Consider the following 144179-nt stretch of genomic DNA (forward strand, 5'->3'; position numbering starts at 1 on the left):
GTCGATTGAATTGTTTGGGTCGAAAACTGACATTCGTATAAGGGCGACATTTCCTGGTACGATCTTCTTATTGATTTATAATTAGCCTCAGTTGTCTTCTGACGTTCTGTTGAGTGAAGTTTCTTGAAGATTATGAAAGTTTAACGACTGGCCGCTAGATGGGGTCACAGCAGAGTGGACGTTGCAACAACGCATGTTTTCACGTGGTAGAACTGACCTGTATTTTCTTAACTCGTGTGTTTCTTACCCTGCTTAAATAAAAATTAAAACGTATTATTATTCTTTATTAACATTACGGTCTCACAGGCTGCCTAAAATTGAAGAGGAAGCATCACTGGTGTTATTCATTTCTGAACGGCGTAGTAGCCGGTGACAAAGCAAGACATCGACGTTTAGCAAATGAGAAGCATTGTAATCAATCAATATCCACATCATCAGTCATGAACGGTTGTCAAACTATATTTCCGCGTCCTCAGTTATGTCTCTTGGAAGCTCCAGCATACTTCTAAGATCAGAAATCCAGGTCTTGAGTAGCCGAATTTTAATTCTGTTCCTGGATTACCTGTGTGACGAAAAGTAGGACGACGTCAGGTGCATGGGAATGTTCCATACTGCATCTCAAACCGCATGCACGTGGAGGCCCTGCAAATGGCGACACGCAAGCTTGTACAAAGTGTTCCTTCGCAGTAAACTGACAAGGATCCAGGAAATTTAAGGCACCACGAAAATAAATGAACAGGGGAAACCCCGTAGAAGAATACGTAGAGCAGTTTTTGCCCAAGGGGTCACCAAGTAAATCTTTAGAACTCAGATTGTGGCTGGAGCATCAAGGCAAGTCACTGATTTTTCCTTCTTTGTCAGGTGTTCCCCTTTAGCAAAAACTTCTCTACGTATTCAACTGCAAGGTTTCCCCTGTTCATTTATTTTCGTGATGCCTTAAACTTCCTAGATTCTTGTCAGTTTACTGTGAAGAAACGATTTGTAACAAGCTCGCGCGTCGGCATTTGCAGGGCTCCATGTGCACGCGTTTTGAAATGCAGTATGGAACATTCCCATGCACCTGACATCGTCCTACTTTTCGTCATACAGATAATCCATGAACAGAATTAAAATTCGGCAACTCAAGACCTGGAATCTTCTCGTATGTTGAAGCTTCCAGAGACATAACTGAGGACGCGGAAGTATAGTTTGACAACTGTTCATGACGGATGATGTGGATATTGATTGATTGCAATGCTTCTCATGCGCTAAACGTCGAGTTCCTGCATTGTCACCTGCAATTACGCCGTACAAAAATGAATAGTACCAGTGATTCTTCCTACTCTTCAACTTTAGGCAGTCTATGAGACCATAATGCTAATAAGGAATAATGAAACGTTATCACTTTTATATATCCAAGGTAATAAACACGCGAGTAAAGAAAAACGCATGCACATGGAGGCCCTACAAATGGCGACACGTTAGCTGGTACACAGTGCTTCTTCACAGTAAACTGACAAGGATCTGGGAAATTTAAGGCACCACGAAAATAAATTAACAGGGGAAACACCTGAGGTGTAAAGCTCGCTCTGTGATTCAAAGGCATTGCTGGAATCTCAATAATCGACAAATCCTTTGTCTTTAGCTGCGGAGTCCGAAGCTTGGTCTAAATCGTTCGTTTCTCCTGAATCTCCTTTGCCCGCTCTGCAAACACACCACACTTCTCAGGGCTAGGTGCTCCGAACTTGATAAGCTACCTCAAGTGTCAACGAGAATATGATTTCATAGCCACCCCTACGTACAAGAGTTCATTCATGTTTCTGTTCAAAACTTTCTACACACTCGATTTCACCATGAGCTGGAGTTCTCTGCATTCCTTATTGATCAGTTGTTATGTAGCACATCAGTTCATTTTTTCTGCTATAGTACTTTAGTCATCATTTACCGCCCATTTTCCTGTACTTCCTTGCTGTCCGAGCAATGTTCAGATTATTTATTAATTTACTTAATTAGTTCATCAGACTTAAAGTATTTTACTAAAAGTTATAAAGACAATCTTTATTCGATTTTCTTAATCTTCCAACGTCTTCTTCCCCTAATCTAATTTAGGCCCAGGAAACATTCCTATCAAGATGATATTGTTCTTTTGACAGCCAGAGCTTCTCGTGTGAATCATATACATTTTTAACCCCAAATAGTTTGTCTCATATATTTTACTAATCTTTTGTTGGGAGGTTTTAGGCGTCTCAGGAGCAATGTTTATATTCTTGACATGCTTCAGTGCCTTTTAATTGAATAAATGCTCGTTACTGTCCTAGTAGTAGTAGTAATAGAGAAATCTTTTGAAACGGCTCATCTCTTCGATTCTGTTCAGGTCATATTACGTACATAGAATCTACTGGTCACTTCTTAACAGATACGAATGTTATTGTAATAACCAACACGCACTCTCCAGGTAGTTAGGCTGAGTAATATGCTGTCGTATATCTAACGGCTCATCCAACTCCATTTGTTGATTTTGATCCATTAGTGTAAATTTGGACAGGATTAGGTTCTTAAAGTGTGGCCACAATTACTCTATGAATGGTTGTCCCTCAGTTTAGAGTTTGAGAAGCAAAAGTCAGTAGATCAAAATGACCTTCATTTTTCTTTCTTAGAAGGACCTCGGCCTAATATTGCCTCTTCCTTTCCTTTTCTTATACCAGAGAAGAAGAAACAATAGTTATGTGAAATAATCTCGTACAGAGTAGGGTCTTGACTCATCTGCTCCTTCTTTGTACAGACATAATTTCGCAAAATATTTAGAATTCACCACATCAATTATTTTACTGTCGTGCGTAGAGACTATCCTTGGGAATCGGACGAAGCTGTTACCAGGTGACTTACACCGACTAAATAATGTATTCACATAACAGTCAACACTAAATTTTACGGAGCGAGACTGAAGAACCTTAGGAACCGGTTTAGGCGGGGCACCTCTACTACAAAAAGTAGTCGAAGAAGATTATCAACACGTCAGATGTAAAGTGGCCTCGAAATTCTCAGGTTTTCGATGTTTTCAAGAAAAATTAGTTCATCGTTTTTTTTATAAATTGTTAGCTGTGTATTTCAAAGCGTATCCTATTTAGAATGTCGAAAAACACATTTTCAAACCAGAATGTTTAAATATTCGTTTTGGCGGATCTCGTCATGGGGGCCATAGCTCTACTTCTTCTTTTTTCTCTTTTTGAGAATTGGGTTAACGGGAGGAGATCAGACCCTCGTCAGGTGCGGTAGTAGCATTTGAAGGGCGTGGTCCCATGGGAGATGATCCGGTATATAAGGATCACAGGATCATCTTCAGGGCATCACAAAAGGTCTCCACTTCTTCAACAGAACAGTTGGTGCAGCTCTCTCCCTCTCTTTGCCATGAAGACTTTTGTAAGTATAGTACCCGACTTCTGGGAAGTTCTAACTTCTAATTCTGTGACGTGTCAGGTTCAAATTCTGTGGCGTGTCTCACTATTGAAGTTGGGAATATCAGAACGGAAGCAAAGATTTTCTTTTAAAGTTATCAAGGATACAATTTATAAGTGTTCAGTCGTTACTGAGAAGCACTGACAGGAACATGGCTGATGTCATACTATACTCTATGAATAAACATTCAGATTTTCCATTTCCAGAAGACTTACTTGAGTCTCATTTCACAATAACTATTAAAATAAAATCCGAAGATATATTAAGCAGCTGAGTGAGAACATTTCGCCTTGCAATTCATAATTTAGAAGCTAGTTCATTCAGGTCTGTCATTGTCAAAAATATGCAGACCAATTCACTTCATTACTAAAAACCACCTAAATAACATTCATAGGCACGACTCTGCTTGTCTGTGCAAAGAGAGAGAGACTTGTAAAGTCATTCATATACAGACATAAATATGATTTTAGATGTAACACAATATATTTTGAGGAAGACTCCTTTGAAAGTCAGAGTTTCTTTGCAGTTAATGACACACTTATATATTTCTATCAGGAGACTTATTTACATCTTATTGTTGCTTAAATACTCTTTCATGACAAACGCACACAGACACACACATACACTTCGAACTTTGCTTAGTGCAATTGTTTGTAATATCTAGCTAATGCCTCAAGGGCCTATTTTACAATCAATTAACCCTTCTTAATCTCCTCTTAAGTTTAATTAGACGACCAACTTGGTCATTATATAATTACACCCTTTCTGCTAAATGTGTAACACATAATGTTTTCAGTGAGTTTCTTGCCATTACTGAACCGAAGGCTAATACCGATTTCTAAACTTCAGATCATCCTGATGGCTGCAGTAGCCTGCCAGGCTGCAGTATTGCCATACAGCGTCGTCCCAAGTGCAGGAGGAGCTATCGTGCACGCAGACAGCATAAGCCCTGCTGTCATGAAAATACCCAAGCCGGGTATCAGATTCGGTGCCCCTGCACCTGCTCCATATTCTGTAGTACCTGCTCCTGCTCCTATTGTACCTGCTGTACCTGCTCCAGTTGTAGCTGCTGCACCAGTTCCAGTTCCAGTTGCTGCTCCTGTTGCTTATTCTGCTCCAGTCCCTGCTGTGCCCGCAGCTGCTGTCGCCATTGCAGCTGCCCCTGAGCCTCTTCAGGCACCCGAACCTCCCATGCCCTCCATTGGCGAGCCCTTCGTCGGAGGACAATTCCACGCCCAGGACGAAGCAGGGCAGTACTCCTTCGGCCACTGGGGAGGCCCCAACACCCGCGTCGAGACCAGAGACTACCTGGGGCGCACCGCCGGCAGCTTCGCCACGCCGACCCGGCGAGACGCCCAGGTCAGGAAGTACGCGCCGCCGCCCCCGCGCCCGGATTCAAAGTGGCCGCCTCAGACCTTCCCTAGATGTTGGAATCTGCAGAATTTCTTTGACGTCGAAGTTTTCTTTCGGAATGAATTCTGTCTCGCAATGGACTTCGATGTCACCTCCGTTATCTTCTGAAGAACCGACAACTTAAGGACGCGTCTGTGAGATATCCCAGCTCACCTTTCTCTAACTGTGATATTTCCGAAGACCTTTCTAACTTCCAGTCAGCAATAAAGAATACCAGTACAGATAGAACTGCCTTTGATTTATTTCTTGCCATGGGCTATAGCTTCATGTACTCACAAGAGAAGTCGTTTAGTAATTTTCAGTGATTTACTTCGAGCGTCTGGAAGAAATCACATTCATAACATTCTTTAGTAAATACTTACACTTTGCCAAAAAATTATCCCAAACATAACTACCAAGCTGTATTTTTATTTGCACAATTGCTAAAATTGCTTTCACCTATAATGAGTTAACAACCTGATTTAATACCATTTAGAATCGTTGTGAACATCCATGGAAACTGGGGTTTCCAAACTCAGTAAGTGAAACTAGGGTTTCTTTACCAAGTTGATTAAGGTCAAGATTTACGACAGTCTCACTTGGCACTTTTGTCAGAGGTCCTTAGAACCTTAAATTTCTCCCCAAAATTGTCCCTGCACACTCTAACCTGACCCAACCTAACTTCACCCAGAATGACGTGTCCTAATACCAGGAGGATTGGTAATCTGGGCGCTCCTACTTTTAAATATTGCTTCAAACGCAGTGGTTCTTGATCTTTTTATCACCACGCCCCCTCTGAGAGTTGGTCCCTCCCTCCACGACCCCTTGCATCTGTGAGTAAAGTTCCCTTCCAGATTTAAAGGAAAATTTAAAAAAAAAGAAGGGGTGTTTTTATTCTTTTAGGAATGAATTAGTGAGATACTTGACACTGCTTCTTAGCGACTGTCGTTAAGATAATAATGAATATAATTAGAAAGTTATACTAAAGAAGACATTTTATTAACTTTTTTTGGCAAAATTATCTTTGTCAAATATACAATTTCATTATTTATAATCTATTGACTTTCATGTTTTGGTGGTTTGACTGTACGATATATATATATATATATATATATATATATATATATATATATATATATATATATATATATATATATATATATATATATATAATGTCCGTGTATGTCTGATATCTGTGCTAAGGTAAAAGATTACAGGAATGTAAAATATAATTAGGCGTTCTAGAAACAAACTAGTAATGTGATATCATAGCTCTCTCTCTCTCTCTCTCTCTCTCTCTCTCTCTCTCTCTCTCTCTCTCTCTCTCTCTCTCTCTCTCTCATTATTCTTTTATATTGTAATAGTTATCGTTGTTCCTGGTTGCATCAGTATCATTATTTATTATCAGTGTTGATTAACATAATCATTGTCTTATCATCATAACTGTCATTATCATTAACCTCTTATTCTCATCATCATCACTGTCACCACATTCATTACTAACATTGTCATGATCATATCATTGTTATTGTTATAATCACTCGTCAACAAAGAACTAACCAAGATGGCGGCTAGCAGAATGGCTTTAAGAACCACAGAGGTAAACCGTGGCCTCGAGTAAACAGGCTCAGGACATGATTTCTGTAGGCTGTTCAGAGTCCATAAGTCCACATCAGGCTTCTTGTCACTCTAGCGCATTGGTCAGCTAGCAATACCGCCAATTTGATTTAAATCAACCTCAAACCAGGATGTGATCTAATCGTTGAAAGTGTTCCTTTTATGAAATTCCTTTTTAATGTTACTATTGATCTCAGTTCACGTTTCGTCACGAGCCAAATACCAGAGAAGATATATATAAGAACTACGTCTGGCAAACACAAAGATGTCCACCTGGTCAATCTAGAATTTGTTTAAAAATAGACAAACGTAGGTGGAAACACATAAATATCCTTCACATACTGTAGTTTAGATTACATTGCCCTGGTAGATGATTTCATAATTTGTCATCCTCTCTTTTCTCTTCCATAAAACTGCCTGACTTCTTTTGTAATAAAAAAGTAATCTTCATACGTAATGCCAATTCTGTTGAAGACAATAATTCATTTAGCTTTATGCATTTATAACACAGTATTGTTAGGTGTTTTTGTTATTGATGTATTATATAAAACATCAATTAATGAAAGTAAAATTCATCTGTGGTTGAGTAGATTCTACCTGACTTCGTTTTTTGGTAAAATAAACAATAATTTTCCTGTGCATCTGACTAAATGTAAGTCTATCTTATCAGAAGGTAGCTGTTCTTGGTCTTCCCATCTAAAGCACATTCTGTTGAAAATAAAGTTTGATTTAGGTTTAAAATTTATAACAAAGTAGTTGTTGATTCTTTTAGACTGATTTATTATATAAAACATCAGTTAAACAACGTGAAAATTTCAATATCCGTCACGGAGCAAATTTCCAACCGTAAACGCTCTCTAGTCACAGCCTATCAGATCCGTGAGAGGATGCTCGGTATTGCGACTTAGGAGTGTGAAATTGTAAACATTGCCAAAAAAAAAACTCGACCCCATTAAAAAAACCCGAGGTTTATAAACTCCTGCGGTTTATAAACCCCACCGTCATGGCAGATGGGGACGGCAGACGAGAAGATGATGACATGGCCGAGGAAATGAACGGCCGAATGCAAGATGACAATGACGCCGAAGAAGGCGGCGGAGGAGGAGTGCCTTATGACTTCGCTATCGAGGAAGAGGACGTGATCGAGATCGTGACAGGTAGCCGAAAATTAAAGGAAGGACCCGTTAACGTACCGGGTATCATGCAGAGTAGTGGAAAATTCCGTAGAATGGAAGTTACTCTGCGTGCTCTGAACTACCCTGTGCTCCGTTTTAAGTGTTATCGGGACGGGGGAATGGTCGAAGGGGGCAAAGCACCCCCGGCTAGGTTAGGGTATGGCCCCCTATGGCATGTTAGGGAGGCAAGGTCTCGTTAGGTCAGTTTTACAGAGGGAAGTGAGTTGTGGTTAGGCTAGGTTAGATTTATAATGATCACTGCTGATCATTGTAAGGCTAGGCGACACTATGGTAGGTTAGGCTGTGTGGTTACTTGTAAACTGGTTATTTACGGCAGGTACCCCATGCAACCAGTCTAGGCTGGTGGTAGAACTAAAGCCTAGGATGACTAGTCTAACTTGGGATAATTAAAAATTGTCATCCTTCCCATCTGGGTAAAACTGAAGCCTACTACTGCAGCTTAGTTCCCTAAAGTCGCCAGCAAGAATTGTTACCGCCATTTTTCTATGTTTTTGTTTGTATTTATGATATTTATTATCTCTTGTTTATGATTTTACTCTCATCCCCAAGGTGCTGGTACCAAACACGCACCTATTTTGCACAGAAACTCTTAGTTACCGAACTAGAGGGGCACAGTAATTGCCTTCAATTTTACTATCATCTGTAGCTTATTTAGCACCGTAAGAGGCTAGTGCTGTCAGTGAATGTCACTCCCGTTTACTGTAGGCATTACTGAAGCCTATCTGCAGCATTCCTTCGCCCCACCCACTTATTTGGCCTTTTACTCGGTCTTCAATCTTGTTGTTCAGCCATTTCAACCCTCTCTTTTCACTATCTGAAGCACAGAATGGCTGAAAGTGCCTCAGAGCTTAGCTTTATTGCCGAATATTCATAAATCAATCAGTCATTGCAAGGCTAGGCTACCCTACAATAGCTTAGGCTGTATGCTTGCTTACAGTGTAGTTGCATAAGTCAGTTACCCCATACAAGTAGGATTGGCCGGTAAACTATAGTCCAAGACTGCCTAATTTAGAGTAGCCTAAGTATATTATCATCCTCGACTTTGGTACCCTATTTAGACTACTTGTAGTTCTATACTGTATTGTGGGGATGGTAAGCCATGTAGGTATGCCAGTATTATTTTACTTTATTACCACAACTCAAACAACAGAATTTTTAAGCTCTGTTCTTAAGTCTCCTTAATAGGCTATCTGTTCTTAAATCTCCTTAATAGGCTAAAGTTAATGGGTAAATCATACTAAAATATGTCAGAGATTTACTTTACTGAGATTTTTACCTTCTTTTATTTCTGTCTTAGCATTCATTCTCAGGGGCAGGTACTAAACACATTGTTTATGGGAGTGTTTGCAGTATTAAGGCAAAAATTGACTGTACCAAATATAAGATAGCTTGAAAATGATTACCCTTGACACATGTAGCCTATTTTGGGTTGTAGATTGTAGACACAGGGTAAGGCTACTAGACATAGCTATCTAGTATGGCTTTGTCGATTTTCCAAGCCCCCATTTGATTTTCCCAGAATTTTCATAAACCCTCCACTCTGTAGCACCTAACAAGGTCACTGCCGACCGCTTTGGTCATCAAACCGCATGTATTCTTTTTATCTCTGACCTAATTGGTATGTAATGGTTAGTAATTATGGGATAAATTAATTTCTTGCCAAATACATGAATAATATAATTTTTCTGGCTGTTTATCATAGTAGTTTTTTTGTGTTATGCATATTTTACTATTATTGTCAATGCTGGTCATTACCTGACAATTTAGTTGCAATTTAACATCAGAATTCATTCAACTTGATTTTACTAAAAAAACTAATCAAGCAATTTGACATGGCAGCAGAATTACTGACAGTATTGACTAGAATAATCACCAGGGGCACCCGTAAACTGCTGTAGTCCGTCCTGAATTAATAGAAATATGCATAAAGAAAACAAAAACTATTGTTTGATGACAAATACACAAAATACAAGAAAAACAGCCAGGAAAATGTATAGTACAGCTAAATTATTTTGCCAAACGTGTATACAGTGGACCCCCCTTATTTGCGGGGGTTAGGTATCACAACCCCTCGCAAATACCGAAAATCTACGATATATTTGAACCCCTCTAAAAATGCTGATAACTGTGTACTGTATTTTAATAGCTGAAACACCAAATACCCCTCTTAAAATACTTATAGCTGCCTATTTTTGTGACTAAAAACATTTTTTATTATAACTAATGTATTTAGTAAAAAATAACATGAAAATACAGTAATCAGTGAATATTTTTGGTGAAAACATCTGCAAATTACCGAATTTTCCATGATTTATAGAAAAATTAGCAGTCTCATTTTTCCTCTGATGCTCTGCTCATTTCTCTGCAAAGGGATCATCTTAGTTTCATTGACTTGATTTCCTATTACAGTATCTATAATAGTTGAATTTGATTAGTTGGCAAAACCTTGGATAGCTACAATCCTAATGGTCTCGGAGAAGGTACATTTCAGCATCGAAATACAAGGGTTATCACCTGTTACATGATGTAGTCACGGTCTTTTGGTTGGCTTATGAGGGTACCTCTAGGAGGAATGCCCTTGATCTATCAGGGGTCTTCTCTCTCCTCCAGGTGCCCTCCCTCTTGTCTTTTCTCCTGAGAGGTTCACCAAGGTAGGCCCTTGTTAAAAGGAATCTTTACTGTAATCCTAGAGAACAAGATGATCTCTGGGATGCCCTATGAACACAGGAGGCCACTATGGACCTTTCAACAGGAAACAACACTACAAAAGATAGATAATTATGAGAGGTCACATTCTTTGCCAACTTTATGCATATCCGGCCAGACGAAAAAGGCTGAAGAACCACGTCATTTCCACCAAAAGTAGCGATTCATTACGTAAAAGGTTTTACTGTGTGTAAACAGAGGAAATATATGAATTTTTATTTGTATAATTAAAAATTAAATGAATTAATTGGGAGTACCCTCCTTCCATCCCTTTGATTGGTTCTTTGCATCAGCCACTTTAACTTGAAGAGGTATTGGTAGTACAGTCGACCCCTGGTATTCTGGGGGGGGATGCGTAACACAACCCCCCACGAATATCTAAAATCCACAAATACTTGACACCCCTCTGAAAATGCTTATAACTGCCTATTTTGATTATTCAGACACCAAAAAAAAACCCTCTAAAAATGCTTATACCTGAGTATTATAATAGTTTTATCACAAAAATGCATTTAGTCATGAAAATTATATGAAAATACAGTAATTAGTGAATATTTCTTTATGAAAAATATTGCAATAGGTGAATTTTCTGCAAATAATGTGTACATACATTCCACAAAAAAATCCACAAATAGGTGAAGCCTCGAATCCAGAACCATTTATAGGTGGGGGTCCACTGTATAAAAGCTGTAATTCCAGTCATTATCTAAATGTAAGATAGGTTTTATATTTACAGGATATCAATATTACATCATTTTTTCAAGTGTGTATTTTTTTTTTCAAGTGTTATAGGAAATTTTAAAGCTTGCACCCAGTTTCAGGTACATGAACTGTCACAGTTAAGTGTGCTTATACAAATTGAAAATCATAGCTTTCCTGAAACAGTTTTGCCTTGTGACGTGTTTGCATACATATATTTGATTTGATGAAGATGTTAAAGAACTAGTCCCCAGTTTTATTATTTGAGGATTTAAAGATGATATGGTAGCTCTGACATTAATGGTTATCTCAAGCTGGTGGTGATTGTTAGTATTTTTTCATGATTCCTGAATACTAAAATTGCAGCCAAAGCAAACGAATTCATCAGTAAACTTTGGTTTCAGATGATGACAGTGTGGACAACTACGAAAGTGGCGATGACGACGAAACTGTTGGTGAGGATGACAATGCTGAACAATTTGATGTTACGCTTCCATCCAGACATACGGTAAGCACTGTGCTACGTTTACACTTTATTAATATTTGTGACCTGGTATTCAGCAAATATTGTTTGAGCATGTAATTTGTGTTTTATATAAAATTTTATACAAAAAGGCCTGATGATGTATGAATAAATTTATTTTGATTTCAGAGCTCATATCTGTGTACAGTAATGAAAGCATTTTTTATTATTTTTGTAATCCTTCTCTACAGTACATGGGAGAAACGCAGGAATTAAGAGGACGCACAGTGCAGGATGAGAATGACTACATCACAATACCCCTGTTACACGATAACAATCTCCTGATGAATCTAGTCTTAGTGCCTACCCAGACTCTGCCCATGACTGTCTTTCACCCACTGAATATATCTATGTTGAGAAATGTTATTGCTAAGGATCGCACATTCGGAATTGTACATACGAAGTAAGTAACTGTTTTCTCCTTTTTCCTACAGTTTTTCCTTTTGAGCCTTAGTGCTCCGTATCCTTTCCTTGGACAAAAGTTGAATTTTAAATACAACTTGTGGTAACTTGGTTTATGCCATTTTAAATAAGAAATGACATTTGTCAAGGAAAGACCATGGAAAATTCTTCATCTTGTAAAATCAAGGAATTTTGTTATGGGTCTAGAAACTTATAGGTGTTTTAATCGCGGTTACATTATTTCTTTTTCTTGCGTAAGCCTTAAGGTCTGCTTATTGCAGACAAGCAATTGAACATTCTGGTAATGGGTCTGAAGATGAAACCTCCTCTACTAAGGTAGCTCACTTTATGACCTGTCAAAATCCTTCACTTTTGACTGTTTTGTCACTTTGCAGCATGAGACAGGTTTATAAACAAAACACATTTGGTTGGCATGCCAGATTTATGAGATGCTACACACTTTATCAGTACAGTTGACCCCGGGGATTCGTGGGGGATGCCTCCGCGAATAGCTCAAATCCGTGAATACTTAAAACCCCTCAAAAAATGCTTATGACTGCCCATTTTGATAGATCAAAACACCCTCTAAAAATGCTTATACCTGAATATTTTAATAGTTTTATCACAAAAAGTGCATTTAGTCACGAAAATATGAAAATACAGTAATTTGTGAATGTTTCTCTATGAAAAATACCGCGATAGACAGATTTTCCGCGAATAATGTTTATATATGTGCCACAGAGAAATCTGTGAATAGGCAGGAGTCCATTGTATACAAAGGGTTTTTCAACCTTATTCATAATCCAAATCTGCTTGTGGCATGAGTGTAGTAGATGGATTTCAGTGACTGACTTGCAGTGGCCCATATCACCATGGTGTTGAGGTGGAAGGGCAGACCAATGGCTTACTTGGAAAGATTAAATGTTGTGATGTCTCATGACACTTGCGCCTCTTCAGATTACTACCAGAAAAGTGCTGAGCTTCAGTTAGGGCTGATCTTTATATGTCATATGTCATATCAAATGGGCTATATCAGAAGTGCTGTAATTGGTTTGTATGACAAAATTAATTTCTTTTTTTAAATTAGATATGTGGCCGTACCCAGATATCAGAAAGTTATGTTGACTGTGTTGCTTCTCTGTCAGTCAATCATTAGACTGTCATAATCCCATTGTGTGAACACCCCCCTGTAATTTTATTTATTTTTATTTATTTATTTTTTTTTTTTTTTTTTGCTGATCACAGCAACAAGCAGAGTTGTTGTGATAACAAGGATATGAAATGGCTCTAATTGGCTTTATTGATTTCACAGTGAGTGATCATTTTGTTATATTTGCTCAATGAATAAAACTTAAATGGGTCATGATCACAACTGGAACTCAAATTATAAATGAACTGTGATTCGTAAGAAAACTACTGATGTAGGGTTTAGATATTTTACTAACATCTTTCTACCCTACAGGCATATTGAAGGTGGTGGGTCGGAAATGGCAAAGTATGGCACGACAGCAGAAATTTATGAATACCAAGAGGAAGAAGGGAGCGGAGCTCTGTCAATCAAAGCAAAGGGTCGTCAGAGGTTCAAATTGATATCAACCAGGCGAGAAATGACGGGGTAAGTTATTCCAGGTGGTTATCAGTGCGATTTATTCACCAAAATGATTTATATACATGCAGGATTTTATGCACATATTTGTTACTGAGTCAGGCCAGCTGATGTTAGGTGGTTGGTAGAATGTATTTGCTTCATCACAATTCCATCTGTTATTATATTTATATTTATTAGTGAGGCTCTTTGAGAATGGGCTGTGAGAGGCTGTCTATCCAATCTTGGAGATTTTGCCCCTTCTTCTTTGGGGGTGGAACACAACAGGAAATCCCACTTTCTTTTCTCTCATTGAGCTTTGAGAAGCTTGCAGATGAGAGAAAATTTAGGCCTTGGAGAGTGTCTGTAGGTATCTTAAAATGACCGAGAGGCAAAGCTGACATGTATCATGGTTCAAATTCAAGGTGCATGTTTGGCCCCCACAAGATCTGCAAAGTGAATACGGACCCTTCCAGGTACTGGCCATGGAACTGTGGGGCTGTTTGCCTGGAACCCTCCCACACCTTCGTTGAGACATGTTAAATAATCTAGTTTACTGTAACCCACTAAAATCTGAAGTATTTCTGGAAAGACATGGAGGTTCTCAATAACTTTTCCAGTAGAATTGCAAAATCATTCTCATTTGTGATGGTTCAAAGATTAAAAGTCCTATTAATGAAAATGAGAGAAAAGTGGCAAAAATATAAAATGAGTTACAATGAACTAAAAGATCAAAGGGTTATATTGCAATATTTTTCATTTGAAACAAATGGGCATACATAATATATATATTTATATGTATGAGTAGTGGGTTTGTATGAGAAAATTTGTGTTATGCTCAACTTCTTTTGTTTGTCATGGAATGTTCATCTGTGTGAGTCAACAGATCAGATTTGATAATAGTGGGGTTTTGAGATTTTCTTTGGGGATGGCTTAAGGTAAAATTTTGCAATAAACTCTAGTATTGGTGATACCCAGTTGAACTGATGTGTATTAATTTGTTGAAGACTCAGACTTTTGTTTTCTTGTATTGCTTTATACTGTACAGTATCATTGCAATTTAACAAGATCAGAATTTTAAGAGTTGTATTTCTGATTTATGTATAATTTTCTATACTTAATTGTAGATAGTCAAGCAATCATTTACATGTGCATCATAATGCTAAAGGCCAACAGAGTAAAGAAAATTATTAAACACCTATGTTGGACTGCTAGGGAAGGGGGCGAGATGGCCATGTTATGGTGTTGTTACTATATGAGGAACTATATTGCAAAAAATTTTTTCATTCTATAAAATAAAATAATGTACAGTTTATATTATAAATGAATTATTAAATAATTTATATTAAAAGAATTTATAATGTAAACTGTTCAGTTTCTGTTTTACCCAATAAGTAGTTTATATGCGAGTGTAAATATTATATTTTCCCTGTGTCGTCTCTCGGTAATACTTGTGTTTTTCTTGTTAGATTGGTTGTTGCCCAAGTACAGATTTTACCTGAGATACGAATGGAGGACCCATTTGAAATGATGCGTCTTCAGTCGTTAGATAAAATGTTGTTATCCCCTCCAGTAGAAGAAGAGGCTGGGAAAGCTCCTCGTGCTGGTTGTATAGGTAATGGCCGTATGTTGAAGTCGTTGACTTGCACGTAACATTTTCTCAGTTGCATGTTTGATTCATGTAATATGTTCCTCAAGACTGTAATTCCTAGCTGCTATAATTGATTAGCCACGGAATACTAGGATATGATAGTATGATAACACTTATTCAGTTTCTAATATATATAAAGATGTCTTGCATTTTAATTGATTGGCAGACATTCGGAGTATAGTATGCTTTTGCATCAGCCTGTGTCGTGCATAGACTTGGTTCTCATCCTTTGATGTCTTGCAGATGAACTCCGAACTCCGAAGTTTTGGCATGTCAGAAGGAAAAATGCGTGGTTGACTCCATGGCCTTCATGGGTTTATAATCAGTATGACGATCTCCTCCTGACGCATAAGGTTATCAGTGAACTCGAGAAAAGTACCATGATCCAACCTCATTTGCTCAAAGTAGGTTTGTGGTACTTTGATATTTATAGTATTACTGTTACCTGTCTTTTATTTCTGACAGTTTGTCTTGAGTGCTCGATTATTTGGGTCCAAATTATTTTTGCCTGTAAAGGTATGAAAAAACATAGTACTGTATGTTTGTGCATCTAGAGTTGATAGCTTTACACAACTACAAAACACAGTTTTTTTTTATATATGTGAGCATATGACAGAATGTATGTAAAGATATAGGATGTTGGTGAGCATATGACAGAATGTAAGTGTACTGCTGAATCAACAGGTAGATAGCATCAGGGTTACTTGTCGCTAAATGCTAACAGTGTAGAGCTGGCCACTGTGACTGCAATTTCAGAACCTAGTTGTTTTGTGCATATAATGTTTACTGGGTTGTCTTTCTTCCAATATATATTTTTTAGAAAATAATTTTTTTAAGGAATGGGAATCTTTTCCCAAGATCATTTTAGCATTTCAGAATGAAAGAGGATTGACAGAAGCTGTGCATGTTTTTTAAGGTACTCGTTACATATTATCTCATGTATTTGATATGTTAACTTATGCCAGCTTATTTCTCTGTGGGGGTTACTGTGTGTATTTTAAAAGGGTTAGTCATTACATACTACCTTTGTGGTATTCCAGTAGTCTTCTGCTGTTTATGATAATGGATATAATTGTGGAATTTGCAATTAGGCACTTGAGGGGCAAATGAGGCATCATATGAAAAATTGGCAGTGGACGTGTTTTTAAGAATCAGAAAAAGTCAAGAGAACTTTACTAGTCCTGTATTTCTTAGAACCAGACCTGTGATGAGTGTAATTTTACTTTGCACACTGTCGGTCAAGTTACTGTTCATGTTATGGTACTTATTCTGGTGTCATTTTCAAGTAGGACACTTGTAGTATGTCCATAAAAAGCAAAGCAATAAAACAAAGTATAAAATTGACACATGAAAGCATTGTAATTGACTCAGTGGTTGGATTTTGATCATGTGTCATAACAGAGCCAAAAGGTTATTGGATTTGCATGAAAGACCTTTTGTCTAATAATATGTAATTTTAGTTGTTTGTGTTGATGTCTTTAATTAAGATACTGTATTAGAATGGAATAGAATATAAAATTTAGGCCAAAGGCCAAGCGCTGGGACCTATGAAATCATTCAGTGCTGTCTTGATGCCTTTAATTAAGAAATTGTATATTCTGAATTTTCTTGTGTTTATCGCAACAGGTACCTTGTGATCCCCAAGAATTATCTCATTGGGCAGCCATCAACCTTCCTTTACATGACTCCCACCGATTGACTCTTCTCAGTCTCAACACACCAACTCAGCGCCTTAGATACATTTTGTCTGTTCTTAGCAAGGTTAGAAAATCATTTAATGCTTAGAAATGACTCTTGAAATATTTTGAATTATGATTAACTGTAACTTAATGTACTGCAAAGTTATTTTGATTATGAATTAGCCATCCTTTTAGTAGGGATCATGGTTGAAGGTATATTTATGATTAATGGGTTTGTATGAACTATATGTCATATAAGCTTAGATTGTATTACTTAGTTTTATGTTTTTTTTTTTAAATAAATGGTACCCATTGTTTCTTCCCCGGTCTTAATTGTAGATGCTATGAGTTACCCTTTTTCTCTTCCATTTAGTGCAAGATGCTAAGCTGTATACATTGCACTGGAACCATAGCAAACACGGCCGACATCTTTTCCATGTCGGTAGAAGGACCACAAGGAACCTTTGTTAATCCCCAGGGTTATGTGCACGAAATGCTGACTTTAACCAAAGCCACCAATCTTTCTTATTATGGCCGCCCCTCAGTAGAATATTCATGGTTCCCAGGGTAAGTTTGCTTTCACTTTTATGTGATTATGTTTCATGCTTGAACTATTTTGCAATTATTTTTAAGCTTTTTGGATAAAAAAAAAAAAAGTTTGGCTGAAAGTTTTGACAGTATCTGTACAATACTTATCCTTCCTCAAGAACTGTGCAGCATTATTGAATTTTGATGGTTGTAGATACGCGTGGATAGTGGCTACGTGTGGGCGGTGCCATAACCATATTGGCTGGAAATTCACGGCTACAAAACGAAAACTCAAGCCTCAGAAGTTTTACGGGCTGACTCGGAAGAGTGTGCAAGCTAGATTAGCCGAAGACGCAGATGAGGGTGAAATGCGACATGTGATATAATCTCGTTATTAACTACAGTATATATTATGTAGAGTCCTTGCTTGATAGTCATACAAGAATTTTATTTATTGTGAGTTTTTTTGTATTTCATTGTTGATTTCTATTACTTTTAAGGTAAATGACATCGTAATCATCCATCACCGTCTGCAGAAGTCAGTGTTGAACATATAATCATTCCTTTGCAGAGACAGTTTATATTGTGGATATCAGTTCTGTATTTACAACTTCACCTCTGGTTACTTATTCACCTCTGATAAAGGATTGCGTTTGTGTTATTTCATGATGGGACTGCTCTAAAACTAGTGCCTGTTTGAAGTGAAAAATTCTTGTGATACTGTACTTTGTTCTGTGTCAATCAGTTTCAAATAGCATTTGTAATATTCTGTATACAGTACTCCATAGAATTATGACTCCCTGTTAAGAAAAGTAGAGAGTATGTGAAGAATTTTATTAGATGCCTAAAACAAAGAAAAGTGTATTTTTTGTAATGGTATTAGTTATAACTGGGTAATGGTAACATAAATGGTTGCAGTTATGGCCATACCTCCACAGATAGAAGGTAGAGGGCTGGTGTATGCAGGCAGAAGTAGATGGATGGATGTCCACAGTAGACCTTGAATGTGCTGGTGCTTCTGATTGTTTATATGTAATGATTACAGTTTTAATTTAGCAACTTGCATTTATGAACAGAGTTGTTTTCAATGGCAACTATTGTTCAGGTTTGTTTTCAGGAACTTCATTTCAACTTAACATTTAAAACCAAGTGTGACAGGTATTCATTTAACTCTGCTGCCTCAGAACAGTTTATGTACCATGTTCCTCCTTTACCTTTTATAAGAATGTGGAAACTACTGAAAAAGGTTATAACTTATTTTGTCGCTTATTCTCAGCTAAAGGGGCTTCTTTAAATTGTGCATCAGTGTTGTTATTTTTAACTAGCTTTGGGTACCCTGTGTAATGGTTGTATATTATTGACCTTTGTTCTCTTATTTTGTATCAGTTTCTTTCATATTTGTGCTTTATTTTCCTGCCATTTACATATACTATACATTTATGGTGATCTCTTGATTAAAACTAATCAGGTCTATGGATGTTCTGATTTCGGGAAAAATCAGGAAGCAGTACAAGTATAACTTATGTAGGAAAACCAATTAAATTTCAGTACTGAATGTTTATAAACACTGAGAAATAAAAACCCATTACTCATGTGTACCAGCTGGCATTTGATAATTCATCCTGGACATCATTCATGAATAACAATGTGAAGCTTGTGTGCTGGGTCGCTGTCAGCAAGGCACATGCATACCCATGGTTGTAGCCGAGTAACCTCGTTTGCTTTTGTAATCTGGAGATGTGACTGCAAGTTCAGTGGGGTTAGTCGGATGGAACTCCCAAAGGATTCTCGAAAGGACAAAGTTTAATTTTATCAACAGGAGAGGAATCAGGTCTCGAAGAGCGCAGTTATTTACTGGCTGAGAAGAGATCGTGAGGGCTTAGGGAGATGTCTCCAAATGTCAGGCAGGCCCAGACAGTGTTCCGAGAGTCATGCCATGTCCATTTCTCTCCTTTTTAAAAGTAACTTGGATGCAGTGTGGGAGATTCTATTACTTAGGGGGCCTTGACTGCAAATTCTTAAAATACCCGCTCTTTAGGTCTGACAGTCGCAGCAGGTCAGGCATTGTATGCTTTGGCTGGTGATAGGGATTTGGGTGATTGCATCACGTGGTGTTCATCTGGGCATATCGACGACCCTTTACACCCGACAAGTAGGGCTCATTCCTGTTCGTCATCCCGTCAGATCCTTTGAGGCAGGTTTGATGTATCCCTTCTTCCCGAAGGTCTGCTGCTTCTGCCAGTTCCTTTCACTCTTCCAAAAGGGGTTTGTTTCTTGTTGGGTGCTAATGAATTTTACCAGATCACCAGTCTTTTGTCTGTTCCCTCAGGTATTAGTTATTTTGTTACTCTCCAGTGCTGTTAACAGCTGTACTCCCGTTCTCCAGGTGTTTACTCTGAATAGGATAATTTTTTTAAATATTTTATTTCAGCTCGTTTTCACCCTAGTACTCATTGGACGAAAAGGCGAATTCTATAATTATCAAGCACTGTTCAGTTACCAATACTGTCATTTGCTGGTGTCACGAATGTTGATATCTGTAATTACCATGAATGTTCTGAGAATGTAGCTCCTTTACAGCTTATTTCAGTGTTTTCTGTGTAGTTCACACTTTTTTACACATTTTAAAATACTGTACCGTAGTTGTTTAATTTTCTGTGATTTAAAGTAGCTAGAGTTATTAATTCAAATTTTGGAGTAAGTGCAAGTTTGCTTTATTCCTTTTTTTCTCTCTCTAAAATACAGAAAAAATTAGATGTTCAAAAAACTCTTTAGATACTAATTTTTTTTACTTTAGTAGATAAAGTTCTAAACATCGTTTTTCTTCAAAATTTGCACCATTGTATTGTCTCTCTTCAAAATCTGCACCATATTATAACCATTGTAACCATCTAGTACGAGACCATTTTTTTCTCTCTCTCTTCTTATCTTGACTGAAATATGATAAGGTGCCAGTGAGAAACAATTGGGAAATAGTAATGTGCATCCTTTTCGTATCTTTTATGTATAATTGCCATTGTTCTTGAAATGTTTGAACTTACTGATGTATGACAGGCTCTAGTTTCAGCAATTTTTACAATGCCATATGATTTCCATTCGTTTTGTTTTGTCTTATGTTAACATGCTTGCTTTTTCATGTGCTGTATTTTGAGAAAATGTTGTGTAATTTTGTTGTATTTCCATTATTTCTCATTACTTTGCAATAATTAGCTAATCCTTGAAAATTCATCTCCCTGTCTAAATACAGTATAAACGAGATGACCCAAGAATTTCAGCTTAATGGTGTCAATATTTATGAAGCTACACTGCGTTTCAGTAGAATATCTTAATAAAGAGTATGCTTCAATTTCCTAAAATAAATTTTGTTTAGTCAAAAGAGAATCGATGAGCTTGAACAGGAGTTGATGAGCTATAGGGGAATATTTCTGGAATGCAAAATATTTCTTGCATTCTGTAACAATGAAGAGAACATGTAATTTGTATAGCCTAGCATTTATTATTTTTTCACAAACACATCAAAGTACCTAAGCACTTAAATTATAAAAGCAATCTCATCCAGATATATGGAATGCACTTGTATAGAATAATATATCATTCAATAACCTACTATTTTACATCACATGAGGTTAAGTCTGCCTGCCATGTCCTCATATTTGATTAATATCACAACTACAGCCATCACAACTACTACCATTATATCACGTTAAAAATGAACATCTTAGCACATTGACAAACATAAATACTTACAAAATATAAAACATATCCATCAGCTTAAAAGTTTTAAAATTAAGATAAATAACAGATAGCTTATAGTGCACAGCGATTTAATTTTTCTAAATTCACCTTCAAAATATGGACACTATAAGTTTTGTATGTATCAACAACAAATAAGGAAATTGTTGCTACTGACCTAATTGTAACTTTAGCCGCAGTAGAGCTATCCCAATCATTTAAACTTGCATATGGTTTTTCTTTTACTATTTATGTTACAAGGAAATGTACATAAAGATGTAAACTTTACCCTTTAAGCTTTATACCCAAAAAATATATACTGCAACAGGAAAAATTCTTGGGTCTGGTACCATTCAGAATTAGCATAGCTTACATGAAGCAAAACTTTAAATGTGTAAAGCAAATCTGGAAGTGTAATAATTATGCTTGCAGAAATTACTCAAAATCAGTCAATTATCAAAATAAAAAAATACAACAAAAAATGTTAACAACATAAACTGCCATCGTCCGCCAAAGATGTGTTGCATTTGCCCATTAAACTACTAGTACCTAAAACCCAACAACAATATGTAATTTGTAATAAATTGGTTACTACATACACCATCATATTGATTCACTTTTATCATTGGACTGTGATTGTAAAAGCTTCACGCATGTTTATGCCTGGCTTTCGGATAGTCAACTGACTTGCATGGTTGCTGTCACCGTCGATGAAACTCTTCTCCAACTCTCGGGTGCCAAGTGCTGGAATGAAAGACAATAGGTATTAAATCGTCATAATGGTTAAATACCTATACTTACCAGTTACACTATTATGGCATTTTTACATTCTACCATTTAATATATGATGAATTTTGAGATAAAGCTCTTACACTGAATGTTAAGAGTAAATTATATGTTAGTTTAGGTTACGAACTATGTGGAATTGCTTCTAAAAGTACTATTTGGCTTTGAAATTTTGCGTTGCACCAATAGTGCAAAAAAAAAGTTAATGACAGAAAAAGGATTATACTGTATAAGCATCACATTTGGTAGTCTAACCTGACTGCCAAAAAGTTAAACTTTCCTTTGCTACATCTGAGAAAACCCAAGTTGAAAGTAACTCAAAATATAAACAGTAATTTTAAGATATAAAATAGTATGATACCATAAATACCAAAACATACTGAGTATCTGAAAGGAAAAGACCCAAAGTATTCTACACATTAACAGACTAAACATTCACGTTGGCTTGATCATTAAAAAAAACTAAATTAGCTACACTAGAAAATAAAAAAAGCACAAACAACTGCAAAACTTATTCAACTCGATATACCTGGTAAGGTCAACCTTTAACCAAACAGAGCCAACTTTAAAGATAACTAATTTCTTGTTCACTGATTAGCTGAAGTTAATGACACATATTGTCGCTGAACCTTCAAACCTTCAAGGAATGGTGCAAGTCTAATATCAAACTTCAAGTATATCAGAACTACTACCTCTCTGGAACAAGAAAACTACACTTACATATTTCTTTGCAAACGACATCAGACAGTTGGCAATTAAACAGTGGTTCTATGGTTGTCAACAGAGAGAAATTTGCACCAAGCTGAATTACTCTGACCTTCCCCATTCTTCAACTATGCTGCCCTAAAATGGAAAATTGCCGTATCTGCAAAATTTTTGAAATTGAGATATGCTACCTCCTGGGCTCGGGAAACACTAATACACGTTACTGCAGTTTCAGAATGATTCTTCAATGCTTTCCAAGAGTATTTAGGGGGTTCGAATTGCAGTATCTGCAAAATCAGTAGTACGGGAAGGGAGTACCTACCATTTTTCTTAGTTTTGTATTTTTTCAGATACTGCAGTTTTCCATTTCAGGGCAGTATGGGTGTAATCATCTCATTTTTCACTTTCTTATAATACTTATTCTTAATCATAGTCTCCCTCTAGGTTACTTTACTTCATTTATTTTTGTTTCTCTAAATCTCCAAAATTGAAATTTCATGTTCTGTTACAAACAGAACATTGTTAACTACAATCTGTTGTATACCACATTTTACCTTTGGCAATTCTGTGGAGTGTTCACATGCCAATACATTAACCAAACGTCTTACGAATCCTCTTTATTGCATCACCTGTATTGCTTAATCCTGCAATTTACTCGGTACTCAGAAAAACCAAAAATAGAAAGAAAAAACTTACAACTGCTCTTGAGGATCACTTTGGATGGCTGTTGTTTTAGACCCACAATGATTACTCGCTCAAGCCATGAACTTGTGTCGAAGCTTCCATTTGGATCAATTTTTTTGGATGTCAAGACACCATCTGCATAGGAGAATTCCAAGTACAAATACTTTCCCTGAAAGAAAGAAAAAGTTTAGAACACAACACAATTCATACTGCTAAACAAGTAAAACAATTATACTATTTAAATGGAGACATAGTATTACATGAGTAATGTCTTGCTTCAGACACCTATCAAGGATATGGTAGAGCAGGTTAACAATACAGAATATCCGGATATATAACTGGAAACCAATTTGTCAACAAACCACTGGTCATTACTGTCACCAACTTGTTTCCAAAGCATATTTTCTTCCAATGTACGACCGATTCACGTATTTTCATAAAATTGGTTTGGGAATTTTTCCTTTTATATTAAGACTATCAGGCAATGAACTGACTCACTGACTCCCACATAGGGTTTTAGCTTGGTCATACGACAGAAAAATTTCTCAACCCCTCAATATGCCTTATATCTCATAAATGCAACTATAAAATGCACAGATTATCCTGAGTTATCTGAGCAAATATTTGTTTAATTTCTCTCTCTCTCTCTCTCTTTTTGGGGTGGCTCACTGAATGATTTGCTGTGGTCAAATGAAAAAGGAATGCTAGTGAAATGGGGTATTCATGTTCTGTTAGGTTCGACTACTTGGATAGTCGATGTAAGCCTTAGGTCAAGCTTTACATTTTGTTATTACAGGTCTCATAAACAACTCAAGTATTTTAGACTAAAGTAAAAGATCATTTACAGCACTTGAAAAGCAACACTTTTTAACGAATTTTGTAATACTATTTAAAACTAAAGTATTAGGCTTTTATAAAAAAAAACATTGATTATATATAGGAGTATATAATTACTGGATATTTTAATCAATGAGTACATTAATCCACAAAACCTCACTGTACATCATCTGTGCTACCTAATGATACTGTTTCTCCTTCATTCTCTTTTTGTACATATAAAGAGGCATGGGCTTACATGAAGGAGGGCACCGCTCAAAATATAACTACAGTAATATGTTTGCATGAAAAACTTTTCTGTTATAAAAGCAGTTTGCTTCAGCACAACCCAAAGGCATTAACAATAGACAGCAGGACCCAGAAAGGGTCTGAAGATGAAACTGAATCAATGTTCAGGTCTCCTCCATATGCACTTGGTACCTTGACACCACAGTAAGGTTAGAACAAAGTATCTGATAAGTGGGTTCTAGGATGGCTCAAGTTTCTGCAAGACCCACTGAAGAGTTACCGAATCAGGAGGTTGTGGATCAAAATACATATATACATCCTTCCACAGCGAGCCCACAAATTCAATATGACCTGTCAAGACAATCAGACCCAATAAAACGGTTACTTAAAGTAATATTTGTTTCCCCTATTACAGCATCATGTACAGCACTTTCCTCCAAACAACATCCATCCTAACCACCACCTCCCTGACTTTGTTACACCGAAATGTATTTGGACTGAACACCTCACTCAAAAGGTTGTGTTCGGCCCCTGCTTTTTGCTATACACATGTGCGACTTTCAATTGGCTGCAAAGCAGCCCTCGTTGCCACAACTGACTGCACTCCCTTGTAATAAGGTTCAATTTCACAGCCACAACCAGCTTGTCTTGTCATAACGTCACTGCTGCTTCTTCCAGCATATGACCTCCACTTCTCTAACCAGTTTGAGGCCAAAGGTGGTCTCATTGTTCGTTCGTCCTGACCTGGATTAAGCCACCAGTGGTCACATCCCTGGTACCTATACGACTGTACAAAGTTGTGGTTACTACTCTGAAGTCCCCGTAAGGCCTTTTTATTGAGTCCCAACCAGCACACCATAAAACTGAAACACTAATGCATTTCCATCTTCATGTCTGAAAAAGGAACCTATCTGGTCCATCCTGGTTTGGCACCTCCCAAGACTGGACTTCTGTTCATATGAACACTGACTGATTTTTTAAATAATGACATCAATATTTGCTAAATGGTGAATACTGACAAAAATTTTTGCAAAACAGATCAGTAAACCTATTCTAGCTAGCAACCGTAGTAAAATCCTACGTAAAGAACAAGGGTTTGTATTAATGTAGGAACGACTATTCTTTTTGGAAAACCATAAAATAGAAATAATTCAAAATGAAACCACTGCAAGCACAGGCAATTTGGACACATACCTCTTCAATGAAATTCCCAACACTGCATCCAAAGATCATTTAAACTTTAGACTTGGAGCACATGCCTTTCTAGCCAACGGAAGCTTGCCTAATTCAAATTTTCTACAAACCTCACATTTTAGGTACATTTTCTCAGGAGCAATCCTTTCCTCTACGAAGAGACAAATCACATGGGTCCTTCCAACAACACATTCATAATAATGTACCAACCCCAACATGAAGAAAAATGCAGGGTCTTATTACAAATAAAAACATACCTGTCTATAATCAAAGGTGTGTTCATCATCCATATAAAGTGTTCCTTGCGCCTTTCCTTCGATATCTAATGCTACAACCAATGTGTAAGGGTCGTCCCTCATCAACGCTGAGGCACGTCGAACTCTGTCTTTTCGTGGAATTATGCTGCCACCCCTCTGGAAAACTGGAATCTGCAAAATTCATGAGAAATTGTGGGATATAAAGATTAGATACTACAACTGAAGTGTGCAAGGTTTGAGACAATGTTTCCCCTTTAAGAAGAAGGGGGCAGTGTCCCACTTATTGACTATATACTCTCACAACTTATCATGTCACAAACTACAGATTCATTTTTAAAGTTCCAAAGTAACTTGCCTTGTCTCTTGGTGCAGCCACAGTGGCACTACTTGGTCCTGTATACCTAGTCAAATCTTGCACATCATACCAAAGTCCTGGTGGGAAATAAACACTTGCAGAAGTTGCCCCCTGGTCTACAACAGGACGAACTAAGAGTGCCGACCCAATAAGATGTTCATAGTCAATACCAAAGGAGGCTTCGTCCTCAGGGAAATCAACCCAAATTGGCCTCATGGCTGGGGTACCTGTAAAAGGGTAGAAACACAAAAATATTGATTTCTTTTGATACAAAGAGACCAAGTAATGAAAAAAAAAACAGATTTCTTTTGATACAAAGAGACTGAGATTAACAAAAAAACCAATCAAAGTGAAGTTTAGCTCCAGATGACAATAGATTTTAATAAATCTGTTATTTTAAAGATCTTTAGTGAGCTTTAATTCATTTATCAAGCTCCACTGTCAATAACATCTAATTTCACTTCATATCAATTGTAATACCTTATTAACACCACCACACTAAATCAAAACAATTACTGCACACTGGGAGTAACAATTTCTGTTCTATGGGCTTCAATCATAACCCGAAAAAACAGACATTACTTACCTGTGAGTTCATTCTCATAGAAGAGGGTATACCAAAGAGGCAAGTACTGGTATCTCTGGCGTAGAGCACTTCGTATGATGTGCAGGGTTTCTTCATCAAATAACCATGGTTCCCGACGCTTTGTGTCTAAATGAGCATGGGCACGGAAGAATGGTTGGAATGCAGAAGCCTTTCAAGGGATGAGAAAGCAGTTTCAATAAATTTATACATGAAGTGTTACAGTTGATATAGAAATTCTCATTAAAACTGAATGTTGATCCTAAATTAAGTACAACTTGTAACATTGAAATTGTCTTTATCCTATGACACAATCATCTGTCATACATTCTTTTGTCCTTCTCTAAAATTTCATATGGTCAATCATTCAAACAACAGAGGCATATAAGTGCATAAAGTATGACTTAGTTTCCTAGTTTATTTGACTGAACTTTATATTCAATTGACAGTTTGAAAACCCAGATACTTTCTGGAAAACTTAATCAGATAATGAACCAAATACCTCTTCAGTAAGACTTTGTAATACCATACAAATTAATAAAAAAAAAAAAAAAAAAAGCTCACCTGATACCACCGTGACAACAAATAGCTGTCAGGATTGCCGAAGAAGCCGCCAATATCTGCTCCAACATGGGGAATTCCAGTAACAACAAGAGAAAGCAACATAGGAACGGTAATACGCAAGTGATTCCAATCAGCTGTGTTGTCACCAGTCCAAACAGCCGCAGTACGCTGGGTCCCTGCATAATGAGCTCTTGTAAGGATAAATGGTCGCAGACGATTCTCAGAGCGACGTAGGTGTCCTTCATATGTGGCTTGGTGCTAAAATGAAAAAACAAAATGAGTCACGTGAGAACTTAATATGAAAATGAGAATGACTTTTTTTCCATGCTTTGAAAGTTATGAACTTGCAGAGAATTTTCCAAGAGCAGCTTAAACAAAGAACACTGCCATCTATTGACAAAAATGCACACTATAAAGTTCCTATGGGGAAGGGAAATATAGAAAACAGGAATTCATCAAAGAACGAGTTAAACGGGGAGGGTAGAAATAAGTAGGGATATTTTACGAGTACGAATGAGTATTCTTGTGATTGTAAGAAGAATACATAGTAGTTAATCACGAGAATACGCGGGATAATCAGGGAAGGAGTTAGAGGATTCAATACTTACAAACAACATGCCATACACATTGTGGACCTCTCTGTGCTCTACGCCTAAACCTGGGTGGATATTATCCTTCTGCATCGTAACCTCTGGGCCATTGAAGACTGATGGTTCATTCATGTCGTTCCACGTAAAAGTATCTAAGGTTGAGCCCTGAAACAGATTCACAGTTCCAGCACTGTTGATGTTATAAAAAGTCTAAGATATGAAATTCCCAAAGATTCTACAATATAGTAACAAGTACATTTACCAATTACCTCAATACCCATACAAGTAGTGCCCGAATTACAACAGATAAAGTTCACTATTAGGAATGCCAATACATGATTAGCTCTTTTCTTTATGGAGTAATTTAAACAATACTGTATATGACTAGCTCTTTTTCTTTGCGGAGTACTTTTTAAATAACCAGTACCTGCACAAACATTCCACCAGACCACCACTTGAAGAGCTAGGGCACCTGGACAGCAAGAACTTTATTGTATTGTACATGTGGCTATTCTATACTTTTTTTCCATTGGGAATACCCACGTAGAGGTTTCTTACCTTGAAGCGATCTAACATATATGTATCACTGTAAAAGTTAGCTGCCTCTGGATTAGTGAAATCTAAGTATGCTGAGGAACCAGGCCAACACCACCCTATAAAAAAATAGCAAAACAATAAATACTTATTCCTATCCTACTGCTTTCAGTAAAACTTATAATATACTGAAAATTGTTTCATAGTTTTTATTTCAATAAATATGGGTGAACAGAAAAGCCTAGCATCCACAACTTTTACTTCGAATTAAACAAGCATTAGAAGTTAGATTGGGAGGAGCGCTCTCAGCCTTGTCAGTAATACAGCCTAGCTTAACTGCCGTGTACCTAGAAATTCTCAACTTTAACTTGACATGGAGCAAATGATAAAACAAGGAATTTTTTGATAAAAGGGGTCAAATATTATATGAAATTGAATGTTACCCTGGTATACACAATGAATACAAAGAAATTCTCTCCCTTTTTTCGCCAATGTATTTGGCTACTGTCATTTCTATTTTATGTGTTGCTGTGATTAACAAGTTGCAGTGGATTTGGAATGATTTATCATGTCTTGGAAGCCTAAAAAGCTAAAATATATACTATGCACCAAGACCACCATTAGTCTAACTGAAGCCATGTATGAAACCGACAAACCAGCTCTGATTTACTTAAAATATGTAACTTAAAGACAGACTTGGCGACAGATCTCATTTATCATCCAGAGACTGCCTGTATACGCTACTGAAGAAGAAATTTGTAATCTTTCACGGTGCAAAAAAGATTTCATAATCCTCTATTGCATTTATGGAATGATTTACGCTAACTGAATTTCTGTTCTCAAATAATTTCAACACGTTATTTTGACTATATTATTTTGTTGTTTGCATTTCTAACCATGCATACAATTATTCAGCATTATACCACAAAAAGGAACTCTACACTAGTGATATGAGGAAATTACTCTAAACTCTAATATAGGGGTTTTAAATCTCTCTGCCAACCAGACCTCACAGATTTAAATATCTGACTGAAATAGGCCTTAAATACACTATACCTGTATAATGAATAACCTTTTTTTTTTTTTTTTTGGTATTAAACTATCATTTCATTTTGTTATTAAACTGCCAGGGCCAAATCCAGACCAGCTGGTAAAAATTATGCAGATAAATTTCAAATTTCCCAAATTAAGTAAAATTGCCTGGATATCTGCACTCAACTTTCACATAAAACATCAAACAATTTCCAGACACCTGAACACGACAGTTATCACCACTGTTCTCAGAAATGAGCATAAACAATACCCCAGGAAAACATAAGTCTGCTTAATTGTTGACTAATACGAATTCAACCATCTTTAAAATGGTATAGAAATGAGTCAATAAAAAAAAAATACGATGTACTCTGGTGGTTTAAATTCACTAACTACCACATGATACTTCTCAAGGTGTCCTTTTATATTTTCTGCTTACCGTCAAACTCTGCTCCATCCTTGGTATGCACAAACAAGTCTCGATCATGACACTCCTTGTAAAAGAAGTAGTTGCTGTCTCTCTTGATGTGAGGATCAATAATCGCCACCAGTTTGCGACCTCGGGCTGTCAGGTTGGCCGTCATTTCCAGAGGATGAGGGAATTTGTGGGTGTCCCATGTGAAGTACCTTACAAATTAATTGTTCAAGTAAGTCTCCAGCTTTATTTGAAACAACTAACAGCTGAGAAACACCTATTGATACAGCAAAACAATAGGAATGTTACAAATATTGTTTGCCAGTGTTAAAATACCCTTCTCTGCACTCAAAGTGATGAAAAAACTTGATACACAAACACAAGACTGACTGCTAACATCAGACTCGAAGCAATTATACGTCAGTAAATACAGAATTACACTCATCTTCCATCTAACTGATTTATATCTTTAAAGACATTAAATAAAGTAATTTAGATCTAATCAACAACTATGATATATGAGTTCACCAAAAAAATTATTGTCCCTAATGTATACATCTTCATTTTTCACTATGATATTAAATAGTTAATGCTAAAAGGTATTCTCTCAAAATTACTATATATTTTCCTTCTAGTCAACGACCACAATCTCCCACCATTTTTTAATCATTATATAAAACCCAATGAACTTTATAATTTCCTAAAAAAGTAAAACAAGAAAGCTACACTTTCTGGGTTTTTGGGAGCCCTCAACCTACACAATTAAAATCTGTTAATCTGTTACCGGTCACAACTTACTTACCTTCTGCCATCTGTATATTCAATGTCCAGCCACATGACATCTAAAGGCAGGTCGTATTTGTCAAAGTTTTCGTGTACTTGACGGACATCCTCTTCGTCATTATAGTTCCAGCGGCACTGATGATAGCTCAGACTGAAAAGCTGTAAAAGAAAGAGATTTTATATACTGAACATCAAGCTCAATTTATATAAATCTCATAATCATATGAGTCATTAAAATGGTGAAAAAATCCATACTCATGTTAAGTGTAACCATTTTAGTTATTTAAAAATGTCTTCTAGGTATTTTACAATATTCAGTGCCTCAAGGACTCAAGGTCTACAGTGCTTTGGTTACCTTCTAGTTGTATATTTTCTTGACTTCACTTTTTCTGGATCATAGATCCCTCTTACTTTCAACTCTTTATTTTTTCCTTCTGCGGACACACTTGTTGTAGCCATTAGCAGTTCAAATTCTGTGTTAATAGAAAACAAGTGCCTCAGATGGTGGCTATACTAGCAACCAATACATCCGGGAAATGGATGAACTCATTTGCTTTGACTTTCTTAGAGGAAAGCTTAATGCAATGCACTTTATATTGAGAATTTTGAAAGCAGCATTGTGGTCTTTTAAAACTGCTCAAGTATTTAATATATGTCCAATCCCTGGATGTTGCCTATTTGTGTTGGGGATTTCCAAAGTATCTGGTCTTTGGGCAATGTTTTCTCTGTTGCAAATTGGGCATTACAGCCATTTACTAGAGGTGATTGGGTCTAACAGCCATTTACTAGAGGTGATTGGGTCTAATGTTTTTTTTATTTTTTTTGACATTTCTGCTACTTCCCTGTCCCAAAAAGCCTATCAAAATGCATCCTGGTAGGATCTAGCCTGAAATTTTTGTTTTTTCTGCTCAAGTTTTTTTTTTTTGCATGGCCAAAGTAAGTAAACAATTTTTCAGTTGTCTCTTTGGGTGCATCCATACTAATGTTCTTTGCCATTGCCTGGTCATTTCCTTCATGTAAACCAATTCTTTGCATAACTTCCCCTAGGATAGACTCCTGCTCTCCAGTAAGGGCCTATCTGGGAAGAAACTACTGCTCTACAAAATCCACCTAAATATCCACTTGGATCTCAGTAGCTTATGAGATTGGGTCCAACACTGAAAAACAGAGGTTCAACCTTGCCTGGACAAATCAGCTACAGCACTCAAAATCTACTGGTAATCAGACATGCCCACCATCAAGCCTTACTCTCCTTTCTGTTCCAAGAGTAATCCAAACCATATTTGATGGCACACTAAGTTCATCTACCAATGAACAATCCCAACAAACTGTTTTCTGATGGTCCACCTGCAGTAACTAGGGGCTGGTAGTCTGAAGGATTATTGTATACTAAAGCAAATGGTCCTTGAAAAATCAATTTAAAACTAATTTATAAACAGAAAACTGTGAAATGTAATGTTTTTCTTTTAAAACAGCTAGTAAATCAGTTGTCTTAGAGATGAGGTACACAGTGTGAGTTACAATTACCGGTGGAAGGGGGTTGTTGCCAGTGATCTCTCCATACTGCCTGAAGACATCTGTAGGCCTTGGTCCAAGCATGACAAACAAATCGATTATCCCCGATTCAGAAAACCAATGCGTTGAGACTTGAGGAGGGTCTGAGTCGCCACCAGAGAAAAACCCAGTTATAGATGACACTACATTGGTGTCTGGCAATTTCTGTAAAGCAAAAGTAATTACAGTTAAAATCACAATCAAAGGCATGGCCATAATTATTCAACATATTCATAAATACTAACAGATGTAATTAGCTGCAAACAATTCACATTCTAATATCGACTGACTTGATTACAGCACAAGGTCAGTGAAAAACATATTTATGAAAGTTCTGAAATATTTTATCACAACACAAAATGATCTGTGCACACTATTTGCAAACTTGAATTCAAACACTTCCAACGGACTGTTCACATACTTAACTATCCTCTTCTAAAACAATAAACTAGCCTGCCACTTTCAGACCAAAATACTCAAGAACAAATGTGAAGTTTCTTACCTTGATATCAATCCATGTTTCTGCAGCATTATGCCAAAAAATACCAACTGACTGTTGTGCAGTATGAGACACCATTACAGGAACAGACCCGTACAAGGCCATGGGATTATCCACTTCATATTCAAAGACATCCAGGTTATACAATCGATATGGGTCTGTGGATCTGAAGCACACAGGAATAAAATGTCTCAATGAATCTATAGCATAAATTAGCTACACAGAATATGAGAAGTGACTAAGATTTAAATAAAACTAAAAAAATTATTAATTAGCTACTTTGCTGAAACTGACATTTTCTTACTTAAGAAACTTGACATCTAAACACTTTTAATGCTGTACTGAGCAGCTCAGTAAGTGATAACAACAAAAAACAAAATATCTTCATCACAGCCTAACTTTTCAAAGTGCTGATATTCTGTATATTTCACAGACATCTTGCTTTACAAAATATACAAGTTCTCCTTTGAAAAGACTTTAATATACAGAAATGGAGCTAGAAGTCATATGGAAAAACCAGAGGGATCAGCAACTGACAGGAAAGAGAAAAATATACAAATTAAGTTCACAGTAACAATGTGATATTCAGCTTGGAATGCCCTGACTTACTTAGATTAGTGTCAAGAACTCTCACAAGAACACAAAAGATTAGATATGCAACTAAACACTACTATGAATTCACACTGGTACCAGCTTAAAAGTTCTCATGTTGTTTCCTCAGAGGGAATGACTCTGTAAGCTCGAGAATACCACACACTTACGTTGTTTCTTTCAAAGAAAAAGAATCGGCGTGCTCAGGAATACCATACACATGTTTGGAATTAACAAACGATATGTCCATTCCAACAGATGAAGGACCATTGGGTTTCGAGTCTGTGTGGCCTTTGAACGTCTCTTCCCAAAGGCCGTCCTTGTCGTCCTCATCATCCAGCAACGTATTCGGTTGCTCCTCCCCATCCTGAGGAGGATTTTCACTGGAAAAAAAAATTATTAGTTTCATTAATTCATTATTCTTATTTACCTATTATCAAAAAATGACAATGCTTTTGTTTTCCTGGAAGACAGACAAAGTAAAATTCCTGCCAACCTAAAAAAAGTATTCCTTAAAACAAAATACTATACAGTATTTATGAAAGCAAATTCAACATACATAAAAAAAACTAAGAGAGTAACATATAACCAATACTGCAACAATGGGTGACTTACTTTTCTACTTTGTTCCTGTACTGTTCAAACTTCAGAAGGCCACGGGCATTGGTGCTGACAACTAGTTGTCCATGGCTGTACAGATCTATCTTTAACGGACTAGCTTGGAGAACAACTTGGCTTGTACCAAATTTCAATGTAAATCCATTTGATGACTTATCCAGCACTTCAAATCTGAAAAATTCACAAGTATAATGTTGTTAATATTTCCCTGACATAAGATAATGTATCTGTTAGTGCTCCAATACAAAGAATCTTTACTCATTTTCATGGCTAGACTGGATACATAAGTATCCCATTATTGTGCACAGAACATAAATTCATCACATACTGTATCTAAAAGGTCAGTGCTATGCTCATGTCTTTATGTCAATTTAAAACTCAATAACAAAGCAATGATTTGTAAAAATTATTTGTCTAAAATTACATACTCTCAAAAATTTAATATAGTACACATTCATGTTTTTATTGTTTCTGACATAAAACTATTGAGTACAAAATACCTTTCAACATGACTTCAGGGAGCTGACAGTCTCCAAACTACCACGTATGAAAGTATGAAAGGGTACATAAATTACTTGAGTGATTTAAGTGTCTTATCCACCTACAAGACCAAACATAAAATCTTAACGGAAAATTAACTCACTTTTCAGGACTCAGACTTCCAACCACGGCAAATGGCTCCTCAAAGCGTGGTTTGATAGGATTTTTTTCATTAATCTTGATGCGTATGGTGGAATCTTTAATGGGATATAGTTCCAAGACAAATAAACCTTTGTTCTTTTCATTTACAACATCTCCAACAACACCAGCATCAGACACTTTCATGCTATCAATTTGAAAGTTGTAAGGACTCTCTCCCGGTTTCAAGGCACGATGACGTCTGTAAGAGATTACGACACACTTTAAATATAAAAATCATATTTTTTACACATTAAACAGTATTTAAAATCACACTGCCTTCTGACAAACTGTTATTTGCCGTACACTTCACTTTCTATCACCTTCCGTAGACAACAAAAACTAGGGAATCCCAGGCATAAAAATAAAAAAACTCAAAGGTAATATAATGAGACTGTGATAAGAATGAGATTTTAAATATTGGCTGTATATACTTACAACTAGCAATTAGACAGCTTCCACACACTGAATATAAAATATGCAAAATGCAACTAGAATATCACAAAAATTTTGAAATTTAAAATTTAGGTAAATTTTAATCAAATGTGCACTTACCGACAAAAACTACTTTGCTGGCATGATTTAAAGTTATTACGGTCCACAGCAAACGTGGAGAGTATTAAGGCAGTGAAGACTGCCAGTCTGAAAACAAAAAAGAAAAAAACATTAAAATTGCAAATTTTGTTGAGCTTACATCCTTCAATAAACATGGCATAAAGCATCAACTACATACCAACAATATAATAAATCATGATAAATACTTTGAAAACCCCTGAATGTTGGAACATTTTATGGAGGATAACATTATATCAAATGCACAATTACGACAGAAATACCAAGGCCATCACTAGCAATAACAAACGGCCTTCATCGAAAAGTACTGGTCTCTCACATCCAACATCGATTCCTACTCCTTTTACTAATGGAATACTCTCATGTTTTACTCATCTATATTTTCTACTTAGTATTGCAAAATCTTTCCCTTGGAATACACTGGTGTATTGCCCTTTATCCATTTCTAATCCCATCTTATCCTCTATACTTATAGTTTTTAATTTAATCAAGGGCCATCCTAACCCAATCAGATGTCACAATCCCCACTGGTTTCTGTCTCATCGACATTCTCCTCAAGCTCATTTTTAGGTTCGTCACTTGGAAGAATCTCATAATTCTATTACAGTACGTCTGTAACCCTTCACTGAAGGCCCTATCCTATAATGATATTACTGTATTCTTCTATGAGTATACAGGAAATTTTTGCACTCGACAATAAAGCACACACACACACACACACACACACAATGAACCTCCTTATGCTGTTATATAAAGATACTTTTTATGATTAAGTCTTTGATGCAACCAATGAGAAGAGCAATGCTTTCCATTAGTATTTATTTTATCAAATATAAGTGAAAAATTATCTTTACATTTCTAATATGTTTCACACAAATGTGTCTTATAAACTTAGGATGTTTAAAAAATAATGGTTCTTGTTTACAACTAATTTACATACTAGATGATCTCAGCCTCATACATAACTATTTTTGAGAACATGGGGACATGATAGCCGTACAAATGACAAACAACAAATGAAGAGTATTGTGTGAACAGCCTCTTTGATTTCAACGTCAAAATAACGTATACATACAAGACATATGAAAACAAACTATGTACTAGCCTGGATCATCACTAAATGGTGTTACAGCTCACCTAAAACACATGAGAGACATCAATAAAACCTTTGTTTCAAGCAACACAAACATTTTTGCGACTCCCACACAAACTGGAACTAAACTCCACTACATTCAAAGAAACCAACTTTGAATTCGTATTACTGTATTGTTTTTCCCAATTGATACCCAGTCAGTGAAACATAATGGGCTTCTAAAAGCATTATATATTCAACAGAACTGCTAATTTAAATTCAGACTGTCATGTCCAAAGAGTAAGTAAATAAAGGTGTGCGTGCTTGTAATTTATCCATTAAGGAGAAACCTCAGTATGAAACCAATTCATAAAACTGACATGCTCTAAAACAGCCTAATTAAAAAATAATGGTCATGATTGATCTCATACAATGTAGTTCAAATTATCTGTGTAGTCCTAATACAGTAGATAACTTATTTGTACGGCAACAAAATTAACTCTGTCCTTAAGCTTCAGGAATGAAGGGAGAACCATTTCAACTTGGAAAGCTGTAATATCAATACTGAGGTTATATTCTTCTCTCTGCCAACCACATTCCCAGGTAACTGCATAAAAAATAGAAAGTTTTATTCAAAAACTTACATATATATATGACTAAAAATAAACTTCATTCATGTATATTTTACTAGTGTATCTTTCGAGCCCTCTCGGATCATTTCAGATTTCTCTGGCACCCACGGGAAACAGGTAGGCTAGACTATACGGGGACCTGTAGAAATTAACAAGGCAAGTACTGTCAATAATTTCCCTTCAAAGTCAGGCTGACAGACTGAATTTTTTGTCAATCTGAATTCCAAAGACACAGCTTGGTGTAGGCAATACCTAATCCAGTGACCAAGGTTAGGTTAACTTAGTATCTCGGTAAATACTACTGCCACCCTAGGTTAGGCTGTTACGATATAGGGTATCCTCGCAAATACTAAGATAATGGCACACTTTTAAATAATGGTTCCATTTCTATCCCAAAACCTAATTGATTTTAAACAGTCTTTCCTGTGAGAATTTGCAATGGAAATATCTATATCGCAAGACAAGGTTATAAGCTGTAATTACCATTCCTACTGGAATACTTTACAAATATTTAAACTGAATTAAAACTACGAGAATGAGGAAATACACGTAACCTTAAATACAAGGTAAAAAAAACTACAAATTGCCTTATATGAAAGTGCATTAATCATCGCCCATCTTGGGCTTATTAAATATACTAAAAACCTATTAAAAGGAAAGGGTCTTAGGCATTTAAAAATTCATACTTTCACTCATATTCATCATTCAGTGAGATATAAATAACTGAAAAGATAAATCAGTGATCGTCAGATCGGCCTTTTATGGATTACGAATGTGCACAGTCACCTACGTGCTGGCCTTGGCCTCGCAGGCAACTACGCCGTAATTACGCCATTTCAGTAATTAATAATTACTCCTAAGCTTATATATCTCGTCCACTTCCATTACGTAATCCCTGTACAGTAAATAAATAAGTTTTATATACCTCGCGTGCATAATTAACACACCGGAATTCGGTACAGTACCTTCTTAACGTGGCCATGTTGGTGTTGTTGTTAAATGGAGCTCTCCCATTGGTCGACGGTTTGTTGTCACTCAATGGAGGGTTGTGATTGGTCGCCAGACGTTTGCCGATGGGGAGAGAGAGAGAGAGGAGAAAGTGAGGGAGAAAGCTTAAAATACACGTCAGAGCTTTAAATATTACGTAATTTATGACAAAGATATTTGTAATAGGCGTTTTATTTCGTTGAAGAAGGGAAAATTGACAGAACAGCTGATGGAGTGCTGGGGATTCTTCTTCTTCTTGCATGAATGCGGGGTGTCATCCACCACATAGAGGTCTTCGTAGTTTCTTATTTCTGCAACATTCCTTTTTCACTCTTAATTAAATTGTCTCTCTTTGCCACATTTCCCTATGAAAAATGTCTATATATTTATCTCTTTGCGTCCTGTATTTTGGAGTTTTTCTTCCGAAATGTCGGGTAAACGTTGTCAGTCCGTTTGGTATTGAGATGTATCTAAAAACGCAGGGTCTGATCTATGTTTGTGTTTATTTTTTTTTTTTTCATTTCACTTGCGGTAGGCTTCTCATCTGATCGTATAAGGTTTTGTTTTGTCGTGTTTTACTTCTTTTACATTAATGTCATACTTTCTATTGACAGCAAACGCACTTATTCATCAATTAAAATCGGATATTCAGAATAAATTTTATAAAGAAGTGAGTCGACGCGTTTTAATGGAAGGGTGGTGACTATGATCTTGCTGAAATGACCGAATTCCATCATCATCGGCATTATCATCATCATTGTTTATTTTTTAGAGGCCTGTATGTTGCCATGTTGGGCATCATTTACTTGGTACTGACTGTTTATGGTTTTATATGAATAGCTTGTAATTCCGCGTCATAACGGTGTTTGAACAAATGTTTCCAGGGCAACTGACTACATAGTCTGGTTGCTGTCAATTTAAACATCCTTTTTTTAATATCTGCGTTCATCTTAGCCCGTTAATTATTATAAGTTCATACTTCATAGCGTAATCATGCTTTTGGTGTATACTTCTGTAGATGCTAATTTACATTTTTAAAGACGATTCAGAAATCTAATGTTGTAAGTACATAGATCTGTACAAGAATTTCCACATTTTCTGTAACTGAATATTTCTTAGGGAATCTTATATTTCTAAGGGCTTAGGCGATGTTTTCCTGTTTCCAATGTAACTAACTAATAAACATCTAAAAAGTGATGATTAAACGCCTAATTTATAGAAAACAAGACAGCGTCACCTCAGAAATTCCTACGCAGAACTGTGTACTCACAACAACAGGTTTCTGTAAATCTTAATAAAATAGTTTACTAAATTGTTCACTGAAGAAGTTAAAAAACAAAATAGTAAATTAACGCCTACAATACGTACATTACCACCGAAAGCACAATTACACATGGAACCATGGACTTATATTAATTAAAATGATCTAAGATGAACACAGATATATAAAAAATGAAATTTAAATACACAACTAATTGAACATTATTGTTTATAAATAAATTTTGCACTTTGTATTTTTGTTAATTTCTCTTTTCACTCTCCCTAAATATAATCTGTTTTACTTTTGTTAATGTGTCCGTTCATCCAACGTTTTATGAACCATTGTGATCCTTAATTTGGTCAAAGTATGATGTGATGATAATAATAATCATTAATGAACTGTGTACGCAATTTTTCTTCAAGGAATCTGGTGAGTGGCTGGTCCTTGGTGCTTCATGGTCCTTGGACTTTGACAAGAAGTTTCTTCAGGCCTTCCCTTGTGATGTCGCGGTATTGTTCGAATATCTTAGTGAGAATTGATTATATACATAGGTAAGTCACGAGGTGGTGTAACATTTTGGTTTTCTTGTGGATGGTTTATTAGAAGAATAATGGGTAATAAATTGGACTGGTGTATCAATTAACGAACGTCTATTGGTTAAATGTCGATTTTCCTTTTAATTTTATACATCAAATTAGGTCCAGCTCAGTTCCCCATTATGCATAAGCCCAACAGCCCAGTGGGGCCTTCCCAGTGGGAGATTGGGGGTTATTATTTTACTTTGATACCACAACTTTAATATATTGGGTTTTTTATGCTGTGCTCCTCCATAATATGCTTGATAGGAAAATTTTAAGTCCTTTGCCAATATACTATTTTCAAGATATTTGCCATTTTTTAAATTTTAAATGTTTATTCCCAGGGGCCTGATGGCAAACATGGCGCACAGCCTGTGAGAGTGGTTACAGTTCAAGTTAAAATTGACCTTTTTCTATTCATTTATGGGTAAAACTATAAAGGCCATAACATCCAAAACATAAGACTTTTTGTATATGGTATTCACCTTTATATTTATTATATTTACCAACATTGTTTTACGTACTGTACGTTGACAAGGGTCTGGTACTAAACACGGTGCCCATTTTGCACGTGAACATGCTTGTGGCCTAAATGACTTATGGCCGAAGTGACCTGAACTCAAACTAAAGACCACCAGTTGCCAACTGAATATTTACTGCCTTTTTATTTACTTGTCTGGTTGACATTTACTGACTTCTGGGTAATTAGGGCTTTTGATACTGGCGTGCATTTGTTTGTTGTTCCTGAAATGTCCCTTCGCTGTGTTTAGTACTGGCCTGGGAACCCCTACTTTAACAAGTTGTTGCACGGAAACCCTTTGTTTTTCAGGGGTTTGTTACAGGTTTTGTCTGCGACAAAAATTAATGGTAAATCCACAATTAGCAACCAAAAAACTGTAGAAAAGTCACAGAAGGACTTCTGTAAGATCTGACTTTTTTACATTCATCCCCAAGGGGCTGGTTCTAAACACAGTACCCATTTTACGTGTCAACTGGTAGTTCCGAACGAGAGGGTTGAAATAAGTCTTCAGTTTAACCCACTTATGTTACATAGTATAAGAACAAAATAATAGGTAGCCTAGTAGCCTAAATGGGCTTCTTGTATCAGTTAGGTGTGCTCGAAGCTAGTTACCTTAGGTCTAGGTTTCAATTAGGATACAGGATGGCTTGGAACACACATGAGTGTTCCTTAAAGACATCGCCTAGTTGTCTTGGTCTCGGCAAAAGTCTTCAAATATATGAAAGATAAAGATGTACAGTACTTAGGGGTAGGCTATGTGTAATGCATAGATTTTGATAAGTTTTCCAAAACCAGTGAAATGACTCGGGGAAAGAAGTATGGTTCTTCAGACTTTTATTCTGATGAATTTTCTTATTTCCATTCAAAAGGCTTGGTTAACCAGTAGGGCAAGGGAAAATCTGGAATATTTATAATCAGGCTGATCGTGGTAAAACTGGTGAATGTTGTAGCTGTAGTATGGATTTTAATGTGATTTAGACATTGTAAGAAATTAACCCACTACAGCCCCCTTTAGTATATGACAAAAAACTTCATGACATTTGATTGTCCACAGATTCTTAGGTTTGGCTGAGAAAATTTGCGTACACCAGTAAATAATTCGTATCAAAATTGCAATGGAATATAATGCCACAACCACAACATATGAGTGCTAGGGCTGTAAGGAATAAAACATTGGTAATATTGTACAGATACAGAACTTTCAGTTGCTTCTAACATAAATTTGATATCAGAAATGATTTAATAATGGTAATTTTGGCATTGTTAAAGGGAGATAGGGTGCAGGTGACTTGCATTTCAATTTTTTTTTTGGGGGGGGAGGTGTTCCATTCCATTTTCTTTGGTGTTTGATAACAGGACTTTAAAGCACATATGCCATCTGCAGACACATTCAAGTTATGCAAGTTTTTTTCTGCTGTGAAATATGAATCACCTTGCCTTTACAATTAATTAAAGCTAGATCAACTTTTTTTGCTGGAATATATGGTTGTTACCCGACTCCCCCCACTTTTCGACATATACTGTGTTCATTAACGGTTGCCTTGTGCATAAACAGCCCTTGATGAGGGCACTAACTTCATTAATTTTGTATGCAAACTTTAAACTTGAAACATACATTTGGAAAGGCCATAAACTCTTCCAGTAATAAATGCCTTTGTAACTGAAATTTGAAGATTGAGACAGGTTATTCTTCCTAACCTCAAGGAATCTGCTTTATGCAATGCTAGGTGGGGAATAGGGGTGCCCCCTTGTCAGTTATTAGGGCGTGGTTTTCAAGCTTAGCTTGAGATCAGTTTCAGTCATGGTAATTCTAGAAAGATTTTAATCGTGGTGAGCTAGACTATATTTGATGTTTTCTATGTTATTTTACTTGCTTTACAAGAATTTAAAGTAATATTTTGTCGGCCGGGCTGGGGTCTCAAACTGTAATTGACCTTTGAAGACTACTACGACTGGAATTACCTAACGGGTAGGTCTAAGCAGTCATTCTGCGGGGAGCCCACCAACCCCCTCCATAGCTAATACAGCAAAATTGTAACCAGTAAACACCCCTATGGTATGTTAGGTTGGTATTTTTAGAGGTCTTTACTGGTTACAATTTTGCTGTATTAGCTATGGAGGGGGGTGGGGGGCTCGCTCCAGAATGCCGGCTTAGATCTACCCTGTCGGTAGTGTAGTCTTCAAAGGTCAATTACAGTTTAGTTACAGCTGGCCGACAAAATATTACTTTAAATTCTTGTAAATCAAGTAAAATTACATAGGAAAACATCAATTGCCATAGTCTAGCTCACCGCGGACAGCCGGCTTAGAATTGGTACCTCAGTCATAATTTAAGTTGCTTACCCCCAGCCTAGTAAAGAAGACTCATCACACTGAATTGTTGAGCTCACTTATTGCCACTGATAATTGATAATAATGGTGTTGCTGAATTAAGCTAAACCAGTCTGGCAGCCATCTTGACCATGTATTTGCAGATGTTACAGGAATAATGCCTTGTGGATTAGGTTCGCTGGTGGGCTTATCTGTCATAGTTTAAGGTTAATGTGGAGATGGATCAAGTAGTTCGTGGTGTTAGGTTTTTCAAGAAAGGTATACTTGAAACCCAGGCCAATGGGATGGTTTAGCCTACTAAGATCGTGTGGAGCGTATTTAGAGCAATATTGACATATATATTGACTTATATATTGTTTAAATTATGATCTTATCACTATTATTGAGGAATTCTCTCTAAAGCCTCGGGTTTCGCATTGAAGAGAAGCCATGATTTGATGCTGCATGTGAGCTTGCCTACCATGAAAAATAAGCAGCTTATCATTTATAGAGGAACATTTGATCAGACTTTTTCGGCCATAATTTCATCGAGCTTAGAAGTCAAATTCAAGTTGTCAGTGAGGAAGCTGAGAGAACTTGAAATGAGGGTGTGAAGTTCTTGTTCTCCAGTGGTGGTAACAATAAATAGTGGTCTACCCTTAAGATATCACTCTTTGAACTTCGATTGTAGCATGTTTCCCTTCCTGGGAGCAGATGAGACTAATTTATATTGTCCTAAACACAAAGCAGAGCCTTCGTTTCAAGTCTTTTTAAGCAGACCATATGATGAAGCCTTGGTGTTGCCTGAGTGTGCTTTCCAGAGCTTAAATTGTTTAGTTGCTTTCAGCTCCAGGTCTGTGTACCTGTAACTTGACAGTTGCAGGTGCATAGATCCCAAGAGGATCTTTCCCTTACTCTTTAAAGACTGCTTATGTCATTGCTCCCAAGGTTACTATTTTCTGAAAGTTAGTTGGACATGCAAGTTTTCCTTATGCCTGAAAGAAGGGAAACTTTGCTGCATTACCTATGGGACTTAGTCCAATATCATACCCCCTCAGAATATGAACCGATTTCAGTTAGCTATTTTTTATCTAAGGTTTTTGAGAAACTGCTCTCTTAAATGTCTCAGTAGATAATAACCTACCACCAGCATTACATTTTGGGTTTTGTAAAGGTCTTGGTACTAGTGATGCTTTCCAGTCAATATCTACCATCTTGCAGAGTGCTCTTGATAAGAGTGATGAGGCGCACAAGGTCGGTTGAGATATTAGGGCAGCCATTGACTTATGTGACTCATAAAGCACTAACTACAGGCTAAGATTACAGGAAATTGGTGATCATTAATATTTTAAATGAATTAATAGGAATGCATTTGAAATCCACCATTGATAGTCAATCATCAAATTCCCAGTTTGATGTATGGGATGTTTACTACTGAATATGGAACCTTTGGTTGTACTTGAGTTGAAAAAGGTAAAAGTATGTTGTGCTGTAGAATTTTGTGTAGTTTTGTAGGCTGTAAGAGGGCAGGCACTTGTGATAAATGTTAATTTTTTGGTTGGACATTTAGTGTTCTTTGCATTTTGAGTTCCAAAAAAAAAAGGCCTAACCATGATGTTTCTAACACTCGATTTTATGTGGTGAAATATGAATGCTGCTCACATTACTTACTTGCAGTGCTCAATAGTATAAGAAGATTGTGCAAAGTAAAACTGTTTTATAAAATTGAAAAAGTTTGTGGTTATGAAAGGGCACAAGACATCCCTCTTCCATTGGAGGTGAGTAGTTTCACTAAGAATAAGAAGTCTAATTACAATTATTTAATCATACTGTATTACTATGGATAGTCATAGTCCATAGGGATAGGATCTGAAACTGAATTTTTTAAGTACAGTACAGTATGTAAAATTTTCATTTGACAGAATGAGTTTATAAAGTATTTCATTACCTGTGCAGTAATTACACATTAAAACTAACAACCAGGAGCCAGAAATTCAAGTGCCGTAGGTAATGCCTACAGCACTTGAATTTCTGGTTCTGGGTTGGCAGTTTTAATGTATAATTATGCACAGGAAATTGAATGCTGATAAACTCATTCTGTAGAACAAAAATCGCTTGTTAAAAGTTTTTGATAATTTTAAAGTGAAGATTGGTAGCCCAGAATTAGCCATTCATAATTTTTAGTGCTAATATCAATTTCTTTGTTCCAGGAAAAGGGTGTCTTGCTGATTGTCCATTTGAACCATGTGAAGATGATTTAATCCTCAACAATTCAGATTCATGAAATCAGAGCAGCTTTTGGCTGCTGTGGTGTCAAAGAAGAACCAACAAATGAAGACTTGTTTCAAGTATATGCTTAAGGTAATGCCGCTTTTCTTAGTAGATGATGTGCTTTTCCCATTAAGTACTGGTTCTTGATTATAATGCTGAGAATTACTGTATAGAAGTCCATTGTGCATTTTTGGTGTGCAGTAGTGGTCAGTTTTGAAAGGAGTTATTTGGACCCATAAATGCCTAAGGGCTGTAAGAGATGGGGAAAATGATAAATGGTGCATCCAAAATACAAAACCAAGTTGTCAGCTGTGGCTAGGCTCATACTGAGGTTTGCTCAAACCACACAAAGATAGAACTTAGCACTATACACTACTTAGAGTCAGGGAAAGTTTTTCTTTTTTATAAATGTCTGCCTGAAGTCCTGGTATATGGGGTTGTGCTTTCTAGGAAGAAGAATGTAAGTGATGCACAGGCTTTATGCAGAGTACATTTGACCCTGGGGTAGTGAATTTGGATACAACTGCTGCTGTAAGGGATTTTGGTTTGAATAATTGTCGGAGTTTCAGTGCTTGGGGTTTTGCCCCGTAACTTACCCTATACGTTTCAGCTTATGAAACACTTAAGCATCTTTAGCCATCAAAAATTGTCTCTAAAATGTGCAAGGAGGATTTTGACTGGATCGTTCTCAGTCTTTTGCTTTGAACTTGTTCCTAAGGAAAATTGAGCAGGTATTCTAAACTATTTCTGGTGGATGCTGGACTTTTTCCTTAGATTTTTAAGAAACTTCAGATGTTCAAATCCTTCGGAGGTGTAGGTATATATTGCTTGTTACCAATGAGCAGGTACCATATTCAGTCAGAAGTTGCAATCAGTTTGATGTAGAGCATTTGTAAAACCAATTGGCTCTCTTGAATTTTAGAAATGGTCTCTATTCCTGAAGGGTAGATTATTTTGGGGATATCTTCTGTATTTGGAACTGACTAGGGGATAGTTTTTATCAATTGCTAGCAACACGTGGTGTGGTCACCATCACATTCTGGTTATCCCTTTTCTAGGATTGGATACTTAATGACTTCTCTCATCAAGTTTTATTTTATTCAAGTCATTTACACACTTGTTTGTTATTTTCTGGGCTTTGCTTCATGTATTCAACGTGACATTGATGTACCTTTGTGCCATTCCCCCTTCATCAGTTGTAAATTCTTATTGTGAAGCCAGCAGATGAATTTGATGAGTTTCTACTAGAAGAACTCTGTAGGGGATTAGTGCCGTCAGTGCACCTCATGAGGTGCACTTTAGACATTACATAAGATTTCTTTGCAGCAACCCTTCAGCCCTTAGCTGCAAGCCTTTCATTCCTTTTACTGTACCTCCATTCATATTCTCTGTCTCCCATCTTACTATCCACCCTCTCCTAACAATTGTTTCATAGTGCAACTGTGAGGTTTTCCTTGTTACAACTTTCAAATCTTCCTATTCTCAGTTTCCCTTTCAGTGCTGAATGACCTCACAAGTCCCAGTGCTAGGCCTTTGGCATAAATTCTATATTCCATTCCATTCTACTAATAGAAAGGCAAACATATCTTGAAGATATTGGTTACAGTTTTTCACAGGAAAGGTCATGTGAGATTTTCTCATGGTGCTCTTTTCTATGAAGCAAGAGTAGGATTCCATACATAATAGGTGCTAAGAGACCAGGCTGGTTGTCATCAATTCCAGAAATGCCACAAGACTTTTAGACCTTGTATATACGTAGCCCTAAAGACCTTTTGTAGGCTTTTGTGGAATTTACGATCGACTGTCATCACTGCTGAGTGAACTAGTACTTGAAAGACCGCAGGCTGTTGTGATTCTCTTTCTGAAAGTGTAATTTTGTGAAAATAAGAAACCACCCCATGCCATTTGTTTGTTTTCAAGGCAGGACCTGGTGGTGTAGAGACATTTTTAGATGTGACAGATTGGGGCAACATGTATCCCTGTATCATATTTTGGTAAGGTCTCCAATTTTCACAAAAGGGTATGCACGTGGTGTAGGTGTGATTTTGGAATTTGCCAAGACAGTACCTTCCATAGCTTAAGTCATCATTAGTCTTCTGTTTATTTTTCTGGTGGTTTTCTCATTGAAAGTTTTTTTGTCAGATCAAGTTTTGAAGGTCTCTCTCTCTCTCTCTCTCTCTCTCTCTCTCTCTCTCTCTCTCTCTCTCTCTCTCTCTCTCTCTCTCTCTCTCTCTCTCTCTCTCTAACAGCTAGTCTTGCAAAGACACATTTGAGAATGGGGGTGAGTGGAATTGGACTCGTAAGTGTAAAAGTAGCATAACTTCCTTGACTGTTGTTGTTATTCAGATGATGAACCCTATTCATATGGACCATGCTCACAGTGGCCATTGACTTGAATTTGAAGCTTCCAAAGATGGAACAGAAGGTAATGGGAAATACAGAAAGAGCAGCAGAAAAACAGATAAATTAACAAATTAATAAATAAAAGTGAAAGTCACATTAAAATACAAGTTGAATTGTATTAGGGTAGTGATGCATTGCATCTAAACTTGATCTTTGGAAGTTCCAATTGTGCGCGACATCCTCTGGGAGGCTGTTCCACAGTCCAAAGGTGTTAGGAGTAAAGGACCTCTAGAACTGAGAAGTTTGACAGCGGCTTTTACTGCATATTGGTGCTGCTGTTCAGCGAATCTGGTTGTTCTCAGCAGGAAAATGGGATCGGGGATCAATTGTGAATGTGAAAGATCTCTTGTTAAAAGACAGCTTATGAAAAAGCGACAAGCCAAAGACCATTCGTCGATGGTCCGAGTCATAACTGCTAATTTTAGGAAGGAGAAACCACTAAAACAGAGTGCATTGATTTTATCACGGTTATAAATATAAGTCCTTATGGACAATACCTAATTTTCGTGCAGTAGTTGCTGAAACTTTCATTTGAATTTTTCATTAGATCTTTCATTAGCGTCTTGGTTTGCTAAAGATCCCATCAACAGCAATTTGCTGCTGCCTACCTGTAAGGAAATCTTGAAGTAATCCTACAACATACCACCCACTCCAAGATTCTGAAGTCTATAAATAAGTGCTTAGTGGTTTACTAAATCAAAAGCAGCACTAAAGTCTCTCTGAATTTGCTCGTCACTCAAAACCCCTATCAAGGTTCTCTTACAAATGGCATTTTAAGTCTAAAAGAGGGTTGCAGGTACCTAACTGCCTCATATTTTATATTGACTATCAGTTGACAATCTGTAGACAATCTGTAGACAATCTGTAGATTCCACATACTTGTATAGTGGCTTACAACTAAGCTTTTCAACAACTTGGGCGAGCACAGCAAGAACAGAATTTGGCCTGTAGTTACTGCAGTCTGCAGATATGCCATTCTTTGGAACGGGCATTGTATTACTAAGCCTGCGCTCATCCTCAAAGATACTATGTCCACATGAGATGTATAAAATGTACTAATCTTGGGAGACAACAGTAGAAATTTTTTTACAAAAACAAAGGGAAGAAACCATCAGGACATCTCCATCCCAGCTGTCAAGATTACCCAGAATTTTCTTGAACATCCCTAGAATGAAATGTAAATTTTGTAAGAATAGGTTCAGGATGATAAGTATCAGGGAGAGGGACATCCTCAGCTGATTGCTTGTCTTCAAAAGCTCTCTGAAGCAGTTCAGACTTTTCCCTATGGCCAGTAACCAATCTACCATCATCTGACAGTATGGTGGAATGGAAAATGAACCTGACCCAAAGACAAATGATGCCCAGTTTGGTCCACCATATATGAGGCTTAGAAATTCCTTCAGGTTTCCTCTTTAAGGAATTATTGTAATTTCTCACGGCTGTATGATAAGTTTTATTTGCAGCACTGCGAAACTCAGCAAAAATGGTGTAATTTTCATTTGAACGATTTCATTTCTACGTGTTGAATTTGGTACGTCATGGTAAGCCTGTCTAAGTGTATCATCAAACCATGGCTGGTCATTTTCCTGAATTTGATGACTTTTCTAGGGATATACCTTATTAAAATAGCCATCAGCATTTTGTTTAACTTCTCGTGATCAGGGTCTGATATGGCATCTGAAATATCAAGTGCCTGACAGGCTTCAGCAGTGGGATCCCAATTGGCTCTAGCTTTCAGCGAGACTGTTTTTCCAATGGCGGCATTAGAATATGCTGATTGACAGATATGTCCACCTCAGTGGCGCAATGATTAGAAGTGCCTATATATTCAGACCTTGGACTTGATAATAGCTGGAACATCTCTGAATAGGAGGTGTACCAGAAATATGCATGGGTTCCTCAATTAGCTGGACAAAATTGGAGGATATTCGCTCAAGAGCAGACAGGCCATGTTGATCTGTGGGATTTGAATTTAGCAACTTGCTGTGTTTTGCATCATTCTCCACAAATAAATGATTGATGAAAGTGGTGTTTCAAGGTTGTGGAACATGATCTGTGATGAAGATTTGTTGTACAATTTCATGCAGTGATTGGTTAAGCATACTTGGAGTGTTTCTAATCTGTGTGCTGTTACTATTCTTAATTTGCAGCAGGTTTATAATTAATCTGTAGCCAGCAATTTGGAGTTCAAAGAATTTGCTACTAGTGATAGCCTTCATTATTTCAGTTTTTACTTGAACCAAAGTATCTTGAACTTAGGCTTGAGTGCTTTCAGTTTATCCTGCTTTAACACAAGAACATTATGAAAAATGGTATCCCTGAATCCTAGTGTATGTGTGTGTGTGTGTGTGTGTGTGTGTGTGTGTGTGAGTAGGTACCAAATGTATTCAGTTGGTGTTGTAGTTATTGTGCTGGAAACATTTACTGTTTTTGAAATTGATTCTTAATCGAATTGTGTAAACTTTCATTCCACCCACTTGTAATGACGACAGTACTTACCTAGTTTAATGTCTTAGGAACATGTTGGAATTTTAAATTTCATATAGGTCAGACTCTGTTGTTATTGTAGTATTGTAGTTATAACCTCTTGTATTTTCATGTGCTGTAGCTGGTTAGTGTGTCTCAAGGGTGTCAGGCTTTGGTTTAATGTATGAAATTACAAATATTAGTTTGAGTCAAAGCCCTTCCTGTGTGTCCCTTGTAGGGGGTTAGTGCCATCAGTATACCTCATGTGGTGCACTGCAGTCATTCCTCGAGGTTCTTTGCAACGTCCCTTTGGCCCCTAGCTGCAACCCCTTTCAGTCCTTTTACTGTATACCTCTTTTCATATTCTTTTTCTTCCATTTTTTATCATCTGATTGGCTAAACCCCGTTCCCGCTAATGACTTGTTCTACAATTTTATATGTTTTTTACGGGTTTTCAGCTGCTAGAAGATTTATCCTTATGTTAAGACCGTAGTTTTGTTAGCTATGAAAAATACTAATCAATTAAAAATTTGTCATTTCGTAGTATAGCTATGCTCTTGAGTGATACGACATGATTGCATAGGATTTTGTTCAAAATTCAATAACTGCTCCATATTTTTGTATTTCCATGCTCCATATTTTTCTGTTTCAATGCAAAAACACGATTATTGCATAAAATAAGGCCATAATATGTGTCATAAGAGTGAAATCTGTCATATATTTCAAAACTGTAAGAAAATATCGCTTGCAGTCAAATTTCGGAAAAACAGTTACGAAACATTTTCAAACCTTCGTTCACTCACTGCTGATGCATTTGACAAAAACAGTCATCATCAAACCTCAGTTCAAATGTTAAATAAAACAAAAAAATTGGTCATAACAATAATATTGCTTCTAATGTAACCATAAAATTTGAAATACTGTAGCCTTGTTTGATTTTTTACACCTCAACGCTGAAAAAATGTAAATAAATAAAAATTGAATGCATCCACTGATATCAATGGGTGAGTGGAGCATTAGTGGTGATGCAACATGAACCACCTGTGTAACAGGTGTACAATGAGAAGCGAAAATGAAATTATCTTGAAACCAATTATTTTACATTTGTTAGAGAAATATTTGGATTTTCATAAAAAATATGATTTCAGTTATATTTCTCAACCATTTCAGAAATTATGGCTAACTGTACTAGCAGGTATTCACCTATGCAATTCTTTAGTTAGAGCCAAGATTTTGTTCCTAGGCATAGATGTGTTAGTTCTTTACTTAACTTCCACATCTCTATATTAACAATTTCTGGCTAGAAAGCATATGAAGTTATCTGCACATTCTTGCATTTCAAGTTACATTATGAATGAATAAATTATACACCAAAAGTGAGCAGAAGGACTTGTAAGAAAATCTATTTTAAGCCAGTTAAAAAACAAGTGTTCCATAGGCCTTGATATTAATACTGTAGATATTTTGAGTAACAGCCATCTTCTACATATAATTAAGATCATCATCATTTACTTTTCAAAGAACAGGGAATCTCTACAAAGTAATTCTTGAGTAACAGAGATTACATTTCAGAAGGCTTAGCTTATTTTTTAGGCCTATAAATCATTTTGCAACATACTGGTATCTGGAACACAGCCTAAAACTTCAACATTCAAAGAAAACTTGTTGTAATTCATATTCCTATTTTGAAAATGTTATCGTGACTGTTGTGCAGAGATTAGTTACGTTGACCAGCCTGAGGAGCATGTTAAGCGTGCTGCCATTGACAGCAACACTAACCTTATCACACCGTGCTTTGGAGTAAAAGATGTAAAAAAAATATCAGTTCAAATCATACAGGTTACGAATTATACCAATGCATAAAAGGGATCATATTTATATAACCATAGGGAAAATAATGCTAGCTGTGAATTCGCAAGCTTGTCGACATATATGACATTGGAAATAAAGTTTAACACCACTTGGCAATGTTACGTTGAGTTAGATTTTGGACGATACGAAAAGAATCATGTCGCCTCAGATTTGAGCATCGCGGTTTTCCTCTTGTTACACTTTTCAATCCTCTCTACTGTCAGTTTCCATTTAAGTGCTGAATAACCTCATAGGTCCCAGCACTTGGCCAGTGGCCTAAATCCTATATTCTATCTTCTATGTAAGAAGCATTGTATTTGTATCTGCAGCTTCATGGGTATTTAAAGTCCGGCCAGTCAGAATATTTCTCAAATGGCTTTTGATCCCTCAGTATAATTTTGTATGAAAGGTTTACTCTTAGCATATGCTTCATGTAGATTTCCTTACGTTAGCTAATACTATTAACCCATGCATTACTCTTTTCTCGAGTACCAGGAAGAATGTAATTTAACGGCTAAGAGTGGGTACTATATTGTTTGCAAGATAGTTTTTGTAGTGGGTGTACAGTTGTGTTTATGCTGGAAAATGGTTGTTTAAATATGTAGTAGCTCTCTCACTTATGAGAATTGATGTCAGTATAGAATTTACTTGAATTTATCAATATTGGATTTTAGTTAAATTGTAACCTTAGTGCTTCCACTTCTGATGAAGCTTTGATGACAAAATATCAAAGGAGCTTATCTGGGTGACACCAGATGTTCGTGAGGCAGCACTTGTTTGTATACATGTTTGCTTCAGCAATGGTTTCTAGGTAGGGCAAGGTAAAGACTTCAAGGAAATTTTATTGGTCATTTGAATTTGTATACTAATGGCTGTTGGTTTATTTAATAATAAAAAAAATTGGCTGGTTGCTTGTAATTTTGTTTTGCTTTGTGCATTTTATCAGTTGTCTCTTAGTGGCCATCGATTACATTTAATGTTTCTATGCTTTTTGCGGCCCCTTTCAGTTTTGTCTTTTGACTTTCTGAGGATCCTGAACACTTTGGAAGATATGTTATTCATATTTGTCCTGTACAGTTTCCTGTACTGTATTATGTACCTATAAAAAATGTACAAGAAAGGTTAATAATTGCTTTACCATTTCATGAATGTTGTTTCTTAAACTGACAAAGTGCCACGTTTGGTCATGATTATGGTAAATGGTTAATGGTCAGTGTATATTATCAGTATACTGTATATTTAATTAAAAGTAATGCAAGGTAATATTGAAAATACAGTGTACTGTATTGCCAAATGTTATATAGGATCTTAACGACTATGTATTTTCAGGCACGGAAATAGTGAACCAGAGGAGAGGAAAGAGCTGTTTTTGTACTGGCATGTTACGACTCGCCCTGGGAGACTTATCAGAAGCCTAGAACTCCATTGAAAGTACAAGAGCTGGTTATGATTTTTGTTGGGCACTCCCAAAGATCTGACAGTTGATTTATATGTAAAATTTACTCAAGAATTTGAAAACCCATTTCCTGAGGTAGACTCCAGAATGCTGTGTGAAGTGTAGTATGTACCGTAAGATGATAGTTTAAAATGTGATCTTGCTTACTGAGAAAAGTAGAAGTTTTATTGAATATTACAGCATTTGAGTAGATTACATAAGTTGCGTATTTGAATATTGTTTCTTTTGGAGATAAAAATGCATGAAGATATGCATCATGTGTGTGACAAGATCTCATGTCAAATGATGTGCCGGCATGCATTCTAATGGCACATCAGATTATGGTTTTAGAAACTGATGTCACTGTTGTTGAATTTTACTTTTACAAGTACTTGAATGCAGTGTTTGATTTAAAAAATCACATTTAACTGTACTTGTACATCATAAATGTTCAAAAGTAATTACAGTATATTATTTGACTCATCTGCAACATAAAAGTTCTCTCCATGCAACTTTGTCTGCACCTTTACTAGGATCAGTGATTAGAGTGACATTCCACCTTGATTTCATAGTACAAGCAGTACTAGTTGTGAATGTTCACTTGAGAAGAACAACAGGTTACTTTACCATGTGTCTAAGAGATTTTCAGATCAGTCTTGACAGTAGTAAATGTTTCTTTAGCATTAATAATGTAAATGACAGAATCGGCAGTAAAACTAGAGATTTGTTACTTCGAGTATGTGCCTTGACAGAATATTGCTCATATCTAAACAAGGGTAAAATTAAGCCTTTTGAATTTAGACAAGAGTTCCAATCAACTTGGGCCAGTACTTACAGAATCCAGATGAATAAAGTTAAGGCAGGTGAATGAAATAATTCAAGAAATGCAAACAGTTTGACATCTATTTGAACTTTTGTATATAATGGTGAGGTAATTTTATATGTAGACATGAAGGGCTCTAGATCTCGATGCGGTAGTTGTTAGGCAGAAATGAAGTTGTTTGTGGGGTGAATAATAATGATGTTGATGACCCAGATAAATAGATACTGTATTTACTTTCAAACTAATTACATGTATGATGAATTAGTATCATTAAATGTGATGTAATTGAGATCAAACAATATAGTACCTATTACTTGTAAATGAAAGCTAATTCTCAGTCAGCTGTGAAATATTGTTTTCTAGACCAGTCTTTAGTATGGCAATGGAATGTATATCGATACTGTGATATAATTTGAAAGACATGATTCACATTTTTTCATTTGATAACTTGATAGGCAATTATAATTCTACATTTTTTTATTTGATAACATGCATTACAATCTTTGTAGACTTCAGTATTTAATATAAATTTTGGAGTAACTCTAGTTCAGAATTTTGGAGTTCATTTAATATAAACTTGAGTTCAAAACTAACTGCCTTAATTCTAATTGCCAAAAATTTTTCTTTTCATGGAAATGCTTGTTTTTTACACCGAGCTTGGATAATTTTTAGTATTTCATTCCATTTTTTTTTTGCTCTATAGTGACGGAAGATAAAACTTGCACTAAAATTAATTTAGTGATATCAGTAAATGTGTGTACTTTACCCAGCAATGTTCTCTCACCTTCAAAGACTCACTTGTGGCTAGCATTTTGGATGTGAAGTGCAGTGCAGTACTTGAAAAAGTTGTCTAAAGCACAACATATGTTGTAACTGGATAAAATGAACAGGTTTGTAACATTTACGGAATCAACTACACTGTGCTGTATTAATTCAACTACAAAGTAACTTTGTACTGTAAATAACTGGGAAAAAAAACCTGCAATAGCACTGAAATATAGATAAATCTATGATTGGTGCATTAATATTGTGGATTTTTTTCCCCTGTTATTTGTAGTACTTTGTGAAGTTACCTTGTAGTTAATGTTTATTAATACAGCACAGCGTAATTGATTCAGTGATGTTACAAATCTGTTTGTTTTACCCAGTTACAGCATATACGTGTCATCATGTGCTTTAGACGACTTTTTCAAGTACTGCACTTCACATCCAAAATGCTAGCCACAAGTGAGTCTTTGAAGGTGAGAGAACTTTGCTGGGTAAAGTACACACATTTACTGATATCCAGTGATCACATTTACTAGATTAGTTAAAAGTAACCAGGTCTGTTCACACATGTAGAGCAAAAAAAAATGAAGGAATCTCTTCAAAAGGCTGTCAACTTTCTTCAGATAGTCCAGTTGTGTAAAGTTGATAAACATTGTTCAAAGGAGAAAAAATAGAAGTGTATACTATATATAGTAGTAATGTATATTTATTTATAACTGCAGTAAATCAAATTTTAATTATATCTCCCTCCTTTTCAATTTTCCTTAAATTATGTAGGACAACAGTGTTTTATAGCTCTTAAATAATGCAATCCTTGCAACGTGCAATCTTGCATGACTATCCTAGTCCTCTACCCAAGTGTGACCTCATATGAAGGACAGCTTGCTTATGGACCTCTTGTTTCCCCATTCTTGTTGATAAGCAGGACAGCTTGCTTATGGACCTCTTTTTTCCCCATTCTTGTTGATAAGCAGGACAGCTTGCTTATGGACCTCTTGTTTCCCCATTCTTGTTGATAAGCAGGACAGCTTGCTTATGGACCTCTTGTTTCCCCATTCTTGTTGATAAGCAGGACAGCTTGCTTATGGACTTCTTGTTTCCCCATTCTTGTTGATAAGCAGGACAGCTTGCTTATGGACCTCTTGTTTCCCCATTCTCGTTGCTATGCAGGACAACTTGCTTACTCTTGTTCCCCCTTTCTTGTTTAGTCTTAATAACTTGAAAACACTTGAGATGTTCAAGATCTGCTCCAGCTCGTAGCCACAGCAAGTTTGGTCTACTCTAAGGTTCCGAAACTGAAAAATGAACAAAACACGAAAGGTTAGCCTCCACTTGTGAATGATAATGGTGATGGTAGATTCAAGTAAAGTTTCTCAGCAGGTGTGGCTTATTTTCTGTACCACATTACATGGTAGGTAAGGAAGGTTGCAGACTTCATGTAGCCTACCTGTTAGAGCAAGGGATTCTTCTGACAGCAAATATGCGGTAGTTCCAATTGGGTAACTGAACATGTATCTTAGCCATTTTCTTGTGAAACTACTACACTGCTCAGTAACTTCATTGCAGCCAGCTGATACTATACTGAAAGACAAAAATAGCCTTTAAAATCTCGCCAGCTTAACTTTCAGTATAAATATTACCTGAATGGAAAATTGTTTATAAGGTACAGGACTTACAGCAGAAAAACTTTAATGGTTTTTCCATATTTAGACCGTAATCAAAGTGTATGACCTGATTATACAGAAAAATGAACACTTTCAAAAGCTATGTAGTTTAAATGCATTTCAAAAGAGCACATAATTCAGCACTGAACTTACTGACTTAATCTTCTATTATATAAATCTACCATTACCAGCTATGTGGGAAGGGTCTGGCACAAAAAATCCACCTGCAAAAGCCATTAGAGTAACCCAACTTCAAAAATCCAATGGTAGACTACATCACTGCCCAACCATTGTCTGTAGTCTTCCTGGGCCATGCAGAATCTCTGAATGAAGCCTTCTCCCAGTTGCCATCTGACAAGTGCGTCTCCCAACTCTAAACACTGCAATAAAGAGAAAAAGTTCAAAACATTGCAGAAGTGATTTCAGTATTTGAATATCTTTTTCAGTATCTAAAGTTCCCCTAAACCTCCCTGTTAATCTGGAAATTTTTCAAATGTTTCCGAGCTCTGAAAGACATCTCAACCATTGACAATGTTTCCAGGTAACTGTTAGTTCATTAAAATTCATATACTGTATAATGATGTATTATACCTGTGCAGCGTGTGCTGAAAAATTCAGATGAGCACTCCTAACATTTACACATTAAGACCTTAAACATTACAAATCTTAAAACTGATTAATTAATATTGTCTTCTGTATCATTTCAAGATACACAAATTCTGTTAAGCCACTTAGACTCGTACCTTACCAATGGCAGTTTGTTCCTCCAAACAATTCAAAGTATTGGTAATTGCAACTAAGACGAGTGAACTGAAATATAAACTGCAATTGATGACCACTTTTCAAATAATTATTGCTACAATGACAGGACAATATGCGTTTCGAAAACAGCCAAAATCTCTCAATCCGTGGCTCAATTTTTTCTTTATTGCTTACATCTCGCGTATTAAAATGAGATTCAGCGAGTCAGATCGTTTGCCACTGGTCAAAATACTAACTACACAACCTACAAAAACTCTAATATAAATCTGCAGTTATGTCAAGGATGCAAGCGCGAATAACCAATCATAATAGTTTTCATTTGCCAAGTTTAAAGTTTTACTGAAAATACAATATTGCTAAGAACCCAATTTTGCATATACTTTTGTTGATGGATGCACATCTAGTTCACAAATAAAGGTAAGACTATGTACAAGAATAGCGAGAGAAGATAAAGCATATTTTATGTAAAGTGGTACAGTTACCAGGGTTTAACTATCACTGCACCGACGTAAAGCATTTAAGTTCAAATAACTTACGATACGTCAAATTTTGGTGATTTCAGGCATTGCCAATTATTGACTACCACTATCCACAAAGAATTATATCAGGAAATGTGTTATTGACTAGTTCAAAAGTACAAGTTTACGTCCAGAAATCTTACTGGTTACTAATTCCATCACGGTTCATTCATAACTATTTTACCCATTCGGTTGAAGGACCATGTCTTCATTATAGGACTTCACATTCTAATATCACAGCCATTGATACACACCCTTTACATCATAATTACTTTCCTTTTACTATAACTCAAATTATTCCTTTTTGCTATTTAATTCTTCTCGTTTGCTGAAATCCGCTGATATGAAAATTAACCTGTTCCTCGAAAGATTCACAATTGATATTGAAATCTGCTTTACCAGCACTGGCTGTTTGCTTATTAAAATTCTATAGCAGAGCCACTAAAACTGGCCCATTATTAAAGACAAGAGATTACGTACTGAAGGGATGTTTAGTAGTCCTATGTACTTTCTCAAGTACCTAAATCATAACTTATTAAACCTTGAGCCCACTCATTACAGTTATTACCATTAAATCATCGTAGCAATCCACTGACTTTTAACTAGAAATCATAAGCACCTCCCTGGTTTTAGTTATTGTATTTTTATTGTATCACTACAGATTCCTTCAGACATCACCTACGAGCGAATAGAATGAGGATTACCTAACCCAGTGCACAAACTTGGCATCCAATTTATGATGTCTCCTATACAGACCGTCAGATTTTGAGCTGAGCTAAGAATGTAATGTAGATCAACTGTTACTTTTTCATACAACTCGTTTTAAACAACCGCTTGAATAACGCTCGGTTCTTAAAAACTTAAGTGCTCCAATTTCCATGCTGCAGAAAAAAGTTAACATTACTCCTACTGCATTATACAGCATGAATATTTTATGTACTAAAGGTGGAACAACTAATCTTTCATTTAAATGTGGGTGACGTCTCTGCTGATTATAAGTCTAAAGGTCTGCACTAGTCTGTTGCTCCTTATTACGCCTTGCGTCTTTATACTTGACGTCACGAATTGCACAAAGTACCGCAACTGACTGAAGGACCTTTATTACCTGTAACTTAAGTTATTTCCTACTCTATCAAGTTCGGTCTAAAGATTACGTGGGCTATGTCTGTTTATCAGTTATATCAGTTACCTAGTTGTTCTAACACAGTTATATCAGTTATCTAATGTTCTAACACTCGATGACAAGTAAAAGATTACAGATTCTGATTAGCTTTATTCAAACTATCAGTCTAACAAACAGAGGGATTCTAGGGAAAACACATTTCCTGAACCGAAACTTACTTGCATTGCTCAGTGTAGTATGTCGATGAAGTTGCAAGATAAAAGCAGACTGCTGGCCTCTTACAAGCTGCATCTTCCGTCATGTTTCAACTTTCTGAAAAAAAAAAGAAACTTAAGCCTAGAATTTGATGAACAATTATTACTATTCAGCTTGATTACCATGTTTCCTGATTCCTAAGCGGTCACTCCTCAAACACTGCTCTTTATCTGGTCACTAATGAACACAAGCCAGTTTCATATCCACATCAGTTCTGAAAAATTATTGACTTAGTACAGTGCTATATTGATCCAAAGAGATGTTAATATGCAACTGAAAACTCTTGAGATAAAATCTGACCTTTCTTCTTTAATAAAACTATAGGTCGAGCTCTTTTCAGTAATATTTAAGAAACAGTAGACCAATAGGTTACAACAGACCAACTTGAGTCTGACGAAATAAATGGGCCCCGTCAGACAAGAGCAAATGAGGTCTTGACAGGGGGGTACCCAAAAAATTAAGCATGATCATGATATTGCGATGACCTAGCTTTAACAGCCTTACATATTATAACTAAATATCTCATGATCCGCATTACTAACTAGCCTAAATATCTTTATAAATTCAAACTTTCTTAAAATTGACCACTAAATCCGAAGTACCAATGCTGTATATATATGAAATAAGGCAACTTAAGGATATTTAAATAACATTCAGCGCCCAAAAGAAACTACTATTAAAAATTTGTAACAAGCCATACTTTGTAAAACCTTGGAAAAAAACCCGTAACTTCTAATCACCAAAATTATGCTGTTCACTTGGGGGAATATTTGACACCAAAAACAGTTTTAAGATCCTATAAAAAAGGATGACGCAATCTAATAAATATTTTGAATGACTCACCTCTTTAGTTCTTTCCTTGACCAACTTCATGACTGACGAGTACTTTGTAGTCCATTTCACGGACATCTTAGCTGAAACACCTGAAAATCGAGAAAATTTATATCTTGTGCTATAACAAAAGTGTTGTTTTAATGAAAATACCTCAAATCATCTTACACTGCCACTAAAATATCAGCTATAATTCGTCCCATTTCACTGATAACATTCAATTATTTCTAATATGTTATAATCTCAAACCTATAAAACTGAGCATGCAATCTTGTGCGGCACTTGTAGACTCATACATTGCGATCTTATAACCGAAAGAGTAACACACTTCCTCTGTTCTTATATCGAGCAAATCTTACTATCTGAATAGAACTACACAATATTGGAATACTCAATACTCTGTAAGAAAGCCGATTTTTATCTGTACTCTGCTCTTAGTTTCAGTCTCTAGGTTTATAAATGTAATAGTTTTGAGTTCCAGTGCTACCAGACGCTGCGAGATGAGTATGTTTATACAGATATATTTTCATAGACATTTTCATATTAAAGTTTGCCACGTGCAATAAACCTCCACAGCTGTCGGCAAAATTTAATATTTACCCTCATTTCAAAGAAGTGTTTCAACTGAAATGAAAAATTGTTATTGCCATAGGAATTCTCCAGGGCACCTTTGAAGTTGTTTATAACAGCATGTCTGGACTCCAGAAAAATTAAACATCAAACGACCACAGTCACTAAGTAGTCCATTCCATTTACTCAAACCCCATTAACTTGACTGTATTGATAAATTTTCGGCAAAAAAAACTGCTCTACGGTGGTACCTTTCTACATCCTAAACAGCCCAAGTAGCGTGGTGTTACAACATTAACCATTTGTTGTGGTCTGTTGATGTTATATGTCACATCTTTGTACCAGTTGTAAATGCTCAATAAAGAAGAAGCGGCCCACTTCTTCACGCTTTGTAAACTTGACTGGCGTCTCACTGAATGCATCTTTTTCTTATAACTTATACATTACACGTGGATACCGATAACAATTCACATCTGTCGGTGAATAGATTAAAGTCTTTGAGTAACCTAAACTTTCTATTTAATATGGTTGCGCGCCAGTTTCACAATAACCCACAACCACAACACCAAAACATCCTCCAGATTATTACTCAGTCTTATTTACAATTTAATTATGTACAGTTCCTTCTTACTCAATGTAAATTCATTATAGTTCCTTACTATAGTTCTTCAGTTTACCTCAAGTTCCGTTAATAAACTCAATCCAATTGTATTAATCAGTATTAAAAACTGATCTTATGCTTCAAAATGACTCAATGAAAAGAGTAAAATAAAATTCCCCGGATAATTTGGTTTCTTTAGGCCTGCGTATGGACCTAAGAATTGTTGGTTGTGATACGTTAAAAGAAAAACCTTGCCAAGCTTAGCTGAACCCTGTATAGAATAAATAATTGTAGTCAACTATCGCTATAAATTTTTTTTTTTAATGCCACTCAAGGCTCAGGGTAGGCTACAAAGCCCACTAGTTTAGATTTTTTCCTTCCTAATTTAAGATGAATGTTCATATTAAGGCTGCGTCCGCAGCCTATTTACAAAATTAAAAATATTCTAAACTTCTAAAAATTATGTATAGAAATAACTCCTAGTTGGCCACAGATTTCCTGAAGGATTTTAGGGCTGTATCGAGTCGTGTTTTCTTCCTCATCCATTTACCATTTATTTCTTCTACTGCGTTCTTTTTTCCAAATGATCTATTCAACACATGCTTTTCACCTTTCAAAAATGTCTCGTCAACGTATTTACCTTAACTCTCGTCCTCCTTTGCCAAGTTAGGAAGGGACTATCCATTTCAGTATTTGCAAGACAGTTTCATTTACTATTACTTACTCTTGATGCTAAACTTTGGAAATTCAGAGAATGTCCACTTTAGGAAGAATTTTATTAGAGGTCGATAGCAGGATAGCGAGAAATACCGTGAGGCCAATGACGTCACTTCCAAAGGTATATGGCGATAACGGAGAGGAGAATGTCTTGTCATCCTTATACTTGTTAGGTTTTAGCCAGACTTTTACGGGTTGCTCGATGAGCAAGATTTCGTGCTGGCATAATACCGCTTTAAACAAACAACATCTGGGTTTCTCAAGCAGAAGAGCTGGAAAACTAGGTCCACTTGGACGAGAACTGAGCTGAGACTGAGATTGTCAGTGCTGCCAGATGCCCTGGCAAAATTTCAGATTTTGTCTATTTTTTTCTGTAGATTTGGGAAATTTCTGTAGACTATTCATACTCACTTCATTTGCTATCTAATACAAACATTTGAAATTACTATACATAACTGCAAAAATTGTAATAAATTTGATCCTTTTACATATACAGAAACACTTTAACATGACTTTTGGAAAATTATGTGAAATGCTGCAACACAATCTAGGTCATTATACATAAATTTGCATAAATAATATAAATGTTAGTCCTTCTACCAGACACACTTCACTATAATTGTAGAAATCTGATAAGCAACAGTGCAAAACAGTTTAGGCTAAAAGAATGACAATAATGAAAATAAATATTCAGTGCTTATGAACAATTCTATCTGAAAATTCTCTTAATGATATAGGTACTTTGCAAGTTATTAGAAAAACAAAAATATTAGTTCACCTATTGGATGCACTCATTATTTCTACACTCTTTCTGGGAGATATGTTGCTGATTACCATACTAATCCTCACTTTCCTCAGTATCCTTATACATGCTGCTATTAAATTTATCTAGTAATGACTTTACTGGTAGATTATTGACAAAAGAGGAAAAACTCCGTTCCCAGACTTTGCATCTCACTTTCGTCCGGAACTTAAATGCCATTTCATCACTAGAACTAGTCAGTAACTCTGAGCTTAGTAGTGAATCCACTCATCATCAGTGCCTTGCGCCATGTTGTCAGTGACAAAAGACGAGGAAACAAGACAAGAGCCCTTACTTTTCACAACCGCAGGGTTTAATGCTTCTAATTTTTGAAAGACTGGCTTATTCATATTTGGTTTAAACTTTATTTTTAGATGGGCAGGAATTAATATTTCAAGACTGCTGCCTATCACGACAATTTCTTGAGAATTTCTGAGTCGTGTACAACAAAAACCTGTAGATTTATGATGAAAATGAAAATTCCTGCATTTCTGTAGATTTGCAAAAATCCAGCAGAAATACAGAAATTTCTGTAGCTCTGGCAAGACTGACCCCTTTACAATAGAGGGGTGTGGAAATGGAACATTTTCCAGCTGGAGATTTAAAGAAGAGGCACGATTAGCAAAATTTCACGTATGCCCTTTGCGTCCCACGGAGTTGGAGGCGATATATATATTTCCATAACTGTTACTATTGCATCATACATGTATCCCTAATTTGGAGATCACTCGTATCTGGGGCATTGATTTTAATTTGCCTGATTAATCAGAGTTCTGGTAAAAGTTTATCCCTAACTCAGTCCTGTCTTTTAAGGCAGCCTTTAAAATAATCAATCACTCCTGAGAAAAGGGATTGCGCAATGGTTAAGCATAATTCTATGGCCATCGCAAAAAATCAACCTGAATGGTAGCGAACGGTGCTTTACCAAGACAGCATGCACTTAGGTTGGGCTACCGATAAACTATGGACTGAATAATTGCTAGCGATTTTACCCTGAATGGCCTGGGCCAAATTAATCTGAAGCCCAAGTCTACTGTAATAGGATTCTGGCCACATGTACTAAGGCCTAACATTACAGCAGGGTCATCGTGAAGTTAGGTTTAATAGTTCGGTGCGATTTTTGAAATTTATGCAACCATTTGAAGTAGTTTACACTCAAAAGCCTTCCTTGTAAAATGAAAATTTAAGCCACAGAAATCCACATGCTTAATATTCATATACAGAGAGAGAGAGAGAGAGAGAGAGAGAGAGAGAGAGAGAGAGAGAGAGAGAGAGAGAGAGAGAGAGAGAGAGAGAGAGAGAGAGAGAGAGAATCCTGTTAACAACGGCTCAACTTTTAACGAAGGACTTTACAAAAGATAATTGTTTTTAACCTTCTGAGAAAACTTTCGTTTTCCCCAAATGCTACTACTTGCAGTAAAGTTTGATTACACATTACCTCAATAATTTATTGAGGCAAAATATGGCGAATGAAAGAATGCTAAATCTATGCTAACTTCCACCCAAACACAGTGAAAGACTAATGCAATTAATTACCTAAGAAATATTCTTTCTAAAAATTGTTCAGTGCAATAAATTAGTCACTCCAATGAAATTAAGTTTTTACCATAAAAGTTTCTTCTGACACCCTAGAATTTTCGTAGCACACTTGAGAAGAATAGGGAACCAGACTTACAGTTAAAAAAACAGCCGCAGGAAGTTATAATAAATCACATTACCACCAGAAGTCCAATAATTTCATAATTTTTCCAAGTGGGATCCACGTGACTCGACGGCGTCTGGTAAAAAGAATTACTACACAAAAACATTTCTTTAAGGTTCAACAATAAAAAATCTTCATTTATTGGGAAAGTCCGAAGGTCACATCAGACGACCTGTTGGTCTAAACGCCTCACCGCACTTTGGGCAACGGTCCTTGCTTAGCACAAAGCCGGTTTTAGCTAAACTTAATAACGAGAATTATAGGAATTTCAATATTTGACTAACAGATTAAAAGCTGAATAAGAATGCCGACTTGTCACTCACAATATGGCCTAATGAGCAGTTATGTGAATGCCTATTAAGTAATGAATTTAACCAATTTCCACAGCTACTGCAAATGCCACTATGTAGTAAAAAGTCGTAGACTACCAGAGGGCCGTCGTATTGCCAAACTACGGTAGCAATGAAACTGAAGGTTAAAAGCAAAATGGCTGCGCCTGAAAGAATGCCACACTATATCCCCAGGGAACACACTTGGAATTAGCGAAATGTAACCTCATTGCCCAAAAACTTTTAAAAATACTTTGTCAGTTCATAAGCAAGAACTAACAAAAACTGGTCTCCGGATTCATTAGAGTAACAAACTGGAATTAAGACAAAAAAATGTAACCAAGAAATTATAAGCGGAAAAACAAAAATGGTTCTTCACAAAATCGAAGCCTAAACGGAATTTTTAAAGCTCGGGTGCAACACTCGTGTCAAAGAACCTGTGTCAGAAGAACCTACACTATGAACAGCGTCATTTTGACCTTCCTGTCAAGAATTACTTACAGAAGCGACCGCAATTATTCCAGCAGTTATACGTGATATTAAAGTAAACCGGAATATAATGGACGGGCTTAATAATCCAATAACGAAGGTAATAAAAAATCAAATATGGAAAGAGCATGATAGTTGAGTCAACGGACAAATTAAGTTAATTTGGAACTTAGGTATTTTTTTAATCGAAGAAAATCTTATAATCAGTCGGGGGTTAACATTTCGACAAAAATCTATGAAAATTTGTGCCAAGTAAGACACTAAACGGATCTTGTTCCATGATGTACCAATAAATATTAAACGAGTTAACGCAGTACATCAATCTGAACACACGCATTTCTGATTAGCTTAATAAAATCACTGCAAGGCGGCCATAAAAATACAAGTAAAATACGCCAGTTCTGCATTTTTCAAAATCTTCTTCAAAGAACAAGTTGTTGTTGTTGTTGTTGTTCAAGATTAAGCCAGCCTTGTGCTAGCACGGGCTCTTGCTCCTGGAGCAGCCCGTAACTGGGTAGAATCTATAGACCTTGGAACCATGGATTAAGGCGACTTTCATTGCTGCGTGTGCCTTTGAGCAACCTAGATAGTTTGTTACACCTTCCTAAGAATATGTAATTTACTTAGTAATTTTTATAACCTTTCAGCTAAATAAATCGGGCTAAGGAAAATCAAATACATCAACTATTCATAACATGTTGTATAAAATAAATCCGATTCAGTATATACGTTATGGAGATGCTGTTATAACATTAGCCTTCAGTCGCCCGCTACGTAATTCCGGTTTGGAAGATTCTAGTTCCGTCCATCCAACGCCACCCCGCAAAACAAAGTAGGTAGATTTAATGACACGTGTATATTTTGCAGTCAGGTAAAATTACACGGTTTCAAGGACGAAGTTTACGAAAATTTATATAACAAAAATATTCGACTTTTCAGCAGCTTAGCATAACTATGAACTATGCATAGTGAACCACGAGTTAAAATTGCTTAATAACCTCGACTATCTCAATGTCCTTGGGTTATCTAACGGTAGTCATCTTGTGTGGTTCCACCTAAGGTGCTCTTAGGGGCTATACCAACATACTATTATTGAAAAATCATACGTCGTACGCTATATTGAAAGTCAAATCCACAGCGCCATAAAGCAATTACAGTATTTAAATATAAGATTCCAACAACCTACTTGCATTGCAGTTAAGAAGCTCCTTTCAATTATCAATGGGGCAACTTTTGGGCCAATGACATTAAAAACGTTCCAAGTTTTCTGCTGAATCACCCTAAGAACCACCAATTTGACACCCATCCTTTAGTATACTTTTTCTCATTTTACTTAAAGAAAAACTAATTATGTATTTCCCTCAAGCTCTGCAGCGCTTAAGTTTAGTTCAAAACAATGGAGATGGTACTGGAATTCAGAATACTAAGCTCGCTGGTACTAGACCGATAAGCTATTGAACTTAACCCATGCCAGCAAGTGGGGGTCGTATTATAAAGTTGGAATCTTCAAATTGCAGTAGATAGGTCAAACACCGCCACGCCATTTGCGGCGAGTTACAGCGCCACTTAACCATGCAAGCCTTACTACTAACTTTATAATTATCAAGTGACCTAAATATCCAGGTTAACATGCATAAAGCTGTGATATGGTTCTTGGAATTTTCAGTACCTTACTAACAGTAAGGGTCCTGCGTCCTTCAGACGCAGCATCAACTTTCCCTCGATTTACGACAGAAGTACGATATCAAATTTATTTTACCCTTTAAACCAAACAAAGAAACTCCACTTGACTATTTACAACAGCATTGGCCAATTAACTAAAAGTGGAAAGGAAGCCCAGTAAACCAATTGCAACGTCTCCAGTTCAAGAGAATTCTTAAACTGAAATTTCTTCGGAATCACAATGAAAAAAATAGCTTCTATTGGCTGGAATGTAAAACATTTTCTGAGGAGTTGGTAACGAGAACTGAAATACCTGAAAATTTCTTGAGAGCAACCATTAAAAAATAAGTAGGTACTTAAGACGAACGTTGACGCAAAAGCAAAGAATCTTGTGGACTATTTTTCATATGAAAGAAGTCGAAAGATGAACGTTAACTAGCGAATCCCGTGCGAGTTAACTAAAGTGAAGTGGAAGCCCATTATACCATTTACGACGTCTCCGGTTAAAGTTAAAATTCTTAAACTGAAATCTCTTCGGAATCACTATAAACAAAAATTACATGAGAGAACTTTAAGGAGCCCTACACAGTTAACTTAAGGATACCTCGGTTTCATATCGACTAGCAGTAGTCAAAAAGCTCTCATAATTCGGCTTACATTGTCGAAGTAGTTAATTTTCCTGCCGAGTTGACCTATTACTGGCATAGGTTACGACCCAGTTGGTTAAGGGAAAGCGTGGCCATCCTACGAAGTATGTGTCAAGGAAATACCTAATTTTGCAATATATCTTTTTTATTCTTACTACACAAACTTGGCATGACTAGCACTCCACATAACAGGGTCTCCTCACTTAGCATCTTTGAGTTTTGCTTCATTTTAAAATATCGGATTTACAGATAAAACGTTATCAAGACTATTTGTATAAATACACAGAATTAATGGCATACTAACGAACGGAAAAACGTGATATGTCGAAACCAATTTAAACAGTTTTTTTCGACAACGAAAAGTTCTGCCAACATAATTGCCCCTCCCTAATCCTACGAATCATAATTCCTAAAAGTACAAAGACTAATAACCGCATTTTATTGTTATATTAACTTGAAGAATAAAACCTCGAAACTCCTGAATACTTGCTTAAGAAATCTTACCTTCAACCAAGCAATACCACCAAAATCAGTCACACCCAACAGGAACTGTCACTATCAGTCTGCCTTCAACAAAGCAAAGCAGTGCGTCGTAACAAATGAAGTTCTAAGAAAGACAAAGAATGGCTCTTAGCCAATCAGAAGCCTCCACTACGACGGACGCGGAAATGTATTAGCTTCTTCCATTGGCTGGAAGAGTTTGTATCCCATACTCCTATTGGCTGGGGTGTAAAACGAGTTTTTTGTGGAGTTGGTAACGAGAAGTGAATTACCTGAAAATTTTTGAGGGCCGCCATTAAAAAATAAGTTGGTACTTAGGACGAACGTTGCCGTATAAGCAAAGAAGACTATAAACTATTTTTTTTATGAAATTAAAGAAGAAACCGAAAGATGAAAGCTAATCAGCGAATTCCACGCGAGTTAACGAATAGTTCTTTAATGGTAGGCTAATTATTCGTAATTGTCTTCCTACCAGTGATTTTATTTCATGAATGAAAGTTACGAAATCTTCTCTATGAGTTATTCGGTATTAGCGCAATTCCAAATACGTGTATTTTGCACAGGAAGGTCGTAAGCTAATGAGAGAGAGAGAGAGAGAGAGAGAGAGAGAGAGCGCAAATTTCTATACCTTTGCACTTTATATATCATAGTAACACAACACCATTAATTATTATTATTTTATTATTATCATATAAGTATTAGCCTAATACTTATATAATTCATTATACATTACGTAATTAATTATAAATATGAAACTACTTTTTCAAATGTATCTATGCGTCATTATATTAAATTATTGTTACATGGTATATGTACCACCATTAATTATTATTATTACATAAGTATTAGCCTGATACTTATATAATTCATTATACTCGTAAATTACATAACTCATTAAGAATATGAAGCTGCTTTTAGAAATGTAAGTATCTATGCGTCATTATGTTAAATTATTGTTACATGGTATATGTAACACCATTAATTGTTATTATAATTCTTAGCCTAATACTTATATAATTCATTATATATGAAACTGCTTTTACAAATCTAAGTATCTATGCATCATTATATTAAATTGCTGTTAATGGCTTATATATCTATAAGTGTGTGTGTGTGTGTTTAATAAAAAACCGTAAAATCACAACAGCAACGAATCAGCATTACGCAGACTAACTTCATTCACAATAAACAGAGTTATGATGAGTTTCCTCTTCGAGTGGTCATTTCCGTATTTTATTTTTAAATATTACCAAACACGGAATCTTCAACTATCTTCTGTTGACAGAATCGTTTTGATATTGAAAAGTACGTTCATAGTGCCTTCGATATTAATTTCCAAATCTCCGCAAAGTTTAATTCTAGTATAAATGAAACTTATACAAATAAAAATTCATTAATATACTAACAGATTAAATTAACAACTGGGTGTTCATGAAGAATACATTCGCGCCTTTTTATTTACTCGGAAATCTGATCAAATTTATTTCCGAAAACAATCCTCGTTCCTCACTTGGACTTCCTGTTTTACCGATACAGCAATGCCAAACCTAATTTCCCTTTCCTTGATCGCCATATTTTCCGATCGTTAATCTATCTGACATGGATATTCCCTAAGGCGATGAATAAATTTTTAATAAACTGAAGTACGTCTTCCGACGATGCCAATGGCGCTTGGAGTGACTCAGCCAACTCCATTTTGATCACAGTTCAGCAGAGCGGATTCTGCCGTCTTAATCGTCTGTGGGTCGTACTTTCCAATGTTTGTCTCTGGAGAACTAAACCTAACAGCAACTGCCACATTTACGCTTCAACTGATAAATCGTGAATGAATCCAGTGTACAGAAGACCTACATAACATTAGCAGCGTCAAATGCTCACAAGTATCTCCCAACCCCACAATGCACTATTCACCTCTACTTGGCATGCACTCTCATGTTTCTCAAATATCAAAGTCCTTCCCTTCCTTTCCAATACCTTCCATTCCACCTATGCAACCCTGTCTAGGTATTCCTCTTCCTGAAACATCGGAATTACACTATTTTCTTAAAAATTTTTATTGTTACTCTTTTTTTTTTTTTTAACAAACTATCATCCTCAATTCTTTCCATACGAGACACCTGCCCTCGACTTAATCTCATCTAGTGCAACCACCATTTTAGACTCTCCAGACTTTATGCTATACATTTTATATATAGACAGTGAAATTGCAAGAGCCAACATAATTTAATCAAACCTGAGAATACAATATATATAACAAAAACACAATATTGTAGCTTGTGTGTTAGTTACTTGTATTGTATTCTCTGGTTTGATTAAACTGTTATGTTGCCTCTTGCAATTTTAATGTCTAGTTCCATCTTAGGAAACATTTTGTATAGGTATAAGCAGTTAATGTGTTAGTTTTTGATACGAGGTTCATCCAAAATTCTGCAGCAGCTTAAGTGTGAATGCAACAGTAAACTGACCTGATATTGATCACAAAAATATTTCTCCTCATCACATTATAATAGATTAATTTTCTATGACGATGTTAAACTGAATGTGAAAACCTCTTTGTGACAATTTAGCAGCTGAACCAGATATGAGATTCTAATAATTGGTAATATAATATTTGGCACTGAGCTCTTGACTCTAGTAAAGCCTCAAGAGATAAATTATTTATTGATAACAAATGCCGACTCACAACTTCACACTTACCTCATTCTGTTTACTGTAATGGCGTTCTCCTATGCTGAGCTTGACGGTGGATGCAGAGGGATATGTGGATGAGAAGGCTGACTGTTGGATTTGGGCCAGGTGGATTGGTTGTATGGAAGAGGTGGGGGGGGGGTGGGGAATGCTCTGCAATGGGAGAGTCTCTGTTGGGTGGAGGGCAGGTTGCACAGGGTGCTAAAAACTGGACAAACATAAGCCTTAATTCAGGAAGAAAACACTCCCTTTCATAGGTTTTTCAATGAATAATTTTCATGCAAGTCCTTCCAGTTTATGTCACCACATGAGTCATAAAAAATAAATATGTTAATATGCTGCATTACCTTTCCCGATCAAGGGCAGTCACTCACAGTTACAGGGAGTCAATTCATAAAAATTAGCATAATACAAGGGGTAAATAACAAACAAAATGTTTAAGTTACATTTATTAGGTATAAACAAAGAAGACATCATTCACTTTCAGATTTGAGCTGAAAGAAATAAAATAATACAAGAATGAGATTTCTTTATGTCCAATTACCTGATTTTTTTATATGAGCTTTGCCAAACAATTCCTCTAGCATCTGAACTGAAAATAAAAGTAAAGACGGAAAAATACGCATTTACATTTTCTGTATACAACAAATGCTCATCCTACTTTAACCCAAAAACATTACATAGGTCAAATTTTCTAAATCTTAAATCTGCTTAATGAGGTCCATTTCCCCAAGAGAGGAATGATGTCAGGTTTTCAAAATACAAAATGTACATTTTTACAGCTATACAGTTCCTGACAAGCAAGGCTTCCAGCCCTCCTTGAAAGGGGTTTGGCACACCTCAACTTGGCACCTTGCGGCACCCCGGGAACATTCCTCTCAAAATCAAGCTTCAAATACTTGTGCAACAAACAATGAGTTGGCCATGTATTACTCCTGTTCCCACAACTGCCATCAGCCCATCCTGGCAAAGAAAGGCTTTGTGATATATTTGTCTCCAAATGTTCACAAGCCAGTGAAATTACATTTAGCCATACCTTAACAAACATGGTTTTCTTTCAGCTCAGGAGAAAACTGGTATTACTCTTATCAGCAATACCAAACACTCCACTGAGCACTATTCTGTTCAACGATTTTGACATTCTGACCTATTGACTGCAATGGATGGGCAATACAGACCTACCACAAACAAGCAAGTGTTAGTGATATGCCAACACTTGAACTATAACTAAATGTTGCTTGTATATTGCACAGCCTTCACTTTTGGTTGTTTTGCAATCTCAAATATGTTCATATTACATATTAACATCATATATCATTTACATGTAATGACGATTGTTATTATATAAAGTAAAGACAGCAGAAACTACAAGACCAACATTTTTTTTTGGTATCGATGAACGGAGGTCAACGCAAGAGTGCAGTGACAACGGCCATACTTAGTGATTCCAAACTTGGCCCGAACAGCTGTTTGTCTGGTCGCATCAAAATGAACGTTTTCTGAGATTTGATTAACTGGGCTTGGAAGAAGATCAACAATACAACCTGCACAGCTCTAAAAGTATACAAACAATACTCTAAGAATTGAAAGAAAAGTCTTGATAATATGTGTTAGGCCTACAATCCATCATAAATAAGTAAGTCTTAGTGGATTCCAATATGCCAAGAACAGGGGCCTATAACAACACAACAGAAAGTTCTTATGACCAGGCAGAACAAACTGCATAGCTTTGATTAAAAACACTAACATTTAGGTAAACAGTTAGCCCAAATCAGCAGTGAGCCATCACCAGTCCATTAACACTGTAAATGACAAGTTAGACAGTTATTAGCAAACATTAAAAGTACAAGAACATGCTGTTAAAGTATGAAATATGAGATATATCAAAATATGTAATGGGAGAACAAAAACAATGCCTTCAGCTTGGTGTAAGACCCATCTGCTGCTTTAAAGGCTGCTGAGTCCCCAACGTTGGATGCAACCTTGCGTCAACAAGCCGCTCTTATGAAAAACCACTTTGTATAGATCACATACGTCTGGTTGTGTCGTACCACAAGAATAACTTAACATTCAAGATATAATTGGGCAAATTTTAGCCAAACAAGCTTGCAAATATATATCAAGGGGTCCCTCGAGTAATACCCCATCAAATGAAATGCAAGATGAAATCTATAACAACAGTGATTATGAGCTTTGGCAGCAAAAGGGGTTTGAAAATTAACCTACTAAAAGATTCACTCGTAAACTACTCTGAACATAATGTCACATGACAACCTGGAATGTGAAATCTGATAAAAAACAAAACAAAAAATCATTCAAGCAGTAAGATTGTACTTCACAGCAATCTATCTACTTGGCATTACACTTTAGTATCGTAAAGACACATTCTTAAAAATATCTTTAATAAAAAAAATCTGAGTCACCAGATGAAAACAAAATGGACAGATCACGCAATAATAATTAACATACACAGCCTTTCACTCACGACATAAGACTTGCCCTGAAAAAAGGGATATACGAAGCTATCTTGATTTTCTGGACATTTTTGGTCAAGCCAATGACTATCAAAAATACCAAAAAAAAAAAAAAAAATAAAATAAAAAATAAAAACAAACGCGCTGGGATGTAATCACGCTGGTCCAGGGGGTGGTGGCTGATGAGATGCCATCTTCTGTTGCACCATGTTCACTAAAATATCAGTGTACTGCTGCATCATGGCAACCATCCTTGGGTCTTTGCTATCTGGTGTCTGTGACGAAGGAGCATTTGGAGACATGGGTTGGGGAGGAGGAGCTGCGTGTGGTGCAGTCAGGGGAGTCAGAGCGTGAGTTGCCCTGGCTGCTGCCCCTAACAGTAATGAACGTAAAGCCCGATGGTGGTCCTCTTCGTTTCCTCCCTCGCTGCACGCTCGCCACCACAACTGACTTAATCGTTCACAACCTTCAACTACCCATTCACAAACACTTTCCACAACCCCTACACTCACTGGAAGAGAAAAAGAAATGACACGTCACAAACCCTTTCTTAACAATGGAAAGCAACCAATATTTAGGGTGGTTTGAATTATTTACATATGATTTCAAATGACTGTACAGACCAATATATAATGAATATAAATATGAAATCAATAAAAGCATCTCTAGGGTGTTGTGGAATACATAAAATGCAGCTGCCTAAGTAGTTACATATTACATTTTTTTAGTTGCCTTGAAAAGGACTGGAATCCACATCCTTTTGCATATATGGCCATAATTATGTAACGCTGAATTTTACTGACTGAATGACTTGTGACAAGGTGTGAGCTTCATACAACATGAGCAGAAATCGGTTAATCCTTGCAGATTCTGAATACTGTAACTGATTTCAAAACTTCTGAGCTCCTCCAAAATCTTGAAAACTGTAATTCTAATTAGAAACTTTTCAGACAAGTGCACATTTTGTTGTAAGATTAACATTACTTGGCTTAGAAATGCTAAACGATAAAACATAATACTGTAATGTTATGAAACTACCAAAACTTCTTCATATTATCTTGATACAATATGATAAACCTTGCATATACACCTTTCATTATGGAATGAGGTGAAAAACGTGGTTAAGCTGGCATGCTATAGTTTTTGCTTGTGATTTTAAACAGAGCATTTCCTCCAATACTTTGTAACTACCTCTAGTCTCTCATAGGGGCCAGTCCAATTGACTTTGTAATCAAAGGATGAAAACTGCGACAAGACAAAGAAATGAGGGGGATAGATGGGAAGGCCAGAAAGCCTTAAAATAATACTGTAGTATGATCAAGTTACAATTAAAGTATGGATTTGGACTTAAAGTCACCTCAATGAACTGAACCCACTGCCTTCTCATACTGGATGGTAAAAACTTGTTCGAACATTCAATTATATTGTTTCCACTGGTTAGATATTACGAGAACTCTTTTATTTTAGTGAACTTCTTAATGACAATCAAGGTTTATATTGAAACAACCAGCACAAAGCATTTAGTTCAATGGAGGAGCTTTACAGCCATTATAAAATAAAACCTGGAAGTTATACCCCACTGTACTACACAAGGAAGTATGATTACAGTACTACTTACATGGCATATTTTCAAAGTCAATGAATGCAAGGTCATCTCGTGTTGGATATTCTTCTGGACTCATGTCGACTGTGGAAGCAGCAGAGGACGGCCGGCTATGATCTGAAGATGGAAGACCCCTTCTGGACACTGGCGACGCAGCGGAAGCATATCGACCTCGTATCATCTCCCCTCTTGACTTGCCAGACAAACTATTGCTGCGGGTGAGGTCACGCTCACTTACGGCACGGATGGGAAGATTGCTACGTCTGGCACACAACAACAACAACACATTACAGTGCAAGCAACAACACACAAAGCATGACATGGAGTAAAGAGACACAACTACATCTACTAATCATACTATTAGTCGGGCTGGGTGCAAACTTACCACAGTATTAATTACACTACAAGGAAAATGAAGAGTTGAGCACCAGAAAAATAAAAATCCTATTGTAATAATAACAAAACCTACCAATGCAATTTTACTACTGTACAATCAAGTGATGGTGTTCTATCTACATTTTACCAATTCCAAATTCAAACTACAAAGAAAACAAAAGGACTGTACTGATATTCTTAGCATGACAACCTCCTTGGTCTTTACGTCTTTTACTACAAAATTACTATCAGTTATGAAAATTACAAATCAGTTGGATGTGTCTAAGTGAAAAAAAAAACAAACTTACAGAAGTGTCTGATAATATCTGACATGCCTGAAATGGGCAACAGATTTTCAAATTCCTACACTGTATGACAGACAGAATGAAAAACCTTCTCTTCCAAGCACTTTTATCTAAATAAAAAAGTCTGTCAAATAGGTAAAGACTAAGTAAATACTTCTGAAAGGATGGAATTGAATGAAATTATGAAAACCTACCATGGCTGGTCAATAACAATAGAAACAAACACACTGTACAACTACAATACATTTTTAAGATCCTCATTATAGCAACGGCCACACCCTCAAACTACATAACCTTGAATTTTTCCAATCAACACCATCTTTTGCTCTCTTAATTAACTTTAACTATGATGCCCACATAAGGTTCTTTTTTTCTTCACATAATAAGAAGTTACTAGCTCAAAAGTATTCATATTCATCATCAATGTTATCAAAATAAGTCTTTATACTATCTATATTCAAAATGTTATGGTAGTTATATCTTCCCTGCAATTTTATTACATACAATGTTATAAAATTTACTCTTCACCAATAGAATGATCTGAAAGTATACTATAAACCTATATAGAATCATATATTAAAAGTAAATCAGTAAAATTATTTTAAGTTACAATTAAAAACCTTTCCCATACACTGTGTGGCAATCACAACACATCTGTTTACTCTCAACAAAAAGAGAACATCTACTTAACCAACTGAAATGATTTATGGTGAGGAATGAACTTCCTCTTCATGACCAAAGCTCTTATTCACTGAAAATCTGATTCATTATCATATCATGTCCTATATTTGCTCAATATGAAGACCTTAATAGGATTCTACTGTATCTCAGGGAACAAATGTATCACTCATCTATAATGCAAAATAAACAGCTTGATCCATTTCTTTTCCTGTGTAACAGTTGGTGAAAACTGATTGATCTATTATCAAAATGGAATGGGCAGTTTGAAAGGTAACACTCACCAATCACAGATGAAATTTGCTTTAGTTCCATCAAGACATAAACTAACGTATTCAAAAAATATCTGTCTTTGCTTCAATATTTTCTTTCGAGTCTTCTCTAGCTTGGTGAATACTAGCGAAACTAACTTGCAGCTTTTTGTAATCAGCAAACTAATGCAAATGCAGTGCCAAAAACAATTCCATTCATAACTGATGTTGCCGATGCAAATGAAACTAGAAGCACTAGCAAAACCCATCAAAATGCTTAAGAGAGGCAGGACTAACGAATGTCTAGCGACTGAAAGGGTTACTTTAAAAAATTTGAAAACGTTTAAATTGAGATGGGTATGCATAAAAATTATGAAAGAGAAATTACTAATACTTTATACTGAAAACAGGGTGTGCAAAATGTGGCAAGTTAAAAAATCAACTACTATCAGTTACTATCATAGATGAGAAAACAGTGCTAGCCTAAAGGTTAACACAACCTTGTTTAAGTAACCAGATTCACTCTTAGTTATGGTGTTGCTAGTAAGCAATCTAGACATATCGATCACTGGCAAAATGAGCATTACTTGAGATTCTAAATCACTGTATTGAGTCTATTGCATGGAGGCAATTTCAACTTTAAAATCCAACTCATGCTTCGTCATTCAGTACAAACACTACAAAAACTAGGAATTAAGCTTGTTCTAAACTACCCCACAAGTCATATGATGGCCATGGCACGGTCTGTGATGATCCCTAGATTTACGATCTTTGATTCAAAAGAAGAGCACGTTCTTGTGACACTAGCATCACCCCGACACTCACCCATCCATCATCAACCACCCTATTTTGTCCTTCGTCTACCAAGCTGGTAACAGTTCTTCAGGGTGCCTCCATAGCTTGTTTTCTTTCAAGATTCATTTTTTTTTGTGTCTAATTATATTCCATATCAATACTAATGTGTCCCAACTTTATCACAAATCTCTTTTGTTAGGAAGTTTAAGAAGTGTGAGTCAATATGCAAATACAGTGCTTTACATTAAATCAGGTTTTCATATTTGCTGGTAAATGCACAATGTAAAGATATTCAGGATTGTCAATGTATTCAGCTCTTTATATATTTATACTTCACAGCCATCAGCACCTTTATATTTTCACTGTTTGCCTACTGGACATACTCTCCTGGTGGCTGGGTCTTCCCTCTGAATGTCCGCCTCCCCTGGAGTTCATCAAATATTATTCTTTTGCCATACTGCCCAATGTTTTGTTCTCAGAGAACATGTTGGAGACTTCTTGCAACAACTTTGAGGACATCTAGAGCTGCCATCCAACTCACAAACACTGCATATTCTATGTGAATCAACAGTCTGTTCCTAATACGAAGGCCCAGTGGCTAATTCAGTCTTCCACACAGATGCACACACAACAAAGAGTGTCAAGGGATAATGCTTTTCTTCTTTTGTGAAACAAAAAACTGTGAACCTAAGGATCACTGCAAACCACAATGTGGACATGATATAATTGTTGGATATTTATGAATAGCTTAATGTTTTTAAAAAATGTCTACATGCCCAAACTAATTAACTAATATCAAACCAAACCTACAAAAAGATGAGAAACTAATGGGTATCATAAACACAATGCTACAACTAAATGTGCAAGTGATACAACTATTCCTATTAAGAAAATGTTTTCTAATGTCTCCAGCAGAAAGCTAAATGTCTAAAAGTTTCAAGTGAAAACTAAACTTACACTATGAGTTAAAGCCAAAAGCATTGGTTTTCTATTAATAGCAAATAAGTGCTTCATTCATAAATCAAAAATATATCTGATTACAAAGCTGGTTTGCTACACAAAATAGTTCTCATACCAAGCCAGACAATACAGAATGTGAAAATGGCACACTCTAGTGAAGCCAGGAAAAAAACTTTGCATTGCATATCATATTCAAATTAAAGACTAAAGTCTTCCAAATAACTGACAAAAAAATGATCAAAAATCAAATGTAGAAATATCAAAGTCTCTCTTAATCAGCAAGTTAACTTATGCAACTTATTGTTTGTGATAAACAAAACTTTGATGAATTATAAGTAATGCTGTTAAAACCATGAATTAAACTTTTACTATGCCCTAAGATCTGGGGAAAATGCCATATAGTAATGTTAGTGTGTGTTATAATTCATACTTACAATGAAAGTCCACACCAACACCCAAGTGTGTAATTGGTGCTATACTATAAATATAAGGCTAGTGGGGTTAAAATGTCACGGGGCCAAGTCTCATTTACTATGAAAGGCAAACAAATTTCTCAAACAAACATCCTTCAATATTCATTTCTAAAATATACACAAAACTTGAACACGCATAAAAATGCAATAACTAGCAATGAAATTGTTTTTAGCATGAATGAATTAACAAAGTACAAAACCCATTCTTAGAAACATACCTATCGCTACCCTGAGTTCTACTTCGCATATTTTTATGATCTGAAGGTGATGCATCCTCAGAACTTGAGTCTTCATGGAACTGTCTGATGTCACCTGCAGTGAAATTAAAAATTAGACCATATAACCACAAGCCTCAAAAGGCAGTTTTTATAAGTATTTGTCAACAACCTGAACATTACCTTCGTAACATGGTCTTTAAGACAAAAATCTTTCAATGCCTGTTACTGATGTTTGGAAATGCGATTACATGGGATGAAGAACAGTCATTAAATAATAAAATAATAAAAAAAATCTTGCCTGTTGAAACAGCCTGAGAGAGGGACGCTTTTCGCTTGAGAGCACGAGGAGTCATCTTGTTCATAGATGCTATCGTGGGTCGCATGGGACGATCACTCCTGGACCCCTCTTCCCCGGACTGAAATATAAAGTATTTAATGCATACACAACGCAACTTAATATTGGTGTTACATGAAAATAGTTATCACACTGAGAGTCAACTGGCTTTATTGTAAAATAGACTTCTCTTACCCAGTGCCTGACCCTGGATCCCACACATTCTCTAACTCTTGATTTTGTACATAAATAACCTCAGATCAAAGGGTTCTTGAATAGTAAACACAGAATCGTGGCCCTACTCATTAAAAAGAATTTCAATCAAAAATTAAATTACCTGATTCAAGACCCCTATAGAACTGGACCTTGACAGAGATGAGTGAGACCTTCCAGGCGACTTGCTGCTAGATTTACCCATTTTCTTCCCACTTGCTGTAATGATAATTAAAAAACGTTAACCAAAATGGTAATGAATGACAAGACTGTAGAACTGCTTTTGTCTTAAGATGTGTATTATACCCTAAAACAATTAACTGATGTATATACTACATATGAATATTCATTTATTCTAAAAATACTATTGCATGCTTCCTGGCTGACTAATCTACATAAAAACTCACATTCAGATTTATAATACTATGCAAGACATAGTTCAATTAATTATGCACTGGCAAGAGAAAACAAAAATGATCTTACTACTCATAACTATAGTCACAATTTAGTGCAAATTATAAAATCAATCAAACTAACATGTAAAATAGAGGAATTTAATGAAACATTCATAAAACAAAATATCCTATACCACACTAATCAAAACACTAGTCTTGTACCTATGTATGTTTTCTACAGCTATGAAAACCTTTGAAAATACAGAGGAAAATCTTCAATGAAAAGAAAACCCTCTGAAGAATATTCAGTTGTTTCAAAATTAACAGGAAATATTAATGATAACAATTATTCAAAAACTGTACCCTCGCTGAAGATGCTTGTGCAAACAGTATTTGCATTTTCACTAATACTATGCTGTTAAATGAAAGCATGATTGGTAATAGCATCCACCTTCTACTAGTCAGTTTCAGTATGCTTCAAACTAAAACATACTTCCTAGCAGTCAAAGAAAATAAGGATGTGAAATACTGACATTTTCTGTTGGAAACACTAAAGAGCTTACATTACAAAACTAATTTATTTTGTATACATAGCAATCCATCATAATTAGTCGACAGTGACAGTCTCCAATGACCCCTGACTTCGTAACCTTTTGTCTACCACACAGAAGAACAACAACAGCCCATGCATGCACCAACTGGAACTGGGAGGAGGGAGTTTAGGTAATGATTGAGGAGTAAATATGAGAAAGTAAAATATAAAAACTTGGTTTTTATTAAACTCTATCCATCACTACTAGCCTAAATTATGCTGCAAGTTGGAGACAAATACTGAGTGTCCCATGTAAATTACAAGTGCCAGACACCTGATAAATTGGTAAAATCTCACTTGTAAACTAATTTACTTAACAAAAAGTTAAAAAGGGCTGAAATACGTTAATGAACTAGTAATAACAATGAAAAATTGTAAAGAATTGAAGGAAAATGATATGATGATGATAAAAAACGATGAATAAAATGGTGTACAAAGCTTTGAACAATGCTACAGACTCATATATAGTGAAGAAGATGGTTGGTTTGTACCCGAGGTTCCAGGTGGCACATCAGTCAACTGTCTTTCTTCTTCCATCTGGCTGATAGAAGACTACCCAGTCTGGGGACACTCGAGGCCAAGAATGCAATCTAATTATACTTAGACTGATTTAAAATCTATCCCTCAAGCTAATATCTAGCTAGCTTTAACTACACAAAAACCAATTTGTAATGAACACACCACAAAGTATTCATACATATATTCCTGACACATGTTAATGTATACAGAAAAATGTTAATCAGCAAGTACATATACATGAAAGACAGTAAAAATTCCATTCTGGTTTCAATTTTCCAGCAAGCTCTTTGACTAATAATGTCCTAAAACAGTTTAGAAGAAAATTGAAAATTAACACAAGACAATCTTTTATTTTATGTTGTTACATAACAAAGAAAAACCATTCTTCATTTTCATTCTAAACACATACTCACCATACTCCAATTGTAAAGATCACTATGCAGAACGCTTTGTAAAAAAAGAGGTTCATGATTTTATGTAAGAACTTGATGCTCTAGAAATTACCGGTACTTAAAATAACATCATAACCTCACAGTCAGAAACGTACCTCCTAATTTACATATCATTTTTGAAAAAAAGTACAATCAATAATTCAAAGACAAGAGATAATATCCATGCCATAAGTCAATCTTTAAAAACACTCCAGTTATTCAGAGCAAACTGCACTACAATATGGTATGAACTTGCTAGCTTCCCTTGTATAACAGTTTTTGAAACAAGAGTATCTGTAATTTTAAAACTGTCAAGAAAACTAGAAAATATCAGGACATAATTCTCCACTATCATGAAACAGCAGCTTATTTGAAAACCATGACTTATTCCCTTTAACAACACACACAATTTTATTTCAAATAAAATTGCATGAAATGATTGCCACACAAATAAAATTGCATGAAATGATTGCCACAATTACCTAAAAATCAAAAGAAAAACATCTGGCCTTACACATAAACGCACTTGCAAAGATCTGAACTCCACACAAGTAAGCTGTATGGCATAAAACACCCACAAGGTTGTAGACACTGCCAAAAATAAAGCTATTGCAAACTGAGGCAATCCAAGCAACATCATATTTTGTACATTCAACCTAAAAAAAGCTCTGAGCTCCATTCATAAGCAAAACACACAGTTTTTATAATTAGAATACCTTTTCATAAAAATCCATTAAGCATAAATGTATGCCTAATTTTGTAGTCTTAATGTTCCCAGGAACACCAGTCATTAGTCTTTCAGACGCAAAAGATGGTAGCTTTGCCAAACGTGTGGTCTATGGACCCTCAAGTATTCATTAATGAATTAATTCACTGTTCATGGATGCAGTATGCGAAGCAGCAAGATTTTTAGGGATGGGAAGCGGGCACTCATATGAATATTGGCTTGCATGATAAACTTTGTTCTGTTTATGAAGCATAAGTTTTTTTTACAACTATGTCATTAATCCTAAATGTGCATGAATCCTTATTTAGGTTCAAAACTAAAATGCTGAAGATCCCAGTATCTTGTAAGCCTGTAGGGACCAGCAGATTCTTGGGGAATGTAAGGAGTCTAAAACCAAGTTTCTAGTGTTTATAGGTTTGTAAAAAGTTTAGTCTGAAACCTAAGGAATGTAAAGCAAGGTGCTTGTATCAGTTAAGTGCAAAGCAAAATGCTTATTTTCACCATGAAACAGTCATCAGAATTTCCAAAGGTATGTCTTTACGTCATTAATGAACAGTGACGATGAGACTGATGAGTTTACAACTTCTCCTGCAGTAGGCATGGCCCATCCTAACTACATGTAAGAGCAAGCACAGTCAAATTATCTATGGAAACTGATTGGAGTAGGATATGTACTGGAAATTTTTGTTCCATCAATTGTCACAATAATGTAATTAACAAGAAATTTGCCTCAGGCATGATGAATAAAATATATAAGTTCAGTCATCCTTTGAGCCAAGGAAATAGGCAGTATGGATGCATTATTCCTGTAATAGTTGAGCCTCCATAGGTAAAGGATGACACATTTTGTGGGCAGAGCAAGCAGTTTGGAGACAAGGAGGAGACGGTGAAGTGCCTGCTTGAAGATGTGCATGGTAAAAAGACAAGATGACAGGAATAAATTTACGCAGTGGCACCTTGAGCAATGCCTGAACTGTTGTGTGTGGCTGTAAAATCTCAGCAAGCAACAATGCTTACCAGGAGACAGTCCATGGATGTAATGCCATATAGCAACAGGCAATACTGGCAGCTTAAACACCTACTAAATGTAAAAGTAACCTTTCTTCAACATTAACACAAGCACTGAAAGTGAAAAATGGCTCCAATAAGTTATTTCAAGAAGGAAATTAAATCGATGTTGGAAAACAATCCAAAAGTGCCTGGTAAACTGTGGCTTGCTACTATGCCTACATATGGACAGGCCCACCTCATCCCTATGTGCTGGTGGTTTGGCGAACCTGTTACTTATTTCACACCTGAGGCTCCAGAAGGTGTATGTGTGTCATGAGACCACCTTTTCCTTCTTTTGTCTGACAGACAAAAGACTGGTGATCCTGGGAACACAGTGGACCACTATATTAGGCATACTATATATAATTACTGAGGTTGGGATGAACATATAATTATAACAGTGTGATTCTCCAATATCTAATTTTCAGCCAGACACAGGAAAAGTAACTTTCTCATGGATAGAAATAAGAATTTCTCCCGGACCAAAGACTTTACAGAAATATCAAATCATATCTCATGTTTATCAAGTTAAGCTTTGTACTATACAGTATATATAATGGGGTCATGTTATAAATGAGAAAATTCATGAAAGATTAGTATTGTATGTTTAGAAAAGCAGCTAAACACACCCATTTGGCTAAGATTTATATTTTACAGAAATGGTATTTAATTATCCTTTTAGTGGAAACAACAGGATGTCTCCAGATGCACAGTAATATAGTGTCCTACATCTAAGAACTGCAAAGTCAGAATGACTGGAAGTAGTTTTGAAGAAATTCTTGTGACAGACTACTGTAATGTTATAAATATAGTACATACAAATCTTGCTTCAACTTAAGACCCATAACACTGATTATGTATTTACAAAGCAAGGTTCATGACATAATGCAGTACTGATAGCTCTGAAATCTACAATGCACTGGTATAATACTATCATTTATAAAAAAAAATTTAGATTATTAAAACATTACAGGTATTTACATCCGATTTGAAAAGACTCCAGCTTTTAAATAAAAAGCAAAAGGGAATTTTTAAAACATAAGCATCATACTAACAAAAGCTGTAGAAATAAATAAAAAAAAAAAACTAAACATGACAAGAGAAAATAATCCGTAAAAACTTAAAATTTAGAAAATAGCCACAAAAAATGAAGTGCAAGTGCAAAGCATACCCATAGGGGGAGTCGGAAGCAGGCGTCGTGGGGCACCAGGGTTGCTTAGGTCGCTGAGGGAGCAGGCGCGGCGTAACCCACCGCCCCCGCCACCTGGGCTGCTACTGAACCCACTGTCGCCACTTCCGCCATCTACAACAACAGCACATATGGGCAAGGGTGGATTCAGATTATCTACTGCAACCTATCAACGAGCCGTTCAGGTCTAAAACAAAATGATCTATGCGCCTCTGTAAGAGCAGCCAGGGTGAAATCTAATTCAATAAGGGTACAATGGTAGCACCTCAACTTAACAGACAATCTCAGGGTTTGGCTTTCTGATAAGTCACCAAGTCTGTTCAGTGACAGAGACCCTATATTATACACTGTGCTTGAACAGTTTCTAGATATGTATCTTATAGCTAAAACCAATTTCACGTAGTTCCTAAGTTAAACTAACTTGGCACTTAACAATTAACATTCAATTGAAGAGATTTATTTAAAAAATGTATCACACGATATCACAGCTGGTAAATACAGAAGTCCGCTACATTGAAGTCTGTTAAGCTCAGGAGTTACTGTATATCTGAACAGAACTACAGTAGTACTGCGACATATTTCAAGACTGGCTTTACGAGAGGCATGGTAAAGGGAACTTCGAATGAAAAGTTCTAAACATAACCTGAATCCATCTATACGCAATGTGAACACACAAGTGCTAACAATAGGCATTTAAGTGCATGCAACAACACAAGCAGGTGCAACACGCTTGTGTTTGAGGGTAATTATTTGTAAAAGTCATGACATAAAAAAAAGAGGCAAAAGTTAACAACATCTAGAGAGAAGAATTCTATGTCTTTATTAGATTTTCTTTAAATAATTTCAGTCATGCCTCCATGCTTTTTTTGGTTTCAAAATGCTGTCATGAGGCAACAGAAAGCAAGACAATTTGTAAGGTATACATACATTTAGTTATAAAACATGCTTTATAAAACATAACCTACAAAAGAAGGAAAAATCTGCCTGAAAATCAAAAGAACATAAAAGGTTACAAAAAAAAAAATGTAAATAAGAAAAATGGAGATGACAGTCATATAAATAATAATAATAAGTCTATAACACAGGTCAGGTCATGGAAAACCTGCTGAATAATCATTCCTCATGCCTTGGGAGCAGCCAGGCGAACAAGAAGGTCATCTCTTACGTTTCGAGGGAAGCACTTGTTGTATGGTGACCTTCTTGGCCAGCAGCACACGGTGTGCCCTGCCAGGGGCTGGGATCACACCCTGGCCTACTGTAGGCTGGGTACACGGCAGATACACAGCTGGTGGGGGTCCTGGGGGAAGGGGTTGTGCTTGCACAACAGGAAAATCATCCGCTTCAACTAGACTAGCTGGCGGAAGCGTTGCCGTTGGCCTTTGGGAGTGCCGACGAGATGTAGGCGGTGATGCGTCACCAGCAGCTTCTCTTCTCAACTGATCAATTACAGGAGATCGTGGTATTGGGTAAGGAACAGAGGATTCTCTTTCGTAATGATAAGAATGAGTTTCAACGGTGAGCGTGGTTACAGTGTTACCTTTGGAAGTTTGTGGGGTATGGTGTGCATCTTTCACCTGATTCAGTCTTGAATCAGATGTAGGTACAGACTTAGGGGCAGTTTTGCTGACAGGGGATTTCACAGAAAAATATGGTGGGTTGGTTGGTGTTTGAACATCAGAATGACTACTATCACTATTAGCCAATGCAGTGTCTGATGCCGTGCGGAACACGTGGGAATGATGATTGTAGGAGATTTCATTTGTGGGAAAAATATCAGACCCATAATCATTTGGTCTATCTTTTGTTATGCCACCAAGAGAGAGTCTTTGCCATCTCTGTCTTTTGCGTCGAGGAAGAGGCAAAGTTTTGGGAGCTTCAAAGATGCGGTGGCGAGGAGTCTCCTCTGGTTCTAAATCTGCTGACTTATCATCCTCATCTTCCAAACTATCACAACTAAAATTTGATGCCTCACTCTTAACAGTGTCACTATCTGAGTCGTCTCCACCCTTGTTACGGGAAATTCTTGGATCTGTGAGCACGGCATCCTGCGAGCTCAGCAAAGCGAGACTGCGCAAGGTTTCCTCTAAGGAGTCTGTGTCAACTTCTGGTGGAGAGGGGCATCCCATCAATAAATCAAATTCCTTCAAGTCCCTTTCCAGCTGTGCAAGCAACTGCTTACCTGTCTTCTGCTGGTCTCTCGGAACTGCACTGCCATCAAACACTGTGGATCCAATCTTTGCAACATGATCACTAACAACTTCGTGGCTAGAACTATCGTCAACTCTAGACATACAACTAGCACCAAAATCAGACAAGTTACTAGTTACAACACCCGCTGTATAACAACTCTGTGCTCCCTCTGCATAATTTGCCATGACTCCCAACCCTGTAACAGATACGTCTGGAACCCAGCCAGCCATTAACTGAGGAATGGTATTGGTGACTACAGCATTAATGTGAGGTGCTGTTTGGACAGGAAGATAAAACGAATTGTCAACATGCAATGGATTTTTACCTTGATTCCCTGACATGTATGATGTATCTTTCTCTGGAATGTTGCTTAAGTCTGATATACTCTTGCTACTTCTTAAATTACTTTTGTAACCGATCTGTAAATATTTGAAAAAGAGAAAATTTTATTAGATTCAATGTTACTTCTTTAAGGACATTTATAATAACCTACGAAAATCACTTAAAATTGTCTTTCTACAGAACAAGGATAATTTTCATCAAGTTTACTCTATCAATATATAAATCATAAATAAATTGTCTAAAAATCATTACACAGTCCCTCTAAAGACTTATATTTTACCTCTGTAACATTCACACCAAGTTCACTTGAATTTGGTTAGTTATACCACTCATATGAGCACAACTCTCATTCCACTAGAAGATTTAATTTTCCCAGCAAAGACTGCCTGTATTACTTTTACCTTCTACCACTTTATAAATTCTGGTGTTACGTAGTCTTAACCACAACACCCTACATCTTGAACAGGTTTACATCCTATGCAGTCCTAAATATTTGTGGTCTTAAGAGGATTCTTTTATTACTTGCTAATATGGCTCCAAGAAAGCCCATGTCTCAAGTATAAAATTTCTTAGAGAACAGATTAGAATACCGAATTTAGGCCAAAGGCCAAGCACTGGGACCTATGAGGTCATTCAGCGCTGAAACGGAAATTGAGAGCCAAAAGGTTTGAAACGTGCAACAGGAGGAAAACCTCACAGCTGCACTATGAATCAACTGTTAAGATGGGGTGGAAAGTAAGAGGGAAGAAGGAGAATATGAACGGAGGTACAGTAAAAGGAATGAAAGGGGTTGCAAGCTAGGGGCCGAAGGGATGCTGCAAAGGACCTTAAGTAATGCCTACAGTGCACTGTGTGAGGTACACTGATGACACTAACCCCCTGCGAGGATAATTACTTATAAGTTTCTCACTAGAGGGAAGTCATGTACTGTGGGCCTTGTACAGCATCCTTCCGACAATATTAAAGGATATTTGCAACATTCCTTCAGCAACAGGTACATTTTCCTTTCCACTTACCTGCTCAATTTCATTACCTCTAACTTGCAAAAAATTTTTACACATTCAGGAAAAAATCCTTTGGGAAAAGCCCTAAGAACCTGAAAATGTGACTCAGTGGTCTCATTAAATTACAATAATCATCTTCATAAACAATTTTACATCAGAATTTCCATTTACAATTAGGTTTCCACACTACTGCAGACTTTCTGCCTGACTCTTATCAAGTCCAGGTCTTGGGCTATCCATTTTCTCATTATTTCCTCAAGTCTTGTCCTACTATTTCTATATCTAATGCTTTACTGACTAACTGTTCTTCATCCTTTCTCACCGCAAGTCCAAACCATATCAATCTCAGAGGCATCAGTCTATTTTCAAGCCCCTAAAAATGCATCTCTTCACCACTTTAACATTCACCACATGATCTCCCCACCACTTAATAATCTCCTATCGATAATTCTTCCAAGATGATACAAAACAACATAAAAAGTTACTTACACTTTGTAATTTCTTTCTAGTTTCTTCAATTCTTTTCAGAAGCTCTTCTCTTTTACTGGAGACTTGAGAATCTTTATTTCTAGCGTTGAATTTATACGATATACTGAAAGAGAAGTTAAATGCAGTTACTGTAACTGAAGAATAAAACAGTTTTAAAATAGCAAAAATCCCTAAATATTTCTGCTATGTCAATATAAGTTTTACATTGGCATTACTTTCAGAAATTCACTTAAAAGTTTGAAGACTATTACCTAATTACTCACATTGTGAGAACTGAGCAGTTTAGCCAAACTACTTCATTCATAAAAATATTTAATAATTTGTACAATACATCTCATTATATGTGTGATGGGTTTGTATGAAAAACTAAACTTATTAGCTAAAAAAAAATTAACTTGTTTCATCAAACTCCACCAATTACATATTCCTTTTCAAAACCAAGTCTTGTTAATCAAATGCTGTCATTCACACTTAAATTGTTACAACAAAAAATTTAACATAGACAATAATGATGCCCTTTTTTGCTTCTTCTATACGAGTGTCCCCTAAAGTTGCATAACGATCATTTTGACTGGTTACACAACATGCTTATATAAACTGATATTCACAGCATCCTCAGCACTTTTCCAAAGCATTTACAGACATGACGGTCTTTGAGAATTTCTCTTTTAAAGACTGAATAACTCTCGCAGGCCTAGCCACAACAATCACTACTTTAGTGTATGAAAAAAGTACCTACATGGTTCATTATTCATCACATTACCTATTTTTATTTTTAATGCCATCTTTTTCTGGGCGTGTCGCTTCTCCTTCTAGAGACTCAAAATTTGTCTTGAGGAAGTTCTCTCTTCTGCCAACTCTGTCAATACTCTCAGTGCTGACACTCAGCATGGACATAATATTCCTTTCTGCAGTGTCAGCACTTGGAGTAGAAACCTGAAATACAGGAAGGTGCTTATAACGAATGCTGCCTAGAAAACTACTTACAGTTAACAAGTGAAAGAGAAAATGAAACAATGCTTGTAAAAACTGCCACCCCGTATAGTAATTATGATTAACAAGTAAAAGAAAAAGAGAAATGATACACAACAATCAGTATTAGGTAGTCCCCGGTTATCAGCGATCTGGTTTTATAGGGCTTGTCTAGCGCTGAAAATCGGCAATTTTCGGCGCTGAAAATCACGGTTTCTGCTTACTGGCGCCTATAACTGGGTATTGGTGCCAATACATACCTAATACAGGTGCCAATACCCACTTATTGCTGCTGGTAAGCGCTGAAAATCGCCGGTTTTCAGTTACTGGCAATTTTCACTTATCGTCACACTGTCGTAACGGAATCCCTGCCAATAACCAGGACTGCCTGTATTTCTTGTCATGAGCTAAATACAAGATTAAGTTGAAAATGTTTGTTTTTAAACTGTACTAATTCAAGGTTGAATGCTGAAAATTTAACATATTCTCTAAAAATCACAACTACTGTATAAAGCAAAACTTTTCATTCAAAAGAGATAATAAATAACTACACAGTATGCAAAATCTGCAGTTAAAACACTAACCAACTTTATGTTTACCTCATCGTCGTCGTCATCCGAGTCTTGAGATCCTGACACAGATACCAGAGGAATGTCTGTCGGTCTTTCAGGTCTCGCTTTTCTGTGTCGTCTCTGAGACCGCCTCAACTCTTCCACATCCATGGCATTGACTGTGAAATCGCTATAAAAAAAGAAAGGTATTTGGTCATCATACTGCTAAAAACATAATTTTTTTTATAAGGTCAACAATAATATATCAATGGTAGAATGTGAGACTTTATAAAAATGTATAAAAAGCTTTCGAACCCTATCCTGGGTTCATCTTCAGTCCAACTAACTATATAACATAAAATATGACAAGGTAAATTCTGAAAAACATCACCATCCAATGCTGATGTAACACAAGAAGGCCAACTAACCCTTTTCTATAAAAACACCTGTGAACATGAAAAGTTGAAGTTACAGCCTTGCTTTATCATACACACATCAATAAGGTGAATGGCCTAAAGAAACTTTACTCAGCAAATAATAAACCCCAATGTTTGCGACATCATGGCAAGAAAATATACTGTTGTCCAAAAATTACAAATTTTTAAAAGAGTAGAGACATACTAGTATTCTGCCTTTGGCACTTTCTTGGTTTTAAGATAACGAGTAAAGAAGTAATTACTACTATTTTTCGGACCTAGGGGTTAAAATACAGCATTGCTGTATGGTCCAGAAAATAAAATAGATCTATATATTTTACCTTCATTTTTCATGTGTCATGGAAATAACAACTTAAACAAGCTGACCACTGCTTAAAGAGTTTTTTCCATACCTACCCATCAGACAGTAACTATGAATCCTATGGATACCAATGAAATGTTTCACAATTCTATTGTAAACCATATAACTTAAAAAAAAATACAAGGTTCCCAGCTAAACCTGGCACTAAAAGACCTATCCACAAATTTCAAATAAACCTTAAAAAGTGGACCCACAAGGCAATACAACATAAGGGATACAAGTCTTGCAGAGTTAAGAATTTCTTAAACAAACATAAAAACCTCACTTGAAACTCCATGATCAATTTCAAAAATACACGAAGTCAGATACAGTAATAAGAACAGATTTTATATTTCAGCACAACATAACCACCCAAGTTCCTTTCTTACCTTGCTGTGTCATCATTCAATGGGTAGTACATTAAGGGTTCAGAACGATCAGGTTCAGTGCTCTCATCATCATGCTCGCTACAATCTTCGATGTCTCCGTCATGATCAGTTGTGCCGTCATCAACGCGTAAGCTGCTGACGTCGCTCTCATCCGTGTGGTGTCTATTCCGTGACTCTGATTCGGTTCCTCTTTTTGTTATTTTAGATGGTGAAACCTAAGAATTACACAATAACACGAAAGTCAGTTTTAGTTCTGTTCTGAAATACGAAAAGATGCTTTATAATCCAAAACCCAGTAAGTACCTTTTTAGCTTACATGCCCCAGATAACTAGCCTATTCCCAGTATAACTTTCAAGTTTCATTTGTATACATGAACTAAGAAAAAATAAATAACATGCACAACAAATACAAAAAATAATAGAGGTTGCAATGCAATTCACAGGAAGAGAAAATCTATCACAAATTAAGCTTACTTTTAAAATAATGACTAGCCACATATAAGTTTAAGCTAGAATACTTGGTAAGCCAACTATTACTCTGGTCTGTTGCTTTATAATAAAGACAAAATCCTTTTATCAGCCCTATACTGTACAGGAATACCATAGTCAGCCCTCCTCACTTGGAAATGGTCCTATACAATTTAGCAAAAAATATAGATCAATATAGAAAAAAATGCCTAGGATACTCCATCTACAAGCCTCTTAAACTCTTCTGTTCATATTAATAATGCAAGTAATGTGTTATCATTTTCATTACCTTTTCTTATCTGACAACAGACAAGTTTTCTTACCAGAACAGATGCACATCATAAACTATGGGCAACATTTTCCAGAAACATAATGAAACAATACTCCTTTAAGTCTTGTTGCCAACAGCAGAAAATGTTTGGTTGTTTACTTATCATCATGCTCTTAGCAAGAAAATAAAAATGACCACAGAAATCAAAGGGGGACATTACTAAAGGGTAGCTAAGCTAGAAGCATTGTCTGTCTCATCACAAACATTTGTCTGCTATCCAAAAATCATTTGAATACTTTAAGTTGCAACTGTTTAAAATTGTTCTAATACTGTATTTATAGATTCTTTTCAGATCTGTCTAATGATTCAAGCATTTTGCATCATGCAAAAGTTCTCTGAAGTTTCTGAACGCAGGTTATGCTGATGAAGAAAGGCTGCTTTTTCTAGATTCCTGTACTTACTAAGTTTTAATGATTAAAGACTCCAGATGGGTCAAATTTATGTTATGCAATTAGCTCCTACCAAGCAGAAATGGGCCATGGGACACTGAAAAGATGGCTCCAGCAAGCAACTCTGTATAACAAAATTCAAATTCTCCTTAAGGATTACAAAGCCCTTACAATCACTGACCTGTCCACATAAAATTTTGATTTTATATGTATTGAGTGTTTATGACTTTATATCAGCTATGACCACCTACATTAAGGAGAAAGTAAGCATCGCTACACTAGATGCAAATAATGCACTCTTTGCTCATTATACCACAAGTCTGAAAGTCCCTTAACATGCTTAGCAAATTTCTGAAAAACAAAATATCCATAGGGGAAAAACATGCAATTGTGAGAGAGAGAGAGAGAGAGAGAGAGAGAGAGAGAGAGAGAGAGAGAGAGAGAGAGAGAGAGATATTACACTTGAGGATTACACAAAACTCTGTGAGCGCTAACAATTACAGCAATATTCGTGAAATGGCAAACAATCTATTTGAGACATAAGATTCATTTGTTCCAATCAAAAACCCCTTAAGGATCAAAACTTCAGTTCATAAAGCAATAAAATATCAACAAACTTTCAAATGAGGAGGGCTGACTTCATCTAGAACAGTAGCAGAACATGAAGTAACTGCACTGCAATGTAAAAAAATAAAAAAAACTTGCAGCAACTGAAATAAAATACCTGTAAACCTTCCTCCCCAGTACTATTTTCCTTATTGCTGTCAGGACAAGCAAGAAAATCAGGCTCACCACCAGAGTCCTGGAAGGTTAGGAGGAGTTTGGAATCAAGAACAGCACAGTAATAAGATTGACAATCACACAAGGGGAAGAACACAGCTCTACAGAATACGGATGAAGTTTAGACGTCTACAAAAAAATAAGCAGAGTTTACGCAAGTCAAAATGTGGCAATAATATATACCCATTAACCATGAGCAAAGTATATGTGTGGACTAATTCTACAATGTATATTCTACAGTGAAAAATTCAGTGAAATCTGTCAGAAAACATATATTGTGATGATTTAGTAAATTGCACATTCTCTACTAATCTCTATATAACAAATACTAAACATTACCCTAATATTAATAACTGAAGGCTATAACAAAGCCTAGGAAGTCTAGGAAAGGCATACACTGTATTTTTGAGAGAGAGAGAGAGAGAGAGAGAGAGAGAGAGAGAGAGAGAGAGAGAGAGAGAGAGAGAGAGAGAGAGAGAGAGAGAGAGAGAGAATGTTCACATAAACTGTTGGAAGCTATTTCAGTTGCTTCATTGAACATCAACATAATCATTTAAACAACAGGTGTTTTCTTTTTCTGCTCAATAAAAAATACCTTGCAATATTCAGATATGGGTATAACTGCATGGATTAAGAGGAATTCATACGAGAGCAGATTTATAATCACCAAACTGAAACATGGTATTACACAAACTTAGGTTATTACTATAATGCATGGAATTTTAAAACAATCACTTTAAAAAAATTATGTACAAATCCCTTACAAATGGTTAAATCTTAAAAATTACTACTGATATCCTCTGTAATTTATTTGCTGATGATAAGATATTTTTGTGGTTTCTAAAAACATCATAACTCTGAGAAACAGATTTTGACTTTTCTATACTTGACTACTAATGATACTGACATATCCACAACATATTTCAGAAGGATTAAAAATAACCATAAGAATAGACGAGCTTTCCATAGTACGATAAAAAAATGTTCTGAAATGCTAGGAAAGATAAAAAGTAATGAAAATATGACTCCGTAACTAATCACAGTCATTCCAGGCTGTGCTTCGTCCATCCAAAACGTTTGAAATGTGTACATCCTTACACAGTAGAAAGCAGGTTTTCCTAAATGGGAAGAATTTTATTCATGAAAAATATAACTCAAGTTTATGGCAAAAAGTGTCTATTTGAAAGAAAGTACAGGCAGTCCCCAGTTAACGGCGGGGTTCCGTTCCCAGTTGAGTGCCGCTAATGGAAAATCACTGCTAACCAAATTTTGGCGATAACGCCAATAAACTGCTTAACAGTGATGCTAACCAGATATCAGCGCCGATAACCGGTTATTGATGCCAATAAACCGCTTATCAATGCCAATAAACCTGCTTACCGGCGCCAAAAATCTAGTTAACGGAGTTCGCTAGCCAAGCGCTGTAACAGTGAAACACTGTTAACCAATGCTGCCGTTAAGCGGGAATGCCTGTAACCATGTGCTAACACCCAATCTCCACTACCCATCACCATTCTAACCAAACTTTCAACCACAAGTGTTGCTACTATATATCAGACTAAAAATGAGACTTATCTGCTACTGAACTTCCAATACATTAAAACTTCCAATGTTTAATCTCTGTCAGCATAATGAAGATTATAATACGACCAGGTTTTGGTCAGAGCCAAGATCAATTATTAAGGCCAAGTTGGCAACACTGTATTACCTACTCAACCTCAATCAATTATTTTAATAATTTATTATTCTATCACTTTAATCTCAAATTTTCCCTGTTTATTGGTTAAAATTTTGTGTTTACAATTATATCCACAGGAATACAGTCTCTCAAACAGTGACATTCTCTAGGAGTCAGTAATATTAGCAGAGTTCTTTATTTTTCACTAATACTAAGATGACATTCATGAAACTGACTTATTCAGGGATGAATAAAAAAGATGTCCTAACAAATCTTTTATAGTGAAATACATACGACCACTTCTGTTTTAGAAAACCAATGTGGGAAAGACTCCTCATGCCTCACAAATTCATTTCAAAAGATGCATGAAACAATTCAGTTGCATTCATAAAACTCATTCAGCTAGCAGAGCCACTTTTCAACTACCTACAGGAATATAAAGCTCTTTTGCTTTCTTGTCAAGCTGGCTGGTAGAATGTATTTAATATGATTTAAAGTAGAAAAGCTAATCTAATGATTTTTAAAGGCATTTCATTAACAAAATATAAAAACAAGTACTTAATGCTCTAATCTTTTTGTGCTTGGCTAATTATTCTTCCGTATCACTTTGTTTTATGATTTAGCTTTGCTCTTCTGTATTTTATTTCTTTCATATTTTAATCAAACATTCTGTTAAAACTAGATGCAAAGCAATTATAAGAAATGTGCCTCCTGTCACTGAAGTGACTCAAGGTACAACATTCCTAAACATGCACATTTCAGTAAGACAAAAACATTCTAAAGGTTAAGCTCTAATGGAAAATTATTAACAGGTGTTTAACTCAGTACCTAATTCCTCAATTTTTTTTCAATTTTGCATAGTTTTCTGAAGAATCGACTACTTATACAAAATCTGGGTTGGGCATTGACTCCTTACAAGCAGAAGAAATATAATACATTCCTCACAGATCTAAAACAATTGCTACTCACCTGTTTGTTGAGAATGAGACTCTCTCTTATAGTATTTGGTGGCTGGTACTGCTTGTGAACTCCTATGTTTTCCTCCAACGAACTTTCTTTGCTCGATTCCGAATCAGCTGTGCGTTTTTCTGTGACAATAAACAATGACAGTATTTGGCAATGTTCATAATGAACGAAATATGCTGTCATGAAAACTAAGCAAAACTTGAGGATCACCATGCAGGAATCCATTAGAATTAAGAGATGTTACATGATAGCAACACAAAAATGGGTAGAAAGTGACAAAGTTGACATAAAAGACATAAATGTTTAAAAAAGTCTGTTGATTACAATATGTCCTACTTTTCAGTCACCATGATTTTGAAAAATCATTTTCAAGCTGAAAGTAAAGTATATAATTAGCGCACCATCAACTTCTAAAATACTACAGATATTACTCAAAGCTTCAATTAGTTACAAGTGACATTTCCATTAACAACAACGTCTTCTATTCTCCGTTATCAATTAATCTAGCATTCATATATCACCAACAGTTTTCCCCCAATACCATAGTACTCAAGACTAAACTGCAATAACAAAAGTTAAAAACTATGTCCAAATATAAAGACTTGTCTCATCCATAAAAACAATCACTACGCTATATTTAATAAGAAGGACACATAGCTCTGTCATACCTCTGGCAGGGAATGGAATGACAGAATCAGTGTCGTAATGACTCTTGAATGTCATTGGACTATTATGGATCCTCTGAGCCCACCGTCCCTTCGGCATGTCCACTGAGCCACGATCTCCCGGTCCGTTGCCAGGTCTCTGGGGTTCGGTCATTTGCTTCTTGGCCCACAGCGGTAACTGTCCCATGCTAAACCTGAAGTTGTTGAAGAACATCAAACCATGACGATAATGATTCAAGTTATTGATAACTTTACTTTCTTTCAGTATCAATTACTGGACTGCATCAAGAATGCTGTTGTGGCACAGACCATGCTCAGATATGTCAAGTCTTGACACAACTGCTATATCAATCATATCAATAAAGAAACAACTGCTATATCAATCATGTCAATAAAGTTTGCACAAAAATGCAAGAAACAATGTAACACCGAGATAAAAAAATAATTGCCAGAAATTTAAGTATACTTCAGCAGTCAAGATTCCCCTACCAGATTAAAGCAGTCCAGGATTCAACCTATCACTGCATGAATACCGGTATACTTTTAATTCATCTAAGATGCATCTATGGCAGTGATCAGCACTTCTTGGGAAAAAGTCTGCACATAAAAATTCATTATTATCCATAAAATCCCAGCCAGGGTAGAAAGAGGGGAGGGGATCAAGTACATACAGTCACGCATGGCGCACTAATAAACATTAAAGGTTCTTTGAAGCATCTCTTTGGTCAATGTCTGCTCTGTTTTCTGTCTAATTTTTTATAAATTCATTTTTGGTCTCTTCCCACCTAGCTGTCCAACTTCTTGAACTCTGCCTTGCTCCAATTTTCAAACCCCCTTTAAAATCAAATCCTTTGCACAAACCCAAGTCAAGAAATGTGAGACAGATGTTTCTTTGAAATACTTTACTACTGATTTGTTGTTATAACCTAAACATAAAATGTGGTTTTTTGTCCACAATCACTGAGAGTACTGTTGCACTACCTTCTTAAAAAAAAAATTGACAATATCCCAAGAGAAACAAAATACAGTGACTCACTAATCCATGAAATGAATAAACTGTTTTTATTAAAACTTACCTGTAATCAGGCTCTTCCGTTTCATTAGCATTTTGGTCAAACATATCCTCAGGGCTTGGCTGAATTTCGTCATTGTCCAAAGACTGTTGGCGGCCTGTTTTCCTTTTATCTTTAGTAGCTCTCTCGGCTTGTTGTGCTAACCTTGCAACCATAGTCTGTGTCATGTCGTGCGGCATCCTTTAAGGAAGATGAAACAGTTTGCAGTCAAAATAAAACACTGAATATATAACAAAACAACATCACAGAATAACAGCAAACTGTTTTGAGAGAGGAAAAACTTAAGACTCCAGTATTACCTCCATAAAAAGATACATCCATCTCCTGATACAGTGATAAGATGCCTGCCATCACTAGTGAAACGAAGACCAGTGACAAGTTCGGAATGACCATACATCGTTGCCATACATTCTCCAGAGTAGTAATCATATATACACATATTTTTGTCTGTGCAGCTTGTAGCAGCATATATCCCACTCTGGTCTAGTACCACCTGTAAACAGGTAACAGAGATAATGAGTTTTTTCAGCATTATTGTATAAATCATTCAAAACAAGACAATAAAATGGAGACAGAGTAAGAATGTAAGTAAAAAATAAAATTCTCTCCTTAGGTAAGGTAAACATGTTACTTAAGGACAAAATACTGAATATTTCACATACAATATGGCCTTCTACTTTATAGAAGACTGCTTTAAAGTTATTGACCCCTTAGGTTTTTCCATTGAGATTGTCTGCTCAACTGAATAATAATAATAATAATAATAATAATAATAATAATAATAATAATAATAATAATAATACAACTGTAATTCAAGGCTGTGCAATTTATGCCACAACCTAAAACAGACATACACTAAATACAAACCTTTATCAATGTCCCATCATCACCGATGGATCCCTTAAAAGTTTTGGAGTGTTTGCCGGTATTGACGTTATACACCCTAATGTTACGATCCTGGCAAGCTGTCAGGATGTGGCGCTGACCGTGGTCCACCTGAAATGTTGAAAAATGAATAAATTACACATTGCTGTACATTAGAAAAATTACACAATGCATTTTAATTTAATACCAGCTCAGTACTATTTTCCTCTACAAATGCCCAAGTGACAGTATTGTACAGTTCATATAATAATATGAAATAGTTCATTAGGTAAAGGAGATACTCACTTCCATGTCATAGAGGGTTGTTTTGCCAGCAACATTGTGACCTCTGGAAAACCATACTTCATTCTGCGGCGTCTGAAACAATACAAATGATAAGAAATTGTTGAATACACACAGAAAATATGAAGAATCATACCGTACATCCAAGCAAATTTAAAACAGACATGCAAGCCAAAGCTAAAATCTGGATTCAAAAAAACTAAGGTTATATTGATTACACATAAAACATGGCTGCTTTTTTATCATGAAAAATTATTAAGATTTGACTTGAAATGTCTCTGTACAGGTAAACTTATCTACAGGATATAAAGAACCATTATTTTTCCCACTTCAAAATTGCCCACTGTAAGGATGGTCACATACTGAAATGACAAAATACCTAAGATACTTACACAAGAGAGGTTTCCATCATGTTTTCAAAACCAAATGATTATAAGAAAGCTGTAAATTGGTATAACAGATTATCTACTCATTCATTGTGGATAAAAATAATTAATATATATGTGGGGAGGCAATGGAAATAACCCTCACATACTAGTGGAAGAGGCGTAAGTGCCTGCTTGTTTATAATAAAAAAAGGAAAACATCAAGGAACAACGATGATAAATAACAGAGCAAACAAGTTGACACATTACAGAACACTGGGACTCCCCTTGGAAAACAAAACATTTTAATTAACCAAACGATATTTTTTCCTGAGAGAGAGAGAGTCTATCTTGCTATTCCTTTTAAAATTACTCTGAGAGAGAAAACAACAACTAAACTCAATACTGAAATCGCTAATGGCACTGCTCCTATACATGTTTTCAACAGGTTTCACAGACTAATTGATGGAAGTAAATTAACTATAATTACTGAAGACACAAGGCTACAACAACCATACACAATTCAGTGATATGTTGTGTTTGACGACAAACAAAGCCCCATCACACAAAACAAGCAAAGTATCTTTTGTAAGCAACCATACAAGTACCTTTAAATCATATTCAAGAAATACTACATAAATTTTCAGTACCAAAAATAAAGCCCCACGTGTCCTCCTCAAACCTCAAGACACTGCAACTTAAAATGTTTTACGAGCAGTTAATTATACTAGCGTATGGTATTTTCCATAGCTCTTCAAGTGTCTTAAATGATTTTTTAACATATTACACAAGTGCCTTTTCCACACTGTATCACACATTACCTTGGGGACAAGAAGTTGCTACCTGGCCAGGGAGTTCTCTTGCATATATACAAGTTAAAATTACATATGACGTCAAGTACTGTAGAAATACAGCATTAAGATAAGAAGCTAAACAGCAAGCATTCATAAATAAAGCAATAAGATGTAGGCAAACTATGAATCTTAGTGCTTGGCATTACCAAATAAACCAGATTTACCAAATACAGTACTTAAGTTGCCAATTAATTCTATACTAGATGAAATGACTTCACATCAAGTGAAAATGATTTAATGGGATCAGAGTGCACAACCTCAAATGCTACGAAAAATGAAAATTTTTCCAAACATAGTAATAACAATTTAAACTTCCATTCATGATAATGGTATTCCTAATGTTAAAAATATCTTAAAATGGTTCATTAAATATTTAATTTTTATAGGGGAACATGTAAAATGAATATAAATTGCATACTGTGATCATTAGTTTCAATACTATAAAAAAAGAGATTACAAACAAAACCTTCAATACAAAAGTTTGACAACCTCCTTCATGACCTTTAAAGAATAAATACTCTCATGCTGAGCATCAGTTCTGGAAATGCTCTGAACGAGTCAAATTGCAGTTAATCTCGACCTGCATGGAATACACTGCCTAAAACACGAAGCCATGTTTTATATGTAACTCTGCTTTTTCTATATCTAATGAAAAACTTTGTACTGATGCCCTGAATCTAAGCATGCTCCATCAACAACTGGGAAGAAAAGTAGTAAAAATAAAAACAAAAATATGGCCAGATTCATTTACCCTCTTTTTGTCTAGTGATCCCTGAGCAACGGGAAGAAAAGAGAAAAAATTAATTGTTCGGCTCACAGAATCAAACATCGGCTGAGTGCATTGCATCAATGAAGTTTAACTTTGTTCTTTTAGAGGAAGGGATGATTTTGAGACTGATATTTAATAATGTGAGCATTAATGCATGGTGCTACTCTACAGCCTTAGGCCTCTAGATCTTAGTTTAAAACACTAAATACAGTAACATGTACGAGCTCTTGACAAAAATGCACATTATGTGATGACTACGGGGGCTCTTCTGAACATCTCAACATTGTGAAACTAAGATATAGTTATTTTTCCATTACAGTGTAACTAACAGTTGTACTACTTACTAAATATGGCTTAAAACTAAACTTATCTTACTGCCTTAAACTAATAATCTTATGATGCCAGAGGTTTAAGCTATGAAAAATATACGGTCAGGAGAACTGAAAGTAGCAAGGGTTGCCCATAAAAAGTTAACTTCTCTGTAGAGATGATTGTGAATTATTTCAAAATTTTGGCATCAAAATATATTTCCTCTGAATGTTTTTTTGAAATATTTAGCATGGTTTTTAAAAACTTACGGCAATAAAGTGAGTCTGGGATGGCTACTAACAAACAGGTAGTAATATCAACAGCCATCACCGCTCAAATCTAAATATTTCAGCAGGAAAAGAATGGAGCTGGAACCAAATTGACATTTTCAGCATTTTCATGATGGTAGTTTCATGAATAGTAAATATAAATGTAAAACTTCATCCCGTGTCCCGGTCAAAATCTAACATTTAATTTAAAACATTCATAAACTACAAAACCATGATGAAACTAAATCAGTGTATAAGAGGAAAGTCAACTAGATAAATAATAACTCTCACTACAGCTAGAGAACACTGCAAAGCATCTAATGCTAATGATATACTGACACTACCCTACATACGAATGAGTTACCTTCGGAACAGCCGTTCGTATCTTGAATTGTCTGTAAGTTGGTCTTATGCCTATTTAAATACAGTACATAATAGCCAATAAATTACGTTTTTATCCTAAAATACAATTCAGTATTGTACACTGTGCATACAGTACTGTAATTCATAGAGTACAGTACTTTATTATATGAGTTGATACATAATGATGATAACTTATGGGTGGCAAAGAGGAGTGCTCCTAACACAATTTTAACTTATGATCACGTTTGTTTGTATATCTGAATGTTTGCAACTTGGGTAGTGTCTGTACACCAAAAAATACCTATGACTAACCTAAGCAAGAACTAAAATTTTTGTGGTTTGTTTCTTTTGGGAACGTGGGGCAACCTGAAAAGGTTACAGCATGAGCTAATACAATGAATAGTGGAGTGGTAGTTTCAGAAAAATGAGCAGGTGACCTAAATTCCTGTCAAGTCTTGTGCTAGTACTGCTGCTGTGGATAAAAAATGCAACTAATATCCAGATATTTTCCTTAAATGACTACAATTTATATACTGACCACTGACTACACCCCAGATATTATAACTTTCTTTACCATGGATATGTTAACCAAGTTCAATGTTATTGTCCTAATAATTGAAATAAAAACATTCTTAGTAACATAACTAAGAAACTTTGAAATGATTCACAACTCTACACTGAAAGGTGGCAGTGTTTTAATAATACTTAAGACAGTAAAGTACAGTGGGTTATGATTGTTAGTAAAAAGTAAAATGAGATTCACTTGGAAACATAAACAACAGCAGATAATTAGCAGCCATAATCTATTAATAAAATGAAAAGGTAAACAATGAAAGCATAAACCATATGTCAAGATTTAAGGAGATTTCAACACACAATACGGAAACGATAAATAACAGTTTTTAGAGGACGTTCTAGTCTAGAGAAAAGAGGCCCCTGTACCATTTCACATTACCCATCCTTCATTTCTTTAGCCAAGGCAGGCTGCAAAGAGTACTTGTAGGAACAGCGTTAACCCTATAAACTTGAAATTACCTTTACAATCCACCATAGCATCCTAATTCAAGAAGGGTACCAGAAAATACTGTAAAATGCATGAAAGGGGTTAACTACTGTACCTTAATGTAATTTTTGGACAGTGGAAAGAATACTTATTTATTCTATACAGTATTTTCAAATGGGAATGTTTACTTAGTTTTAAGCCTGTCAAAACAGGAACTGCTTATTCATTATCTTTTTAAGCCTGTCAAAACAGGAGCAACTTATTCATTATCTTAAGTAAAAATCAAAAGCTTTAAACCTGAGCATTCATGAGACAATCAAACTCCTTCTCCATACATACATAAAGAAGACCAAACCAGGATAATAATTAATGGAGATTTGCTGAAAGTTGCCAAAAATTTCCTTGCCTCACATATATTAATGGTGGACGATACTTTATAAACTTTTGATAAAAAGCTCAATTTCATTTACCACTGTGCTTCTGTAAGACTAATCTTTATTTATCTTCAAATAAACTGTAAAAAGAGCAATGTAGCAGCATTAGGTGTGTTTTCTGGTAAGCTAAAATGCATGTCAACTGATTAAGATTAAATTCTATCTTGGTCTACACCAACATATTTTTGTGACAGGATGAACGTCAAGATACCATGTGTGTTTTTTCAAGAACTTCCACCATAGAATGTTTTGGGTTTTATTTAATATATTTGTTTCATCTTTTGTAATTTCTACCATACTTAGACCTTTTTCAAAATGACAGCACAAGTCCCATGTATATTACTGCATACTTTTTGGGACTTCTTTAGAATTGGTAAACAGGAATTAAGCAGAACCATATCAAAATAGGGATATTCTGCCCTATTTTTTTAGCTTTTTCTTTTTCCTCAAGGCATACTTTATTGTTATCCATCTTTGATTGTTAGTTTCAAATTTTTATTGCTATTTCTTTGGCAGTAAGACCAGTGAAATAGAAACTAACAATGCTTCCATAAAGCATTAACAAAGCCAGTTACATATGACTACCAGCAGTTAAAAACGTTCTCTATTATGGAACCATTAAAGACTGAGTCTATGTGCTTTATAATTTCAAATTCAAGCCCGAGTTTTATTCTTATTAATCACGATTTTATCATCACTTAAACATGAAATGAACCAAGCCAATAAAGGCTTCATTCTTATCAAATCCAAAATAAAAGCATAATGTTCATTCCGTTTCATTTACCAACAAAAGATGTCTCCTTTCATACAGAAACAACACCTCAATCTACGCAAATTTCAAAAATAAAGACCTTGCTCCCCGACAACCAGGTACCCTGGCATACCCAAAACATCTTATAATTACAAATTTCAAAAGAGGCATTACCTGCGTAGCACTACGAAATATAATTGATCTGTCTGCACTGCATGACACCATCTGCAACGCTCCATGAGTTTAGAACCGGACTGATGTAATTGCTGAAGAATGGTCATCCAAGGTTTGAACAAAGCTGTAATCCTGTAAAATTTATAATGTTCAGTGAATGTTATTACAATCAACCAACTGGAAAGAACAATGTATTGTGATAAATTATAGTAAGAGGAGGGCAAAATAAAGTGACAATTATCCTCAACAGCTTCTCCATGTGAGAGCCAAATAAATTAGCACAGCAGTCTGATTAAATTAATTAAAATAAAGAACTTAGTTGTTCTCAATAAAACTATTCCAATGGACAGTAACTAGATTTCACATGAAGTTAAGATACAGTACTGTACGTAAAATACTATGCATAAACAATTACTGGAAGAAGCCTCACCTGGTCAACTGCAAAAACATGAATTAATCTATCACGTGAAGCCGAAGCCAAGAATCTGTGGCCAGTGTCAGGGTTGGAATATTCTAGGCTTAAAACTTCTGCGTCATGAGCTTCAATTTTGCAGAGTTCATCTAAAAACTGGAGCTCATGTACCCTGAAAATAGAGAGGTAAAGTAACACTGAGGCTCATCGAGGAAACTGAACACTGTACTTAGGGAGAATTGTTCCGGAATATTCATATATATACTGGTACAGACAATACTTGATTCCATTAGCCAGTTGTGGAAACTGCAAAATTTAGAGGATTTTCAAATATTGATGATATTCTCATTAAGAGTGGAAATAACTACATGAACTTATATTTGAAACAAATTGTAACAAATTTTACGTTTAGGACATATGTAGGCCCATCGCAAGAAAGTACTGTACTGTAATAAGATCATGCATGGAAACGGTTCAATTTTAGTACAATAACTTGACACTGCATTACAAACTTTCCCCAGATTTTACTCGTTTCTTAACAAAACTCACATCCAATCTATGCTTATTTGAAAAGCTTAATTTATCTCTGACACCAATAAATCTGTCGCTTGTAAATATAGTACACAAATATCAACAGCTTAAACTGTATTAAGATCATTTATGGATCACTGCGTTAAATGGATCATCTACAAAATGTACAGTGAATAAATAAATAGATAAATAACTATTGATAACACTGGCACCCTACCTGATATTTCCAGCACGATCGCCTGATGCTAGATGCTTCCCATCCGGACTAACCCTGATGCAGCGAACTCCATTCCTCGAGTCGTAAGGCGCGTCGTTCCTGTCTCCACCTTGAGGACTGATATCGGTGTCTTTGATGAATCCCAAGTCAGGGTCCACATACAAGGTTTTCAGAAGCTCCTATGAAAACAAAACAAAAAGCTGGCTGGCAAAAGGCCTAAAGCTTACTGCAGCATGGGGTAGGGATCAAAGTACCAAAGGGGACAAGGGGGCTATGTATGAACAGACAGCCAAGGTGATACGAAGCAAAGCATTTTCACAAACACCAACTTTGTTAAACGAGGTACAGGCAGTCCCCGGTTATTGGCGGGGTCCCGTTTCTGAGGGTGTGATGATAACCGAAAATCGCTGCTAATAGAAAATTAGCGATTTCGGCGTTTTTTTTTTTTTGGCGATTTTCGGGGGTTATTGGCACCGAAAAGCGCCGATTTTTGGTTATCGGTGCCTCTGTTAGGTATGTATTGGTGCCAATACCCAATTAAAGACGCCGATAAGCGGAAATCGGCGATTTTTGGCGCCGAAAATTGCCGGTTTTCATTGCTAGACAAGCCCCATAAAACCAAATTGCTATTAACCAAGCCCGCCGTTAACCAACGACTGCCTGTATTTATTTGTTAACCTGAATAAAAACAAATAGGTATGTTAATTTACTATAACCATGGTTCCCAAACTGGAATAGTCACTGTGAGCAACTTTCATATATTTCAAAACATAAGAAAATTTATAAAGTTCCAAAAAATGCCAAACTAAAATACTGTATGACTAAGGTCTTACCAACATGCAACAGACTTAGAAGACCTGGTGCAAACAGTGCCAGGCTATGTTGACGTACAGAATGCAATCAATTATTAAAAAAAATTTTAGAGGACTTTTCTTTATTTTTTTCTTTTTATGGTGAAAAAGTACTTCTATAAATAAATGAAAATTTCCAACACCTTCCTGGGGGACTAAAAATGACTGTCAGCAGGCATGATTGTCCTCTACTCGGTGTGGAAAAGTGAATAAACTTCCATTAAAAGTAAATTTTAAGCTTCATAGTTATGACAATATGTAAATTCTTTTGAAACCCACATTCAAAATTGCTCCAGCAGATGAATTCTTAGACAACAATTATCTGTTTATTATTCAGAAAATCCAGGCATAGACATGACTGATTATGATTATGACAACTGATTAGGTAAGTTTGGAAACCACAGCTTGAAATACAACAGAATACACTGTACACGTGTTCCTATATAAAGGTAACGAACAATTTATAAGTAAGATACATCTTGACAAAACAAAACAAAAAATTCTACAGCACTCACTGGAAATGAAAGGGATTAACTGTAAGAGCATTGTCTAGAATGTTAGTATGTATACTTTATAAACTTCAACACAAGTGATGTACAAAACTTATAAGTGGAATAAATTGTCTGAATGTACCAGCAAACATGCACCGTTCTCTGTGGTCAGTGTCCTCAGGTACAGTGTAAAACACGAGAAATCTTTACGTCTAAGCTCAAATAGTTTTACTCACACAAGAGCAGGCAAGCAAAATCTCATTTTAAAGACATCTGAATATCAAACATTTTTTGAAGTAAGATAATTAAGGAGCAGAGAATATTAGGGTAAGATCTATTTTTTTTTTTGTTACACACAAGCCTGTGAAAATCTATTGGCATGATCATCCATTTTGTGTTGGTAATAATATGCAAAAAGTAAAGATAATACAAATTCAACTTAATGTTCCCTAAGTAATATGAAACATTATCACTCTACCAAAGTGAACATGCAAAAAGTATAAACTGAAGATACAAATAACTTTTAAAGGAATAAAAAAAAGTTTTTCCTATGAGAATATAACCAAGCTGTTTGAGTACACAAAATATGGAAATCCTTAATCAAACCCTTTTTGAACTACACGGAGAATTCCAAAACACTTCAGCTAAACCATTACCAGTTCTTAGTGCAGTAAAAGTCAACCTCTAGGACATCAAGTACATAAATTAGCTTTACTCTATTCAATATCGTAACTGGGTATCCCAAAATCCAATACTATAAATATATGAAGGGTTCAAATCGTCACAATCTTAATGTCCTCACTTCTGTTCCGGGAGACCAGCAAGAATATATTAAATTGAAATTAAAGCTAAAACTACATTATTTTATAAATCTATACATAAATACACACACACACATAAACACGTCAAAAAACTGCATACCGATTCAGATTCCTGCAAAAGCATAAAGCAATGCATGCAAAGAGCACAGTAATAAGTCAAGATAATGATTTGTTATAACATGGAAATAAAAAAAGGGGCCTATTACAAAAAATAAACTGCTAAAATTCCATAACCTTCTCTGCTGGAGGATTTGATATTTTAATGACAATTCAAAGAAAATTTAGTAAAGCACTTGGCATCTTGAGAGAGAGAGAAATGGGGAGATTAAACAAAGATCTTTTTGTGCTGCCTATGAAAGACTACACAAAGCATATGGTATGCTACAGTGGTAGTACATTCCTAAAACAAGCAAAATCTTTGCTACACTGAAATCTACAAAAAAAAATGAACACTACAGAAAAAAGCAGATCCTATAATAACTTCAAAACACTGAGACAAGATACAGATCTATCACACTGAACTACACCAACAGACCCAGAATACTGGGTCAGAAGTATATCATATTTATTCATTAACAGCACGCATCCATGAAAACTGATAACAATGAACACAAAATAAAGCTGCAGAACATTTCAATGAAGAGTTCTGTAAGTTGGTAACAAAAATAAAATAAGAATAGGACCAAAGAAACCCTTGACAGTTTTCATGCCAGAAAGTTCAGTTACTGCTAGTCCCCTATACTGACAAGAGAATGCTTACACTGCTGTAGATGTTCCTTTTGTATAACGTGTTTCCTGGCATTGACGGGTTGATGTTCCATATGCGAATGGTGTCGTCTGAAGAACACGTGATAAAGGACCCAGGAGGCATGACGCCTTTAATTGCTTCGCCTTGAGTTGGGTAGGTTTCAACTCCCCATATGCACGCTGAATGGTACAGGTAAGAATGGGATTTGCCCACCTGAAAAGGCAACAGTGTATTCAATTATCTTATATATAAAGCTACAATATCATGACGTGGATGATGTCTTGGGTACTGTCATCAATAAAGAGGCAGTAAAGCTTTTGATTTCATGATTTCATGCAGAGGAACTGGAAGCAGGCATTTCCTCCCCTGTAATGCTTCTGTTTTTTCTGTCTCTCTTTAGTGAAATAAACCCAATTTCCATAATTTATTGTGAACTGTGAAATAAAATCCTAGTACCCCATACTTTCAAAAATGAACATCCTACTCTTAATGAATCCTTGATAACTTTCCAATGATCCAAAGACTTACTACAGCCAAATTATTCTGTATGACTGCTCATCACATGTGCTGTCATTGTTTATTGATAATCCACTAGGTTAAAATGGGGTTACATTTATTGTCAATTTATATATCTCATATAACAGCTTCTCTGTTTTGTAATACACAAAGCTACTTCTGTGACCTCCCATCAAAAAGAGGACACAGCAAAATGTGCCTCTGGTATAACTAAACGGTCACATTCAACTTTAAAATATGTATCACATAAAACAAAGTACATTATTGAAGAGGCAGCTGCAATAATAAAAGGACATACTGTCCATAACATGGTAATACTGTACAGTAACAATAAAGATGACAAGAAGTTTACATACAATGGCAACAAAAATATTGAATATAAGTCTACATACCCTTTTAATATCAGTCACATCCCACACATACATGGAATGATCATTGTACACAGCAGTCACCTTGTGGTTGTTTTCGTCGTAGGACACGGCAATAGTATCAGGATACTTGGCATTGTTTGGGTGGGCCGCCATGTGACTGCACAAGAAAAATTGGGCCGACCTTAATGATGGCACTCCAAAAAGGTGACCAAAAAAAAAACACTAGTGCTCATTAACCGTTAGTGACAAAAACAAACAATGAAGCACACAGTATTAGAAAAAAATTTCACTCCTATGGTAAAATCACACTTAATTGACTCATGAAAACATCAGGTAAGAAAAAGCTTTTGGTATAAGAGCACATTAAAACATGAGTACAAAAACAGAAAGGGAGTGTGACGAGTGTGACAACTGGTGCATGTTGGTTGAGAGAGAGAGAGAGAGAGAGAGAGAGAGAGAGAGAGAGAGAGAGAGAGAGAGAGAGAGAGAGAGAGATTCTGTACTCCACTTAGGACTATATATGCTGTACTGGTTTATGCTTGTAAAAGATTGCGATTTTCTTGAAAACGCACAGGTCAATGGGACCAGGCGGAGAAAAGAAAATAAAGGGGTAAGGAAAACATTGGAGCTTGGCCCTGAAGGAAGTAAAAGACTGCATCATGGAAAACAGAAGGTTATGGGAGTTGGAAGAGAGACAAGGAAGAATTGCTGACGAGAGGCCAAGGAGATCTCGTGACGGGGGAGTAACAAAACATAACGTAGATGGTTATTTCACCTGGCATTTCAGTCTAAGACAAGGAGAAGATATTTCTATAAAAGTGGCGAGCAACGAGCCTAAATATGAAGGCCAATTACCAACTTATTGTATTGGTAATCTTATCTATAAAAAAAAAATAACCCCAAAAAATAAAAAAATAAAATCTTGAGAAGAGTGGACTCATGCAAAAGTTCATGTACTGTAATGGTAAGAGCTATCAGTGAACTCTAGAAAAATGTGACCATGAAACCAGGAGACGTAAGTGAATGCAACAGGAACACATGACCGTCAATGTACGTGAAGGAAAATGCGACAGTGAAACTCTACTTCTAACGTATGCCTAAAATGAAACAAGACTACCTCCTTTAGATGAATACAGTTGTAATCAACAGGTTGGGTACATGCACAATAGGCATGGCTGTTGTATAATCTAACTGGATGAGGATGCCTGAATAAATGGATAAAGATGTGTAAATAAACCCACAGAAATTTTCGTGTACAGTATGTAAGATAAAGGCACGATAGATGCATATGTCATCAAAATTTCATTACACTAGACATTTGTTTTTCAGCAATGAATTACAGTATACACAAGAGTTTAAAATGCCACTAGGAAAACGACAGGTCGTAAATGCTTTGCTCTGTCTTGAGAGGTTTACTGTTAGGTTACTGAATTCACTGCAACAAAATCCCGTAGGCAATCAGTTCTACCATTAAACCGAGCAGGACAATCTATTAAACACTATAGGGTTTGGTGTTAGCTGGGGAACCATGAGCGTACACATTCTCAAGAGTAAAAATATCAATTTGTCTCTAAATGCACTTCGCTACCAGGTACGAGAAGACTATTCAAAAGTGCGGGTATAAATGATGCAATGTTAATAATCATACGAGATTTCACAGTAAAGCGTACAAGCTTCCTGTACCGTAAATACTGTAGTATGTTAGAGGGGGAACGAAAAAATACTATAACCTAATTAGCAAATAAATCATGTTACCCTTACCTGATGGTTAGCCCCTTGGAAACATCCACACCAAGGTAATGTGTTCTTGGCAGGGTAGTAATAAACTGGAGGTTGTGGGGGCTGAAGCATCGCACAATTCCCTCTGCACAGCCAACAAATATGTACTCATCACCGGAAACCAGACAGTTGGCACTTGTTGTCTGTACAATAAAGAATGCATGAAAACAACGTTATGACGTGGATCGATAAAAAAAAATCAACATTCTAAAATACACTTTAGATAATTAATGACGTGTACCTTTAAAAATATGAAAATGCAGCACCTACCAAAGAAGATTATCATTCATGGCAAACAAAGTAACTAAAGCACTGAAACAGGAAGGTTAAACATCCTTACAGAGAGAGAGAGAGAGAGAGAGAGAGAGAGAGAGAGAGAGAGAGAGAGAGAGAGAGAGAGAGAGAGAGAGAGAGAGCAACTTACCCTCAGCTCCACCCACTTATCCAGAAGCCGCCTGTTATTGAATTCACACAGAAGACCTGACTTGGTGATGGCGAAGGTGGAATCCCCCATTTCACCTCGGCCACAAGCAACATCACAGAAGTAGTTGTTTCTCTGCTCTCCAAGGATTGCAGACCTGCCAGTCAGGGGTACTGGCTCTTTGAACTGGTGGGGAAAGTTAAAATGGTTATTCACAACCTCAATAACATAACCATGCAAAATTAATAACAACAACTTTATATCCGTCCGGTCACCTTTAGCAATGTCATTGCTCCTGAAAACAGGAAATTTGAAGCCCTCAGTGAAATACTGTATTTTGGCCTTTATTTTCAAGCAGCACACTTTAAACCATTGCAGATTAATCTCTGATACATTTTTTGGTCCTGTTAGGTGTGATCATCTTTAAATGACACAAACAACAAACTTTCAGCTTTGCTTTTCCTCCAAAACCATACAAAATTAAAATGTGTCACACAATCTGCTACTTTGGAGAGGTTCCAAACCTATGGGGGTGACAAGACTGGAAACTGATGGGCAGGTTTGAAGAGATTTTTTATTAGTCTTACAATTAGTCTTACAATTTAATGACCTTGAAAATATATAAATGTTATAACCATTTGGGTCCAATACTGAGGGACCAAAAGGTCTCTTTCTAAGTTAATGATGATATATTGCAACTGTGATTAAAAAATAAATCAATAATGCAGGGAAAACCTATAAATTCACTATACTGTAGGGATGGTGAAGTTCAAATCACAACCCTACCTTAGCACCCCGTGCAACTTCAAGGTACCAGAACTTGACATGGCGGTTCCCAACGGTCACAAAATAGGACCCATTTTCCGCAAAACTGATGGCCTTAACTTTACTGGAAAACTTGTTGGAAGCAACTTTGATACCTCCTCGCCAGTCCCAAACATTCACTATCATGTCATGTTGGGAGCCGACTGACACCACGTACTTCTGGGTTGGGGAAAACGCCTGAAATAAAAAATATCACCTGATTTACATACAGTTTTGTAAGAAGTGCATGAAAGACATAGAAAATTGAAGGAAGAAATGTTAATACAAAATCATTATCTTCAAATACTGTAAATATGACCATTCAACTGCCAGGTAAAATGTACGTGTATAAGTGTACCACTACGATGATCACATGTATATTTTGACTTTTAGTGTATCCATCTACACATGTACAGCTGGGTGGTCAAAATCACAGTCTACTGTTGTTTCTAAACCAGTCCATGCTTTGCATCCTGCCTGGTGCAAAAGCAAGTACCAATTATAATTCCCTTTAGGTGTAAGTTATTCCCACAGTACGGAAAATTCAATATTACATGATATTTGTTGCCTAATATTTGTGGAAGTAAACAAAGGCATACGTGTATCTGTGAAAAAAATTCATGCTGTACTGTCCCTACTGTACCAGTGTGCCCAAGCAGGAAACTGGCCGTTTAACTTTTAAACAAGGTGGGAGATGAATTCCTGCTGTTCTCTTGAAGTATCTTCACTATAAAGTAAGTAAATTACGCTAGCCCAAAACTTCCATAACAATTGAGTTTTTTTCCCTTGAACTTACAAAGTTAGCAAAAGTGCAGAAGGTGAATTCCTTGAGTATTTATTGGTGTGTTTTACTCCTTACAGACTCTGGAAAATTTCCTTACCAGGATAAGGTTCACCACTAACATCTCCAGGAGGTGTCCCCTTATTGGCTAGGTCAGTTGCTGTGCTACAAAAATATCACTTTAAAATTTTTTTTTTTTTTTTTACATTTACCACCACTACATGTGTTGAAGGACAGTTACACACCGCTACCTCCTTATAAGCAGAGAGATGTGTGTTAACAAATTCTAACCCAACATAATAACAGGCTCAGGAGAGAGTTCATGTGAAGCTGTAGCCATGTACAGTGTCACAGAATGTACAAACATACTAAGTATGTTGATTTTATATAATTTTTTTTTTAAATAGACACCTAAACAGCTTTCATTTTTTTTACTGCTCAGTTACTTTTATAAAGCAGATTTTTGTTTTTGTTCAACCGAATTCATTTTCCCGATCCTGATTTATATTTATATTTACACCTTCTGAGACTTAAAAAAAAAAAAGACATTCATAATTATTCTCTACCTAAGCTCTGGTAATTCAGAAAAAAATAAAATATATAATAAAAACAGAATTTTGTCCACGAATCAAAATTATGGATCTAGCCTGTGCACCAAGAGACACCAATTAAAACTTATCCAGAAATGATTGATTTCTGTAGACTGGCGTTTTTTAAAAGGCAGTGGTTAGCGACGTGATAATTTAGGAGATCACTTTCCCTTCTGCTAAATAATAATTTAGGAGATAACTCTTCCTTCTGCTAAGTAATAATTTAGGAGATAACTCTTCCTTCTCCTAAATAATAATTTAGGAGATAACTCTTCCTTCTGCTAGATAATAATTTAGGAGATGTAACTTCCTTCTGCTAAGTAATAATTTAAGAGATAACTTTCCATTCTGCTGAATAAAAGAAGAACAAAAGCCACGCCAAGCAGAGCAAAAGAATTTTACCCAAGAGAGACAGCAACTCGTATGAACTAGGGTAAAACGTCCCAGATGTTTTTAAAAGGTGCATGCAATTGCCAAGAACAACACTGCAAATCGCATCAATATTCGCTTCAATTTACGCACCGACTCAAATGCAAACATCATGACAGGGCGCACGTGCGTATACAAAACTCTCAAACACGAACACAAAAGAAGTGACTTCGTAGAAACTGTTCCCTCTTTCTGGCTTCAAACACGCACGCCGTACACGTGTATTTCTGTCGGTCATTTCAAATGATTCCGGAAGCCGGGAAAAACAACCCCAGGCCAATTTTATACCTCATTACAGAAACTGAGAAACGAACTCTGAATGCCTGCGCAGTTGAGAGTTGAATGCAGAAAAAAAAGAAAACGAGAAAAAATCGTATAAATTCGGCTGAAGTTTCAATGCAGTCTAAATGCTCTCTCAGACAACCGCTTCCTCTGCTGTCTGGCCGAGCCTCTGTTTTGCGGTGTCAGAAATGGTCCAAAATTTGGGCTAAATGCGCCCTTTCCTCTCACGGCAACAGAGGATTTAGGGCCGAAACGGCACGCGGATATAATCCAAGATGGTAACTGCGGAGTTGGTCTGCCAAAAACCGCACATCAAATTGTAATTTATCGAACATTTCAAGCCCGCTCTGTTACAGAGATTTAGAATTTTACAGCCGTCATTCACCAACGGCCCAACTCCGTCCAGCTGACAGAAGTGGTACGGAAAATGCGCTACGTTCTGTAGGAAATGGGCAAAATCGACAAGGATATTCAATGTGGTACGCCCCTTCACCTATCAATACTCAATAATCAAACCGCTCTTTCTGATGTAGAAAACAATACACGCTAATGAAATTTACATTTAGTTCCTTAGAAAAACATTTCACTGATCAATAATGCTTTAAAAACTAAGGGCGCGAGAAAAAGCGTTATCTAAAATAATGGTAAAAATAAATGGGGAATAAGGAGCTGTTATCTAAAAGCGAGAAGGGGAAAAAACGCTTACGATCCACAACAAAGACTGGAGCCGCACCCTGTACCAGCCGAGACTACGAGGATAAGTTTTTACAGCATCGTTGAAATTCCTTCGAAATTCCTGCAGTGGGCTTGTTGTTAATTTTCCTTCTATCAATTTGGCGATTTCTTAATCAAGTTTTAATCAAGTTTTAGCTTAATATCAAATAATTTCTTGGGCGTTTTCCTTCATACAGGCATAGGCAACGACATTGGCTAAATGCGAACTGTTCTATACCAGTAGTAACAGATTGCGCCTATACCGAAAATCCTTCTCTCTCTCTCTCTCTCTCCTCTCTCTCTCTCTCTCTCTCTCTCTCTCTCTCTCTTTTTACTGGGGAGGGGCCAAGAGCTAATATTGATAGGAACTCCTGAAGGGGGATAGAGGCCGACGAAGAAGAAGAAGAAGAAGAAGCGTGGGGGAACCAGTCCAAGGTGCGCAGTCGCGCAGTTTCTCCGATCTCTCCCGTCAAATACAGACGCAAAACTCACTGTCACCGACAGTAATCGGGCAAGTACACACGCCATTGCCTGATGCATGCATAATCAGTGTCTATCTCTCTCTCTCTCATAGTGGCAATAGTTATTATCTCTCTCTCTCTCTCATGGTGGTAAGTTATCATCTCTCTCTCTCTCTCTCTCTCTCTCTCTCTCTCTCTCTCTCTCTCTCTCTCTCTCTCTCATAGTGGCAATAGTTATTATCTCTCTCTCTCATAGTGGTAATAGTTATTCATTCTCTCTCTCTCTCTCTCTCTCTCTCTCTCATAGTGTCAATAGTTATTCTTGTTCACTGTTGCTTAAGAAGTAATTTTATTTTGTTACTGTTGTAGGAAATCCTCTCTCTCTCTCTCTCTCTCTCTCTCTCTCTCTCCTCCTCCTAGTGGCAATTGTTATTCTTAAATACTGTTGCTTATGAAGTCCTTTTGTTTTGTTACTGTTTTAGGTTTTAGGAAATCCCCACTCTCTCTCTCTCTCTCTCTCTCTCTCTCTCTCTCTCTCTCTCTCTCTCTCTCTCTGTTTGACTCCACACACCTGAGACCCCACACAACACCACATATGGATCAAATTGCCGTTTGATTATGTCCTGTACCAAACGTCATTGCTACAAAATTACCGTCTGAACATGTCAACCGGAGCCGCGACTTGCTAAATATTTTACCCGCGATTTGCCAAATATTTTATCGCGGATGTTAAAGGAGGAAAGACTCTCAACAAGCGCATTTATCATCCAAGTCCAAATGGCGACCTTAGCTATTTGTGGGGTTTAAATACAGGGTGTATATGGGATTTGAATTTCTGCGGCCACAATACTTTCGTCCCATGATGGCAAGTGACGACATTTGCAGAGATGTGCTGGTTATAAATTCTTTATGGTAAATATATGCTGGTGATAGATTCTCTACCCCATTACTTGGAGGCAACTTTTGAGAGAGAGAGAGAGAGAGAGAGAGAGAGAGACTGCAGCTCACATTAAACTCATAACGTCTGTTGCTCATTGACAATCTTCTTCAGGTTATCAATTCTTAAACTTGTTACAAAATCGTGGATTATTGAGAGAGAGAGAGAGAGAGAGAGAGAGAGAGAGAGAGAGAGAGAGAGAGAGAGAGAGAGAGAGAGAGAGAGAGAGAGAGAAGGTAGCTCACATTAAACTCCTATAAAATGTGCTGCGTACTGACGATCTTCTTCATATCAGTTTATTTCAACTTATTGCAAAATCTTGGGCAATATTTGCACTTGCTTCAACTCCAAATAGTAACTGACTCAGAAGAAGCAGGTGACCCCATAACACTTTGATTCCCTTTAACTTAAACTCCAATGCTGACTGAAAACTTATGTTCGTATATCATTTATTGAACGAAATCACTATTTTAACTCTGCATTAAAATAGTGACTTCTGTTCATAAATTATATATATATATATATATATATATATATATATATATATATATATATATATATATATATATATATATATATATAAAATATAGGGATATATATATAAAGACGCCAAATTGTGGAAAGTAAAGGCTATATTTCAGAGACCAAACTGTCCCTCTCCTCAGGCAAGTATCTGATGGAATCTGTTTGTTTTAACACAAACTATTTCACAGTCATATATATATATATATATATATATATATATATATATATATATATATATATATATATATATATATATATATATATATGACTGTGAAATATTTTCTGTTAATGGATCCTACAATGTGCGAAAATCTTAAATCCTTCTATCTCGATACTACCTGTCCCTAATCTCTCTAACCAATAAATTACTTTTATTCCACTGTTACTAATGTACCATGCATCTGAAATCCTCCACAGGAGACAATAGTATAAATTCATTTATCAGGTACAGGAAGCAAACACTGCAACTCCGAGGCAACTGGAACTTCAGAAGTTCAAGCAAAGGTGCAATGCATTACTACCCTACTACAATTCTCCTTTTTTTTTTTTTTTTTTTAATAATTTACTTACATTTTTATCTGTTTATGTATCAGTTTATTTTATTTTTGCTTTTTTAATAATTGATTTCTTTCTGTACTTCCCATTACCTTCTGTTACTTCTTTCTAATGAACACCATAATGATATTCTTTGGAAGCTCGAATTTCAAGACAATGGCCCCTGTGATCTTGTTCCATATGAATAGGGTTCATCCTCTGAATAATAACAATAATAATAATAATAATAATAATAACAATAATAATATGAAAACGATAAACGGCTAAAATTACCAAACAGTCGACAATACAAACAACACTACTCTGTCTATCAGCTAATGGTTTCAGGACATGGTTTCTGTGAAAAACACAACACAATGGTCACTGCTAAATACATCCTTAAAGCTGCTGATTCGTGGACGAAACCCTGTGCAGAAAGCTACCTAACATTACCAGCTTTATGCATCCTACACAGAAAGTTCATCAGTGGCGGGTCAAAGTTATTCACCTGCATCTTAAACTAAGATCTTATGCCCCCTAGATATTAGTGTCCTTTCTTTTCAATACCCCTCCCATTCTATCAACCCAGTGCTTTATAGGTTTTTAGTTTTCTGTAAAAGAAAACTCTACTACCGGCTTTGTCTGTCCGTCCTCACTTTTTTCCGTCCGCCCTCAGATGTTAAAAACTACTGAGGCTAGAGGGTTGCAAATTGGTATGTTGATCATCCACCCTCCAATCATCAAATATACCAAAATTCAGCCCTCTAGCCTCAGTAGTTTTTATTTTATTTAAGGTTAAAGTTAGCCATAACCGTGCTTCTGGTAACCGATATAGGACAGGTCACCACCGAGCCGTGGTTAAAGTTTCATGGGCCGCGGCTTATACAGCATTATACAGAGACCACCGAAAGACAGATCTATTTTAAGTGGCCCTGATTATACGCTGTAGCCGCTGTACAGAAAACTCGACCGCGCTGAAGAAACTTCGGCGCATTTTTTTCATTCTTTCCACATGGCCAAACTACCTCAACATACTTTGATTGAGGCTCTCACAGAAGCTAATATTTTACCACTATTTCACGTAGGCCCATAGTTCTCATAGCCTCACTCCTTAAGCCACAACTACTAAGCAAGCAATTCATCTCGGCAGCTTCAACATTCTCTCTTTCGTCTGCATTTCAATTTCCACACTTTACTTTCATAAAGGAGTACTGGCTCAACAATCCCTTCACACTATGAATCAACTCTTAGGAGAGGGTTGAGGAAAGTCAGATGGAAGAAAGAGAATATGAACGGAGACACAGTGAAAGGAATGACAGGAGTCGCGGCTAGGGGCCGAAGGGACGCCGCAAAGAACCTCAAGTAATGCCTATAGCGCACCAAGTGAGATGCACTGACGGCACTAAACCCCCTCCCCCTACAACGGAGGGCTGTCTTTTGAGAGGGGAGGGGGGGACCTCGTCCCCAAACCCTGTTCTTGTTGTTGTTGTTGTTCCCTCGGTCTTGTGTTGGTGGTGGCAGGCAAGACTTTTGTTGTCAAGACAAACTGGTTCTCCCTAACCAGGATATATCCTGGTACTACTACTACTACTACTACTCCGTGCCAGTAATTCTGTCAAGCAATTTCCATCCAGAAAATTACCATAATGGATTTCTCCTAAAAAGGTGCCACCATCGAACGCATTCGACAGGACTCCCGACAAATCGCTTGTTTACGTAAAGCTGTCGATTATGGAATGGAGATTCTTCTAGTCTCGCTCTTGGTCCGACTTTTTAAAAGGGTTTATGTTCGTGGTTTTAAGTCCATGAGTTTACAGGTGGTAAGAGTTTAAGAATGTGCAGAGAAATGTGTCAAACGCAAATACAGGAACAATTCTACACGAAGTTACAGAAGTACAGGAACATTTTTACATAAACCTACACAAATACAAGAACATTTCTACACAAACCTTCACAAACAGAGGAACACTTCTACACAAACCTACACAAATAGAGGAAAATTCCTACACAAACCTAAACAAAGACAGGACCATTTCTACACAAACCTACACAAATACAGGAACATTTCTACACAAACCTAAACAAAGACAGGACCATTTCTACACAAACCTACACAAATACAGGAACATTTCTACACAAACCTTCACAAATACAGAAATATTTCTACACAAACTTACAGAAATACAGGCACATTTCTACGAAAATCTACACAAATACAGGAAAATTCCCACACAAACCTACAAATACTGAAACAAATCTACACAAACCTACACAAATACAAGAAAGTTCTACACAACCTACACAAGTACAAGAAAATTCTACACAAACCTACACATATACAAGAAAATTCTACACAAGCCTACACAAACACAGGAACAAATCTACAGTAAATCACTATACAAAAGAGCCACTCAAAATAGTGCAGTAACATTTTGCGGCACAAAAAAAAAAAAAAAAAAATAAAAAATAAATAAATAAATAAATAAATAAATAAATAAAAAGGCGCAGAAGTAACATTCCGGACCAACAAAAGGAGGAGAAGGGTTATCGACGCATCTGCCCTTATTCATTGTTTGCGAAGGCATTCGAAGTCAAGGCGGGACAAAAGAGGTTATCTACGAATCTGTCCTTCGGAGTTTTCTGTTTTCCTGACCCAGGAATGGGGCACCCAGTAAACCTATCTAGCCCAGCAGGGACAAGTAAAACACAAATAGATTAGATTAGAATATACAATTCGGGCCAAAGGCCAAGCGCTGGGACCTGTGATAAGGTCATTCAGCACTGAAAGGGAAATTGAAAGCAGAAAAGTTTGAAAGGTGTAACAGGAGGAAAACCTCTAAAGCAGTTGCACTATGAAACAATAGGAGAGGGTGGAAGGTAAGATGGAAGAACGAGAATATGAAAGGAGGTACAGCAAAAGGAATCAAAGGGGTTGCAGCTAAGGGTAATGCACTAAACCCCTAAGGGATAAAACTATGGACCAGTTACCAAATGAGGCCGGTGAGAAATAGAGGGCTGCTCTTGGAGCAAGGGCCTGTGCTGACTTAACTAAGGCCTGCCTAATTACACACAACAAGAATTGAACGATACTCTACGGGTTTGGGGCAGAAATTATCAAGCTACTGATTTGCCTCAAAAAAGTGCGTGTGAGAGAGAGAGAGAGAGAGAGAGAGAGAGAGAGAGAGAGAGAGAGAGAGAGAGAGAGAGAGAGCTACCTCACGTCATTGTGTCAGGAAGTTCATGAAGCTCATTTTGGGAAGAAGCTATGCATGCATGACACGTCCTTGATATTAGTCTCCTATTTTCCCCACTCATAAAACTTTTTAAAATAGTATTAAAGCTTTATATATATATATATATATATATATATATATATATATATATATATATATATATATATATATATATATATATATATATATATATATATATATATATATATATATATATATCAGTGAGACACAAATGACCCTGTATGGCAGAACTATACAGCTGTGTGGAAGCCATATTCAAATTCAACATGAGTACGACGCAGCTCAGCGCCTATTACCCAACCTACGTTTCCTACTAATGTTTGGGTATCATGAATAATGTCGGGTACAGTGAACACTTTTAGGGTATAATGCATACTGATGCGGTATGATTTATACAGGTCCACAATCTCTCAAAATATCTGGGAACTGGAATATGGACTTTAAGCCGTGAGGCCAAGCACCTATGAGGTTGTTCAGAGCTGAAATATAAATTGACAAATTGACAGTAAAAGGTTTGAAAGGTGTAACAGGAGGAAAGCCTCGCAGCTGCACTACAAAACAATTGCTAGAAGGGGGTGCAAAGTAAGATGGAAGAAAGAGAATATGAAAGGGGGTGCAGCTAGGGGCCGAAGGGACGCTGCAAAGATCCTTTAGTAACGCCTACAGTGCACCGCGTGAGGCACATTGATGGCACTACCCCCCCCCTACTGGGTCAAAATATTTTGGGAGTCCTAAAGCACTAATCGCCCCCACTCTATATTCTTCCAACGTGAAGACAGCACCAGCACACCAACTCCCAACAGTCAGTAATATACCCATTTAGCCGACTGCCGACATTATCGCGATAGTAACGAAAATGGAATCAGAACGATCGCCCATTCCAGTCCTTCTTGGGACCAGAGAAAATGGGGGGGAATTGGGGGAACGAAGGACCGTGCTGTCGTCCTAATCCCCCTCTTATCAGGAGTCCCTCAAGGAGATGGGCTCCTGCCCTACCAGTAGAAGAAATCTTAGAAGCCTTATCAGATGGGTAATGAGACGATACTTCTCAGGTGAAATTTTTGTCCACGGCTGTGGAAGATCAGCTCAGCTCAGACAGTGCACCAGTGAACCAAGAAGAAGAAGAAGAAGAAGAAGAAGAAGGAGGAGGAGGAGGAGGAGGAGGAGTCGAGTTAAGGAGGGCATGTATTATCAGTCCTTTTGTTTTCTCGTCGACGCATCTGCATCTAATCGTGGAGGAGGAAGAAGAAGAAGATGCAGAAGCGCAATTTGATCGTGCCAAGCCGATGAATCAGATTGAGGAGGAGGAGGAGGAGGAGGAGGAGGAGGAGGAGGAGGAGGAGGAGGCGTAGAAGGGGAAGAGGGAAAGGGGAGGGGAGGCTTAGAACAATTACTGTGAATACCAAAAGGCAGGCGGCACTGAGTTATACGGCTTGGATACACAGACATTCTCCTCTGAAGCAAGGCACACACACCATTGACCAGACAGATTCGGACACAGGCCTTATAAGGGTAGGAACGAACGTTGAAGGAACTAGATTAGTATTCTCTTTTACTATCAATACATTATATATTATATATTATATCTGATAACCGCATCAAGCCATTCGTGGATGTGTAGCATTCAAGGCAGTCAACTGACTGACAAGAGTCCCATAATCATCATTAACACCAATAGGATTCAATGTCACTATGTATAAGGAAGAGCACGGATTCTCTCTCTCTCTCTCTCTCTCTCTCTCTCTCTCTCTCTCTCTCTCTCTCTCTCTCTCTCTCTCTCTCTCTCCCTTCAGACCTTAAAAGGAGAATCTAAAACCAAACAGCTACATTACGAAATGTATACCATTCTGTCTACAAGCACAATGCAGCTCTTCAATTGGACCTAACATTACGAATGCAACTACAGAAAACTGGAATGATTATCAAGGTTTCGAATATTTCCAGGAAACGCCTGATTAATAATAACACTACTACTACTACTACTACTACTACTACTACTACTACTACTACTATTATCATTATTATTACTATTATTATTATTATTATTATTACTCAGAAGGTAAACCCTATTCATATGGAACAAACCCACCAAAGGGGGCCACTGACTGGAAATTTAAGCTTCCAAAGACTATTTTTATTATTGTTATTATTATTATTATTATTCAGATGAATAACAAGCCCACCAAAGGGGCCACTGACTTGAAATTCAAGCTTCCAAAGACTATTTTTATTATTGTTATTATTATTATTATTATTCAGAAGCTTCCAGAGATTATTATTATTATTATTATTATTATTATTATTATTATTATTATTATTATTATTATTATTATTCAGAAGATGAATAACAAACCCACCATAGGAGCCACTGACTTGAAATTCAATCTTCCAAAGACTATTATTATTACTACTACTACTACTACTATTATTATTATTATTATTATTATTATTATTCAGAAGATGAACCCTATTCATATGGAACAAGCCCACCAAAGGGGCTACTGACTTGAAATTCAAGTTTCCGGAGAAATTAATATGGTGTTCATTTGAAAGAAGAAACAGAAGTTAACAGGAAAAATAAAAGGAAACAAGTTATTAAAAAAGAAAAAAATAATTTAACGAATGAACACATAAATAGATAAAAATGAATAAATGGATATAAATGTAAGTAAATCATAAAATATACGGAGAATTGTTTTAGGGTAGAAATGCATTGCATCTTCGTTTGAAACTTCTGAGGTTCCAATTGCACTCTGTGCTTAGCACCAAACAATAATAATAATAATAATAATAATAATAATAATAATAATAATAATAATAATACAAACCAACCTCCCCGACTTAAACTGATTTTAAAGTAACAAAATTTCTTAAAATACTTATACCATAAAAAAAAAAAAAAAAAAAAAAAAAAAAAAACACTCGAGAAATACGTGCAGGGCGTAGCAGCAATACTCACCACGCACGAGATGCCGTACTTGTGGCCCTGAAATTCGGCCACCTGGGTCTTTTCGCCCACGTCCCACACCCTGACGGAGGGCTGATGACCGCATTCGCCCGTCGCCAGGTAGCGGCCGCAGGGGGAGAACGCCACGCAGGTGATCGTCTTCTTGGACGCGTTCTGGACGTGTTGCTGGCGGTTCTTCCGGGGGTTCAGCAACACCACCGTACATCTGGCAGGCGTGAGAGAGAGGGAGAGAATGAAAGGAGTTGATTTAAATTGAAAGGGACTGATTTAAAATGAAAGGCACTGATTTAAAATGAGGGGAGTTGATTTCACATGAAAGGAAATTATTTAACATGAAAGGAATTGATTTAAAATGAAAGGAAGTCGTTAAAAATGAAAGGAATTGATTTAAAATGGAAGGGACTGATTTAAAATGAAAGGAATCGATTTAAAATTAACGGAAATGGCTTAAAATGAAAGGAATTGATTCAAAATGAATGACAGGAATTGATTTAAAATGAAAGGAAATGGTTTAAAATGAAAGGGATTGATTTAACATGAGAGGAATTGATTTAAGATTAGACGAATCGATTTAAAATTAACGGAAATGGTTTAAAATGAGAGAAATTGATTTAACATGAAAGGAATTGATTTAAAATGAAAGGAAATGATTTAAAATGAGAGGAACTGATTTAAAATGAGAGTAATTGATTTAAAATGAATGAAAGGAATTGATTTAAAATGAAAGAAAGGAACTGATTTAAAACGAAAGGAAATGGTTTAAAATGAAAGGGACTGATTTAACATGAGAGGAATTGGTTTAAAATGAAAGGAATTAATTCCAAATAAAAAGGAATTGACTTAAAATGAAAGGAATTAATCTAAAATAAAAAGGAATTGATTTAAAATGAAAGGAAATGGTTTAAAATGAGAGGAATTGAATTAACATGAGAGGAAGTGATTTAAAATAAATAAAAGGACGTGATTTAAAACTAATGAAATGAACTGATTTAAAATGAAAGGAAATGGTTTAAAATCAAATAAATTAATTCAAAATGACAGGTTTTGATTTAAAATGGCAGCAATTGCAATGACAAAAAAATGTTACTGTCAAACGTATTGCAAAGATCTCATACGCCCACTATCACCACTTAGACAAATATTGCCATTTACTTGCAATGATATTTGTTATTGGAACATTATACATATCACAATACTAACATATACATATCACAATACTATTAGCATTTTGATTCATCAATCAGATTAACGTCACATTTGAATACCAAGCAAATAAATATCACACACATACATACTTTATATACATACACACACACATATATAATATATATACATACATACATATATACACGCATTTCATTAAGTTACCTGGCACCGCCCACATCTCCCACGACTAGAGAGAGAGAGAGAGAGAGAGAGAGAGAGAGAGAGAGAGAGAGAGAGAGAGTCCTACCTACCAATCCTAAAATTTACCAAACCTGCTTTCATTTACATAAAACTAAATAAACGCCTCCGTTCAGTAGCCGTCGGAGGCACCGCGGTATATATTCTGCAGGAGGCCCTTTGATATAAATTAAAAACTGCAGCATTATATATAAATACAGCTCTGGGCAGAGTTTCCATACGAGAGAATGAATCTCGCATACCATGGGAAAATGTTTAATATCAAACCAAGCACAGATCTGCATGCCAGGAAAATTAAAAGCACGCGACCGCTCAGATTAAAAAGCAAATTGAAACTAATAAAAAAAATATATATATATATATTTTTGTGGTTTTCACATTTCCAAGTGAGTAAAAGACCCAATATTATCATTTTGGTTCTGTTTGGGAAAATACGTTTATTTTTACTTGAACTTTGAATGGAATATAAATTTTAGCCAGATGCCAAGCGCTGGGACCTATGGGGTCATTGTAGCTGAGAGGGGAAAATGAGAGTAGATGGTTTGATAGGTGTAACAGGAGGAAAACCTCGCTTGCAGCTAGGGTCCCAAGGCACGTTGCAAAGAACCTTAAGTAATGCCTACGGTGTACCACGTGAGGTACACTGACGGCACTCACCACAAGTAATTGTTTTATGAATAGTTCTCAACGCCATTCATAATATCCACGTCAGAAATCCTAATAATTTTCAGTTAATAATCCCACCCGAATGACAGGCGTGAATATCTAACAAAAGTCTTTGATTTTGCAAGGGACTGCTTCAGGTTTGAGATGATTATTGATCGATTATTTTCTACCTTTTCTCAGGAGTATACTAATTCATACCGATGATTTCAATAACAACGAGAAATAATGTGCTAAAAAAATTACTAATTATTATTATTACTTTTTTTTTTCTTTCTCCGTCATCCTATTCGACTGGGTGGTACTTAAAGTGTGGGGTTTTCCGGGTTGCATCCTGCCTCCTAGGAGTCCATTACTTTTCTCATTATTATTATTATTATTATTATTATTATTTATTCAGTAGATGAACCCTATTCTATATGGAACAAGCCCACCAAAGGGGCCACTGACGTGATATTCAAGCTTCCAAAGAATACGACGTTCATTTGGAAGAATTAGGAGGAAAGTAGAGATGAAATGGCAGCCAGCACGAACAATGCTTTACAAACTTGATATCTTAACTGAGAGAGAGAGAGAGAGAGAGAGAGAGAGAGAGAGAGAGAGAGAGAGAGAGAGAGAGAGAGAGAGAGAGAGAGAGCTCCCTAACACTGAAGAAGAAGGCAAAGACTCCTGAACAGTCCACAAGGACATCCCGGAAATGATTCCTGTCAAAACGAACCTCGCCCCCCCAACAAGGGATGCTGACCTCCTCACAGGACTTCGGAGGCTGCATGCATCTGGTGTGGTGCAGAAGCAACGACACCGCAACAGCATACCATTATCATCAATATGCACACCGCATAGCATGGAAAAACACCGCAACAGCATACCATTATCATCAATATGCACACCGCATAGCATGGAAAAAATACATGCAAACATGCTGCATAATAAAACCACAATCTTCAACTCCATTTTCATCGTGCAGTTTGCATACGAGGTAGTAATGTATAAAGGTATAAACACAGGTATTGTGTAGTTATTGATATCAATGAAAATTTGGTTGGTTATTCAAATAACGATCTACATAGGACCTTCAATGAAAATGGTTCCCCGATTCACAGCCAGCGTGCGAGCCCGCGCACACAAACACACACACACACACATACACATACACACACAAACGGTAAAAAATATATATATATATACACACACACACTACATACATTCCGACTTGCAAACAGCAAACTGGCATATAGCAAACTAAAACATTCATTATTCTCTAGCCCATCTTACGAAAAGGACAGCATTACAAAAATTACCGAAAAATAATGATACATAAAAAAGGCCCATGTTTATTTCTGTAACGTCACTTTACACACAAAAACACACAATACTCACTCTTTCTGTAACGTCACTTTAACAAAAACACACAACAATCACTTTCTGTAATGTCACCTTACTTACAGGAAGGAAGAAAAACGAAGTGGGACCCAAACAAGGACCTGTAGGTACGCCGAATAGCAACAGCAAGCGAAGGTTACGCAGGGGCAGGCCTGATCTTTTATCAATAGTGAGTTACATGAAAGGTAGGCAGGCAGGCAGGCAGGCAGGTAGGTAGGTAGGTAGGAAGGTAGGTAGAAGTTAATAGATAGATAGATAGATAGATGGATGACTCACCCGGCAGGGTAGGCGACTTGGCCCGTGTGTGGATCACAGTCGAGGGCAGCATTGCTGGGCACGGTCAGGCCAAGAACTCGCTCTAGTTTGACCTGCGACAGAAGAGAGACGAAATGTTTAATACAGGTACAAAGGATATGCAATAATGTATAATGAAACAATACAGTGATAATAGTAAAGATAATACCGGAAATATATATTAAAAATAAAGTCATAACAACAATATGACGCACAAAAAATACATGTTTGATTTGCCAAGTAAAACATTTACCCTCTCTCTCTCTCAAGTACTTCTACTTGACAAGTTCCCGAATTAATCTCAGTATCTGTTATCCTCCGTGATGTAAAACTGCAATACCTACCGACATTAAACATTATTCACGAATCCACACACACACAGAGAGAGAGAGAGAGAGAGAGAGAGAGAGAGAGAGAGAGAGAGAGAGAGAGAGAGTACATAAATTCTCTCCTTCAGTAGAACGAGAGTACATAAATTCACTCCAAATTCACTCCTTCAGTAGAACGAGAGTACATAAATTTACTCCTTACTGGGGAGAGAGAGAGAGAGAGAGAGAGAGAGAGAGAGAGAGAGAGAGAGAGAGAGAGAGAGAGAGAGAGACTCAGCATTTTGAATGGACATCACCACCCATCATCCCTCGACGTCTGCCCATACCTGACGCTTCCTTCCTCTTTCAGGAAGAGAATACCCCACCCTTCTTTCTTCTCCCTCTCCCCCCTCTCCCTCCCCCTCCCACCCCACATCCACCCCTAGACACAAAAAGGGCACGGCGCCCTCGAGACGTTCCAGAAGCCCATCTCTAATAAATCATTCGTTAACGTTTTCGTTGGGACTTAAAAGGAACTGACTGCATCGCCGACTGGGCCCTAATGACTCCCGAAGGCAGGGCATTGTGGGCAATCTACCCTTGCCTATGCCCCAATACACACACACACACACACACATATATATACACATACATATTCTTCCCTTACCAAGAGTTATGACGCAATCGAGGAAGTAAGGTTTGAAAATGGTGAATTGTACAGAATCTACACACACACACACACACACACACACACACACACACACACACACACACACACACACACACACAAACACACTACTTCCGTGTATAAACGTACACAACTTGAGCAATTACATTCGCATTTATTGTGCAAAGGACCTGACAGGTCAGATTAATCTGTACACATCTCCGTCATGCGTTCGATGACATTCAGAAAAACAAGAGGAACACTGGAAGATGTGGACGCGAGAGTAAAGAACAACTAGAAGAAGAAGAAGAAGAAAGGGGAAGAGAGGACAAGCTGGGTGAGGAGGAGGAGGAATAAGGCGTTCAATGGGAAAAATGAAGAAGAAGAAGAAGAAGAAGAAGAAGAAGAAGAAGAAGGAGGAGGAGGAGGAGGAGGAGGAGGAGGAGGAGGAGGAGGAGGAGGAGGAGGAGGGCGTTCAATGGAAGAAAATGAGAAATAGCCGTAGAATAAAAGGAAGCAGTGGAAGAAGAATAAAAAGAGGAGGAGGAGGAGAAGAAAGGGGTTCAATGGAGTAAAAATGAGGAACAGCCGTAGAAGAAGAAGAAGAATAAGAAGAGGAGGAGGAGGGAGGAGGAGGAGGAGGAGGAGGAGGAGGAGGAGGAGGAGGAGGAGGAAGGACACTTGACAGACGTTGAGGAAGTGGCCGTGAGCCGCCCGAGAGGTCCAGTACATCCTTTTGGTCAATCACGGGAGCATTAGTACGAGGGAAACATGAGAGATGAGGCAGCAGCTGGAGAGAGAGAGAGAGAGAGAGAGAGAGAGAGAGAGAGAGAGAGAGTACACGCCACGACAGACGGATATCTTGCTCCGCTCCTTTCTGGGGTCGGGGCAAAACGCCGTATTCAAATGGCCGGCCCGCTTCATTTAAATTTCAAAGAGGGGCGCCTTTTTGGACGGTATAGGCTGGCTGGTTGGCGCAAGGGCTTCTCGGCTTCCGTCGGTCCAGAAGACGCCCTGAATTTTGCGTTTGATTTAATCACTGACATATCAGTTATTATCATCACTATTCAGAAGATACGCCCTATTTCATATAGAACAAGCCCACCGAAGGGGCCAGTGACTTGAAATTCAAGCTTCCAGAGAATATTAAGGTGCTTATTAGGAAGTAAGAGAAGGTAAAGAGAAATACAGAAAGAAGAGATCTCACTTTTAAATAAATTAATAAATTAATTAACAGATATATAAAAATGTATTAAAAATCGATGGGATTTGAAATCGTGGTCCCGTCAAGGAAGTAAGCGCATACTCGACGTGTCTATATTAATACACTGCCCCATTTCCTCAAACCTCTGGGACAAGCGTGTCCGGAGTGTGAAGAAACTGACTACAGTTAAGAGGGCATTGTAGGTAATACAAAGACTTACGTATATGGTAACAAAATTGACCAGTGGATTCTATATAAGTATTCTGTTTACATACTGCTATAATAGCCTCAAGTAGTCAGGATAATATAGTATAAATACATATTTTTGTTGGAAAATATAACATTCATGTAGTGTATATTCAAATGCTTGACTTGCAACAATGGCTTTCTTTGAGGCAAAATATAAACAATGCAATAAATACGAAAATAGTATTCCTGAGTCAATGTAATATATATATATATATATATATATATATATATATATATATATATATATATATATATATATATATATATATATATATATTATATAGCCTATATATATATACACACACACACACACACATACAGTATATGTGCATGTATGTGTGTGTAATTGTAATAGCCACGATGCCCTCTTAACTTCTCGAATTGTTCGCGTTTTTTTTGGACACGTCTGTCACTACAAAGCCTCAAGATCCAAGTTCAAGAAATATGAAGAAATTATGACGTCCGGTAGCGGGAAACGAACCCGGGTCCCCTAATCAGAACGAGGTACCATTGTCGACCTGACCACGAGAAGGATAAAAGTCTATCGCCTCTCGTACATACATGTACCTGTCGTTTTCAGATATATATATATATATATATATATATATATATATATATATATATATATTAAGAGCTGAATAGACCCATCCTCACCATCGTAGCAAAGTGAACAATCAATTTTTATTGCTTCTGAGGCTGAAATATATATATATGCAGAAAAAATATAAATATTCATGTACAGTAAACTTGAGTACTTGACTTCAAAAATCTCTCTTCAAAACGAGTTAATAAACAGATTCAGTAAAAACGAAAAAAAAAAAAAAAAAAATTTTTATTCAGTCATTTCCAGCGAGTCGTCACTAATCGCTGTGGGTCTCCATTCAAGGTTAAGGTGAATCAGACGAACATACCTGTCCTGAACCTGTCCAGTGGCGCTTGTGTTGAATTTATAATGGCCTCTGGACAGACCACTCGGGAGAAATCCCAACGCACATTTAGCATATAAGGGAACGGAGTCCCGGCTTGGAGGTCGGAGTCAAACTGAGAAATCGAAGCTGGTTTCAACGCCAGTACCTCTTTGTAAAACTTTCAATTTATTTTTTTGTTAAAATGTTTTTACGTCGGCCTCAATGGACGACCATACAGCCTGGCGTATAAAGAGGCCTGGACTATAAAACCAAGCTGATTCGCCAGGAGCACTAAAAATCAACAGAGGATATCTTTGGCCGCAAATGTCAGTGCTCGTCCGGAGCAATAAAACTGGTAACATTTCGAGCTGGTTTGCAAATTGTGTCGATTCTTGCAGAGGCCTCTCGGGATCTGGTGGGGGTGAGAGCTTACCATTAAATTATAAAGCATTCATTTGTGACACAAAATGACCATTCAGTTGAATAAGGAATAATGCAAAATTACTTTTCCAGATTTCTCTTGATTCAATAACCTTGTGGTTATCATGACTCCTCAGAGTACACAGTTTGATAATGGGTCCTCCCCCCGCCCTCCGTCAAGCTTTGGAACTTTTTTCCAACTCCATGCTCCCTAGGACCTTAACTTTCCATCCTTTCATAGTCAAGTGTACAGATTCCTTCGGAGTCAAGCGCCATTCGCTTTCCTTCTTCATCCTCCAGCGTGTTTTCTCCGGGCCTGGGCAAGACAGAGGTATTAGGCTGACCTCAGTATGAAAACAAAGTCAAAACATATCATTCCTCAGTGTGAAGACAAAAGCATCCCTCAGTGTGAAAACAAAATCATTTCTTAGCGTGAAAACAAAACCATTCCTCAGTATGAAAACAAATCATTCCTCAGTGTGATAAGAAAATCATTCCTCAGTGAGAAAACAAAAGCATTCACCAGTATGAAAACAAAATCATTCTTCACTGTGAAATCAAAACCATTCCTCAGGATAAAAACAAAACCATCCCTCAGTAGGAAAACAAAATTATTCCTTAGTATGAAAACAAAACCATCCCTCAGTATGAGAACAATATTATTCCCTAGTATGAAAACAAAACCATTCCTCAGTATGAAAAAAAAATCATTCCTCAGTATGAAAACAAAATCTAAACACAATCATTCTTCAGTATAAAAACAATTAAATCACTCCTCAGTATGAAAGCAAAATCTAAACAAAATCATTCCTCAGTATGAAAACAAAATAATTCCTCAGCATGAAATCAGAATCATTCCCCAGCATGAAACCAAAATCATACATGACGCATTTTCAGTTTTCAAAGAATCAAAAAGTCCGGTCACAGCATAAAAAAAAGCCTCACCTTCGACCAAGAAGAATTCATAGTAGGAAGCAGCGATCCAACATGGCCGAGGTTTTAGAAAAAAGGCGAGAACATTATATGAAAATGAACGAAACGTACCCAAAGGGGTCAGGTTACAAAAATCCCACCAGGTGGGCATCTCTACTTCCTTGCTACTGCTACCTGCAGGAAGAGAGAAGCCTCTCTGGGTACTTTTACTTCCTCGACCTTCCTCGCCCATTCACTCCACTCATTATATTCTCCTCACATTCTTATACCCATTCAATATCAAGAGTTGCCTACATAAGCATCATTTATCTGTGGTAACACAGGCACAAATATAATGATTTTATTAGATTACCAAAATGTAAATGTATGAAATGTGTCAAGAAAAATGAAGCAGTGTTACATAATTATAAATCTAGAAAATAGCCTCTATATATATATATATATATATATATATATATATATATATATATATATATATATATATATATATATATATATATATATATAAAAAACCATTCACTGCCCGATTCAATCCACAAGAAACGCGCATACAAAAGAGATACAGAACAAAGAAAAACCACCCTTCAGATAAAACTCAAAACTTCTCGATGAATTTTTGTGCTGGGCTGAAATATATGAAGAGGGGAAGAAATGTAAATAAAGAGGATAAAAGGCGTAGGAAGCGATGAAACTCTGCTGAAGAAAGCAAATGAATACAGATAAGGGTTGACGAAGAGAAAGACGTATTTATTTATGAGGGCTGATAAAAGGTTGTTCAAAGAAGAGAATAAATGTAGGAAGCAGATAAGAAGGAATGAAAAGGGCAACGACAACGCGACAATTCTTGGCGACGCAGAAGACTTAGAAACGAGAAAACGAACAGAGCAGAGGTGGAAGAGAATGCACGATAACGGTGACGCAGATGATCTAAGGCAAGATCTTTCGCAAGTCCATCATTTGTTGCGGCAAACAGGATTATCTCTGAGGTGAATCACGATGTTCCTTGGAAACCCATCTACAGCGGCAGCAGCCACCTACGGAGGAGAGAGAGAGAGAGAGAGAGAGAGAGAGAGAGAGAGAGAGAGAGAGAGATTTCTTCGGGATACTCAAGTCCTTATTGGGCAGTTTCTACAGCGATCCTGCTTCGCATAGCAATGAATTGGAAAACTCAGCCGAGCCCGATAGATGCCTCCTCCTCCTCCTCCTACTCCTACGTTTTGACCTGGGTGTCAGAACACCGGGTATCGAAACCTGTGAACGGGCATCAAGACTGCAGTGCCCTAAATTGGAAAGGCTGCATTATCTGCAAAAATACAAAACTGAGAAAAATGGTAGATACTGCAGTTTTCCCTTGCCTTACCACTGTTTTCGCAGATATTGCAAATGGGACCCTCTAAATAAAGCACTGAAGAATCATTCTGAAACTGCAGTAAGTTGTGTATTAGTGTTTCACGAGCCCAATAGGTGGCACGTCTCAATTTCGAAAATTTTCAGCAGATACTAAAATGCCTCCTCCCCCCTAAATACTCTTGGAAAGCATTGAAGAATCATTCTGAAACTGCAACTTGTATATTAGTGTTTCACCAAAGCCCAAAAACTGGTGGCATATCTCATTTAGAAAATTTTGCAGATACTGCAAATGGGACCCCCTACATAAAGCATTGAAGAATCACTCTGAAACTGCAGTAAGTTGTGTATTAGTGTTTCACGAGCCCAACAGCTGGCATATCTCAATTTCGAAAATTTTCCAGATACTGCAAATGGGACCCCCTAAATACTCTTGGAAAGCACAGAAGAATCATTCTGAAACTGCGGTTACTTGTGTATTAGTGTTTCACGGGCCCAATAGGTGGCACATCTTAATTTCGAAAACTTTGCTGATACTGCAGTTTTCCATTTTAGGGCAGTGTAGCTCTGGTATCGAAACCTGTGAATGAGGATCACGTCTGCTGTAATGTAATGGGACGTTATCCAGTAGGAACACTGAAACAGATCCTAAGGACCCGAGGACCCACTGAATAACGAGGAACAAGAACCGTGTCTGTGATCAATCATTTCTCAAAGACGCTGAACTAACAGAACGTACTTGACTTGAACCGCACAGACGACAAAATGATTTAGAAAGTTCACAAGACCAAAAAACAACATAATCAAAGCTTCGAGAGACGTCTATAATAATTCATGTCACCGGGTATATGCGTCAAGGCTTCCCAAATATAGCAGTTGCTCAAAATTCAACGGGGCGACTGTGTCTATTCTTCCCCTTCCTCTTTCTTATTCTCCTCCTCCTCTTCCTCTTTCCCTCCTACATAAGGTGACCGAACGTCACAAACGGGTTAAGAGTCGATCTATAATCCTGAGATAGATTTTATGCGCTAATCAACGCAATCACGCATGGAACAGAAATAAATTTCTGACATCGGGATCGAACACAGGTCTCTCATTTAAAAGGCCTGGGTTCGATCCCGATGTGAGTCCACTGGTAGAGCCCATGCCTTTCAACTGAAAGGCCTGGGTTCGATCCCTATGTGAGTCCGCTGGTCGACCCCTTGCCTTTCGATTGCTGGATTAGAGGAGTTATGCTAATACGTATCTAAGAACTACGATGGTAGTGAATATAATTATTATTTATTACAACTATATATATATATATATATATATATATATATATATATATATATATATATATATATATATTTCTGACTCACTTCGGATCAACCCAGGTCTTTCAACTGAAAGACGAGACCGCTGCCAACCAAGGCCACACAAGTTATAAAAGAGGTTGGAACCTGAGGCTTTACTTGAGCACGCCAACTGCTTGCATGCCATTGTGTTTTCCCCAACTTCCCAACTCAGCAGTGACCAAATAGACAGCATTTCATTCGTATTATCCTTTCTGAGTGAATATGATAGAAATAACCAACACACAATCACGTGTGGATATGTAGATTATTTCTATAATATATATAATATATATATATATATATATATATATATATATATATATACATATATATATATATATATATATATATATATATAATATATAAATATATAAACACACATATACATACATATACACCCACAAAAATCCCATAGCCTGATAATCCTAACGCTGAGAAGAATCGAAATGAATATTAGGTCATTAATTATACTACACGATGACCCGTAACTCCAAACCGTGGAATCTTTCTTAGAAAGGACACGAACGAAACAGGTTCCCAATTAACGCAGAAAAAAAAAAAAAATAGCGCTTCAGAGATCAGTGGACCACCCTGAAAGGATTCCCTTATAGTTCTACACTGGAGCAGAGGAGGGAGGGATTGTGGGCATCGATTTGCACAACAAATTTAATATGATGATTATTGTCGGTCATTTTATTAAGGGAGGTTCGATGACAGTGGATGGATAGATAGATAGATAGTGTTAAAAACATAATTTAAGACAGAGTGGTTGGAGAGACTGGTAAAACGAAAGATAGAACAGTAAATAAAAAGCGATGATTACTGTATATATATATATATATATATATATATATATATATATATATATATATATATATATATATATATATATATATATATATATATATATATATATATATATATATATATATATATATATACAGTATATATATATATATATATATAATCCTGACCGGTTTTGACTTTCTATCTACGTTCAGAAACTCGAAACCAGTCAAGATTTTCACCTGGTTTTTCATTTTCCCGAGGGAAAATCATAAATCAGTGTGATTATATATATATATATATATATATATATATATATATATATATATATATATATATATATATATATATACATATGCACACACAAAGTAAAATTCCTTGACAAACAGAAGCGGCCATAAATGCATATTATAAGATATCACACGCAACCAAAATGTCGAACTTCACCTGTATCTCAACATTCGTGATAGTTTCCGTAAAAAAATGAGAAATAAATACTTATCGGCAATCAGGCGATATGTGTAAGTATCAGCTACCCATCGGGCGGTATTTTCCTTCTGAAAATCGAGAGAGGAATCGGCGAAAAAAAAAAAAAAAATCGTAAGCGAGGTGCTTTCCAGAATTTGAAATTCGTTCTTTCCAGGGTCCACGTTCTTTCCAACTATTGGTCTCTTTATTCATGCGAGTCCGCGGAGACGAGACGATGTTTATGATTAACTTGGCCCCGGTAACATCTGTACTTTACCCAACTGCTGAGGCCTACATACCGTATGTAGGCTGCATGAATGATGAAGATGCTGAAAGGGCAATTTCCGTTTTCTTCGACGGAAGAACGATGGGGCATTACCTGTTCAGAAAACAATACGTCAGAGGAATTCAACTGTAATTTTCATTTTTCCACATCTCACCTGTTCGCTCTTTCCAAAACAAGTTCTTTAATACAGTATGCTTTCTTTCAACAGATTCTTTTTTTTTTAACATGTTTAATATAACTTCATCGATCTACTATACAGTTAAATAATTAGTCGTGTTTTTCATGTCAATCACAGATTCTCGTGAGCAAATCTCATTATACTGTCATTTTTCTGCGCTAAATGTAATTCATATGCTTTGATAACAAACAAAAACGCACATACACACACAATAGATATATATATATATATATATATATATATATATATATATATATATATATATATAGAGAGAGAGAGAGAGAGAGAGAGAGAGAGAGAGAGAGAGAGAGAGAGAGAGAGAGGCAGGCGCTTGTGAGCACTTCGTGTCCTCAAGTCATTAACATTGTAATGGATATTACATCTTCTCTCTCTCTCTCTCTCTCTCTCTCTCTCTAACCCCTCATGTTTTTTCCGTGAATGACACCCTATTTTCTCCCATGACACAAAACTCTGACTTAGTCATCTAGATCGTCGACCAGATTTTCATTTTCAATTTCTTTTCGCCTTTTTTTCGGATGCAAACTCTTTAATCCGCTTTCAATAATGGTCCCGTGTCGTGACTATCCATGATATTGGTTGCAGGATAATGTACAATAAATTCTGTATACATTATGAAGTACACGCACAATATATATATATATATATATATATATACACACACTTTGTGTTTTTAAGTGTGCAAGCGTGTGTGTGTGTAAAGTTACACAACCAGGGCTTAAATATTTACTTCAGAGGCGAGAAATATTAATAAACAAAAAACTGCACAGAAACAACAAACTACAAAAAATCGCCGAAAGAGACATGACGTCACGATAAATGCCTATCCGTCAACTTTGCAGTTAATATACTCTTGCATCAAAATACCAACAGGAAAGTTTTGTAAAAATATATATATATTTATATTTATATATATATATATATATATATATATATATATATATATATATATATATATATACATATATACATACACACACACATACATACATATACATATATATATATATATATATATATATATATATATATATATATATATATATATATAATTAATAAATAAACCAAGGAGAAAAATGCGATGCCATGCATAATATACAACACGCCAAGGGTCAAACGTTTGACTGCAGTGCACCAATTTCTTCATTATTATGCATGATATATTTCACTAAATGAATATGCTCAACTATTTGCCTGACATTCAGACGTAAATAGAGTTTCCTGATATTCTGGTTGCGTGCAAAATGAAAACCCATATTGAACCGATTATAAAATGACCGTTTTGATTAAGTTAGGAGAGGCCTGAGTTAAAACAAGTTAGTGTTAAGTACTTTGAAAGCCCATAACCGCTCCCCCCCCCTCCCAGTACACCAAGAATCCTGCCCCTTCCCTCAGCAGGGTTTTCAAGCAGGCATTAAGAGAGAGAGAGAGAGAGAGAGAGAGAGAGAGAGAGAGAGAGAGAGAGAGAGAGAGAGATTCTGTCCTTTAAGAGATAAGTCTATCACTTCCTTCGAGGAGAGAGAGAGAGAGAGAGAGAGAGAGAGAGAGAGAGAGAGAGAGAGAGAGAGAGAGAGAGAGAGAGAGAGAGAGTCTGTCCTTTAAGGGATAAGTCTATCGCTTCCTCCGAGAGAGAGAGAGAGATTTCTGTCTTTAAGAGATAAGTCAATCGTTTCCTTGAGAGAGAGAGAGAGAGAGAGAGAGAGAGAGAGAGAGAGAGAGAGAGAGAGAGAGAGAAACGCACCCTCTGTGTTATGGAAATCATTATTTCAAGAACATAAGCATTCGGTAGTGAACCTTCCGACTGCCCTTAACCCATTCAACTCATTCATTTGTCTTGATAAAATGGTATATAGAATTTAAGCCACAGGCCAAGCACTGGGACCTATGAAGTCATTCAGCGCTGAAAGGGAAATTGAGAGTAGAAAGGTTTGAGAGGTGTAACAGGAGGAAAACCTCAAAGCAGTTGCACTATGAAACAACTGTCAGGAGGGGGTGGATAGGAAGGTGGAAGATAGAACATATGAATGGAGGTACGGGAAAATCAATGAAAGGGAATGGAACGGACGCTGCAAAGAACCTCAAGTAATGCCTACAGTGCACCGCATGAGGCGCACTGACGGCACTAACCCCCCCTTACAGGGTTCGTGTGTCTTTGGGCAATATATCACAGGCTGACAGATCCCATTACCTCTGCAGAATCTGAATTAATGGGAAATCACGCCTGAGATATATTGTAGAGAGGAAATCCTGGAGTATTGCCATCAATTATTCATATTATTAATAATAATTACAGAGAGAGAGAGAGAGAGAGAGAGAGAGAGAGAGAGAGAGAGAGAAAAGTTAAGTATACGTTAGTTTAACCAGACCACTGAGCTGATTAACCATTCTCCTAGGGCTGGCCCGAAGGATTAGACTTATTTTACGTGGCTAAGAACCAACTGGTTACTTAGCAACGGGATCTACAGCTTATTGTGAAATCCGAACCACATTATACCGAGAAATGAATTTCTATCACCAGAAATAAATTCCTCTAATTCTTCATTGGCCGGCTGGAGACTCGAACTCGGGCCTAGCAGAGTGCTAGTCGAGAACTCCACCGACTCGTCCAACGAGGAACTGAGAGAGAGAGAGAGAGAGAGAGAGAGAGAGAGAGAGAGAGAGAGAGAGAGAGAGAGAGAGAGAGCAGTCCTGAAGGCCATCTAAGTCGAGACCCAGCAATTTTCTGCTAGTGGTCCTTGGCCGACGGCAAGTCCAAACATGGAGTTTATTACCCGTGGATTACTCTAACGACCTCTCTTACATTACCATCAATGCCTACCATAACGCAGCTTCTTTCATACTTATCCCGACTGTGTGAGCTGGGATATAAACAGGGATATAAAATTTAGGCCGGAAGCCAAGCACTGGGACCTATGAGGTCATTCAGCGCGAAAGGTGTAAGAGGAGGTAAACCTCGCAGCTGCACTATGAAACAACTGTTAGGGAGGGTGGACAGTAAGGTGGAAGAAAGATATGAACGGAGGTATAGTAAAACGAATGAAAGGTGTTGCAGCTAGGGGTCGAACGGACGCTGCAAAGAACCTAAAGTAACGCCTACAGTGTACTGCGGAAGGCGCACTGATGGCATTACCCCTCCAAGGGGCCGCATGTGTGAGGTTCAGATCTTATCCTACACAGGAACTAATACTCTCTCTGACCTGCGGGAATGAAAAACTGCAGTCAGGACACCTCCCTGGCGGTGATTACTTGGCAACACCTTCTTGGGGAAACCGCTTCCCTTCCTTTTCGATGGCTAGATGGCGACCATTTGCATTTATGCACGATTTGCATGCAACGCGGCCCTTTTTCCTTTGGTAAGCAGGGCGACGGACAACAACTGAATTCGGCCAGCCGCCCCTTGACAGAATGTGGGATCATTCAACTCTAGGGCGTTTGTTTCTTCGTGAGTATATCTGTTGTTTCTTCGTGAGTGTATCAGCCGTTTCTTCGTGAATACACCGGTTGTTTCTTCGTGAATATATCTGCTGTTTCTTAATAACTATGTCAGTTGTTTCTTTGAAAATATATCAGTTGTTTCTTCGTGAATGTATCAGTTGTTTCTTCGTGAGTGTATCAGTTGTTTCTTCGTGAATGTATCAGCTGTTTCTTCGTGAATATATCTGCTGTTTCTTAATAACTATATCAGTTGTTTCTTTGAAAATATATAAGTTGTTTCTTCGTGAATGTATCAGTTGTTTCTTCGTGAATGTATCAGTTGTTTCTTCGTGAATGTATCAGTTGTTTCTTCGTGAATATACCAGTTGTTTCTTCGTAAATATATCAGTTGTTTCTTCTTAAATATATCAGCTGTTTCTTCGTGAATGCCTCAGTTGTTTCTTCGTGAATGTATCAGCTGTTTCTTCGTGAATGTATAAGTGTTTCTTCGCGAATGTATCAGTTGTTTCATAGCGATTGTATCAGTTGTTTCATCGCAAATGTATACGTTGTTTCTTCGTGAATGCATCAGTTGTTTCTTTGTAAATATATCAGTTGTTTCTTTGTAAATAAATCAGTTGTTTCTTCGTGAATGTATCAGTTGTTTGTTCGTGAATGTATCAGTTGTTTCTTCGTAAATATATCAGTTGTTTCTTCATAAATATATCAGCTGTTTCTTCGTGAATATATCCAGTTGTTTCTTCGTGAATATATCCAGTTGTTTCTTCGTAAATATATAAGTTGTTTCTTCGTAAATATATAAGTTGTTTCTTCGTAAATATATCAGTTGTTTCTTCGTAAATATAACAGCTGTTTCTTCGTGAATGTATCAGTTGTTTCTTCGTAAATATATCAGTTGCTCTTCGTAAATATGTCAGTTGTTTCTTCGTAAATATATCAGTTGTTTGCCGTTGTTTTAGTTCAAGTTAACCTTGTGCCAGCACGGGCCCTTTCTCTTCAGCTGCCAGTAATGTCATTTCACCGTCGATCAAAACTAGATATGACACAATAATTTTACAAAGACACATTTACGCTGTTGATCGTAACACTATGGATGTAGATCCTTTAATAATAATAATAATAATAATAATAATAATAATAATAATAATAATAATAATAATAATAATAATAATAATCACGAATTCAGGCACTGCCGTTTTAGTTCCTCGTCGACACGCAGCAGACGGCGATATATACATATATACATATATATACCTGCCAGTGCATTCCAAAATCCTGCATTTTATTTCGCTTAACTTCCTGAGACGTTACAAAAACCACCCCTCTCTCCCCCTCCCCTCCTCCTCCCTCCCACCTCCCAGAAGACCAGACCTCCTCTATAGAAGCCCTGACCAACCACATCCTGTGGCTGATCTGTTTCTTGCCATGGAACCCACATGGAAGGGTTTTAAACCTTCCTTGTGAACCAAAACCCTTCCCCTGCCCCCCTGTGGAATTTCCGCCCCCTTCCCCTGTGTGGATTTCTCCAACCCGCCCCCCCCCCCACCAACGCCCTCCTGCAAGGGCGGGCGGCGGGCGGTTGGCAGCAACAGCAGGAAGTCACAACTCCATGTGAATTTAGGCGACCTCACGTGACCTCCCGGTTTGAGGGCCCGGGGGGGTGGGGGTGGGGGGTCGAATTTCGTAACAGCTTGTTGTTCCCCTGTGACTCCATAATGCACTTCTGATTCGTCCTAATCCTTTAAAGTTCTCTGAAAACATACTGGCATTCCATAGTGCACTTCTGAGTGATTCGTCCTAATCATTCCAAGATCTCTAAAAATGGACTGGAATTCCGTAATGCACTTCTGAGTGATTCGTCCTTATCCTTTAAAGATCTTTAAAAAAGTATTAAGCTCCCAAAATGCACTTACGATTTATCCTTCTAATCTGATCATTTGGCTTTTAAAAAAAGAATTGCCTCCCATAGTGGAGTCACACTTTATGCATCCTAATCACTTAAAGATCTTCGAAAGCGCATTCGAATTCCAATGGACTTACGGTTAACTCCTTCTAATCATTTGTAGTCCTTTAAAATCTACTGGCCTTCCGTAATGCATTTTTACAATTTATTCTTCCTAATCTTTTACGATTTTTAAAATGTATATTAAATCTATCCAGTATATACAGTAAAAATCCTTTGACAGCAGTTTCGTATTATCACAGAGGAAAGAAGTTCACCGTATCCTATGAAAGTAGATCAATCTTTCGGCTGTCTCGGTACAATGCTGTATGAGCCTGGCCCATGAATCTTTAACCATGGCCCGGTTGTGGCCTGTCCTATATCATTGCCAGAAGCACGATTATGGCTAAATTTAACCTTAAATAAAATCAAAACTACTGAGGCTAGAGGGCTGCAATTTGGTATGTTTGATGATTGGAGGGTGGATGATCAACATACCAATTTGCAGCCCTCTAGCCTCGGTAGTTTTCAAGATCTGAGGGCGGACAGAAAAAGTGCGGACGGACCGACAATAGGTTTCTTTTACGGAAAACCAAAAGAAACAATAAACAAAAACGCAAGAAAACAAACACATAAACAAAAGAGTCACAAACAAGACCGCTGCAAAACTCCATTAAGAGCTCCGGCAGCAGGGAAATTATTACAACGTGGCTTTATTCCCGTGGGAATAATGAAGCACCGAACTTTGGGGAGGGGGGGGGGAGGCCTTCGGAAGGCCTTAGCCCACCCCCTCCCCTAACCCTACCCCAAATCAATACCCAATTTATGGAGGCTGCCATCAGTTTCCAATGACACTCGGTTCTCGCCATTCTTCGCGAAATAAATGAGATATTCCCTGGGTCAACTCTGGGTATCCTCTACGGTTCTTGGGGCGTGTTTGGAATTCGCTTCCCCACGCTGGAATGTTCTGTTCTGTTCCTGTTGGAATTGGAATATAAGATTTTCCTCTACGGTTCTTAGGCGTGTTTGGAATTCCCTTCCCACGCTGGAATATTCGGTTCTGTTCCCGATGGAACTGGAATATAAGCTTTAGGCCAAAGCACTGGGAAACTTGTTTTAGGAGTCAACAGTACTGTAATAGTTTTCTAGCTTATGCCATGTTTCCGTTTGTTCATTTTTCGTAATAATAATAATAATAATAATAATAATAATAATAATAATAATAATAATAATAATAATAATAATAATAATAATAATAATAATAATTTATACATCTCACAGCACCTCTTCCGTTTAACTTTCACAGTCCTCTGACTAAAACCATAACGCCTCGATGCTCAATTTAAACCTAAGGTAATTCTCACTCCTATGGCCACACCAAGTACCTCTCCCAGTAACGTGGGTAATGAAATCTTGCAGTCTGATCGACCTACGGAATTCTACAACATGAAATCTACCCTACAGAAAATAGGGAAGTATTTTTTCTCCACTACATTTCCTCTCACCAACGTCCAGATTGCTTAGAACAAATACACAGAAGAAACTTCCAAACTCACGGTATAATACTAATATTTACAGTGGACTATAAAATTCCTTAGTCATCGAAATTTTAGGTTTTTTAATCTCGGTACAATTTAGAAAGTCTGGGAGGTGTATAAGAAGAGCGAAAGACCGAATTTTAATCAAGGCCGTATCAGTTTTACCTATCCACGATCAGAAATAACCAAAGAAGCGGCGAAAATGAGCGGTATTTTCCATACGAGGGTGGATTGAAAGTTAGGATTGTAAAAATAATAATGGAGGAGGAGGAGGAGGAGGAGGAGGAGGAGGAGGAGGAGGAGGAGGAGGAGGAGGAGGAGGAGGAGGAGGAAGGCACTTCCTGACTCCACTCACGGTTCAGACTCACAATCAACAGCGAGGAAAAACAACCAACCATTTCGTGTGAATTTTTTCTCTTATTTTCAAACATCCACGGGATTCATCGCCTTGTAAAAAATAAAAAAAAAGGGAAAAATATATGAATAATAAGTGGGTATTTCAGACTGTAGGTATTAAGACTGAAGATGTCCTGAAAACTATTACAAATCTCACTCCTAATGAGAAAAAATGAAAACCATTCGTTTTTTACTAGTTCTTTAAAATACCTGTCCTAAATTCGGCAATTGACCGGGGGGGGAGGGGGGTCAGTAAGCAAGTTCGCACTCACTCCAGAGACTCCCGAAGTTTACAACTTATTGACAACATCACCCCTACACATTCACTGACGTTTACATCATCAGACCAACATATTCACTGAAGTTGCATCATGTTTACAACAGACCAACACATTCACAGAGGTTCACAACACGTTGACAATATCAGACCAATACATTCACTGAAGTTTACAACATGTTTACAACATCACCCCAACACATTCACTGAAGTTTACATGTTTTCGTCACCCCAACACTTTCACTGGAGTTTACAACATGTTTTCAACGTAACCCCAACACATTCACTGAAGTTTACAACACGTTAGCAACATCACCCCAACATATTCACTGAAGTTTACATGTTTTCAACATCACCCCAACATTCACTGAAGTTTAAAACATGTTTTCAACATCACCCCAACATTCACTGAAGTTTACAACATGTTTACAACATCAGACCAACACATCCACAATTTCACCTGAGTGTTGAAATGTTGACACACTTTCTTCTCGCCCTCAGACGATATCTGAAGGGTCCTCGCCCCCAGTAAACTGACAGGGACGAGGGGAATCCCGGGCAAGGTAGGCAATTCATTTCGATGGGATTGCGGGAAGAAACAAAATCTGAATGGAGGTCTGACTAAGAGAGAGAGAGAGAGAGAGAGAGAATATTTATTAAGTTGTTAAACCAGATTAATGACAAACTATAAAACCTAAAGAGATTAGCTATCTGAGAGAGAGAGAGAGAGAGAGAGAGAGAGAGAGAGAGAGAG

At 36.7% G+C, this 144179-nt stretch overlaps 4 protein-coding genes, 3 long non-coding RNA genes and 1 pseudogene across 9 annotated transcripts in view; 3 read left to right on the top strand and 5 right to left on the bottom strand.

Moving 5' to 3' along the window:
- The first annotated feature begins 3261 nt into the window (after positions 1-3261).
- Positions 3262-5076, top strand: LOC136846274 (cyclin-dependent kinase inhibitor 1C-like; annotated as a pseudogene).
- Positions 5077-7283: 2207 nt separating this feature from the next.
- Positions 7284-18808, top strand: LOC136846316 (protein cereblon-like). The gene is made up of 9 exons (XM_067117121.1): positions 7284-7601; positions 11450-11553; positions 11760-11971; positions 13433-13585; positions 15025-15170; positions 15450-15610; positions 16833-16967; positions 17259-17452; positions 17628-18808. Exons 1-9 carry the CDS (start codon positions 7448-7450, stop codon positions 17797-17799), a joined length of 1431 nt encoding a protein of 476 aa, XP_066973222.1. The 5' UTR covers positions 7284-7447; the 3' UTR covers positions 17800-18808.
- A 2078-nt stretch (positions 18809-20886) lies between these two features.
- Positions 20887-37996, bottom strand: GCS2alpha (glucosidase 2 subunit alpha). Of its 2 annotated transcripts, none has more exons than XM_067117104.1 (17): positions 37875-37996; positions 35188-35274; positions 34598-34834; positions 33952-34125; positions 33507-33719; positions 32749-32911; positions 32220-32411; positions 30712-30851; positions 29934-30121; positions 28487-28581; positions 27947-28093; positions 27339-27596; positions 26778-26946; positions 26192-26418; positions 25837-26007; positions 23333-23489; positions 20887-21889 (listed from the first exon to the last, which is right to left on the bottom strand). In XM_067117104.1, the coding sequence occupies exons 1-17, from the start codon at positions 37889-37891 to the stop codon at positions 21768-21770; spliced, it is 2757 nt and encodes a 918-aa protein (XP_066973205.1). In that variant the 5' UTR covers positions 37892-37996; the 3' UTR covers positions 20887-21767. The 2 variants fall into 2 exon arrangements, with proteins under 2 accessions (XP_066973205.1, XP_066973212.1); XM_067117111.1 differs by having other exon boundaries at positions 37835-37884.
- A 6778-nt stretch (positions 37997-44774) lies between these two features.
- LOC136846287 (uncharacterized) lies at positions 44775-55324 on the top strand. Its single transcript, XR_010855354.1, has 2 exons — positions 44775-44926; positions 52886-55324. It is a non-coding gene; the product is annotated as an uncharacterized lncRNA (long non-coding RNA).
- A 113-nt stretch (positions 55325-55437) lies between these two features.
- LOC136846293 (uncharacterized) lies at positions 55438-67878 on the bottom strand. 2 transcript variants are annotated; one of them, XR_010855356.1, is made up of 6 exons: positions 67759-67878; positions 59748-59827; positions 58868-58961; positions 56435-56626; positions 56030-56163; positions 55438-55877 (listed from the first exon to the last, which is right to left on the bottom strand). It is a non-coding gene; the product is annotated as an uncharacterized lncRNA (long non-coding RNA). The 2 variants fall into 2 exon arrangements; XR_010855355.1 differs by having other exon boundaries at positions 56400-56626.
- Positions 67879-70877: 2999 nt separating this feature from the next.
- On the bottom strand, positions 70878-104116 carry LOC136846327 (uncharacterized). The gene is made up of 19 exons (XM_067117131.1): positions 103978-104116; positions 103548-103679; positions 98260-98331; positions 97957-98085; positions 97389-97582; positions 97093-97269; positions 96020-96210; positions 95355-95473; positions 92652-92729; positions 90740-90954; positions 89622-89763; positions 88814-88986; positions 88051-88153; positions 85191-86634; positions 79247-79341; positions 78874-78991; positions 78576-78669; positions 74536-74732; positions 70878-73428 (listed from the first exon to the last, which is right to left on the bottom strand). The coding sequence occupies exons 2-19, from the start codon at positions 103596-103598 to the stop codon at positions 73073-73075; spliced, it is 3948 nt and encodes a 1315-aa protein (XP_066973232.1). The 5' UTR covers positions 103599-103679; positions 103978-104116; the 3' UTR covers positions 70878-73072.
- On the bottom strand, positions 103617-111656 carry LOC136842938 (mitogen-activated protein kinase-binding protein 1-like). Its single transcript, XM_067110958.1, has 8 exons — positions 111492-111656; positions 110709-110891; positions 110267-110427; positions 108527-108662; positions 107631-107831; positions 104708-104886; positions 103978-104131; positions 103617-103679 (listed from the first exon to the last, which is right to left on the bottom strand). Exons 1-8 carry the CDS (start codon positions 111654-111656, stop codon positions 103617-103619), a joined length of 1242 nt encoding a protein of 413 aa, XP_066967059.1.
- An 11487-nt stretch (positions 111657-123143) lies between these two features.
- LOC136846344 (uncharacterized) overlaps positions 123144-144179 on the bottom strand; it is an 81133-nt gene continuing 60097 nt past the window's right edge. The window contains exons 2-3 of the long non-coding RNA XR_010855358.1: positions 126711-126802; positions 123144-123189 (exon numbers count right to left, since the gene is read on the bottom strand). This is a non-coding gene — a long non-coding RNA (uncharacterized lncRNA). The remainder of the gene's footprint in view (positions 123190-126710; positions 126803-144179) is intronic.

This window comes from Macrobrachium rosenbergii, chromosome 2 (genome assembly GCF_040412425.1).
Source record: "Macrobrachium rosenbergii isolate ZJJX-2024 chromosome 2, ASM4041242v1, whole genome shotgun sequence".
NCBI classification, from domain to species: Eukaryota; Metazoa; Arthropoda; class Malacostraca; order Decapoda; family Palaemonidae; genus Macrobrachium; species Macrobrachium rosenbergii.

Excerpts from the sequence above, each read along its gene's own strand:
- GCS2alpha (XM_067117104.1), bottom strand. Across the intron at positions 30,852-32,219 it reads GCAACAACCCCCTTCCACCG|CTTTTCAGTCTGAGCTATCA; the intron begins GTAATTGTAACT and ends TTTCTTTTACAG. Across the intron at positions 28,582-29,933 it reads GGATGGAGCAGAGTTTGACG|GGTGGTGTTGGCCTGGTTCC; the intron begins GTAAGCAGAAAA and ends ATTTTTTTATAG.
- LOC136842938 (XM_067110958.1), bottom strand. The coding sequence starts at position 111,656 with ATGATAGTGAATGTTTGGGACTGGCGAGGAGGTATCAAAGTTGCTTCC. Across the intron at positions 110,428-110,708 it reads ATAAGTGGGTGGAGCTGAGG|ACAACAAGTGCCAACTGTCT; the intron begins GTAAGTTGCTCT and ends TTTATTGTACAG. Across the intron at positions 107,832-108,526 it reads ATGTGACTGATATTAAAAGG|GTGGGCAAATCCCATTCTTA; the intron begins GTATGTAGACTT and ends TTGCCTTTTCAG.
- LOC136846327 (XM_067117131.1), bottom strand. The coding sequence starts at position 103,598 with ATGGTGTCATGCAGTGCAGACAGATCAATTATATTTCGTAGTGCTACG. Across the intron at positions 98,086-98,259 it reads CAACCCTCTATGACATGGAA|GTGGACCACGGTCAGCGCCA; the intron begins GTGAGTATCTCC and ends TCAACATTTCAG. Across the intron at positions 97,583-97,956 it reads ATGATGGGACATTGATAAAG|GTGGTACTAGACCAGAGTGG; the intron begins GTTTGTATTTAG and ends ACCTGTTTACAG.
- LOC136846316 (XM_067117121.1), top strand. The coding sequence starts at position 7,448 with ATGGCAGATGGGGACGGCAGACGAGAAGATGATGACATGGCCGAGGAA. Across the intron at positions 15,171-15,449 it reads TCCTCGTGCTGGTTGTATAG|ATGAACTCCGAACTCCGAAG; the intron begins GTAATGGCCGTA and ends GATGTCTTGCAG. Across the intron at positions 17,453-17,627 it reads GAATATTCATGGTTCCCAGG|ATACGCGTGGATAGTGGCTA; the intron begins GTAAGTTTGCTT and ends TGATGGTTGTAG.